At 43.5% G+C, this 105,618-nt stretch overlaps 2 protein-coding genes and 1 non-coding gene across 6 annotated transcripts; 1 reads left to right on the forward strand and 2 right to left on the reverse strand.

Annotated features, from left to right (window-relative positions):
• On the reverse strand, positions 9,255-22,933 carry COQ7 (coenzyme Q7, hydroxylase). Of its 2 annotated transcripts, none has more exons than XM_005697529.3 (6): positions 22,795-22,933; positions 15,745-15,923; positions 14,502-14,616; positions 13,526-13,665; positions 12,800-12,868; positions 9,255-9,479 (listed from the first exon to the last, which is right to left on the reverse strand). In XM_005697529.3, the coding sequence occupies exons 1-6, from the start codon at positions 22,865-22,867 to the stop codon at positions 9,402-9,404; spliced, it is 654 nt and encodes a 217-aa protein (XP_005697586.1). In that variant the 5' UTR covers positions 22,868-22,933; the 3' UTR covers positions 9,255-9,401. The 2 variants fall into 2 exon arrangements, with proteins under 2 accessions (XP_005697586.1, XP_005697587.1); XM_005697530.3 differs by having other exon boundaries at positions 9,258-9,479; positions 14,577-14,616.
• TRNAW-CCA lies at positions 28,693-28,764 on the forward strand. The gene has a single exon. It is a non-coding gene; the product is annotated as a tRNA-Trp (tRNA).
• On the reverse strand, positions 36,607-90,633 carry TMC7 (transmembrane channel like 7). 3 transcript variants are annotated; one of them, XM_018040998.1, is made up of 16 exons: positions 90,327-90,633; positions 72,548-72,791; positions 71,525-71,673; positions 68,436-68,603; positions 64,733-64,815; positions 58,675-58,820; positions 55,287-55,434; positions 53,882-54,055; positions 52,628-52,785; positions 50,368-50,485; positions 49,972-50,069; positions 48,149-48,335; positions 45,829-45,959; positions 42,397-42,552; positions 39,456-39,534; positions 36,607-38,623 (listed from the first exon to the last, which is right to left on the reverse strand). In XM_018040998.1, the coding sequence occupies exons 1-16, from the start codon at positions 90,502-90,504 to the stop codon at positions 38,549-38,551; spliced, it is 2,292 nt and encodes a 763-aa protein (XP_017896487.1). In that variant the 5' UTR covers positions 90,505-90,633; the 3' UTR covers positions 36,607-38,548. The 3 variants fall into 3 exon arrangements, with proteins under 3 accessions (XP_017896487.1, XP_017896489.1, XP_017896488.1); XM_018041000.1 differs by lacking the exon at positions 90,327-90,633 and adding an exon at positions 82,939-83,144; XM_018040999.1 differs by lacking the exon at positions 45,829-45,959.

Raw genomic sequence — 105,618 nt, forward strand, 5'->3', positions numbered from 1 at the left:
GAAAGCAAGTACTTGGTGTGAGCTCCTGGATCAAACCATACCTGAACAAAACACCCTATGGATTTTCCATTTAGCAGAACAAACAACTTCCTACTAAAGCAAATGTGAGATGTTTTCTGTGTCTCTTCTAAATAATGTAAAAAAGAAGTATGAATTTCATATCCTAAATTTAGGATATTCCACAGCACTTAGAAGAATATGCTACCTTAAAGTATCCAGATAACTGAGATAATTATTCTTTTTAATGCCCATGTTTTCTTAAACACACATACAGAGAGCGTCAGGAAGTCAGTGTAACAGGTGGCATCTCCGTGCAATTTTTTCAGACTGTTTCAATAAAGCCAGCTGGAAGTTAGGCATGGAAAATACCACACAAAAGCCACTCACCCAGAAGAACAGGGAGTCCGGCTGTTCAGCATTGTTCCCACCTGATGAAGACAACTTGGTCTGGAATATGTTTCCAACTGTCACGGCACTGAATGGGCTGGAGAATACTGCAATTATAAGTCACATCTTAGCAGAAGGAGTGCAGGAGAAGTGGGACAGAGTGGAAATCCTGAAGCAGCCCAGAAAAGTAGGATGGAAAAAGGAGGGAGAGCCCCCTTCGGAGGCAGGTTTAAAATAAAATCCTTGTGGAATCAAACCACTGATCCTTAACCATGGCTGCGTATCAGAGCCCCTGCATGAATTTTTAAATTATATTTCTCCCTTAGGCCCTTGGAGTAGAAAGTGGCAACCCACTCTGGTATTCTTGTCTAGAAAATCCCATGGACAGAGGAGCCTGGTCGGCTTTAGTCCCCAGGGTCACAGTCAGACATAACTGAGCACACACACTTAGGCCCAGCCCAGAAGTTTCTGCTTCAGCCCAGTTTTCTGCTTCTGGGCAGAGCAGGAACATCTGTAGATTTTTTTTTTTTAATCTCAAGAGTTTATTCTGATGCACATGCCCAGTTAAAAAATCCAGGATTAAGAAGAAATTCTGTACAACCTTGGAAATATTGGAGTTGAACCAAAAAAAAAAAAAAAAAGGAAAAATGTATAAATGTATCATGAAAAGGATGCCTCAAAAAAAAAAAAAAAAAAAAGACAAACAGCAGGAATGAATAAAAAGCGTTTCAAAAGAGTAGAGACATAGTCATGCATTAAATGTTTGCCAGGTTTTGGGGTGCAGATGGACACAAGCCTCCCTTTGGTCCGAAGGGCACTCCCTCACAAGGTTGGCCCTCCCTCCCTGTTTCACACTTTCATCCAGAAGTTTCTAGGTGTGTGCATATTGAGATCAGGAGGCTCATTTTTCATTACTTGTAATTACTTTTGTTCCATTCCATATGCTTTTTAAAGTTTAGATTAGCTTATCAAAAACATTGACTGAGGGCAAGCTAAACTCCAGGTGTTGGGCTAGCCCTTGACTTTGGGGAGTTTGTGCCAGCTTGGAGAGATGGTAGGGAGCATTAACGCTGGGGTGCAAGAAGCTGAGGGGCTGGGATGGGAGAGGCCCTGAGGGATGACTTCACCTATGAGATGCAGATGCGGATTTAGAAGGGCAAACAGCCTTCATCAGGGAAAGGGCTGAGCGTGTGGACCAAAGGGAGGCTTGTGTCCAGCGAGCAGCACGAACTAATGAATAAACAGTCATGAGACCCCCTCGGACACTGCTTGGCGCTTGAAGCCGGTTTCATCGTGCGTTTCCCCTAGAGAGAGGATAATCGACCACCCCTGTGTTTTCCTCTCTCTCTTTTCTGAAAAAGAAATTGTATCCTGCTGGTTAAGGACGCTCGTCAGTGGGCCCTCGCAGACTGCAGCGGCCAGGTGCGTCAGCCCACACCTCGCAGTGTGTGAAAGAGACGAGCCACTCCCGGTCCGACAGCGAGTTCACCATCCGTACCAGTGACCTGGGAAAGATTGGGGGCAGGAGGAGAAGGGGACGACAGAGGATGGGATGGCTGGATGGCATCACCGACTCGATGGATCTGGATTTGAGTAAGCTCCGGGAGTTGGTGATGGACAGGGAGGCCTGGTGTGCTGCAGTCCCTGAGGTCGCAAACGGTTGGACACGACTGAGCGACTGAACTGAACTGTAGCAATGACCTGGCCTTGCCCACCGGGCGTGTCCCCGAGACTTCAGGCAGGGCCGGGCGGGCTGGCGGCGGCTGGCCGACTCGGATCGCCGGGGCGAGAGCGCCCTCTGGCGGCTGCGGGCGGCGCGCGCCCTTGCTCGACCTTGGCGGGCCCAGCGGATCGTCCTCCGCGATCCGGATCAAAGGACCCGCGGCGCAGGAACAGCCCTGCAGGGCTGCCATTTCGGGAACTGGAGTGGGAGGGAGTAAGTCCTCGAAGGCAAAAGGAGCCTTTTAAACCTTTGGAAACATATTCAGTAGAAAAGTGCTTTGTGTTCCCGTAGAGCCGGAAAGAACGATTTTTGAGGGAAAGTTTCTTTTGTTCCTCGCGATGGGGAAAGGTCACGTTTTCTTCTCAAATCACCCGGATTGACAGACCTAAAGGAGGCCCAGGGGTGAGGGTCCAGAGGTTTTATCATATTGGCAAAGAAGTCTGGCGTCTCCAGAAGGGTTAAGGACCTCAAAGGGGTCCCTCCTCCGAAAATTCCAGAGAGACTTGTGTTCAAGGGTGGTGCCCAAAGCATAAGTCCCCCAATTCTGTTAATAACCCAGATGCCCCCCGCTGGCGGAAGAGGGGGACCTAAGAGGCCTGGGGAAAGAAGAGGACAGAAGAGAGCCAAGTGGTTAAGTTCCAGCCTCCCCTGCACTGAGCGTTTCCTCCTCTTTTGAGCCGGGATGCGGAGGGTAGTGCAGGCTGCGGGGCTCGTGGTGGCGGTGGCCCTGCTGGGAACTAGCAGCCAGCTGGAGGGATGAGGTGGACCCATTGGCTGGATCCGCAGATTGGAAAGGTGGCCGATATCCCTCACGAAGTCAAAAATGCACACAGCAGATCAGGATGCACAGTTTATTATTCCGTTTGAGGAACAAGACAAACCTCAAGCTGTACAAACATGGATAGAAAATTTTTTGAGTCTGGAAATGAAGGCAGTGAACTACTAACAGTGGTTACTTTTAGGTAATGGAGCGCTTCCCTGGTGGCTCAGACTATAAAGAACCTGCCGGCAATGCAGAGCACGTGGTTTCACTCCCTGGGTCAGGAAAATCACCTGGAGAAGAGAATAGCTACCCACTCCAGGATTCTTGCCTGGAGAACTCCATGGACAGATGAGACTGGTGGGCTATATAGTCCATGTGGTTGCAGAGATTTGGACATGGCTGAGCACGTATTATCCTTTATAGTCGCTGAGAGTCGGGAGTGACTCAGCCCAGTGGTTCTGGCTCTCAGCCTCTCATGACGTTGCAGTCAGGATGTTGGCTTGACTGAGACTGAGGATTCCCTTTACAGATGTTTCACAGCATGGCTGTTGGCAGGGGGGGCCTCAGTTCTTGGCCACGTGACCCACTCCACAGGTTAACTGTTCTCAAAGGCAGCTGGCTTCCTGGAGAGGGAGAGAGAGATCCTAGAGAGAAACGTGGAGCCTGCAAGGTCTTTTATGACTTAGCAGTCTTGCAGGTCACACTCCACCATTTCTGCCACAATATGTGTTATAAAAAGTCGCTAAGGACAGCCCATACTCAAGACAAGGAGAATTAGGCTCCACCACACAGAGAAATGGGCTTCCCTGGTGGCTCAGCTGGTAAACAATCCTCCTGCAATGCAGGAGACCCTGGTTTGATTCCTAGGTTGGGAAGATCTGCTAGTGAAGGGATATGCTACCCAGTCCAGCATTCTTGGACTTCCCTAGTGGCTCAGCTGGTAAAGAATCTGCCTGCAATGAAGGAGACCTGGGTTTGATCTCTGGGTTGGGAAGATCTCCTGGAGAAAGGAATGGCAACCCTCTCCAGTAGTCTGGCCTGGAGAAGTCCATGGACTATATACAGTCCATGGGGTCGCAAAGAGTCAGACAGAACTGAGTGACTTTCACTTTCACTTTTCAAATGAACACTTGGTCTTCCCAGGTGGCTCAGTGGTAAAGAATCCACCTGCCAATGTAGGGGCTGAGGGTTTAATCCCTGGGTCAGGAAGATCCCCTGGAGAGGGAAATGGCAACCCACTCCAGTGTTCTTGCCTGGAAAATCCCATGGACGGAGGAGCCTGATGGGCTACAGTCCAAGGGGTCGCAAAGAGTTGGACACAACTTAGCGACTAAAACAACCAACAACAAAACAGAGAAATATCAAGGAATCTGCAGACATACTTTAAAACCACCAAATCTTGTTAAAATGCAGATTCTCATTAGGTAGGTCCTGGGAGGATTCCCCAAATTCTGCATTTCTAACATGTTCCCAGGTTACCACTGCTACTGATCTGCGGACCACTTCTGAGTAGAGAAGGAATCAAAAACATGCAAATAGCTATAGCTCAGATCACATCTTTGGAACGGGGCTGCTTGCAAGGATAATATGCTTCGTCATCCTGGCATCATCTTTGGATGGTGTCCAAATCTAAAATCACATTTCCCCTGAAAGGTCAGAGCAGTAAAGTAAGAGAAAGATAAGATTACCTTGTTAATACAGAGGACAAGCTGTAATGGAATTAAAACAATCAAAGGGGGATTCAGAAAAGCCCTCTAGCCTTGTATTCAAGAAGCTCTCAGAAAGCACAAAACATCAGCCATCAATTCTGAAGGGGATGCTAAACAAACTGTAGCAAATCTGGGCTTGCAATAAGGATTGTACAAAATGCCTTCATAGGACTAAGACTACTGACCGCAATACTAATAAAATTCATTTTGATACAGGAAGGCAAGAAAGAGCATCAGCATCTCAGAAGATCAAGACTTCCACATGCTCTGCTGGCTTGAAAGCTTGTACATTAAATAAATCATTTCCCATTCAATTGCCTGGACTGAAATTTGCTTTCAAATACAGCATAAAATTGCTATGTGACTCAGATGTAAAGAATCTGTCTGCAAAACAGAAGACTTGGATTTGATCCCTGGGTCAGGAAGATCCCCTGGAGAGGGGAATGGCTACCCACTCCAGTATTTTTGCCTGGAGAATTCCATAGACAGAGGAGCCTGGTGGGCTACAGTCCATAGGGTCACAAAGAATAGGACACGACTGAGCAACTAACACACACTTAGAGCATAAATCTACAAATCCTGTATTTTTTTAATTGCTATGATTCATACCATAAAATTCATTTTTTAAAGCCTACATTTCAGTGGTTTTTAGCGTGTTCATAGCTTATGCAACCATCTCCAACATCTAATTCTAGAACATTCAGCACCCCCAAAAGAAACCCTAAATCTATCAGCAATGACTCCCCGTTCCGTCTCTTGCAGTCCTAGGCAACTAGCAGGCTATGCTTTGTCTCTGGATTTGCCTGTTCTGCACATTTCATATAAGCGGGCTCAGAAGTTATTGCTGTAAAATATAGGTAACCATTTACCATCGTAACCGTTTCCATGTGCAGAGTTCAGCGGTGTTAAGCACTCTCATATTGTGCAGCTACTGCCGCATCGCTCTCCAGATGTTTTCACATCGAGTTTGTAAGGTTCCTCAGTGCTGCAACATGCATCAGCACTCCCTTCCTTTTTACAGGTGATTAACATTCCATCAGAGAAGGCGATGGCACCCCACTCCAGTGCTCTTGCCTGGAAAATCCTATGGACGGAGGAGCCTGGTGGGCTGCAGTCCATGGGGTCGCTAGAGTCGGGCACGACTGAGCGACTTCATTTTCACTTTTCACTTTCGTGCACTGGAGAAGGAAATAGCAACCCACTCCAGTGTTCTTGTCTGGAGAATCCCAGGGACGGGGGAGCCTGCTGGTCTGCCGTCTATGGGGTCGCACAGAGTCGGACACGACTGAAGCAACTTAGCAGTAGCAGCAGCAACATTCCATTGTATAGATACACCGCATTTAGTTTATCCATTCATCAGCTGATGGACACTTGGGTTGTTTCTACTTTCTGGCTATCACAGACAATGTTATTAATACTATGAATACAATGTTATTAATACTATGAATATTCATATCCAATTACTTATTTGAATACAACTTCTTTTAAGTTTATACCTAGGAGAGGGGTTGCTGTAGCACGGTAATTCTATATATTAACTATCTGAGGAAATGTCAGACTGTTTTCCAAAGGGGCTGCACCATTTTACAGTCCCACCAGCAGTGTAAGAGGGTTACAATTTTTCCACATCCTCACCAACACTTTTTATTCTCCATGTTTTTGATTGTAGCCATCCTAGTGGGTGTGAAGGGGTATCTCGTTGTGGTTTTCTGTAGTGACGAATGATGTGGGGCATTTCTTTTTCCCAAATGCTAATTGGCCATTTGCATATCTTCTTTGGAGATATGTTTGCCTATTGTTAATTAATTTGTCTTAGAGTTGTAAGAATTCTTCATATTCTAGATACAAATCCCTTATCAGATACACAATTTGCAAATATTTTCTCTTGTTCTGTTGGTTGTCTTCTCACTTTCATGATAGTGTTCTTCCAAGAACAGAAGTTTTTATTTCGATGAAGTTCAGTTTATCTAATTTTTTCTTTCATTGCTTTTGCTTTCGGTGTCGTATCTAGACTACTGTTACCTAATCCAAAGTCACACAGATTTACTCTTATGTTTTCTTCTAAGAGCTTTAGAAATTTAGCAGTTTTAATTTTTTTATGTGCTGTTAAGTACAGATCTAAATTCATTCTTTTGCATGTGGATTCATATGCAAAACTCCAGTCTGTGTTTTTTTAAGTCATCAGCAAGAAACACAGAGAAGGGCCTTCCTTTGGTTTCCTGGTATCATCTCCCTATCCCCACCCTCTCATCTGCTGGCTAAAAGATTTTGAGTTTTACAGCAAAACAATTTGTACAGACCAGGGCCAGGGGCCCAGCACAGCTTGGTAAAATCTTTTCAATAAATCTCCACTGAATTTTGCTGGGATGCAAAGAGTAGTTCTGATTTACCAGTTATCTGAAAATGACTTCTAATAAGGGAGAAAAATTTCTTCATCCAATCCCATCAACTAGTTATGTGTTAGTGATTAAAACAAAGATTTCTACCCTATAGAGTTTATATTCTTGCAGAGAGAAAACAGACAAGAAACACAGGAAGTAAGTACCTTATATAATATGCTAGAAGGTAGTAGTGCTATGGGGGGAAAGTGCAGAACAGGGCAAGAAGCATGAGGTTATGTAGTGGGGTGGGCTCTGCAATCTTTTGGAAAGAGGTGTTCAGAGTGGGTGTCCTTTCAAAACTGACATTTGAACAGAACCTTAGGAGTCAGTGAGGGATTTGGCCATGGAGATATCCGGGAGAAAGGATTTCAGGCCGAGAGAATAGCCATTGCAAAGGCTAGAAGGCAGAAATATGCCTCAGCAATTCAAGGAATAGGAAGGGAGCCAGTGTGACTAGAAGAGTGAGGAAAGGGAAGCTGTCACAGAGGCGAGATTATGTAGGTCTCATAAGCCATCTTAGGGACCATGACCTTTAACCTGTGGTAATTGGGGAAAGCCACAGCGAGGTTGAGCTGAGCAACAGTATTGGGATCTGACTGACAGTTCAAAGTATGCTCTGGCTGCTGGGTTGAGAATGGATCATGGGAGGGCAAAGGTAAGGCAGGAAGAATAGTTAGAAGGCTTCTAAAATAGCCTAGGTGAGAGATGGGGGGAAGCGGGAGAGAGGCTTGAGTGACGGCAGTTGAGACAGTGAAGAGGATCTGGTAGAGCCCAAAGATGTCCTGGTTGATGGGAATGTAACAGAGGCAGGTGTCAAAGGGGACCGTAGAGCTTTTGGCCTGAGGACCAGAAAGGAGGTGCCATTCCCTGTGATGAGGAGGCCACTGGGGAGGCAAGACTAGGGGTGGGAGGGCAGGGAGCTCAGCTTGGGGTGTGTGGAACTTGGGACTTTCTTGACTTCCAAGTGGAGGATCTTGTAGGCAGACGGCTATTTGAAAATGAGAAATCCAGGCTGGAGATATAAATCTGACGGAGTCAGCCTCAAGGCAGGATGAGATACCAAGAAGAAAACGATGGACAGAACAGGGCCAGGGATGGCGCCCTGGGCACCTCTGGCACTGAGATCCAGAGGCGATGAAGAGCACCCACCGAGGCTGTTTTCCTAGCAGTTTGGTAGCTACTTAAGTACATTCTGTCCCTCCTTTCCTTTTCTTTTCTCCTTTCCTCCCCTCCCTTTTAATGGGCACCTACTGTGGACTAGGAACTAAAAAGATGTTTAGCCCTCAATAAACTCATTGTCTTTACAGGAAATAAAATGCATATTTATAAAATAGTGGACACAGGCAACAACTGAGTAGAAACCTGGCCTTTCAACAGACATCTGTTTGTAACCTAGTGCAAGAATTTAGAACTCAGTTGTCTTCAACCCTTCTCTCCCAGGTTTAATTTATTGCAATTAGTACCAGAAGACTGATTCACTTGCTCACATAAGATTAAATGCATGTTCGGTTTAGGAAAAAGAGAGATTATAGAAGACTAATCCAAACTATCCCAGTGTTGCTGTCCTTCAAAACGGGACGCCCTGAAGCCAGGCGGTGATGAAACACAGGGCACTAAGACCCAGGGACATGACTCTTCACCACAGAAGCTGACAATCTAGCCCAGGGGTGCCCAGCCCTGACTCAGCCTAGAATCACCTGGGAGCTTTTGAAACCACTGTGATCCTGGGCTCCCCCCTAATGAAGTCAGAATTTTTGGTTCACAATCTGAAAAATTCCAAAAGGCTCTTCAGGAACCCTAATGTGCAGCCAGAGAAGAGAACCACTGATCTAGGTTTTTTCCCACAAATTATTTTAAAATTTGTAAATCATAAAAGATTTCAACAAAGGATGAAAATTACAGTTCATTTTGGTCCATTCTTTAGGGAACAGACCTAAAGGAAATGATTATAATTCAACCTCACAAATAATCCACAATTTAGTATATTCTCTGATGGGAGTAACCTGCTCTCAACCCACATTTCACAATAAAAACAGTGTCAGTCTTCTGCTTACCTGATGGGCTAGACAGTCTTGCTCTGTCAATTTTAATCATCACTGTTTTAAATTACTTTGTGATATCGGTAAACTCATTTTTTTCTTTCTCTCGAAGATATGTTACTTTCTTAATGATTCATACTTGTTGCTTTAGGAAAAAATGTATAGACCAAATGAGAACCAGCTTCATTTCCTGTCATCTGAACACACCGGGTAAACTGTCAGCCTTATGGCCGTAAAGCAGCACAGAGAACAACCAACACTGGAGAATTTTATTAACGAAAAAAACCTCTCATAATTTATTAACAAAGTCACAGAACAATAACTGTACATTTCCTTCTCTGCCACTATCACCTGTTAAAATTACTATTATCCTTACACACAAGGAAAAGTGGGCATACTTTAAAGTCTTTCTGATAAATATATCGCCACTCTGCATCCAGCCTGGATAATGCTCTTCAGAACGGTATATGCTGGAGCCTGTTAAAAAAAAAAACAACAGTAAGCAAACCAAACAAATCCGTTCTATATTCACCTTCCATTGCAAGGCACAAGTCTAGCATGGCAGGGTTGGGACTTCTCTGATAAGTAATAAGATCTAACAAATGATTTATTTTAACAGGGGGGAAAAAATCCTTTTCAAAAGATTAGAATGCCTTTGCTACAGCCAAAACATCTGACCCAACTAGCTTCTCACCATAAAGAGCGAATGTGCTGGGGAAAAGGATAAGGAAGCAAGAAATGATTCCCAGCTGGGAGCAAGGCATTTGCTTGCTTTCTGTCAAGCAGTTCTATTAATGCCCAGTTGTGAATGCAACTGGTGATGGAACTAAAGTCGAATGCTGTAAACAACAATATTGCATAGGAACCTGGAAAGCTAGGTCCATTAATCAAGGTAAATGGGAGGCAGTCAAACAGGAGATGGCATTTAGGAATCAGTGAACTAAAATGGACTGGAATGGGCGAATTTAACTCAGATGACCATTATATCTATTACTGTGGGCAAGAATCCCTTAGAAGAAATGGAGTAGCCCTCACAGTCAACAAAAGAGTCTGAAATGTAGTACTTGGGTGCAATCTCAAAAACGACAGAATGATCTCTGTTCATTTCCAAGGCAAACCATTCAATATCACAGTAATCCAAGCCTATGCCCCAATCACTAATGCAGAAGAATCTGAAGTTGAATGGTTCTATGAAGACCTACAAAACCTTGTAGAACTAACACCAAAAAAAGATGTCCTCTTCATCACAGGGAATTGGAATGCAAAAGTAGGAAGCCAAGAGATACCTAGAGTAACAGGCAAATTTGGCCTTGGAGTACAAAATGAAGCAGGGCAAAGGCTAACAGAGTTTTGCCAAGAGAACACACTGGTCATAGCAAACACCCTCTTCCAACAACACAAGAGACAACTCTACACATGGACATCACCAGATGGTCAATACCCAAATCAGACTGATTACATTCTTTGCAGCCAAAGATGGAGAAGCTCTACGCAGTCAGCAAAAACAAGACTGGGAGCTTACTGTGGCTTGGATCATGAACTCCTTATTGCAAAATTCAGCCTTAAATTGAAGAAAGTAGGGAAAACTACTAGACCATTCAGGTATGACCTAAGTCAAATCTCTTATGATTACACAGTGGAAGTGACAAACAGATTCAAGGGATTAGATCTGATAGACAGAGTGCCTGAAGAACTATGGACGGAGGTTTGTGACATTGTACAGGAGGCAGTGATCAAGACCATCCCCAAGAAAAAGAAATGCAAAAAGGCAAAATACTTGTCTGAGGATGCCTCACAAATAGCTGAGAAAAGAAGAGAAGTGAAAGGCAAAGGAGAAAAGGAAAGATATCCCCATCTGAATGCAGAATTCCAAAGAATAGCAAGGAGAGATAAGAAAGGCATTCTCAGTGATCAATGAAAAGAAATAAAGGAAAACAAAAGAATGGGAAAGACTAGAGATCTCTTCAAGAAAATTAGAGATACCAAGGGAACATTTCATGCAAAGATGGGCACAATAAAGGACAGAAATGTTATGGATCTAACAGATGCAGAAGATATTAAGAAGAGGTGGCAAGAAGAACTATACACAGAAAACTATACAAAAAAGACTTCAATGACACAGATAACCACGATGATATGCTCACTCACCTAGAGCCAGACATCCTGGAATGTGAATCAAGTGGCCTTAGGATGCATCACTATGAACAAAGCTAGTGGAGGTGATGGAATTCCAGTTGAGCTATTTCAAATCCTAAAAGACGATGCTTTTAAAGTGCTGTACTCAACATTCCAGCAAATTTGGATAACTCAGCAGTGGCCACAGGACTGGAAAAGGTCAGTTTTCATTCCAATCCCAAAGAAACACAATGCCAAAGAATGCGCAAACTACCACACAATTGCACTCATCTCACATACTAGCAAAGTGATGCTCAAAATTCACCAAGCCAGGCTTCAACAGTACATGAACCAAGAACTTCCAGATGTTCAAGCTGGATTAAGACAAGGCAGAGGAACCAGAGATCAAACTGCCAACATCCGCTGGATCATCAAAAAAGCAAGAGAGTTCCAGAAAAACATCTACTTCTGCTTTATTGACTACGCCAAAGCCTTTGGCTGTGTGGATCACAACAAACTGGAAAATTCTGAAAGAGATGGGACTACCAGACCACCTGACCTGCCTCCTAAGAAACCTGTATGCAGGTCAGGGAGCAACAGGTAGAACCGGACATAGAACACAGACTGGTTCCAAATAGGAAAAGGAGTCGTCAAGGCTGTATATTGTCACCCTGCTTATTTAACTTCTATGCAAGAGTACATCATGAGAAACGCTGGGCTGGAGGAAGCACAAGCTGGAATCAAGATTGCCGGGAGAAATATCAATAACCTCAGATATGCAGATGACACCACCCTTATGGCAGAAAGTGAAGAGGAACTAAAAAGCCTCTTGATGAAAGTGAAAGAGGACAGTGAAAAAGCTGGCTTAAAACTCAACATCCAGAAAACTAAAATCATGGCATCCGGTCCTATCCTGTCATGGCAAATAGATGGGGAAACAATGGAAACAGTGACAGAGTTTATTTTTTGGGGCTCCAAAATTATTGCAGATGGGGAGCGCAGCTGTGAAATTAAAAGATGCTTGCTCCTTGGAAGAAAAGCTATGACCAACCTAGGTAGCATATTAAAAAGCAGAGACATTACTTTGCCAACAAAGGTCTATCTGGTCAAAGCTATGGTTTTTCCAGTAGCAATGTACGGATGTGAGAGTTGGACTATAAAGAAAGCTGAGCATTGAAGAACTGATGCCTTTGAACTGTGGTGTTGGATAAGACTCTTGAGAGTCCCTTGGACTGCAAGGAGAGCCAACCAGTGCATTCTGAAGGAGATCAGTCCTGAATATTCATTGGGAGGACTGATGCTGAAGCTGAAACTCCAATACTTTGGCCACCTGATGTGAAGAATGACTCTTTGGAAAAGACCCTGATGCTTGATGATGATTGAAGGCGAGAGGAGAAGTGGATGACAGAGGGTGAGATGATTGGATGCCATCACGGGCTGGACATCAATGGACCTGAGCTGAGCAAGTTCCGGGAGTTGGTGATGGACAGGGAGGCCTGGCGTGCTGCAGTCCATGAGGTTGCAAAGAGTGGGACACAACTGAGTGACTGAACTGAACTGACCGATATGGGTTCTTTTTCTCTGACGGTGGTTTTATAACTTTCCGGAAACAGAAATGTTCCTGTCCCTCAACCTTCCAAATAAAGTACCACTACAAGCAAACAGTAAAGATGGGTCCCCACCAGTTCTGCATCATGTTCGAGGCCTATGTCATGGTGCTCAAGCTCTTCATCCCGAAATTTCCTGATCACCTGATTAAATAAAAAGAAATTGAAACAAGTCAGCCTTCCAACTCCCCACTGTTCAAACTTACTTTGGTGGCCAAAGCCTCATATTGCTCTCTAAGACCCGGGTAGGCAGACTTTTCCTACAAAGGGCCAGAGGCAGTACTTCAGGTTTCTTGGGCTATAAGGTCCCTGTCCTGATGACTCAGCTCTGCCACCCTAGAGGGGACAATAGCCACAGACACACAGACAAGTGAGTGCAGGTGTGTTCCAAAAAACTCATTTACAGAGACAGGTGGGTGGCCACTGACTTAGACTTAAAAAAAAATTAAACAGTTCCCTTATTTTCTGTAGAAAATTTCTGAGGATATTTGTTTATTATTCTGAGGATATTTGTTTATTTAATCTGAAGGATCTGTGCTCATGGCCTTTGCTCAGGATCCAACAATGACCCAGAGGCAGACAGAATACAGGCGTGGGCTCAGGAAACGCAAGTTTCAGTCCCAGCTCCGCCTGAGCGCATGACATGGCCCATAGCTCAGCTGCAATATGTACGCCCTTCAGATGAGGTGCTGCCCTCGGTTTCTAAGGCAGTGCTACTCCTAACACTCTGCTTTGTTCCTCTTACCAAACTGTGTATCTGCCCTTTCCCCCCGCAGTCCCTTCCAGAGCGTGGTCAGATACCTGCAGAAGCTCCTCGTATTTTTCAGGCTCCTTCTCCATCAGCGTCCTGATCTGGTTGTTGTAGTGGTGTGCGATGGACTCTTCCACAGCCACCGTGCAGGCCATGGCGCCCTCCTTCCCAAGCAGGGCAGTTCCGGCGCCTGGAATGGTCAGATCCAGAAGGTAAAGGATGGGGTGGACACCACTGGGGATGGAGACCAGGTCAGAGTTTGTCACCTGGCACCCTGGGGCTGGGTAATTCCTTGTTGTGGGGAAGTGTCCTGAACGTGGTAGGATGTTTAGCTGGATCCCTGACCTTTACCTATTAGGTGCCAGTGGCATCCCCAGTTGCAACAACCAAAACTGTCTCTAGATGTTGCCAAGCGTCCTCAGGAGCAACCTGCCATCCTTGAAAACCACGGTACCAGATGACAGTGTCAAACCCTGAATCACAGTAAGAATGTTCTTCTTTCAGTGCTTTTTCTAACCTACTGATTATGGCAGGAGTGAGTCTTCACTGGGGTTCTTTGGTTCTTCTGTATCACTGACTCTCACTTTTTTTGTCATTTTCTTTTGGCTGTGCCTCAGTTGTGGGATCTTCGTTCCCCAACTAGGGCTGGAACCTGGGCCCTCAGCAATGAAAGCGCTGAGTCCTAACCACTGAACTGCCAGGGAATTCCAACTCTCTTTTTACGAGTGAGCAGATCCCAAGTTTAGAACCTTCCTCAGGGAACTTCATCTGACCAATGTCAAATTACTCTAGCCTTTTCCCTCTCTGTTGCATTTTCAATGTATCTTCTATTTATAAAACTACTGATTTTAAGGTTCTATCTTAAATAAATTTAAGCAAAAAAAAAAAACCAATTTAACTTTAGAAAAATATTAAGTAAATGAAAAGGTTGTAAGGGGACACAGCAAGAATTATAGAGGGGTTATTTAGTGATTCAATCATCCCAGATCCCTAAGCTCATGCAGGCTCTCCGAGATAGACACGTACCCAGTGCAAACCCCACCACGTTCCAAAAGGGCATCAGAATGGTCGGCCGCACCCTGAATGCAACCATCAACTCACTGAACTTTTTCAAGTGGTCCTTTTCTTGATCCCACATTTTCTGTAAGAAACATAAAAACAAAGACATTTCAGAGAGACCACCCGCTACATAATAAGGAAGCCACATGCTGTGCTCATGTGGGCAAAGGAAGCACAATGGGGAGAATGATGAGAACTGCTACTTCCCCCAGCCCCCGTGAATCATCGAAGGAAAAGCCCCAAACATCAGATTACAGGGAAGAGAGACAGCAAACCAAGAGAAGTGTCTGTTATCTCCATTCCAGACAAGCAGACTCTGAACCGCAGAGCTGGCAGAAGTTGCTCAGATCCACAGCGCACCTATTCGAGGACAACAGTCCACACCCCCAAAGACATGAGATGTGTAGCCCATTTCAAAATTAAGAAGGCAGAATATTATCCTTTATATGATTTCCTTTCGGACAGCCAGAAATGTATCATTTACATCAAAAGAAAAAGGAAGAATGATCCTAAGAGCTAACACTTGAGAGTATGTCCCATAGCCAGGTACTGTCAAATAGCTTTGTGAAGGACAAACTATTATTATCCTCACTATACAGATGAAGGAAGTGAGGCACAGAGAGGTCAGGTAATTGGCCCAAGTACTCACAGCAGGCCATTTAACTTGTGCTCAGTGTCTGCTACATGCCAGGCATGGTATTCGCTGCTCCACACCAGCTCATCTATTCTTCACCAAAACTGAATGACATTTTGTCAGCTCATTTTGCAGACACGGAACACGTCATGTGACTTCCTCAAGCTCACACAGGTAGGAGGTGGGAGAGAGCTGGAATGTGACCTTTGGTCTGTGTGACTATGAAGCCCAGGCCTGTCCAATCTGCCTTTCAGTATAAAATACAGAATATCTCCACTGGGCTCCACTAGCGGTGGGCCCACAGGGTCTTACAACTGGTGCTTTGAGTCAATGCAATGACTCTTAATCCTTTTCTATTGCTCCCCGCCATGAAATTTTAATACTACAGCTAGACTGTATATTTATGTACTATAAATCTGTTTATGTCTGTCTGCACTGTATAAAAAAGAATAATATGCTTTTTACTCCTCCACCCCCACTCCACAACCAATTTTTCCTCTCTTGGGGACAACAGTACCTCCCTTGACAATGCATGACCCAGTGTGATTCATCACTGAGAGATCAAGAGATGCCCACCTGAATCACCGGCCCGACGCTTGTCCGACCCAGGACGGCCATCTGCCCTGCGTAGATGCGGTTCGCTCCATATTCACCCGCATGATCCACCCGGATTATTCGATCCACAGCTTCCCTATTGATATTGTCTAAGGTCATTCCCGAACTGCAGAACCTGACACTGATTCTTCTTCCATAAGCTGCAATGCAAGTGTTTATTCTCCATTACTCTCAGGTAAAACTGAGATGATTCCTTTCATAGAAGAAAGAGGCATCTTACAGCAAAGGTCACAAATAAGCTCCCCATAGGTTGGGAATGCCTACAAGTGGACTCTGTTTAACCTCCAGTGATTTGTGGCTTTGTTTTTTAAACTTCCTATTTTGTATTGGGGTATAACCGATTATCAAGAAATGTGATAGTTTCAGGTGAACAGGGAAGGGACTCAGCAATACATACACATGTACCCATTCTCCCCCAAATGCCCCTCCCATCCAGGCTGCCACATAACACTGAGCAGAATTCCATGTACTATACAGTGGGTCCTTGTGAGTTATCCATTTTAAATGCAGCAGGGTGTAGTTTTTTTTTTCTAAGTAAATTAATTACCAGTATTTAAAACATAGAAGATTTAACTAAAGATCTGGAGCCTGGCTTCACTTGAAGTATATGACGATCTAGAAATACTGATGGCGTCTTCTCACCAGGCAGCTAACACGGCAGCTGTCTCTGGACGGGCATGTTTCCCCAGTTCATACACCTCCTTCTTTTCCAACTCTGGCTGCACACAACCCCTAGGGGGCTCTCAGAATCATGGATGCTCCTCCCCAGTTGATCCCTGGGAGATGATGCTTTTGAAGAGTTCTGTGCACAAATGTTCTCTGCAGCCAAGGTTAAGAACTGTAGATTTAATTTCTCTTATTAAAAGTATCTGTGCCAGTGAGCATCTGACTTTGAGAATCTAGCCTAGCGCTTACGTTTCATCTCATTCTGGTACTTAATTCAACTGAACTCCTCTTGCTTTCAAAACGTAAATTCTTCAGGATAGATTAGATTTTGTCTTTTAAAAAAATCTCCAAATAGTTAACACCTTGACTATAATCTCTGAGGCTTGTATTAGAGCATTCCCAAAGTTCTCTCCCCTAAGAGAAGAGTTTTATAACATGTTTAGATGTATACGGTGTTAACTCATTTTGCAGATATGGAAGTAAAGACTTAGACCATTGAGTTGGTAATGTGAACTCTGACTGTATTGATATCATCTTGAGATGTGTTTCAGGGCTCTTATGTATGACTACCATCTGTTTAACAGATACCTTTCATTTAGGCTAAGGAATACCCACAAAATGTGCAGAAAGTTTCATTCTGATACATCTCTAGCCTTTTTTTTTTTCCATTAAAAAAGGCTTGAGTGCTTTGGACACAAAGTGATGGGGTAGGCCTGATGAAATCTGAGATGTGCGTTTGAACTTTTCAGGCTGAGGATTTTAAATGCCTCACTCTAGACAAAGGAGCAGTGGGTACGGGGGTCGGAAGCATGGTGTCCCAGCTTTGATCCATTCTTCCAGAGAACCTGCTCCGTCTCACTGAGCATGCCTGACTTAACTGGGTGGATTCCAAGTTCTGCCAGGTGTAAGGTACCACTCAGATCTGTGTCATCGGACAGCAGGTCACTGTGGTCCATGGCCTTTTGTTTTGTTTTGGCCACACTGCATGCAGGATCTTAGCTCCCCTACTAGGCTTTGAACCTGCGCCCCCTGCAGTGGATGTGCAGAGACTTAACTGCAGGACTGCCAGGGAAGTCCCTCCATGACCATGTTTCCATGTGGAGAACAATTTGAGACACTTGACAAAGTCAAGGTAACCTGTCCAAGTTCTTCCTCCAAGTCCAAGGCCTGGCCTCCTTGTAGAAAGATGTGGTCTAAAAGTTAAAGTTAAAAATGATGAGATGGGACTTTCCCTGGCAGTCCAGTGGTTAAATGTCTGTTTGCCAATGCAGGGTACATGGGTTCAATCTCTGGCTCTGGAAAACCCCACACACCACAGGGCAACTAAGCCTGTGAGCCACAACTACTGAGCCTGTGCTTTAGAGCCTACAAGTCACAACTACTGAAGCCCACCCGCCTACGGCTTGTGTTCCACAACACAAGAAGCCACTGCAATGAGAAGCCCTCGAACTGCAAGGAAGAGCACCCCCCCTTGCTGCAGTTAGAGGAGGCCTGTGCAAAGCAACAGAGACACAGTGCAGCCATGAATAAATAATGAGATGACTCTATTTCTTAAAATAACCTTGTCTGCTTGTTCTCTCATTTTGTTACTCCCACCACAAAATGTGTTAATAAGAAAGAACTTTTAAAACAACGCAATACTCCTTTCTCTTTTTTGGCCAAGCGGAGTGGCTTGTAGGATCTTAATTCCCAGACCAGTGACTGAATCATTGAACTGGGCCCTCAGCAGTGAAAGTGCAAAGTTCTAACCATTGAACCACTGGGAAATTCCTCAATATTAATTTTTAAGAAATCATTTACTGAGAAAAAGCAAGGGGTTAAGTGCATGAGTTCAAACACACAGCTGACTTTTGATGGGTAGAGTTATAATTCTATTAAAAACATATTTGACTTTTCCCTAGCACTGCAACACTTTTCCAGATTCAGGCACCTAATAAATGTTTTTTTGAGGTATGTGTGGAGGGTGAGGTATTGTAATATTTGCCATCCCTATCTTGTCACAACCTCTGCAAGGTGGCTTTAAAAAGTATTGGATGAAAAAAAAATTAAAAAAAAAAGTATTGGATGGATGCTTTTTAGATTGCAAAGATATTGTTTAAATGGCCATACTATCCAAAGTAATCTACAGATTTAATGTGATCTCTATCAAATTACCCGTGACATTTTTCACAGAACTAGAAAAAATAATCATGAAATTTATATGGAACCATAAAGACTCAGAATTGCCAAAGCAAGCCTGAGAAAAAAAGAACAAAGCTGGAAGAATAATCCTCCCGGATTTCAGACAATACTCCAAAGCTACAGTAATCAGAAAACGTGGCACTGGCACAAAAAGAGACAAATGGATCAGTTGAACAGAATACAGCCCAGAAATAAACCCACACACCTAGCCAGTTAATCTTTGATAAAGGAGGCAAGACTATACAATGAGAAAAAGTCTCTTCAGCAAGTGGTGTTGGGAAAGCTGGATAGCCACAAGTAAATCAAGTGAGAACATGCTCTCATAGCATACACAAAAATAACTCAAAATATAAAGTTATAAATCAATAAGACATGACACCACAAAATTTCTGAAAGAGAAAATAGGCAAAACATTCTTTGCCAAAAACAGTACCAGGGTTTTCTTAGATCAGTCTCCCAAGGCAATAGAAATAAAAGCAAAAACAAATAGGACCTAATCAAACTTATAAGCTTTTGCACAGCAAAGGAAAAAGCCAAGAGAGCCTGCAGACAGAAAATATTTGCAAACAATGCAGCCAACAAGGGCTTAATTTCCAAATTATACCAACAACTCATACAACTCAAAAAACACACAAAAAACAAAAACCCAAACAACCCACTAAAAAATTTAGGCAGATCAAAATAGACATTTCTCCGAAGAAGATATACAAATAGGCAACAGACACATGAAAAGATGCTCAACACTGCTAATTAGAAAAATGCATACCAAAACTACAATGAGGTACTACCTCACACCAGTCAGTCAGAATGGCCATCATTAAAAAGTCTACAAATAACAAATGCTGGAGAGGGTGTGGAAAAAAGGGAACCCTTGTACATTGTTGGTAAGAATGCAAACTGGTGCAGCCACTATGGAGAACAGTATGCTGGTTCCTCAAAAAACTAAAAGCAGAGTTGCCATATGATCCAGTAATACCACTTCTGGGCATATATCTGGACAAAACTATAACTGGAAAAGACACACGCACCCCAATGTCCTTAGCAGACTATTCACAACAGCCAAGAGATGGAAGCAAACTAAATATCCATTGACAGATGAATGGACAATGAAGATGTGGTCTATCTACACACACACACACACACACACACACACACACACACACAATGCAACACTGCTCACTCATAAAGAGTGAAATAATGCCATTGGCAGCAACATGCATGGATCTAGAGATTACAATACTAAATGAAGGCAGAGAAGCACAAATACCAGGTGATACACTTATGTGTGGAATCTAAAATGAGATCTAAGAAGTTTACAAAAGAACTTATTTAAGAAACAGACTCACAGACATAGAAAACAAACCTTTGGTTACCAAAGGGGAAATGGAGTGGGGGAAGGATAAACTAGGAATTTGGAATTAACAGACACAAACCACTATACATAAAACAGATAAGGGACTCCCTGGTGGTCCGGTGGTTAAAACTCTGCCTTCCGGAGCAGGGCTGTGGGTTTCAACTCTGGTCAGGGATTGAAGATCTCACGTTCCGCGCGGCCAAAAACCAAAACATAAGACAGAAACAATATTGCAACAAATTCAATAAAGATGTAAAAAATGGTCCACATCAAAAATGTTTTTAAAAAGAATAGATGAACAAGGTCCTACTCTATAGCACAGGAAACCATAGCTAGTAATAAATTGTAATGGAAAAGAGAAACAAGTATGAGATGGACCATAGACAGGGCACAGAACCGGAATCAGAAAATACATATCTTGTCTCTAACACAGACTTTTGACAATTCCGAATTGCCATTTCTTACATATAAAATTGGGGACAATCTGGTTATTCCCTTTTTTGGGGAAACACAATAATAAAACCTTTCTTACTGAGTTATCACAAAGATAAAAAGATACAGGATGCAAAGTAACTACAAATGAAAAAGAATGAAGGAGCATTAAAATTCATCTTCAACGATCCTGAGTGTTGCCTGCATTGTCACACACTTTAAAACTGAGAAATCATAAAATTGAGGCCCAGTGCTAAAAGCTCTCAAGTGCATCATATTTGTGATTTCCTAAAATGTGAAACATATACCAGTGATGGCACCTATGAGATTTCAAGTTATATATGAAAAGATCTTAAGTTGCTATGATTTTCTTCCATAAACACATAAACCTGTATGCACGTCAAGAACAACAGTCAGAACTGGACATGGAATAACAGACTGGTTCCAAATTGGGAAAGGAGTACGTCAAGGCTGTATATTGTCACTCTGCTCATTTAACTTAAATGCAGAGTACATCATGTGAAATGCCAGGATGGACGAAGCACAAGCTGGAATCAAGACTGCCAGGAGAAATATCAATAAACTCAGATACACAAGATGACACCACCCTATGGCAGAAAGTGAAGAACTAAAGAGCTTCTTGATGAAAGTGAAAGAGAAGAGTGAAAAAGCTGGCTTAAAACTCAACATTCAGAAAACTAAGATCATAGTGTCTGATCCCATCACTTCATGGCAAACAGATGTGGAAACAATGGAAACACTGAGAGACTTTATTTTCTTGGGCTCCAAAATCACTGCAGATGGTGACTGCAGCCATGAAATTAAGACACCTCCTCCTTGGAAGGAAAGCTATGACCAACCTAGACAGAATATTAAAAGCAGAGAAGTTACCCTGCCAACAAAGGTCTGTCTAGTCAAAGCTATGGTTTTTCCAGTAGTCATGTATGGATGTGAGAGTTGGACCATAAAGAAAGCTGAGCGCCAAAGAATTGATGCTTGTGAACTGTGCTGTTGGAGAAGACTCTTGAGAGTCCCTTGGATTGCAAGGAGATCCAACCAGTCCATTCTAAAAGAAATCAGTCCTGTCCTTCATTGGAAGGACAGATGCTGAAGTTCAAACTCCACAATATTTTGGCCATGTGATTGGAAGTACTCACTCACTGGAAAAGACCCTGACGCTGGGAAAGATTGAAGGCAGGAGAAGGGGATGAAAGAGGATGAGATGGTTGGATGGCATCACTGACTCAATGGACATGAGTCTGAGGAAGCTCCCGGAGTTGGTGATGGACAGGGGAAGCCTGGTGTGCTGCAGGCCATGGGGTCGAAAAGAGTCGCACACACGACTGAGCAACTTAACTGACTCTCTTCCAATTCCTTTGATTTTATCAAAGAGACTGTCTCAGTTTACAGCTGACATATCTTAAAATCTTCCTAACATTTGTTAATTTTCCTTTCTTACGAGAAAAAAAGATGGTCTTGAGTTCAAACCTTGGTAGACAACAGTATCTAATACAATAACTTGTTTTCAGCGTACTTTTATGATTTTTTCCTTGGGACGAGAGATACTGGTTTTCCGTTTACCTAGCGATCTAGTTTCCAATGTTCTGATTTTAGAAAGGAATACGGTCTAGGGAAATTAAAAACAAAACAAAACAAAACTCTAGTAACATCAGTGGTAAAATATCAGTGGTATTGTTATAAAGCAAAAATCCTGAAGGTGGTATTTGAGAAAATGACCTCACAATTTTCTGAGGCAGCTCGGTAAGTGAGGAAAAGACGAGTCAGAATCCAAGCCCAAGTCTCCCTACTCCAACTCGATGCTCCTTCCAACATTCCGGTGCTTCTCTAACTTGCAAATGCACACGAGTCATTCCAAGGGCTTGTTAAGATCGGTAGGTTAAGGGAGCGATCTGAGAATCTGCGTTTCTAACCGGCTCCGGAGTGGGGCGGGCGTATGGGAGGAAACCCACGCTGCCGGTCCGTAGGGTCACCTACAAGGCCATAAGCGAAAGCTACGAGGACCCCGCCCCCCGTCCCAGGACACTAAACTTTCAAGGTTGCCAACTCTCCTCTGTCGGGAAGGCCTACTACACCTGCCGTGACGTCACAATACTGGCGCGAAATTGCGTCATCCTCCAAACGCACGGACGCCCAATGGGCTCGCCAGAACGTCACTGAGGAAAACCCACCCCCTTTCCGTCCGGCGGGCTCCGCGGCCGACTACAGGCCTAGCGCCGCTTTTTCAGCCGCGCAGTCGCCCTCCGTCGCAGCCCTGTGACGTATGAACGTCTACCCCCCGTGACCTCTCCGACCTAAGCCTAAGGAGAAAATTCCAGGGCTCAGCCCCGCGCGCAGTCGCGCTCAGTCTTCCCCTTTACCTGAGAGGGGCTGCAGGCGGCCTGTGCGCAGCCGCCACAGGCAGCAAGTCGCCGCCGCCCGGGCACAATTCATTGCCGCGGAAGCAGCACTACTACTCCTTGAACGGAGGGGGCCAACGGTGCCCTTGGCGCAGGCTGATGACGCCCGGCTGACGTAAGGCAGATGCGGTTGGCTCTCGCTCCGGTGGAAACGCCCCCAATCCCCCGCTTCCACTCGATTGGTTGGAAATGTCAAATGAAAAGACTCTAGTGGATGCGGTCGCTATCAATCACTACGTAAAGAGTTGCCATGGAGATGAGAATGCTAACCTGCTCTTTCAAAAATCCAAACAGGTAAAAGATTACTCACCTCAATTCCTGAGGAAAAGGACCATGAGGGAATTGTTTACCGGCATAGCCATTGTATTTTGTGCTTTGCCAATACAGGAAATTTCTATCTGTAGGCTCTTTAAAATAGTAGAAATTACAGTCTGAAATTCAATTCACCACGTGCAAATAGTGTTGACTCTAGGTATTGGGGTTGACAAACTAAATTTCTTCCTACTCTTTTTCTCTATTTTTAGATTTTCTACAAAGAACATTTATTATTGCTATCCTTTTTTCTCCTTTACTGTTAGGGAGAGCGTGTGTTAGTCCCTCAGTCGTGCGGGACACTTTGTGACCCCCATGGGCTGTAGTGTGCCAGGCTCCTCTGTCCATAGAATTCTCCAGGCAAGAATATTGGAGTGGGTAGCGATTCACTTCTCCAGGGGGTCTTCCCCACCCAGGGATCCAATTTGGGTCTCCTGCACTGCAAGCAGATTCTTTACCATAGGAGTCACCAGGAAATTGGTGCAAATTGGTTTCTTGAGGGGAAGGTTGGGATGAGTAGATTTAGCAACATATTTCATACTTTTGAGTCTGTATTCAGTCTGTCAGGGTAGACTCATTAATTGTAACAAATCACTGGTCGGGAGGCTGTGCATGTGTGGAGGCATGTTTAATAATGGTAACTTCAGAGTTGAAGTTGTGAGAAGGTGGCTTTCATTTTCTACTTTACATTCTTGGATTATATATCTTTTATCCATCACTATAAAATATTTAAGATAGACTGCTATTGTAAAATAATGTTGCTAATTGTTTTAAAATTTAACACACTTTTTTTTGCTGAAAATTTTACTTTCCTCTCAGGTTGGAAGGACTCATTAACACAAGAAACCACATGGTATTACATAGATAAACAGTTTCAAATTTTTATGGAAGGTTATTTGACAAATTCAACATACAGTAATTAAAAGAAGAGAAATAGAAACAATAGAGAGAATTAACAACACATACACCACCAAATTGGGCCAACCTACATCTAGACTTGAACAGGCTGGAAGTCCCTTGTTAACAGCAATCTGGAGTCTCTACTGGGAAAGGGTCCTGGGCTGTGTATCCACCCCAAGGGTGAGACTTCATATTGCAGTTTCAGGGGCTTTTGCTTATAATCCTAGACTGCAGATTGGTATCATTAACAGTTTTCATGTAGAAATGCAGCTCTGTTTTTACTTTTACCTTTTTACAATGCTGTTTGTTTCATCTTGTGAGCCATAGGATTTCATTGGCCCTGCGGGGTTGGCCAGATCTCCAGGGGCTCAAGAATTCTAAGACCCACTCCTTTTCTTATCTAAAGTGCTGCCTGACTTGCTGTGCTTGCACACACGGAGTCTGGGTAGTGTCAAGGCTGGTCCAAAGTAGATCAGAGGCCTGCTCTGCTTCTGAAGCCTGAACAAGACTTCCTTCATATTACTTTCCCTAAAAGTTGGGCTTGGGATTGTTTAGGCTGAAGTGCATAGGAATAAGGCATGATAACACAAGTAGGCTTCTTCTTTCTATAAGTCACATAACAATTCCAGATAGTCAATAGAAATAAAGTGATCAGAGAAACTAGTATTGGGTTAAGCAATGCAGGAAACACTTTTTGAGCAGTAGGGGACTTAGTATAGAAAAAGTTCCACCATGAATGAGAAGTATATTTTGGTATATCAACTTCTCCATCCATTAACTTATTGGTAGCAATAGTAATAACAACAGAATATTCTGTCAAGGTCTGATTAGCTGTATCTATGAAATTTTGTAACTCTTCCAGTTCAGTTCAGTGACTCAGTCGTGTCCAACTCTTTGTGATCCCATGAACTGCAGCATGCCAGGCCTCCCTGTCCATCGCCAGTTCCTGGAGTTTACTCAAACTTATGTCCATTGAGTTGGTGATGCCATCCAACCATCTCATCCTCTGTCATCCCCTTCTCCTCCCGCCTTCAATCTTTCCCAGCATCAGGGTCTTTTCCAATGAGTCAGCTCTTCATATCAGGTGGCCAAAGTATTGGAGTTTCAGCTTTAGCATCAGTCCTTCCAATGAATATTCAGGACTGATTTCCTTTAGGATGCACTTGTTGGATCTCCTTGCAGTCTAGGGGACTCTCAAGAGTCTTCTCCAACACCACAGTTCAAAAGTGTCAATTCTTCAGCGCTCACCTTTCTTTATGGTCCAACTCTCACATCCATACATGACGACTGGAAAAACCATAGTTTTGACTAGATGGACCTTTGTTGGCAAAGTAATGTCTCTGGTTTTTAATATGCTGTCTAGGTTGGTCATAACTTTTCTTCCAAGGAGCAAGCATCTTTTAATTTCATGGCTGAAATCTCATGGACTATATATACAGTCCATGGAATTCTCCAGGCCAGAATACTGGAGTGGGTAGATTTCCCCTTCTCCAGGAGATCTTCCCAACCCAGGGATTGAACCCATTTCTCCCGCATTGCAGGCAGATCCTTTACCAGCTGAGCCACAAGGGAAGCCCTTGTAACTCTTTGGTTCCTTGCAAAATCTTTTGTAAAGGTTCTAAGGGAAAGCTAATATTGGGAACAGAAAGAATAGGGAATAACCTTCGAGCCCACAATACCTGAGTTCTCATTGGGGAAAGTAATAGGTGGTCCCCTTCCAATATAAATGATTAACATGTGTTAGGCATCTGGAAAAATGAGTTCCTAACTGATACATGGAAATTGTTTCTACATAATTGGTTACACTACATACAAATTGAGGGGCAATCTGAAAAACATACTACAGGATTTAGGGAAGATAGTCCATTCACAGTAGTTAATAGAGTCCTCCAATAAGCAGGATTCCCAAATGCCAGATGTTGGTCCACAAAGCAGTCCTTTGATAGCCTTTCCACAGTTGTGTCAGTAAGTGGGTATGATTATTAAAGTCCAAATAATTTCTAGTAAAATGTGGTAATCAATACTCTTCCCCAAATACAATGGGTAACACACGAAGCTAGTATAATCTAGCAGACAGATAAATTTTATCCATAGAAAGTCAAAGTTAAGAAAGGCCAGAACTTGTTTGCAGGGCAGGTGAAATTATCTTGAGCTCAGATCTGGTTCACGTTTCTCTAGCTGAAGGTTCTCTGATGATTTCGTCTATGTTATCTTAGCACAATGGCCAGGGATTGAGGCATGGATGACAATCCACATTATGGTCAAACTTCCAAGAAAAATCTATGCGCAAGAATGACAGTGGGTTAATGGCACGTATTTCCATTTTTCCTGTCTGGGGATCATCGCTAATATGTATCATCCTTCCCCTGCACAGTGACATCAGCAGGTATGGGGGGACCCTTAGCCTCCTTCACCCAGACTTTAGCTCCAACTGCATGTATTTCATTTGTGGATCTAAACCCTCCATCACCTCTGTTAATTAGGTGGGAGGTTCTCCTTTTTGTACTTTGTCAGTTACACATGGATGAATCAGCAATTTGGCAATTCAATCATGTTTATTAATAAATAATTATCCTTTCCTTAGATCCCTTTTAATGCTAAACTGGAGTGTTCTTTGATTAATCCAAAGTGTCCAGAAGGCATTTTAATTCCAATACCAGTTGAAACAGTACATATCAATCTATTAGTAAGTCTGGGTTCAGATATAGAGTACAAATTCAGTCCAGCAGCCTCAGGAGGATCTCTGAAAGGAGCTCCTGGGCTAATTTCTCAATACTCAGTTGTTTGAAGATGGAAGTTGATGTTATGAATTTGTAAATCTGGTATAGTTATTCTCATCAAAGGAGTTTCTGATTCTCCTGTAGGTTTGTTATTTGAAATATTGAGGATTGTATTTAAGTTAGTTCTCCAGTTTTTAAGAGAGTCCGCTCCAAGTTGTTAATTGCTGTTTAAGCAGACCATTCATTCTTTCAATCAAACAGCCGCTTGAGATAAGGAATGTGAAAGGTCCATTGTACATTATGTTCTGGGGTAAACTCTTGTATTAACTTAGCTTTAAAATGTGACCCATTGTCACTCGGACTTTGAAGTGGAACGTCATAATATTAGTTATCTCCAATGTTTCAATAGTATTAGTCTGATTGGCTTTCCTGAAGGGAATGGCCACTAAGTATCCAGAATAGGTGTCCACAGCAGTACACACACATTGGCATCCTTTGTTTCAAATTAATGGATGAATATAATCAATCTGCCATATTTTCCTAGGCAGCTTGCCACATGCCAGTTGTCCTCTGACTAGCTGTGGCAAGCTTCTGGGCTTCCTTGATAGCTCAGTTGGTAAAGAATCCACCTGCAATGCAGGAGACCCTGGCTGACTCCTGGATCGGGAAGATCTGCTGGAGGAGGGATAGGCTACCCACTCCAATATTTTTGGGTTTCCCTTGGGGCTCAGCTGGTAAAGAATGTGCCTGCAATCCGAGAGACCTGGTTAGATCCCTGGGTTGGGAAGATCCCCTGGAGAAGGGAAAGGCTACCCACTCCAGTATTCTGGCCTGGAGAATTCCATGGACTGTATAGTCCATGGGGTCACAAAGTGTCAGACATGGCGAGCTTCTATGCTTAATATGTTGACAAGTTGGACACTAAAATAACAATTTTAATGACATCCATAGTTAAGGAAATAGCTCAATCCTGAGCCCAGTTGTACTTTGCTTTTCCTCCCAGATGGCTACATTTTTCGTGTACCCACAAAGTCAAACATTTTCTGTCACAGGAGTCTGGATCGACTTCTGCTTGGATTTGTGTTTGTTCTTTTGTAATAGGTGGCACCTTGATAAAGAACCCACCTGCCAGTGCAGGAGTCATGAGAGACATGGGTCCGATCCCTGGGTTGGGAAGATACCCTGGAGTAGAAAATGGCAAGCCACTGCATTATTCTTGCCTGGAAACTTCCATGAACGGAGGAGCCTGGTAGGCTATAGTCCATGGGGTCGCAAAGAGTTGGGCACGACTGAGTGACTCAGCGAATACATAATAGTTATACCATCATTCCATATAATTTGAAACGCTGTGACCTTCTACATGAAAGATTGAAACATTAGTAGTTTGAACAGTTTCCCAAATGTCAGAACATAATTCCTTTCCCCATAACTCTTTGGAGTGAATTTGCCAGTTATTCTTTATCCAAAGGGCACGCCAAGTGGCCAATCTATTTGTTTCCAACCAAGAATCTGTATATATATGGCATTCAGTTAAATTTTCTTGTTTTAGAGCCAATTATATTGCATATATGAAGAAGGAAATGGCAATCCACTCCAGTATTCTTGCCTGGAGAATTCTATGAGCAGAGAAGCCTGGTGGGCTACAGTCCATGGGGTTGCAAAGAGTTGGGCATGACTGAGTAACTCACACACACACACACACACACACACACACACACACACACACATACATCCTGCATATAATTCAGCAAATTGATTAGTCTAATTCTTTCCATCCTCTGGAAATGTCCTATTCCAGAAACCCAAGGTTACTGTTTTGTTGTTTTTGCCATAAACTCCAATTACCATACAGTTCATTGATAGATACATGTAATTTTATGATCCCTGGTTGTAGCTAATGGGGTATCTAATCTCTCTCCAGGGAGCTTCCCTGGTGGCTCAGAGGTTAAAGCGTCTGCCTCCAATGCAGAAGACCCGGGTTCGATCCCTGGGTCGGGAAGATCCCCTGGAGAAGGAAATGGCAATCCACTCCAGTATTCTTGCCTGGAGAATCCCATGGACGGAGAAGCCTAGTAGGTTACAGTCCACGGGGTCGCAAAGAGTCAGACACAACTGAGCGACTTCACCTCACCTCACCTCAATCTCTATCCAAACATAGATTACTGAAATAAGCTTTAGAATAATTCAGTTAACTTATAGCAATAAACATAATAGCAAGGAACTATCTGGGAAGTTCAGTTCAGTTGACTCGTGTCTGACTCTTTGTGACCCCATGGACTGCAGCATGCCAGGCCTCCCTGTCCATCACCAATTCTCAGAGTTTACTCAAACTCATGCCCATTAAGTCAGTGATGCCATCCATCATCTCATCCTCTGTCATCCCCTTCTCCTCCCACCCTCAATCTTTCCCAGCATCAGAGTCTTTTCAAAGGAGTTACCTCTTCACATCAGGTGGCCAAGTATTGGAGTTTCAGCTTCAGTATCAGTCCTTCCAATGAATATTCAGGACTGATTTCTTTAGGATGGACTGGCTGGATCTCCTTGCAGTCCAAGGGACTCTCAAGAGTCTTCTCCAACACCACAGTTCAAAAGCATCAATTCTTTGGCGCTCAGCTTTCTTTATAGTCCAACTCTCACATCCATATATAACTACTGGAAAAACCATAGCCTTGACTAGATGGACCTTTGTTGGCAAAGTAACATCTCTGCTTTTTAATATGCTGTCTAGGTTGGTCGTAACTTTTCTTCCAAGGAGTAAGCGTCTTTTAATTTCATGGCTGCAGTCACCATCTGCAGTGATTCTGGAGCCCCCAAAAATAAAGTCTGACACTGTTTCTACTGTTACCCCATCTATTTCCCATGAAGTGATGGGACCGGATGCCATGATCTTAGTTATCTGAATGTTGAGCTTTAAGCCAGCTTTTTCACTCTCCTCTTTCATCAAGAGGCTCTTTAGTTCCTCTTCACTTTCTGCCATAAGGGTGGTGTCATCTGTGTATCTAAGGTTATTGATATTTCTCCCAGCAATCTTGATTCCAGCTTGTGGTTCATCCAGCCCAGTGTTTCTCATGATGTACTCTGCATATATGTTAGTCTTGGTCAACATCTCAATTAACAAAACCAGAATTTAATATTCAGTGAAACATAAAATTTGTCTGTATGTGTTTGTGTGTGTAAGGATATTAACCCTGCAGCCAGGGAAGACTTTATCCCATCAAATAAAAAATGAGGTTTGTAAGGGGACTGGGAAAAGCCAAGTGGCCATCTTGGATTTCCCTTAGCCTAGACTGTTTGATTTATAGCTGTTTTACATTCCTTGATTGAGAAGTAGACTGTGCTTTGTCCTAAGGACATCAGGATAGCAAAAGTCTGACAATGAGGGGTTAATTTTTTGTAGAAGCAGAACGAGTTTTATTTATTTGTGCCACAGTCTTCACAGATGACTGTGAAATAATATTTATTTACTTTACCAAAGTAACAAAACCCTTTAAAAACAAATATAAATCACTTAAAGGCAAAGACATTCACATACTCTGTTATCAGAAGCCACATTCCAAGAAAACTTTGTTATCTTAACAGAGAGAGAAAGTCAACTTCTAGTCGGATAATAGCTTACTGTTAATAACAAAATTGGTTTATCTAGTTAATTATAATGTACTCTGAGGTCCTTTCTGTAAATCTTGACCAGGTGATAGTATCTTTTTTCACAAAGGCATCAGAGTGGAAGCATGAGCTATCCATATGACAAAATGGCTTAAGAAGGAAACTTTAAAATCTGATTATATTGCAATTGACAAAGTAACTTGGTCACCGCGGTGACATGCAACACTTTAATACAATAACTAGAATTATGACTGATAACATTTTACCCGGATATACAGATTTTTATGATAAGAAAGGTTTGTGGAAAGTGGACCCCGAGAAGAGAGTTTATACATGGTAGAAGTTTCCCTGGGATGCCGAAGTGCCTTTGATAATAGACTTTTAAGTCTGTTTACCCTTTAAGTGATCTGTTCTATATTTACCTTTGAATATTTTCTGTATCCATAACTTTATTTTCCCATTTAGAAACAGATACCTGTAAGTCAGACCTTTCCTTTCCCTTAACTGCAGTCCCATTCCTCATACTTTACTAAAAACACACATTCTACTTTCCTTAAGCAACCATGAACTCCCCTTTAGATTAGCATTCTGTACACTGGTGAACCTAAATACCAGTGATAATTTCTAAAAATACTTGCTTTCTTATAGAGAACATCTCAGGATGGTACCAAACATATTCACTAATAGTTCTAAACCTATTTTCTATAAATAGAAACCAGTGTTTAGTAATTATTTTAGCATCTTATTTTATTTGGAAATGGCCTAATTATTTAATAAACTTCCATCATTTAATGTGATTTAGCACAAGCCTAGAAATTCAAGTTACCAAATCTGGAGAAACTATTTTAGGTACACGTTGCCTGAGCATAATTATTCCTAATAGAGTTTATCTAAAAGCTCTTACCTCATTTACATTTTATTTACTTAAAGTTTCTTCACATCAAGTTACTCTGTAAAGTGGACTCGGTATCTGGCCCAAATGTGGAATATGCTGTCACCAGAAGCCAAATATTCTTATGCATTTTTATGCCTTCTTTTTGTCTTAGAAGTTTAAATTCTATTATCTTTTGTTTAGCCTTAGGTAAAATCTCTTTATGTCCTTCAGCCCATTGTATTTCCCAAAAGTTTAGAGTCTGGGCAGGTCCCTGAATTTTGGAGGGATTAATCTTCCATCTCAAGCATTGAGGTTCCAGGCTACTGCTGTTTTAGCTATTGCCAGATAAACTCTTTTTGTTAATCTGGCTGTACCAATTTCAATATTTAGCTTGTGCAAACTTTACAGCGACTTTTTTGGCTACTGACTTTAAAGTGGAGACTTGGTCAGCTAACATGTAATTTTGACATTGTAACATGGATAATCGTCCTTGCAAACTGCATAACTCTTTCTCCAATTTTAATTTCTCTTCACTAATTTTAATTTAGCTTCATGCACCTTATGGTAGGCAGAGAGAAGGATTCAGCTTCTCCTACCAGTGTGGTATATTCTTGTCCTTTCTCAGTTATCACAAGCCACAAATGTTCGATAAGTACTAAAGGTTCAGCTCGCTTTAATTTGAGGTCCCATTTCTCATACAATCCAGCGCAGATGCTCCACTCAGTAGCTAACGAGTAATAAGGCAAATCTTACCATCTAGAAATAAAAGCTTGGTTAGTTTTAACCTCTTTCTTCTTGAGTGGCATTTTGTTTCACGAATCCTGCTCACAGCACCAATTTATGTTTTATTGAAAGTTTTACTTTCATCTTAGTTTTGAAGGATTCATTTACACAAGAAACCACTTGTTACACACATAAACAATTTCAATTTTTAATAGATTATTTGACTTAATTTCAATATACAGTCATTAAGAGAAAAAAAAATAGAAACAATGGAGAGAAGTAACAGTGCATACATCATCAAATTGGGCCGGCCTACATCCAGACTTGAACAGTGCTGGGAAGTTTCTTGTTAACAGCAATCTGGAGTCTCGATTGGGAAATGATACTGGGCTGTGCATGCATCCCAAGGGTGAGGCTTCAGACTGCAGTTTCAGGGGCTCCTGCTTATAATCCCAGGCCACAAATATGTATCATTATCTGTTTGCATGCAAAAATGCAGCTCTGGTTTTACTTTCACCTTTTTACAATGCTGTTTGTTTCACCCTATGAGCCATAGGATTTTGTTAGACCCTGAGGGGTTGGCCAGACCTCTGGTGACTCAAGAATTCCAAGACCCACTCTTTTTTATCTAAAGTACTGCCTGACTTGCTATGCTTGCAGGCAGGCACAGAATCTGGGCAGTGTCCAGGCAGGTCAGAAGCAGGTCAGAGGCCTGGTCTCCTGCTTCTGAAGCCTGAACAAAACTTCCTCCATTTTAATTTCCCTAACAACACTGCAATGATTTAAAATTGCAATTGTTACATAACTATTTCTGACTGGACTGGTTCTTCGTTGCTGTTCATGCGCTTTCTCTAGTTGCAGCAAGAGGGGGCTATTCTCCGGCTGCAGTGGCTTCCGTTGTGGAGCACAGGCTCTAGGGCACAGGCTCAGTAACTGTGGTGCATAGGCTTAGTTGCTCTGAGCGGGGCATGTGGGATCCTTCCAGAATAGGGATTGAACCTGAATCCTCTGCACTGGCAGGCAAACTTAACCACTGGACCACCAGGATAGTCCAGCTTTTTAATTCCTAATACTTGGTGAAAGTGAAGGTGTGTAACATTCTCACATAAAGCTCCTGAATGTAAATCTTGCTCTCAAAAGCCTTGCAATATTCTAAACCTTGCCTGTAATCCCATTTCCAGGTCTCTGTCTCAAAAAAAAAAGGAAAAAATGTTGACAGAGATTTTTGTGTCTTCATTATTTGTTATCAGGGACATTTGGAAACGAATGTTGAGCTGCAAGGGAATGTTAAAAAAAAAAATTGTGATCCATCTGTATGATGTTATGTAGCCCACTGAAATGCTTATAAAGAACTTTGGATAAAGTGAAAAAACACTTATGAAAAAGAAATGAGGATTTTTATTTTTCTTCTTTTGTTCTTATCCTCCATCCCTCACTCTGTTCTTTCTACCTTACGAGGCATTTTGCCAAGATTAACAGTGGATGTCCATAAATGTTGCTTATACATAATTCACTTTTTTTCTCTATAGCTTTCAAATTTCTATAATAAACAAGTATTTTTATAATGAAAAAACAAAATTGCATAATGAAAAGGCTTCAGTTCAGTTCAGTTCAGTTGCTCAGTCGTGTCCAACTCTTTGCGACCCTGTGAACTGCAGCACGCCAGGCCTCCCTGTCCATCACCAACTCCCGGAGTTCACTCAGACTCATGTCCATTGAGTCGGCGATGCCATCCAGCCATCTCATCCTCTGTCGTCCCCTTTTCCTCCTGCCCCTAATCCCTCCCAGCATCAGAGTCTTTTCCAATGAGTCAACTCTTCGCATAAGGTGGCCGAAGTATTGGAGTTTCAGCTTCAGCATCAGTCCTTCCAAAGAACACCCAGGACTGATCTCCTTTAGAATGGACTGGTTGGATCTCCCTGCAATCCAAGGGACTCTCAAGAGTCTTCCCCAAAACCACAGTTCAAAAGCATCAATTCTTCGGCACTCAGCTTTCTTCACAGTCCAACTCTCACACCCACACATGACCACTGGAAAAATCATAGCCTTGACTACATGGACCTTTGTTGGCAAAGTAAGTGAAGTGAAGTGAAGTGAAGTCGCTCAGTTGTGTCCGACTCTTTGCGACCCCATGGACACCAGGCTTCTCACGTCCATGGAATTTTCTAGGCAAGAGTACTGGAGTGGGTTGCCATTTCCTTCTCCAGGGAACTTCCCAACCCAGGGATCGAACCCAGGTCTCCCACATTGTAGACAGACGCTTTACCATCTGAGCCACCAGGGAAGTCTGGCAAAGTAATGTCTCTGCCATTTAATACACTGTCTAGGTTGGTCATAACTTTCCTTCCAAGGAGTAAGTGTCTTTCAATTTCATGGCTTCAGTCACCACTTGCAGTGATTTTGGAGCCCCCAAAAATAAAGTCTGACACTGTTTCCACTGTTTCCCCATCTATTTCCTATGAGGTGATGGGACAAGATGCCATGATCTTCATTTTCTGAATGTTGAGCTTTAAGCCAATTTTTTCACTCTCCTCTTTCACTTTCATCAAGAGGCTTTTTAGTTCCTCCTCACTTTCTGCCATAAGGGTGGTGTCATCCGCATATCTGAGGTTATTGATATTTCTCCTGGCAATCTTGATTCCAGCTTGTGCTTCTTCCAGCCCAGCGTTTCTCATGATGTACTCTGCATAGAAGTTAAATAAGCAGGTGACAATATACAGCCTTGACGTTCTCCTTTTCCTATTTGGAACCAGTCTGTTGTTCCATGTCCAGTTCTAACTGTTGCTTCCTGACCTGTATATAGGTTTCTCAAGAGGCAGGTCAGGTGGTCTGGTATTCCCATCTCTTTCAGAATTTTCCACAGTTTATTATTATTCCCTAGTTCAATCCTCAAAAATAAAAGTGAATTCAGTTATTTTTTCATTTTAAAAATGAGGGTACTTTATCTCAGAAAGGTAAGGAAACCTGTAAAAAATTATGCAACTAAGCAAGTTACAAAGCCACTCTATGTCCCAAGCACATCCCATATATTGGAAAGAAAATAAACCAAATGAAATTTACTAATAAAGCAACACCCTATATAAAGAAGACACATTAAAAAGTTCTGTCTTCCTCGAGATCAGACCTTGCTGTGCCATCCCTTTAATTCCTTTCTTCTGCTCTGCTCTGCTTAGTCTCTCAGTCGTATCCAACTCTTTGTAGCCCCATAGACTGTAGCCCACCAGGCTCCTCTGTCTATGGGGATTCTCCAAGCAAGACTACTGGAGTGGGTTGCCATGTCCTCCTCCAGGGGATCTTCCCAACCCAGGTATTGAACCCAGGTCTCCCGCATTGTAGGCAGATTCTTTACTGACTGAGCCTCCAGGGAAGCCCTCTCCAATACTTACTCAAGTGAGTATCTGCAATCAGGCATGTACCTGCAGAAATTTACTTTGCTAATGTGAAGAGTTAATACAAATTAAAGACCTGTGTAACTGGATTCTCCTCTACTGGGATGAGAATATTTTGTGATTGCAAGGAAGTGCTGCAAGGCTGTCTTGATAAAGAACAAGAACCTGAAGCTGGGGTGGGGGGTTGAAAGGGAGGTTTTACGGTGGAGGGATATAGGTATACTTATGGTTGATTCACGTTGTTTTAATGGCAGAAACCTACACAACAGGGTAAAGCAACTATCCTCCAATTAAAATTTTTAAAAAGAAATAATATTGAACTCTTAATAAATAAATGCATTATATGTAAAAAAAAAAAAAAAGAACCTGAAGCTGAATGGGGTAGAACAGAGAAAAGAGAAATGTTTGCATGGGCTTTCAAAATTCCAACTCCCAGTGTTTATAATGAGGTGTGTGGGGTCAGGGAGTGGGTAGTGACTGAAAACTAAGTATCCAGCACTGGTAAATGATTATGAAACAATGACATGTGGAAGGATGCCATGTACTCACAAAGAATGGGTAGCTACTCTTCAAGGTCTTCAAGATATTATTAAGGAGGAAAAAAGGAGAAGCTCAGAAATAAATATCATGCATACAACTACAGATACATATCTGCTTGAATATATATTATATAATTTTCTGGGAGAATAAAATTCATCTGGGAAGTGGGATAGGGAATGCTTGAAATAACTATGTCTTTTAAGTTTAAAACACACACATACACACATCCCTCCTTGGCTTAAAAGAGAGTCTTAAAAGCACTCATTTGATGACTTTCTATAATTAAATATTTCTTTCTTCTCTCTGATTCTAGGAAAAGGCAAAGAGTAACCTTACAAATCGGAGAAGGCAATAGCAACCCACTCCAGTACTCTTGCCTGGAAAATCCCATGGATGGAGGAGCCTAGTGGGCTGCAGTCCATGGGGTCGCGAAGAGTCATACACGACTGAGCCACTTCACTTTCACTTTTCACTTTCATGCATTGGAGAAGGAAATGGCAAACCACTCCAGTGTTCTTGCCTGGAGAATCCCAGGGACAGGGGAGCCTGGTGAGCTGCCGTCTATGGGGTCGTACAGAGTCAGACACGACTGAAGCGACTTAGCAGCAGCAGCAGCAGCAGCCTTACAAACTGTTATAGCTGTCTATGGTCACTAGATTGCTGACAAGACCCCTCCAATCACATGCAATCACATTTTAAAACCTTCAAGACACAGTTTAATCAGTAGTTTTAATGCACATTTGTTAGAGAGAGCTGTACTTTAACAATTATACAGACATCTCCTGCAGTTATTAAAATTATCAAAATATATAAAAATATTCAAGAAGTATGCAAATTAGCAGCATTTACCTAAGATAAATATATTAGCATATTTCAGTATAATAACAGGGAAAGAAAACAGAGCTTCCAACACACACATGCACACACTGCACAGAATACTTGACTGTTCTCAGAAGCATGCTGAAGGCAAGAATGTGCTACATATAAATTCTTTAGGCAAAAATGCCAATAATTTAGAATTTTTAAAGTGAGGATGGAATGAACTTCCATTTGTTCAAAGTTCCATACTAGTTATTAGACTTAAATATTCATAAACCTTAAAAAGGTATGAAAAGCTTGAAAAGCTCATCAGTTTCATAGTTTTTAAAAATACCCTGTGTTAATACTAACTGTAGAAGAGCAAAAAAAAAAAAGTCTGGCAAAGGTTCAAGTAGATAGCCTTGTGTTAACTATGGTGAGCTTGCTTTGTTTCTAAGAGCAAGGAGTCCATCATTTTTGAGTAATGGGAGAGTCCTGGGGGTGGGAAATAGTCTTCATAACAGCAGCTTTCTAAAACTTGTACCCACCTTTAAATGCCAGGCTATCCCAAGGAAAAGTTTAACGAGCCAGTGAAAGGAAGGAAAACACGAGAAGGAGGGTACAGACAGCCCATTACAACACTACAGTACTTTGGAAAAGATTCTGAAGGTATTCGAATGAAAACTCATTAGTAATCAAGGCTTATGGGAAAAGGTTTAAAGCTATCAATTTCAGGTAAGCTTATGCTGAGGTATTTATTGCATAAGGTTTTTATGGTAACAGAAGTCTTAAGAGATATCTACATGTTTTGTAAAATGAAATTAAAAATTTTAAGCACAAGAAAAACAAAGGCTCTTAAAACTATGAATACCTACATTTAAAAGCTCCAGCATTCGGTCTAGTTGGGTACAGCGCCAAAGGCTGGCCTGATGCTGCAGCCCATGTGGCCCCAACACTCAAACACTTAACAGCCCCTTCTAGCCTGGCTCCGAACTGTGAAGTGCCATTCAGAGATCTCAGTGCAGGAAGGTGTGCGGCCTTTGGCAGAGTGAGACACACTCTGCCTCTTAATCTTGATGGCACAGAACCCTCTGCCAAGTCTCCAAACCCAGGACCGGAAGGGAATGGAAGGTTGTGACTATCCAGGTCCTTAAAGCAGCTTCCTCTGAGTAATGAGGCTGTAGCAACAAAATCCAGGCTGCCAAGCTGTGGCTGCTCCCCAATCAGGGGCTCAATCCAAGGCCCTCGGGGCACGGCAGGAAGGGCTTTTCTCTGTCATACAGTATATTACTCTCATATTACATATTACCACGTAGCTGAAATTACATAACCATCCTCTCCATGCTCCACCATCTGTTTCAAACATCATGATTCCAGGGTTTCTGCATTTTAAGTCTACAGAACCATTCACAAGAGTCACTGCTTCTTAAGGGAACACCTCTCAGCCTAAACTCCCAAAACCTGGTTCAAAAGAACAAACCCAGGCTCATGGACTGAAGACCTCCACAGTTAACTTTAAAAGACAATACAAGTAAGCTTGTAAAAACATGAATGGTCTCTCCACAATTTTGGTTGAAAAGCTTCCAAGTCAGTGTTTTGGTCAAGTTGCCCCTGAGCTGCTGGGTTACAGGCAAAAGATGTGGTTTTGAACCTGCTTTTCTAAGTTACCAATGCCCTAAACAGGGATCTGGTAATGTAAACACAGCCACTGGAGCTGCACGTATGGAACCACTTTCAGGAAAGGCCCAAACTCCAGAAAAATATATTTTAAAATTTCCGCTAAAATCCCCGACGGATATCGTTGGTTGGCAGGTTAACAGGCCAGCCTGTAAGCTACAGGCGGCAGCATCTCCCCGTCAGTCTAGCCGGTTCCTCAGATCCCTCTGGGCTTCTGTGAGTTTCTGGATTAGATAACGCTTGTCACGACTTTCCTAAAAACAGAGATAGGTTCAACAGCACAGTCAATATATTTGGAAACAAATATTATTTCAACCCAAGAAATTACCTATCATATTCAAGGCCAAGGATCCAAACTACTGGGCCTCCAGTGACCTCCAAACTGTCTCTTTCACTCTTGTCCTCCAGGCGGCCCCCCACCCCAGCCCCCGGTCCACAAAGCAGCCTTGTTGAAATGTTCTTTTAAAAATAAACATCAGACTTGGACAATACCCTCCAGTGGCTTATCACTCTCAGAATTAAACCCAGACTTCCCACCAGCACCCTCAGGCGGTGCTGTGACTCAAGCTCGCCTTGCCTTTCCCATCATCATGCACCCTCCGTGCAGGCTGCCCTTCCTCCTGGGCCCAGACCTCGCTGTTGTCTCTGCCTGTTACTCTCATACCCAAGACCTTCCATAACTGGCTACTTCTCATCAGTCAAGTCTCGGCTCTGTCGTCACTTCCAGCTGAGATGGCTGCTATCTCAGCAGCCGATGGTCCACCAGGCCCCTCTAACTAGCTCATCTATACCATCTTTACAGCAGTGATTGCAATCAGAATGTATCTTTTTTCCTTTAGCCACCGAGCAGTCCTGTCTCCCTTCTTCCCCTTTGCATCCCAGCACAGTATGAGGATGCATGTGTTGAAGGCACGGATGCCTCCAGGACCTGAACACAGAGCTTCAGGAGTCTGGGCCTGAAGGCAGAGTTCTGGGGAAGTGGTGATGGAAGCGTCCCTCTCTCTCCCTGGGAGAAGCTCCCCATTCCTTTCTGTGTCCTGCCATAAATGTCCCTGGCCCTGACCCCAGGGACCGGAGCTTTCTTACCAGGTTCAGCTGCTCTCGGAGCTGGATGACCACACGCTTGTGTGCTCCGGCTAGGGCGATGAAGTAAAACATAACGAGGCTGCAATATAAGGCGAGAGGTCACTAGGGAGTTTGTACCATCTGAAGGCCGCTGCAAAACGACCCGACCCACTTGGCCTGGAACAGTTTTGCTTTTGTTTGAACAGAAGACAAAAAGAAAACCCACACCTCTCCCAAGCAGAGAGCATCAGAAAGAGCCAGAGAGGTTTTATCTGGCAATGGCAGCAGAGACCGATTCCTGCCTTGCTTTCCAAGTTAATACTAAAGCTCTTGAATCTCCGCTGGCACACATGAGAGGAGAGAGGAGGAGACGGGCCAGAAGCTCAGCTCAACACAGAATAAAGTGACTGTGGATGATCACTGTGGAGCCTCTCTGGCCTCAGCCCCCTCATCTGTAAAATGGGGATAACAATAAAACCCAGTGATAACAAGCCTGCTGCTGCTGCTAAGTCACTTCAGTCGTGTCCGACTCTGTGCGACCCCACAGACAGCAGCCTACTAGGCTCCCCCGTCCCTGGGATTCTCCAGGCAAGAACACTGGAGTGGCTTGCCATCTCCTTCTCCAATGTATGAAAGTGAAAAGTGAAAGTGAAGTCACTCAATCGTGCCCGACTCTTAGCGACCCCAAGGACTGCAGCCTACCAGGCTCCTCCATCCATGGGATTTTCCAGGCGAGAGTACTGGAGTGGGGTGCCATTGCCTTCTCCAGATAACAAGCCTAACATAATACAATTCTGAATAAAAGCAACTGGAAATTGCTCCTGCTTTCTGTGCAGCCCCAGACCTCAATTGTAGGTGGTTGAAGTTATTATCTTTGAGAAGACTGACAAGTGAAGTGAAGGGCAAGTGCCCAGGTAAACAGCAGGCAACATCATCCACGAAGGGGAGGTGGCTGCCTGTTCAATCTCCCCAGAGAAGGCTGAGGAAATGAGGGCCATTGGAATCAGGGATGTCAGTCTTCTCTTCTGGAAGTCCCCATGGCCAAGGTCGAGAGTGACCCCCAAAGATGTGGAAGCCAGATCAGGCAACCACCACCAGATGGCGGCAGCCAAACCACAGCTGGAGTGAACCAACAACAATGGAGCCCCTGGATTCCAGGATCCGCGGGATTCCAGGCTAATGGGCTACAACTCCCACATCACTGTATTAATATCAAAGGTACCTTACCTTTAACAAATAATTTTTTATCCCTTTTCTTGCATCACCGTGGGATTTTACTGTAGTAATTTCTACGTCACAGGATAACTGATGACTGCAGGAGTTAGTACAGGGAAGCTACAATCAACTCAGTGATTTGGGGTAGTTCTATAGTTTCCAGGAACACTGAACCAGTGAATTCTGAAACAATGGTCCCAAAGGAAATACAGAACAGGTTCCTTTGCGCCTCTGGTCACAACATTTTTGTCAGCTGATCAATACTTTCTTTTGTTTCTTGAGAAAGAAAGTTATTAATACATAACAACTTTCTTTTTAAAGACACCTTATTTAGTATCACTGAACTCACAGCCAACGGCACCATGATGTGTGCCCGAATGAAGCTTATCTAACAAGCACAGTCTCTGCATAAAACACATCCCAGCCTTCGTGCACTTAGAAAACCCTAGACAACACTTCATGTCTGCATGAACAGCGAAATCACCCCCCACCAAAAGCATGAAATGCAAGAAACATGGCACTATAAACAGATCATAAAAATTTAGGATACTTAGTTACAGTCTGAGCTGTGGTTTGAATACTGTGTCCTGCCAAATTTCATATAAGTCCTAATCCCAAGGTGATCGTATTAGAAAGTAGGCCTGTGGAAGGTGATTAGGTCATAAGGATGAAGCCCTCACAAATGGGATTAGTGCCCCTATTAAAGAGACATCAGAGAGTTCCCTAGCCCCATCTGCCATTACAGAATACAAGAAGTCTGTAAGCTGGAAGAGGATCTTCACCTGACCATATTGGCATCTGGATCCCAGACTTCCAGGCTCCAGAACCATGAGAAATAATATTTAGCCACCCAGTCTATGATTTCCACTACAGCAGTGGAATAATAAATGCACTGAGACACTATGTATCAAAGCAACTCAGTTTTTGTTACTCAATGCATGAGTAACGCACTTCATAAATAACCACAAAAAAGCATCACTAGTATTGATTTTTTGGTTACAAAAATATTTTAGCTGGTAAGCATTTTTATAATACATAAAAAATATGGAATTTATGAATAATGAGAATGGACAGTAATTAGAACATGCCTAATACAAAGTAAGCCCTCAACACACATTTGTGATTAGAATTACTTTAACATGCAAAATGAATCACTGCACAAAAGCCCTCATTGCCTCTGCACCCAACCCTTGTCATTTACTGAGCCTTCACTAAGGGCGAGGTCCTCTGCTAAACACTTCACACATGTAACCATGTGTCCTTCTTCTCACAGCCCCACAAGGTATGTGCCATTTTTATTCCCATTTTCCAGGTGAGGAAATAAAGACTCAGAGAGGATATGTGATGACCTGAGGCCACACAGCTTGTCAATGGTACAGCCAGGATTCAACGGCATGCTGCTACACTGGTACTCTTCTCTCAGCCCAGTTATCAATTCCTTTTCTGAAGAGCAACTAATTTTGTGATACTAATAATATGCAGTAATACTAATAATATGCAGTGTTTATTGGGTTATATTTTATAAGTCAGCCATCTGGCTAAGTGCCTTATATTTGCGATCTCCCTGAACCTGTTCAATGGTATCCTAAATGAATTACTATTATTACAACATTTTAGGGATTAGGTAAAGTACAGCCCAGAGAGGTTCAGTATCACACCAGTGTCTCAGGTGAGCTCCATTTCCCAGTGGAAAGCAGCCCACCAGTCTCGATGGTGCTCTTGCAGAGCCCAGGTGGTTCTCACTTACCAGATGATCATGAAAAAAGGCACTGCAAAGGCTTCCGAAGTGATGCCATAAACCAGCGTCTGCAGCGAGTTGGGGAAGGTGCTCACTGTCTTGGGGACCACTTCCCAGGTGGTGTTGAAGTTGGTGAACGGCCCACAGGCTTTGGAGGAAGGGATGCTGCCAGGACACAAAGCATGGGGCTCAGGCCAGGCCTGCAGCACAGGCTGGGCAGCCCTCCTCTGCACGCCCACAAAGCTGCATTAACAGTGGCCCACAAGGAACTGCCTCACGTTATGGGCTTTCTGGAATATCCCAGTGAAAAATGCTTTACCCTGAAGTCTCAAGTCCCTAGACTTGATTTCCAATTTATAAGAAATCGAGGACAGAAGGTCAAGTTAAAAAAGAGTTACCATATATGATCCTGCAGTCTTACTCCTAGGCATATTTCCAGAGGAGACTCTAATTTGAATAGATACATGAACCCCAATGTTCACTGCATGGAAGCAACGTAAGTATCCACCAAGAGATGAATGAATAGGAAGATGTGGTACACACACACACACACACACACACACACACACACACACACACACAAAATGGAGTATTATTCAGCCAGAAAAAAGAATGAAATAATACGATTTGCTGCAAATAGATGGACCTAAAGATTATCATATTAAGTGGAGTAAGCCAAACAGAGAAATGGTATGTGTAATCTAAAAAAAAATTAATGAACTTTTTTACGAAACAGAAATAGACCCACAGACATAGAAAACAAACTTATGGTTACCAAAGGAGAAGGTGAAGAACGGGTAGGGATAAATTAGAAGTTTGGGATTAACATATACCCACTACATACATATAAAACATAATCAACAAGGACCTACTGTAAAGCACAGAGAACTATATTCAATATTTTATAATAACCTACAAAGGAAAAGAATCTGAAAAAGAATATTATTTATATAACTAAATCACTTTGCTGTACACCTGAAACTAACACAACATTGAAAATCAACTATACTTCAGTTAAAAAAAAAAAAAGAACCTGTTACTCGAAGATAGATACTCTGGTGATAGTCTAGAACAGCAATAAATTGAGCATCAGAAAAAAAAAAAAAAATCACGATAAATGACACTGTGAGAAAACAGACAGCTCTAGAATGAGGGGAGACCACTCTTCAGCCTGTTAATTTAGAGGTGAGGAAACGCGCCTTGACTTTTTGAAGAATTAAAGGTTAAAAAAGACTAAGGAAACACAGTAACCAAAAGTAATGAGTAAAACCCGAAAAAGAGCCTCATTTACAAAATAAAGCTCTAAAAGACTATTTGGGGACAACTGGAGAAACTTGGCAATGGCAGGAATATGGTATAGGCATTAATTTTCTTAGGTGTGATAATGTTATTGTGGATACATAGGAAGAATGTCCTTACTTTTAGGAAGTGAAGGTTTAGCTATTTAGGAATGAAATGTTATGACGTCTGCAACCATGGTGTGGTTCATCCGCACATACACAAAAGGTATGCATAGAGAGAAGAGAAGACAAATGTAGCAGGATGCAACAATTGGGACATCCAGGTAAAGGGTATATAAGCTGTCGCTGCTGCTGTTGTTTTCAGCTTTTCTACAGATTTGAAAATTGTTTAAATAAAAAGGGAAAAATAGAATTACAATGGGAAAAAAAAATTGAGGCTTGCAAGAATTGCCTATAGTCACATCACAAAGTTCTGTGTAGGAAATTTTCTACTGCAGCCCTATTTTAGGGATAAAAATAGATTCCTGGAAACAACCTAAATGTTGTTTAAGAAAATGGATGAGCAATTTGTGATCCATTCATACAATGGAATAAAGAACCACCGAGAGGGACACACACACACATATAGATATGACTGTCTTAGACAGAAACTAAGTAGCCGGAAACAGAATTGGAGGATGAATTTCCACCACATACTCGTCTATACTTTTCCAATTCTATGCCATGTGAATGCATTTCTTATTTTAAAAAGTCAAAGTTAAAAAATTAAAAGAACAAGAGTTCTGTATGTGCTGGCCTGGAAAAGGACGTAATATAAAAGTGAAACAAGTTAAGTTGCCAAACAGTATTATTCCATATGCATCAAAAAATACATTTTTCATAATAAATCTCTTTAATTTATACTCTTTTCTGTACAACTTGAATTTTTCAATGTATAACATACTACCATTACAATAAACATATATAGACTTTGGTCACCTGATGCGAAGAACTGACTCATTGGAAAAGACCCTGATGCTGGGAAAGATGGAAGGCAGGAAAAGAAGGGGACGACAGAGGATGAGATGGTTGGATGGCATCACCAGCTTGATGGACATGAGTTTGAGCAAGCTCTGGGAGTTGGTGATGGACAGGGAATCCGTGCTGCAGTCCATGGGGTCACAAGGAGTCGGACAGGACTGAGCAACTGAACTGAACTGACACAGACTCAAATTAGTTTAAAAACTAATAAAACCTGAGAGAGGAATTCAAAGCTCTAGGCTTTTCAATTAAAGATGAAGAAATATGGCGCAGTGGTAAAGACTCCACCTGCCAACGCAGGAGGTGCAAGAGACGTGGGTTTGATCCCTGGGTTGGGAAGATCCCCTGGAGTAGGAAATGGCAATCCACTCCAGTATAAGAAAGAAAAAAAATGAAGAAATGGGACAAAATAAGATAAATAAAATGAAGAAACGAAATTCCATGAGACTAAGACAAGGAGTGGCAAACTACAGCCCACAGACCAAATCTGGCCCACAGTCTATTTTTTAAAGTTTTACTGGAGCATAGTCTTGCCTGCTGGCTTATATACATAGATGCAACACAGGCTGCAGAGGTTGCAACATAGATGATATACAGTCAGTTGAGCCCAGTAAGTGCTATAGGAACCATATAGCTTGCAAAGGCTGTCGTTTACTCTCTTTCCAGCGTCTGGTATAAATGGTTATAACAGAAGAAGTGGCGTCACTGGGTCTGGAACCCTCAATTTCTCATCCTCAGGACTGAGCATTTCCCCTTTCCAAATTCCGCTCTAGATGATACACTCCGTGTGCCATGTCTGAGTTGTCTTTATACCCCCAGCACCTAGAACAGTGCCTGGTACATAGAAGACACTCCAAATCTTCTCAGTGACCATGCATTATCTTTACAATCAGAAACAAACAATCCCAAAGGCAACCAGAAGAGAGGTCCTAGGAAAAGGGATCGGGTGGAACAGACCCAAACAACACTCTCAAAACCAATGGGAAACCTCCAAGTCCAAGTTCAGAAGTGAACCAAGATATTTCATCATCCAGAGGGTGATTCCAAAACAAAGGTGGACCTGACAGCCAGGAGTGACTTACTGACCTCTGCTGGTGCCAATAAAGAATGCAAAGAAGGCTTTAACACAAAAGAGGGGCAAGTCAATAAGGGAATGTTCTAGAAAGAAAGTCATATTTACCGTGCCATGCTGATTGTCAGAGGTATAATTGCCAAGCACAGTCCAATCAGCAACACCAACAGGAAGAAGAAATTAGAATTGGATGCTCTGAACTGCCTTGGAGAGGGTCTGCAGGTATAAAGAAGACTTATCTAAGGAGAGAAAGGAAGAAAGAGGAAAAATGAAGAGCACTGCTTCTCCATAAATGAGCACAGTCATGCATTACAGGGGGAATATAAATTGGCTATAACCTTTCCAGCGGGTAGTCAGCAATATAGACCAAAATGAAAAAAATCGCCAAAACATATGTATATGGTATTTACTGCTACAGTTGTTGATAACAGGGAATAATTGAAAGCAACCAAAGCAGCTATCACTGTAGTTCCTAAAAGGTTAAAGTGACCCATACAATGGAAAGCCACCTAGCCCTTAGAAAATACAAGAGAGCTTTACCTCGTATAAGGCACTGTCAAGTGAAAAGCTGGGATGTCAAAATTTTGTACTGTATGATCTCATTTGTTTTTTTTAAAAAATGAATTTTTAAACATTTTACCCTAAATTTCTTTTCTCAGCTTTACTGAGGGATAATTGACAAAATTATAAGGTATAGTATACTACGTGATATTTACAGTATACAGCACAAAGATTTGAAAGGATTCAAAAAGTGTTCTCCTTAGGGGTTTAAATATGTATTAAATGTATACATACCAGAATAGGAGATAATTTGCTTGCATTTTTACATGCGCATGGATTTTTCCTATATATTAAGTCTTTACTGAATTTGTTCCAATAATGTTTCTGTTTTTATGTTTTTGGTTTTTTTGGCTATGATATGTGGGATTTCAGGCTCTCTGACTGGGGACTGAAACGTCACCCTCTGCCCTGGACCCCCAGTGCATAAGTTCCTTTCCTGTATATTAAAAATAGATATTTCCAATGAGGGAAAGACTTGAAGGGGAGATTAGGTGGGGCGGGGGAGAGAAAGAGGCACATCCTTCCTCCTGAGTATTGCAGAAAGCTACTGTCTCAGGAGCATCAAGCTCCTGTGACGGCGGCAGGCAGAGCATCTTGTGAGCCGAGGGACCCTGGCGTCTGGTCAGGGTGTCTGGCGGCAGCTGGCCAGTCAAGCTGGGGTGTCAGAACTCAGTCCAGCGCCTGTGACCCATTCTTTTACCCCCGCGCTGTCTTTACTGAGCTACGTGCTGGGAAGCCACTGCCTAACTGATACTTTCTGGAAGAAGATAAAGTTCCTACGAGCTTTCTGGCATCCACTTCTCCTACGGGGACTTTAGCCAACTGAGTTTTCAAATGAAAGCACTGGAACATTATTCAAAGACCACAACAGCTGGGTAGAAAGTATGACCCAATGAAAGGCCCAGCCTACTGGATTAAGAGCATAGGCTCTGAAGTGAGGTAAACTTGGGTTCACATCTCAGGAGTCACTGATAAGCTGTGTGATCTTGGATCAGTTACTTAACCTCTCTGAACTTCAGCTTCCTAATTTATAAAATATGGTTACTATAGTACCTACTTTAAAGTATTACGTGGTCATCTATATAGTGGTTCAGCAGAGTGAGAGGACACAGTATTATCATGACCTGTTAGTACTGTTGTACTTATTAATAATACTACTATTACTTCCATTTTTTAATTCCTAGGGCCTGGTATACTAGGTGCTCAATTATGCTGGGCTTATTAACAGAGGGTACCTCTGAAAGAAGGGATGGAATACATACCTGCACTGTTTAAATGTTTACCAGTGAGCATATATTACATCTATAATTTTAAAAAGTTTGATTAACAAGTCAAGATAAATTAGTCATCTGTAGGGCTACTTCACCCACTGAGCCCTTAGTTCAGGTATAACGCCTACAATGTATGAACTGTTTGAGGAGCCACATAAATAATTGAGAACTGAAAATCAATGCACCAGCTCCAAAAGCCAAGCAGAAAATTAAATAATTTTAAATAATAAACCTTTTCTTAAATATCACCAAAATGAACCACTGTAGACGCTTACTCCTTGGAAGGAAAGTTATGACCAACCTAGATAGCATATTGAAAAGCAGAGATATTACTTTGCCAACTCAACTCTTAGCTATATACAAAAACATTTAAACCATAGGAGCAAGACCATTCTTCAACTCTCAAAATGATAAAAATGTGAAAATCCATTCAAAGATTTTTTTTCCACATTAAAATATATATATATATCAAATAAGGGATGCAATTCTGATACATCTGATGGGATCTGGGTGGGCTCCAGGCATGGGTATGCTGAATGTCCTGCAAGATCAAGAACGGTCCGGGTTATCGACCCCTCAACCCCACCTCTCCTTACCTCTTTCACGTAAAAGATGATAATGAACTTTAAGGTTGCAATTGCAGGAAGAAGGGGTGAGAAAAAGGCTCCGATCCAGCAAATGGTTTGCCCGTAAACAATCCCCAGAACATTATCAGGGATGGCAAACTCCTGCTCTCCCCAGCACTGAAAAAGCTTCCAGGAGGAACAGTAGGTCACCAGGATCCTGCAAACAAACAGTACAGCTTACCACCCGGACTACCAGCGTCGGCCGAGGCACAGGACCACATCCACACAATTAGGGCTGTTTCCATGGATACTCCTCATGCAAACTGTTAGTCACGTGTGTAGAAGATGCAAAGGACAGTGAACTCTGGAGTCATTAAGACTAGGGTACAAGTCTCAGATCTATAGTTTACCAGCCAAGTGACATTAGACAAGGCTCATTTTTCTCATCTGAAATGTAGGGGGTTATAACACAGCTTACTGCACTGCACTGTCTTGACGGTAAATGACCTGGGCAGTCTCTGTGTACAGCGCTATTGTTCATCCACACAGATTATGGCTTACAAAGGACCTATCGCCCTGTATGCCACTCCTGGAATCCTAGAAGCTTCCTACGGAAACCCTAGGACCAGGGGCCTGAGGTAAATACACACAGCTATTCACTGTAGCATTATCACATATTAACAAAAGTACTGGGTAACAACCTAAGTGCCCATCAGCAGGGGCTTCAGCATCAAATTAGAAGCAATGTGTACAGCGGACTATTAGACAGTCTTTAAAACATATGAGGAAAACATGTGTCCTGACATGTAAAGTCATGGTATTTTGCTTGCGTCGGGAAAAAGCAAGCTGTGGACCCATGTAAATGTAACATGATCCCATCGGCGGGCGAGAAAAGGACACTTTCAGCAAGACTGTGTTTACTTACATGCGTATTTATGTAAATATGCTTTTGTTTTCTTTTTAAGGATGGCTGGATCTACCCGCAGGTGTTAACAACGGCCACCTCTGAGGGGTGGGGTGGGTCTGGGGAATTAGGGGTAAGGTAACAAGAGGCCTCTCACTACTCTCAGAATTTCTGTATTTATTTAAATATTAAAAAATTGTAATATAAACATTCACATCATATTTGTGTAATTTTTTTAAAAGGACAGTTTCTTTTTCAATGTTTACTTTTATGGGTTTATTGAACTTCTGGCATAGGCCAGGAGAATTTGTACATGTGAGTAAAAAAGAATTTGTACATGTGATTAAGTGAACAGTTTCACTTAGAGCTCAAGAAGATGCTGAGAAAAAAGAATTTTTTTTAAAGAAGGCATAGTAATGATAATCCTGATGGTGACAGTTAATGATTTGTTGAGTTTTGTGGCATGGAGTGGTCTTAGTACTTTTATCTGCATTTTCTCATTTAATCTTCACCAAAGGGGTATGAGATGGATACTGCCAGTATTCCCATTTCACAGGTAGGAAAACAGGCACAGAGCTTAAGTAACTTGCCCAAGATCACGTGATGAGGAAACGGGCAGTGCAGGGCTTGAACACAGATTAGGAAATGCAGTCTCCACTGCGGCCTGGAGGGCCTGCACTAACAGGGCCCGGGGCTGTGACATGGCAAGAAGTCACCCCGAGGGCGTCCCCCGGAAAGCAGCCTCATTTCTGCTCTTTGTGCTGCCTTTCAATGGGGCGCATAATGGACTCGGGGTGACGGCCTGGAGCTGTCTGAAAGGCGCCAGTGGTTGTCAAGTGGTTTCCAGGATGTGGAGTCATCCAGTACTTTGTGAAGAGCAGCTGTGACGGGAGCCTGTTGTAGGGGGTGAGGGGCAGGGGGAGATAAGAGGGGTGCCCCTCACACTTACTTTCTAGGGAAATCCACAAAAAGTGTCACAGCCAGGATGATGATGAGGTCAAAGATCATCAGCTTGTACATTTCCTGCCCAACTTGGGTCTCCCAGCACTGAAACCAAGAGAGAAACAAGCCTGACTTGGAGCAGAAAAAGCCGGGTTCTACCGAGGTCATTTGCAGCCCCCGATCCTGTGCCTCTGGAGGCCACCAGCCAACACTCCCCTGAGCTCCAGCACGACGAGGGTTTTCAAACCCTTAGCAGTTCCTGGTGTGACAGACTCAGCTACAGAGCAAGAAAGAGGATCACCTGGATTCACACCCTCAGCTCCATGGGCTGTTCTCTCGACCTTAATGCTACCGCCCCCCACAAATGACCCACCTCGTAGGACGCCCGTCCCCCCAGCCTCACCGGGTAGAGTTTCTGGTTGTAGCCACAGAGCTCACACAAGTAGTTGTCACAGGATGTAATCTTGGAGCCCAGGGTGAACACCAGCACACAGATGGTGGCCAGCCGCATGAAGACGCACCTGCAGGGAAGAGGAGAGGCGGGGAACATGGGATGAGAAGGGCTTGGGGCAAGCTGGACCCTCAGAACAGGGCTGGGTGCAGAGAAGTTGCCTTTCTTAACAGCAAACCCACAAATGGGCACCGGGCTTCAGTTTCGGATGATGAGCAAGTTCTGGAAATGACGGTAGTGATGATGGCACAACACTGAGTATGTACTTTGTGCCACTGAATTACACACTTACAAGTGGCTAAGACGGTAAATTTCATGTTATATATATTATCACATTTTTTAAAATGCAAAATAAAAAAAAATATCAGAAAGCTGGGAAGTCCTGAGTCCATGATGATATAGCCATGCTCAGAACAACTCCTGTAAAGAACTAACTGAATTTTCTAAGTATCAGTTTTGAAGATGGCTTAGGATATATTGAGAAGTGGGAAAAAAAAGTACACTGCAGAGTCTCAGGTAGAAACAATCCTATTTTTAAAAGAAAACAAAACATGTGAATGTTGGCATGAACAATAGGAACCATGTAGATAAGGGCTGCTGGGGGGAAGTGGATTCAAGACAGGAGGGCAGAGGGCTCATTTTCTTTAAAAATGGTTCACTTATTGTTTGGTTTATAATTTTTAAAAAATTAAATGAAATAGAAACATTAAAAAGCGTGTGAGTTGGGGAGCAAACCTATACCATCCATCTGGTATTCTGTCCTCCTGGGAGGTGTGAGTACCCAGCATTGCCAGGGAGGCTTCCATAACTCAAAACTCATTTGGAATCTAATTAAAAAGTCTGAATCCACAGTCATTATGACGAGTGGATATAGAAAAACAAAAGACACATACAGCAACAATGATCTAAACCCCAAATAAAGAACATTATATAAGACAAATGCCCCAGCTTCTCTCACAAACCAATGGCATAACACAAGGGGAGGGGGATTTTTGAAAGGACAAGAGAGACTTAAGAAACATTAACAACCCAACACAGCAGGGGGCCTTTCTCTGGATCTTGATTTGAATAAACCAAGACCAACCAATCACAGAAAGCTCTCTGCAGCTCCATCAGGGACCTGACAATTCTATGAGGCATGATGATGGCTCTGTTCAAAAAGAAAAGTCCTTGTCACTTTAGAGATACACTGAAGCTTTTATAGGTGAACCATGTTGCCTGAGATTTGCTTAAAATATGCCAGCAGAGTGGGGGAACCACATGAGAGAAGACTAGCAAAATGTTGGTAAACAGTTGGAACTAAGTGATGATCACACATAGGGGGTCATGATACAGCCCTATTTGAAAATTTCCAAGATAAAAAGTTTTCTTTTAAAATGCAAATACCATCTGAGGCATTTGAGAAGCAGAAAGAAAACATTCCAGTTTCACACAGTCCCCACCTGGTCCTCCTTAACTCATGTGTGTTAACTCCCTGGGTCCAGCTTTACACTTGGCATTTATTTATTTTTAACAAAACCAAATATTTTTTAGTATGAGAAGAGATATAACAACAAATTACAAAAGGGCAACAGTAGCACACACAGTCGGTGTCTGGGCCACTTTTTTCTCAGCATTCATTCCAGCAAAAGTCTCAGGTTCCTACTGCAAGTTTCGAGCGTAACTCTGTTCCCAAGGCCCACGCATTGGGGCCGTGGGATAGAACTCGTGGGGGAGTTAATGCCCTTGGGACTCAGCCACCCTTAGGCAGGGGAGGGTGAGCATTTGTTGAAGGACAAACATTCTACTCAGTAGGAAAACCCTAAAGATATTTTCCATGCAAACTCCCTGCGCTGTCCCGCAGAATCGAGCCCCAGTTATAACTTCCCAAACAGCATACCCTTTATTAACTGCCTTCCCTTCTCTCCCACTTCCTTACTCTCCTGCTGGTCATTCTAACATTTTCAGAGCAACATTCCTCCAAGGACCCACCCTATGCGCTCAGCTGTCAGTGTGCTAATACATGAACCAAAAATACACTACAGCTCAGTAGACGCTTAAGTCAAAGAGATTTCTCTGCATGTGAAAACTCTGAGTCATTTGTGGAGACTATCTGAAGGCTAAAGAGGATTTTTGACCCAGCAGGGAAAAAGGTACCACAATTGATTAGCAATGGCTGCTGTGGGCAGGGGACGTGACGAGTGGTGACCTATTTGGCATGCCTAGGCATTACCTAAGGATTGTCAGCCGGATCTCAAAGCCTGGGGAATAATCCTCATAGTGGATGATCTTGGCAAAGATTATCGGGGTGATAAAATTGGCCAGTGTGATCACAATGGAAGGCAAGTACAGAATCAACAGGTTCTCTCCAAAAACCATCTTGTCAATTTCCTATGAAGATAACAAAACTGGTCAGGAGTACAATAAATTGCATCACAAATAAACTGACCTTAAGAGAACACAACTATACATGTGTCAAGTCATTATGCTCAACACCTTAAACTTACACAGTTGTTGAATGTTAATCATATCTCATTAAACTGTAAGAGGGAAAAACACCCAAATACATTTAGCAAATGAAACAAAACATTTTTTCATTCAACACGGCACCTAAAACTAAGCAATCTTCTTCCTTGGGTGTTCAAACAGAGGAACCATGATCTAGTACCATACTGAAAGAAAAACAAGCTCTACTGGATTTATTAAGGTGAAATATTAAAAAACCCATGCATTCTGGATCAATGGGTGATTTACAGCATTTTCAAGGCTGTAATTTTATTTTTATCCCAGATAGCCATATATGTCACCAAAATTCTATTATTATGAAAGGAGCGAATGGCTACTCCAGGTCAATTAGCACTACAGCCTTGAACATGCTGTAAATTACCCACTGATACACAATCTATCTCCCTAGGTAAATGGCTACCTATCTGACTAAATTTTGGCCAAAGGGATATAAGTAGAAGTTTTCAGTGCAACCTCCATGTGCTGCCCCCCATTGCCTTCACTTCCTCCCCACTGGCTGGTGGGCCACCCTGTGCCATAAGGAAGGCCACGTCCTAACGAAGGCAGAGCTACAAGACGGAAGGAACCTGGGCCCCTTGACGGCTGATTTCATGAAGCAGAGCCACTAGACCAACTAGGAATTTTTAAACCACTGTTATTTTAGGTAAATTGAGGCCCCTTTACCTAGCTACTAAAGTAGTACAGTTGGGGCTTAAATCCAGGCAGTTCCGCCTAGACTTGAATACCGTAAATTCCAGGAGGAGTAGGTACCCCAAACAGTCTATTTTGGATGCTTTTTTCCCTACTGAAAATAAAAAATTGGTCAGTCTGATTTTAGGTTTTTTGTCATATCAGCCAAACGTATATTCCCATATGTTAAACAGAATGATGATAGTTATCTCCCTTGCAGGTTTGCAATACACTTAGCATACATAACGCCCTACTGGAGTAAAAGTTAAATTGACTTGCACGGAGCACTTACTTTTTTCATGTGTTCTTGAGAGAATATAGTCGCTTTGTAGATTGCATAAAAGCATGCTGCTAAAACGGCCAGCACAATACAGTTCAAAAATAGTCTCAAAGAGTAAATTCGTATTGTTTCTTCCGAGGTCCTTTCTGCTATTTTTTGCCGTATTCTTTCCTCCTCCAGATCTGCCTGAGAATCAAAGAAAACTCATTTGTGAGCACTGGGATGAAGGGATATTTAGGGGTGGAAAATGTGACTCATTGTCATACCCTTCCTCTCCATCTTTACAGTTTCCTTAAATACTCATCTCCCCTAGGATATCCTCTCAGACCAAGCCCAACCAGTTTCCAAGTCTACTAAAAGCTTAAGTGAAGGCAGAACCTCCTATTAAGATTGCAATTAGATTTTGCAATATATGTGAAAACTGAACTATAACCCATTTAGGACATTATCTAATGTAGTAATTATGCAGTAGGCATTGTGGGGCTTCCCTGGTAGCTCAGCTGGTAAAGAATTCAGTTGCAATGCAGGAACCCTTGGTTCAATTCTTGAGTCAGGAGGATCCCCTAGAGGAGAGCATGGCAACTCACTCCAGTATTCTTGTCTGGAATATCCCTATGGACAGAGAAGCCTGGTGGGCTTCAGGTCATGGGGTCACATGGAGTCAGACCCAATTGAGTGACTAAACAGCCCAGCAGGCATTATTTCTTTAAACAAAGAATACACCTGGTTTGTTTCCATCTCATGTTGTTAATCTTTTGATATCATCTGTCTCTCCTCCTTTAGGGGCAGGTTTGACAAAGATGGTATTTGTTACTCCTTTTATCCTGATTAATTTGGAACTTCTGTATTTTCATAGTCTCTGCATCCACCTTATCATCATAGCATTCACAGTTCTATTTGTCCTGTCTTACGCTCTGTTTCTCCTGGTTTATGACAGGTTCTCATCAGGTGGAAAAATAACAGTACAAACCAACAAGGACCTACTGTATAACACACGGAACTCTACTCAGTATTCTGTGATCATCTACATTAGAAAATAATCTAAAAGAGAATGAAGGTATGTATATGTAATAACTGAATCACGTTGCTATTCATCTGAAACTAACACAACTTTGTAAATCAACTATACTCCAACAACATTTTTTAAAAAAGAATCAGCTTTCTTCAACTAGGATTAAAATAAGTTTCCTAAATTAAAAAAAAAAAGTTCTGAGAAGGGAAGATACCATCTCTTTGCCCAGCTCCAGTTCACCAGCTTTATGCTTGGAGCTAAAGTGATCAACCTCAGGAAGTAGTTCTTCAAAAAGCTCTTGAAAACCTTACAGGGGAAGGTACCTAAGCAGGACAGCCCGGCCCCCACTAGCTCCTCTGCAGGCTGCAACCCCAGCTCCCACTGAGAGAGCTGAGCAGCACTCACCCGCAGCTCATAGCGCAGGCTGCTGTGCTTCAGGTCCGCCATGCTGCGGTTGGTGATGCAGAAGTCCCAGCCGGCAAAGATCTTGTTGCAGTAACTCTGGAAGTGCTCCTCACTCCGGATCAGGTTGATTTTGAACCCTTCCACCGACCTGACCCCAAAACATGATTATCCATTTTATTACAACAACAGAACACAGGCCTGTGGATTGGCTTTGTCTAGAATTAAAAGGATATACACGTGACTGCACCTTCCACCGATTTTGACATGCATGGCCCAGCTCTGGACCATTCTAAATACGGAGCAGACAACCAGGCATCTCAGTGTTGAAAACTGGTCCCTTTATCCATTCAATGACCTTTTTCCACAGCTGGAATATAATCCGAACTCAACACACCCTTGAGTCCTATAGGATCCTGCGTGGCACCATCTTTCCTCCCAGAGAGCCACTCTGCTGTAATGACAATAGCTTTTTTTCTTTTCCGTAAATACCCAAACCTCTCCTGCAGCCTCAGGGCCTTTGCACTTGCAGTTCTCTCTGCTCTCCCCTCTTCCTATGGCTGCCTTCTTATTCCCTGTTGTTTCACTCCAATATCCCTTCCTTCCATAGATTCCCCCACTATCTCATCTAAAGTTGTGGTTTCCGACTTCGAGTCAGTCTCTTTACTTTCCCTGACAGCAATAACCTAACCAACAATCATGTTATTTAATGTGTTCACTGTGTTTGTAAGTCCTTATCCTGACTAAATTTTAAATTCCTTGAAGACAAGTACCCTGGCTGTCTTGCTACCTTTATATCCAGAGGGCCTGGATATAAATATAGCCACTATCCGTCTGATAAATAAATTCATGAATAAATGCCTTAAACAGTAAAATAACCAAATATTTAGTGAGCACCTGCTTAAGTCAGACACAACTCTGTTGCACAACTTCATAATCAACACTCACTCAAATGCTTTTCTGGAAAACATACTCTGGCACTTGACATAGCAATAAAAACATCAAATGCCACATACTCTGTAGACAAACCAGGGTATTTTTAGGATTCGCTACTGAGTTGTGAACACAAATAGAAGTGGAAGGAATTATAGCAATCAGTCATTCTGCCAAAGGCTCATAGCAAGGCATTTATGCCGGAACCAGCTGGGCTGCTTTTCCAAAATGTAGACTCCCAGGTGATTCCATATCCTGAGATTTTTAATTCAGTATGTCTCATGTTGGGGGGTGCATCCAGAATTATGCTACTTGTAAAGCTCCATGGTGATTCTGAGGTCCCACTCCAGTTGAATGGTCTGATTTAGACCAAACCTACATTTTACAGATGAGAAAACTAAGATCTAGAGAAGGGAAAAATTATTTCCTAGGTCCAGAGGGCTAGAGACAGAACTGGGGCTAGTTGAGTGGTGACGATGATGGTGATAATGATTTTAATTTAATAAATGTCTACAAGGTGCCAAGCCCAGTGCTAAGTTCTTTACCTGCCCTGTTTCAGTTAATCCTCCCAACAACCCTTCTAGGTCTGTGCATTTCAGAGACAAAGAAAATGAGGTCCAAAGAGGTGGAGTGACATTTGAACCTTGGTCTCTGGACCCCAAGTCCACTCTCTTTGCTACCCTATAGCACTTCCTCCTCCCTGGGGAGGCCATTCACCATTACATCACAGGCATCCTCTCTGCAGGCCTTACCATGAAACAATCAAGACCATTAGGTGAAAGAGCTCAATCAAGACCCACAGGTGGATTCACTGTTCAGCTAATAAAGCTTCTTCTTCAGGGCCCCTCCAAGGCCCCAGAAGCACCTCTAGCAACACGTTCAGGAGGTCTTGTTTTTCTTTTTTATAACATGCAAAAGATATTCCCATGCTCTTTGTCTTACAGAGGTTCCCTCCATATTGTCTACACAGAAGGTCCATAAAACTTGGGTCTGCCCCTACCACAAGCACAAACAGCAAAGCCAGAGCCCCAGTCAACCAACATTTCTTACCCAAGCATCTTTCTGCCCTCAAGATGAGCAGAATGACTGCTCTTTCCTGTCAGTGCGCTGTCTGTCTGGTGGGGGATAGACACACATCAGATCATTTTCATCTCATAGATTCTGACTCAGGACACAAGTACCTAGCGGGCTCTGGGGTTTTCTCTGTGGTGGTGATCCCTGGTCTCCATGGAGGACGAACTCAGACTTTACCAGCCTGGTCTCTTCTACATCTGTAATAAGGAGCTTCACAGCCCCATGGCTTATAGCACTGCCTGGCTTTATAGGGACAATGAAGTGGGTAAGAGAGGCGTTCATCCAAGCTTCCCACTTGCACTGGAGACAGTAAGCCGCCCATCAGGAATGCGTGGCTCTCCTTCCATAGTGTAGCACAAGTGCTGGGAAGTGGCTGCCAGGCAAGGACAACATTTCTCAGCCTTCCCTGCAGTGAGCTGTGATCATGTGACTAAGCTATACTGATGGAATGTGAGTGAAGTCCATCACTCTCAGGCTGAGCCCAGAAACACCTACCGTGTGATTCTCCTCCACGGTCGTTTTCCCTTCCAGCCCTCCAGAGGAACAGGAAAGCCACACGTGCAGACGATGGCTAAGCTTCAGTCAGCCTGAGCTCTGGCAGGACTGAGAAGGAGTCTTCTACACTAACCTGCGCCCACTAAGAACTTCACGTCAAGATGTTCACGTGTAACTTTCATCGTGTTGGGCCACTGTACTTTCGGGGACAGGTGTTTGTTAAAGGAACTTAAAATAATTAATATTCCTCATTTTTCTTGGAATTGACATCTCCCACTAAAATATCTGTCCACCATGGGAAATGCCACAATCACATACGACCCTAACCCACTGGCCACAACTCAAGGGTCAGGACTGGGTGCCTGAATGAAGCAGAGCCAATGCGTTCCTTCAGAGGATTTCTGAGCTTGTGACCCTGGGAGTCCACACAAGGAAGCTGCCACCAGCAGAATCAGAGGTGCAGGAGCCCGTGCTTTGAGTTGTTTTGAATCCATCCTTGTCCTTCCTATAATCTGGAGTTTCCTCTCTTCCTTGGTTCTCTCAGCTACTCACTACCCCTTTATCCCAGTTAGTCAGAGTTGGGATTCTGCTACTTGCAACCCCATAGAGACCTGTTAGCATACACACCAGATCAAAGATAATGCTGGGGGAATGTATTCAACAGTGATTGACTGAAAACTCCAGGCTGCTACTCCAGCTCCCAAATGCTGCCTCCATTTCCTCCAGGTCTCCACAGCCTCCAGCACACTCACAAATCTTTTTTTCCATAAAGCCCACCCTTGGATTCTTCTCATCCTTTGGGCAATGGCTCCCAGAGTCCACAGATCTCCAAGAGACTCCAACCATCAAGAGTAATTCAAAAAGAACACAATGACAAGATAAACTGTACCTTTTCACTATCCAAACAAGGCTCAGAGCCAGGTAGGCAATTGTGCTTAACAAATAAGCCAGAGGCAGATCATAGGTGAAATTCTGAAATTTCACCCCATCAATGGTGTAATGTCCATAAAAGAGGTAGGTATCCTCCAGGAAACCCTGAAATAAAGCCAAGGGCATGAGGTCAGATTGGTGAACTGAATGCAGGAAGCCAGGAAACCAGTCTCCACCTCAAGGAATTCACATTCCAGTGTCATTGTTCATCCCTGAATTCCCAGAGACTGGAAAAATTCCAGATCTGTAGCAACATGGATACAACTAGAGATTATCAAACTGAGTGAAGTCAGAAAGTCAAATACCACATGATATCACTTATATGTGGGAGTCTAAAATACGACACAAATAGAAACAGAATCATGAATATAGAGAACAAACTGGTAGTCAAAGATGAGGACGTTGGGAGTGAGCATATGTAAACTTTTATATAAATAATGGATAAACAAGCTCTGTGCTGTACAGTAGGAATATATTATAAAAAAAATAATGTACTGGACTTCCCTGGTGGTCTCGTTCTTAAGACTTGCACTTTCAACACAGGAGGCATGTGTTCAATCCCTGGTCAGGGGACTAAGATCTCACATGCCACACAATGCGATAAAAAAAAAAGATATATATATACACATTTATACAAATATACATAGAACTGAATCACTTTTCTGCACAGCAGTAATTAACAACACTGTAAATCAACTAATATTTCAATTTTTTAAAATTAATTTTAAAATTTAGACCAATTAAAAAACATTCCAGAAGTATATAGCTGCTCAATTAGGGTTTGGGAAATAAAGCACAGATAAAGTCTGAGCATTGAAAATATATAGGGGTACAATCCAAAAATGAAATTAAGGAAACAATCCCATGTGCAATAACAGCAAAAAAAATAACATCCTTAGGAACAAATATAACAAATCAAGTATAAACCTTAGATTCTTAAAACCATAAAACATTGTTTTAAAAATTAAACAAGAACCAAGTAAATGGGAAAACATCCCTTGTTCATGGATCATGAGATCCATGGCGACTCTCCCCAAACTGGTCTACAGAATCAACACATCACTATCGGAATCCCAGCTGGCTTCTATGAGAAACTGCTAAGGTAATCCTAAAATTCATATAGAATTGCAGGGGTCTCAGAATAGCCAAAATAATCTTGAATGAGAAAACTAAAGTTGTAAGACTAACATACCCCAATTTCAAAACTTACAACAAAACAACGCTAACCAAAACAATGGGATACTAGGGTAAGAATAGATGTCTAGGTAAATGGAATAGAACTGATCCAAAAATGAAACCCATACATCCGTGGTCAGCTGATTTTTGATAAGGGGAAAAAGAGACACTGCTGAGACAACAGGGTGTGCACACACACTTGGTTGCTCAGTCGTGTCCAACTCTTTGCGATCTGCCAGGCTCCTCTCTGGATAGCCACATGCAAAAAATAAAATAAAGCGGAGCCCCTACCTTACCCTATCTATAAATTTTAACCTAAAATAGACCAAAGGCCTAAATGTAAAAACTAAAGCTATAAAACTCTTAGAAGAGGATAGAGCGTTAAATCCGCATGATTTTGAATCTGGCAATGGATTATTAGATATGACACCAAAAGCACAAGCAATAACAGAGAAAAGAAACTGGACTTCATGAAAAATAAAAAACTTTTGTGCTTCTAAGGACACTATCAAGAAAGTGAGAAGACAATCCAGAGAAGGGGAGAAAATATTTATAAATCATATACATGGTAAAGTATTTGGATCTATAATATTTGGAGAAGGAAAGGGCAACCCACTCCAGTATTCTTGCCTGGAAAATTCTATGGACACAGGAGCCTGGAGGGCTAACAGTCCACGGGGTGGCAAAGAGTCGGACACGACTGAGTGACTGAAAAGCAAATCTAGAATATTGAAAAAAAACTCTTATAACTCAACAATAAAAACATAGATAATCCAATTAAAACTAAAAAAAGAATCCAAACATTTATTCTAAGAAGATACACAAAAGGCCAATAAGCAAATGAAAAGATGATCAACATTATTCATTAGAGAAATGCAAATCAAACCACAAAGAAATTCTACCACACACAAATTAGGGTGACTATAATCAAAAGGCCAGGAAACAGCGAGTGCTGGCAAGGATGTAGGAGACACATCAGACTTATTCAGCGCTAGTGAGGATGGAAAGCATACAGCCACTGTGGAAAAGTTTGGCAGTCCCTCAAAAAGTTAAACATCTGACCCGGTGATTTCCACTCCTCAAAGAAGTGAAAAGATGTGTGCACACAAAATCTCGAACATGAATATTTTTAGCGTCATTATTCATAATAGACAAAAGGTGAAAACCATCCTGATGTCCATTATGACTGTATAAACAAAATGCAGTATTTCCACATGATGTACTCTTACTTGGCCACAACGAGGAATCAAAAGACTGCCAGAAGCTCCAACGTGCATGAACTTTAAAAATATGCCAAGAAGTTAGAGACAAAAGATCTTGTATTAGACGATTCCACTTACAAGAAATGTCATGGATAAGCATTTCATAGAGACAGAAGGTAGATTAATTGTTGCTTAGGATTGATTAGCGGAATTGGTAGGTGATAATGGGTACAAGTGTCTTTTTGAGGTGATAAAAATATTCTAAAATTGATTGTGGTAATGGCTGCATAACTCTATGAACATACTAAAAGCCACTGAATGGTACACTTTAAATGGGTGAATTGTACAATATGTGACTTGTACCTCACAAAAAGCTATTTAATCAGAGAAAAATAAACAAAACAACGCTCCCCCTCCAAGCCCAAAGAAACCCTATGAGAAAATACAGCAGAGAAAAGTCCACGACTCTTACGGTGGGAATAAATGAGTTCACCTCAGACTCCTCCTTGAATAGCAAGGATAGAACATTCTAGGAGAGTGAAGAAGGAAATATACGGAGAAGAGAAATAGTATACGTAGCAACTAGATGTTCACTACAGTATTGTTTAGAAAGGGGAAATGGAAACAATCTGAATGTTCATCAATCAGGGACTGGCTAGATCATGAAAAATCCATACTGTAGTATATTAAGAAGCCCATATAAGTGCATAAGAAAGGTGGAGAAAGCGATGAACCATGGTGTGAAGGGATTAGTGGTCTCTGGGAAGAAGTAATTTTATTTTTCACTCATTAAGTCTTATATTTCTTATGAAAACCATGTATTCTTATACTGAATAGTTAAGTAAATTTTTAATAGTAAAATAAAAGACGGAGAAACACAAGACTCCATATTTTTTTGTAACTGGGGCACACAGGCCATAAAACTTGCCCAGCTACACAAAGCCTGTCTTTATTGCCCTGGGTTGGTATCAGGACTGTCCTCAATCAAGTAGCATAACAGGACAAAGGTCCACTGGGCCCAGAAAACAATTTCTCTGGTGTGATCATGAGCTTGGCTCAATTGTTTTCAGCAAAGGCAAGCCACTGCTTAATCTCTGTGGCCAGCTCCCTCCTGGGCCTATTTAAATTTAAATTTACATGTGACATGATAAAGGTTATTAGCTAAAACTACTGTAGACATCATATTATAATACATGAATGTATCAAAAGGTTGTACATTCTCAAGTGTATATAACACTATATGTCAATCAGATCTCAATTTTTAAAAAACACACACAAAAGATGTTAGAATGCTACTTACTTGCTGTGTTGAAAACTGTTTTTTAGTGACTAAATGTGACAGGCATACTCTACTACATTAGTCAAGATTTTAAAACCACAGGACAAAAGATGGTTGTCAAAGTGCTACATGCTCAATATGCTCAGAATACTTTTATTTTAGTCAATGCATGGGACGTCAGTTCTGTAATGTGTGTAGAAAAGTGTTTAAAAGTCAGCGTGAGAGAAGTCTGTAAGACTGCTACAGACTTGCAGCACACATGGAGAAATGAATCCCAGTATTTCCACGAGTGGACTTGACAGTCGTTTTGTAACACATATAGAAATGTTAAAAAAACACTTGTAAGAAATACGTTCAAGTAGCATTTGCTTACTACATAGAACATCCTGTAGCGTGAGCAGGTGCTCTGCTCATTCCATAAACATGAACAGAAGTGTTTAAAAACACATGAAAACTATGTGTGAATCTGCAACTTGCTTGCATAGGTGAGAACCGTGACATCACAGGGAATGTACGTGATGGCCATTTGGTAATGTGTGTTGAATGGTTTTTAAAACACCTATTGAAAACAAATAAATTGAAATTGAAATGAACAATAAAATTAAAATTCAATTTCTTGGTCACAGTAGCCACGTAACTCAAGTACTTAAGAGTTAGTGGCTGTTGAATTTCACAACATAGATTCAGAACATTCTCATCACTATAGAAGCTTCATTCTTTGGGGCAGGGCTATTTTTCATCATGCGTAATTTACTGAATATTTATGATCAAGTGCATCTAAGTCTTCTATAAAATCTTTTCTATGATGAAGATGATCATGGTGTGCGGAGCTCCACAAGGAGAAACTTCACTTTGGGATATGACCAAACCAAATGGGGCTAACCGCAGTTCTGGGATGTGATCTCACCAGCATTTACCTCGGGTGAATCACTGACTTGCCTCTCTCCCTGTATAGTTTGCAAGTTTGAGTTTTCCAATTTGCACAGTGGACATTTTAACACCCACCTGACAATTCCTCTCAGTTGTTCTAAGGAGAACATGAAAGCAGAGATGTAAGAACCACTTTTTCAAAATTGAACACTGTGGGCAAATTCAAAGCTTTCTATTTGTTAATTTAGAAATGTTCGATGACATGGCATTTTAATACAAGTAACCTTCAGAAAGGTATTTTAATATAGCTGTGTTTTCCATGGGGTCGCAAAAGACAACGACAATTACATATTGTCCACTTAGTGACTAACAACAGTTTTAAAAAACATGTAAAGAAGTGGTTCTCAACCTGGGGCAATTCCGTGCCCCAGGAAACATCTGGGAACGTCTGGAGACATATTTGGTTGTCACAGCTGTGGGGCTGCTACTGGCACTGAGTGGAAGGAAGGCAGGATGCTGTAATGCCCCCCAGGGCACAGGACAGGCCTGTAATATAGAAGTATGAGGTCCAAGGCTGAGTAACCCTAGTCCAGAAGGCAGAGACAGCCACTTTTCATGGGCACTCTTATTTGCTGAAAAAAAAGTGGGATTAAAAAAATGAAAGCACACACAAAAAATCATTTTTTAGAGTCAAGAATAAAAAGGAAAGAAAACCTTTGGAACTATCATAGGAAGGATGACATTAATTCCATTTCAGAGCATCAGAGTTAACATGGGATTAATAGTCTTTCAGGGCTTCCCTAGTAGTTCAGATGGTAAAGAATCTGCCTGCAATGCAGGAGACCTGGGTTTGATCCCTGCGTTGGGAAGATTCCCTGGAGAAGGGCATGGCAAGCCACTCCAGTACTCTTGCCTGGAGAATCCCCATGGACAGAGAAGCCTGGCGGGCTATCGTTCATGGGTCACAGAGTCGGACACAACTGAGCGACTAAGCACACATCTCAACAGTCTTTTAAGAGATTTCATGGGACGTATCTGTGTGTGCACAGTTGTGTGTGCGTGTGCATGGATGTTGTGCACGTGTGCACCACACATGCTTGTGTGTGTAATTTCTGGGGAGAGGAGTCATAGCTTTCATCCAGGTGGTCTAGGACTACAAAATGTTAAGGTTTTTCAACGTCAGAGAAGTTAAACACATTCTATCTGGGTTTATATTCACTGAAGCTTCTGTCTATAGGGGATCTCAGATTTTGTCACAGGTCAATAAGAAGGCGGCAGGCATTAGGCAAAAGCCAAGGGTTGAAAGTGACAAAGCACTTTTCCTGTATATGCAGGGGTGGATGAACTTCATCCTTGCCGATAAGGTCACTGCAAATACTGCTTTTATAACCAATACTTGTGTCAACACTCATGTTTGACTCTCACTGCAGACATTCAGAAACCTATTTCAGTACTGAGGATCCAAATCCAGAATTATGTTAAATACTTACAGTGCCAGAAAGTAAGTCTATGATATAACTGTAAAAGTAAATGAGTCCAGAACTACTTATTGGATACACTGTGCATTGAATATCTGTAAAACACAAAAACAAGAACATCAGTGGAAATAGCCTCAGTCTTTAGAACCTTATCATAATTTGTGTATATATGCATGTATATATAGTCATATACAGTTATGTATAGCTGTGTTTATGAATCTATTTGCAACCCAAACCCCAGTGCACCAAGTACAGTACCATTCTCCCCTTTCACTATTCTAAGTATCTAGGGATATATGTTTCTCTATACATTTTGTATAAGGGTCTAATACAGTACAAGTTTTCTGACTATATTGGTATTTTATGTTTTGGAGTTCATGTTTGCACATGTTTTAGAAGATGTGGCTGATATAATTATTATTGCATTTTAAGCATATCCAATTTTAGAAGATATCTAAATTAACAAGCTGTTTCACTCTAAAAAAAACACATATTTACCTATGTAAAACTGATCAAGAAATTTTTTGAACACCAATTTTAGTGACACTACGTTGTGCTTGATCAACTAATTCACTTCCTTTGTATCAGTCAGCTATTGCTGTGTAATAAATAGCCCCAAGTCTCAATGACTTAACCTCCAAAACTTTATTTTCTCCTTCATGGTCTGCAGTTTGAGAACATGAAGCTCATTCAGGATAAGCCAGGATGGATACCAGGCTCCCAGGTACATGGAGGTCTTCTCTGTATGACTCCACTCAGGGGACAGACTCGAGATGCAATGGCTATCTGGAGGGTGCTCTCTTCATGACTCTTCTTATAAGGCAGGCCAACCACATAAAGCCATTTCAAGCTAAAATTCCACTGGACAAAACAAGTCACATAGCCACGTGCAATATCAGTGGGGTCAGAAAGTATTCTCGGCCCACAGTGGGAGGCTCTCCAAGTCACAATTACAGGAGAGTGAAAAACTGGGGAAAATAATCCAATCTACTACCCCTTCTCTGGGCCTTAGTTTCCCCTTTGTTAAAATAAGAGAGTTGAACCAGTTTCTCCAAGGCCAATCCCAGCTTTTCTATTTTATAATTCTAATGTGAGTGCTTATTTATTCATTCAACAAACACCTCTTAGTTACTATGCATCAGGTAGATGTTGGAGATAAAATGATGAGTAAGTAGAAGTTACTGCCTTTGAAAAGCTTACCATCTAGCGGGAGAAAAGGCAAGTAGGAGTCAGGTATATGTAAGGTACTCAAATGCTTTATGAACACAGTATTAGAGGTAAAGAGGAGGGAGAGAGTCACTCTGTTTGGGAGCAGAGTCAGGAAGATGGAATGAGATGGCTGCTTCTCTGCCGTCACCCTGTCCCCAAAGGCCAAATTTGGCCAGCTGCCTCTTTTGGTCAGTACTGTGTTATCAGAACACAGCCAAGCTCATTCAGGACATCTATCCATGGTCACTTTTGTGCCATCATGGCAGCACTGAGTAGTTGCAACAGAGACCGTATGGCCTACCAATCCTGAAATATTGACTATCTGGCCCTTCCCAGGAAGTGTGCGCACCAGTCACACTAGGCTTCTCATGGCTCCAATATGCTGAGTTATTCTCATCTCTGAACCATTGCAGCTGCTGTTCGTCTGCATGAAGATGCTTCCCCAAGTTCTCCAGTGGCAGCCTTCTCCTTGTCCTGCTGGGCTCACGTGTCTTCACGGAGGGCTCAGGGGACCCCTCCAGTGTCCTGGTGTCCAGCCTCTCAGTACCCTATCCTTTCCCCTCCCCACAGGCAAATTCATCCTTCATATGCCTCGTCATGCGATCCCTTCCTAACCCCCATCCTTTGCTAGAGGGCACTACATGGACTCAGGTGTGGTAGCTCCTGCCAGGACCTGAATTAGGGGCTGGCACACAGCAGGTACTCAATAAACACTAAAAGAATGAAAAAGGGAAGGAAGGTAAGAAAAGGAAGAGAGGGACTTCTGATTCTTTCCTGAAGGCACAAAGTCTAGTAGGTAAGTGAAAAAAAAAAAAAAAGCATGCATGGGAGGAGGATGTAGTCAAAGGAAATAATGAGAAAGCAGAGACTCGTGGCATCCACGCTCAGAGTTCAGCTCCATTTCCTCCAAGAGGGTGGCCTCCCTCTGCCCAAGGCCCTGCTCACAGTTGAAGGGACCACTAAACAGGCAGTGGGGCCCAGTGAGACAGAATGGTTTTCAGTTCTTCTAGAAAGAAATAATACTAAATAAATAAATAACACCTGCCATTTATTAAGCACTTTCCATGGGCAAAGCACTGTATTATCTTATTTAATACTCATTTAAAAATTATGAGTATGGATTAAATAATCATTACTTATACTTAAAATTTTTTCCATATTAAATAATATACTTTATACTGTTTTTAATTATTTATAATCTAAATAGTAAACATTTTTAATGACCCAAGTATTAAATAGTATAGTATTATCTGAATAATGAAACAACTGTCTCACTATTTATATCATCACTTTCTACAAATAAGGAAAATGAGGCTCAGACAGTCTAACCAACTAGCGGAGGTGGGCCTTGAAACTGAACCCAGGGTCTTCCCATAGCAGCAGGTGATATTTATCTGCGAAATGAGAATTCAGCATCGGGCATACAGTAGGCACTCAGAGTCAGGATCTCCACATTATTCTCATTCGATTTTTAAGTGTCATAGAATTAAAACAAAAACAAAGGTGATGAAGAGGAATGCTGAGGGCCACAGAAGTGACTTTAGAGAGAGTTCTTCTGGGGAAGGAGTCATGTGATGCAAGCAAAACATGCCGAGCATTCAGTAAGGAAACACAGCCCCATTACTGCCACAGAGTCTGGCAAATCACTAGTGTTTAATGAATGGCAGCCTGAGCATCACCATCCTGGGAGACAAAAGCCTGAAATGAAAGCCTGAAATAAAGTCCCTGGAGTAGATTGTATTATGTTTACTAAATATTCCACTTTCTACCCTTCACTGCTTCTCCCAAATGCCTTGCTGAATCCAGGAGTGGCGAGTGACTTGCCCTGGCTAATAAGATGCGGTAAAAAGGATGTGTGTCATCTCCAGGCAGAAGCATTAGGAGCCAGCACATGTTTGCCACGACTCTTTTTTCTCTGGACATCGTGACTGCCAGTGGTCCGAAGAGAGGCTGCTCCATCAGCTTGGGCTCCAGAGAGGAGACAATGTGGACCAAAGGCACCACCAAACCATGATGGACACACAGCGTGAATGAGAAAGAAACTTTGTGGTTATTAGACACTGTGCTATGGGGTCATTTGTTTCTGCAAACAGCCTAGCCTATCCTAATACAGTCACCCAAGACTTAGATTATAAAGACCGCTAGAGAAAGAAGCCGGAGAAGGCAATGGCACCCCACTCCAGTACTCTTGCCTGGAGAATCCCATGGGCGGAGGAGCCTGGTGGGCTGCAGTCCATGGGGTCGCTAAGAGTTGGGCATGACTGAGCGACTTCACTTTCACTTTTCACTTTTATGCATTGGAGAAGGAAATGGCAACCCACTCCAGTATTCTTTCCTGGAGAATCCCTGGGATGGGGGAGCCTGGTGGGCTGCCATCTATGGGGTTGCATAGAGTTGGACACGACTGAAGTGACTTAGCAGCAGCAGCAGCAGAGAAAGAAGCACTGTAACTAGGTACACAATGAAAAGAACACTCTTCATGGCAATCCAGGCCTCTTATACTCACCCACGTCTTGAGATGGAATGAGAATAAAGCTGCTGTTGGTGATCTTGTATCTGGTGAGCAAGACTGGGAGCAAAACCACCAAAAAGATGATCAGAAATATCACCAAATTCAGCAACACCAGAAATCGTAAGAAGGAGAAGTAGGACTGAATCCCAGTGCCAAATTTCCCTGGAAAAAAGAAATTCAGAAATCACTGACCAGGAGTATTGACCCAGTACCCACTGCAGGTTCAGTCAGCCACGGAGGACTGAACTGAAATTGGAGGATCTTGGTGGGGGGAGGAAGAATCATTTTATATTCTCCATTGTTGGCTTCAAGGCTCTATTTCCTAGTGATTTAAACTTTCACATGTAAATCTACAATCAATTATAAATTAATAATTTGAAATGGTGTGAGGGAGGGGTCAATATTTACATTTTCTCATAGGAATATCTAATTAATTCAGCACCATTTATTGAAAAGGTGAACTTTTCCCTAGTGAACTGCAGCAGTACTTCTGTAATTGACTATATACTTATGAAGGCTTCCCAAGTGGCTCAGTGATAAAGAATCTACCTGTCAAGCAGATGACATGGGTTCGATCCCTGGTTTGGGAAGATCCCCTGGAGAAGGAAATAGTAACCCACTCCAGTATTCTTGCCTGGGAAATATATGGACAGAGGAGCCTGGTGGGCTACAGTAATGGGGTCACAAAAGAGTCAGACATGAATTAGTGACTAAACAACAAAAAATATATTCATGGACCTGTTTCTAAATTCTCTCTTCTGTTCAGTTGGTCTGTTTGTCTATCCTAGGACCAACACCAGACTGTCTAGTCACTGCAGACTTAAAATCATATTTGATATATGGTGCTCTAAGTCTTAAAGCTCTCTTCTTCCTTAGGCATCCTTGGTTATCTGCATTTCTATATAAATATTAAAAATCAGCATATTTGTTTTGCACACATACATATGTGTGCAAAATGTGCTGAGATTATGACTGAGATTACATGGAATATATAGGTCGGTTTGAGAACAAGTGACATCTTTATAATATTGAGCCTTTGAGCCATGAACATGGTATATATATAGGTTAATTTCTCTCAACAACATTTTATAGTTTTCTGTGCACAATTATTTCACAGAGTTCTTTAGATGTATTCCTAGGTATAATACTATTGTGTAACTTATTTTTTAAATGTTTATAAGGAAGCCCCAGTGGCTCAGTGGTAAAGAATCCACCTGCCAATCCAGGAGATGCAGGTTCTGTCCCTGGGTTGGGAAGATCCTCTGGAGGAGGAAATGGCAACCCACTCCAGTACTCTTGCCTGGAGAATCCCACGGACAGAAGAGCCTGATGGACCACAATCCGTGGGGTCACGAAGAGTCACAGATAACTTAGTGACCAAGCACACACGCTGGTATATAGAAATACAATTAGTTTTATATACAGCTGTTACAACTAGCAACGTTGCTAAATTCACATCAGCGCTAATAGTTTGTCTTTTTTGTTTTCTACAAATAAATTATGTCATCTGGGAAAAAAAAGACAACTTATTTCCTCCTTTCTGGTCATTATGTCTTTTTAATTTTTCCCCCAATCATTGTATATTGGCTAGGACTTCTGAGATGATGATGAATATAATCTGTGATAATTATCAACCTGTTCCTCATTCTCAGTCTTAAGAGAAAAGCTTTCAATATTTCACCATTCATAGCTCAGCTGGTAAAGAATCTGCCCACAATGCAGGAGACCCTGGTTCAATTCCTGGGTAGGGAAGATCCCCTGGAGAAGGGATAGGCTACCCATTCCAGTATTCTTGGGCTTTCCTTGTGGTTCAGCTAGTAAAGAATCTGCCTGCAACGCGGGAGACCTGGGTTCGATCCCTGGGTTGGGAAGATCCCCTGGAGAAGGGAAAGGCTACCCACTCCAGTATTCTGGCCTGGAGAATTCCATGGACTGTATAGTCCATGGGGTTGCAAAGAGTCGGACACGACTGAGCGACTTTCATGTTCACTTCATTTCACCATTATATATGATGAAAATCTCCAGAAAGGTGGCCTCTTAACAGGAGAGGAAGCTGGGCATGGTGGCTAAAACCGTGGGCTCTGAAGCTTCATTGCCTGGGCTCAAATTCTGGATTTGCCTTAACCTAGAGAATGAACCGGGGCAAGTATTTTAACCTGAAACACACAGATGATAAATGCCGACAGTACTTTTTAATTAAGGTATATAGATTATTTTTTAGATACAGTGCTATTGTTCCATAACAGACTACAGTATAGTGTAATCACGACCTTTATATGCACTGGGAAGCCGACAAATTGTGTGACTCGCTTTATTATCACATCCACTTGATTGAGGTAGTCTGGAACCAAACCTGCAATGACTCCTAGGCTTGCCTGTGCTGTGCTGTGCTTAGTCGCTCAGTCGTGTCCGACTCTTTGTGACCCCATGGACTGTAGCCTGCCAGGCTCCTCCGTCCATGGGATTCTCCAGGCAAGAATACTGCAGTGTGTTGCCATTTCCTTCTCCAGGGATCTTCTTGACCCAGGGATCAAACCTGGGTCTCCTGCACTGCAGGCAGATTCTTCACCAAAGCCTGGTCTGTCTGTACTTCATCCCAATTCTCACCATTATGGGGAAGTAAGTGTGTTCAGGGCCATGGCTGCCTCTGCAATCTGATAAGTCCTATTGAACCCCATCTTGCAATAATACTCTTAAATGAACAAAATACAAATGGTTATTTGTGCATATGATATCACAATATTACAAACTAAATTGGCGATAGATTAATACATGAACATCTTCATTAGTATGCAAAAACAAGACCTAGTGGGAGATCTAATCACTGCTGTAATTTCAAAGTCAAGATGAGCACACGTGCTATTCCCGGACAACCGCAGCACGTAGAAGGGATGGGAAGACCCCTTGTGACTTTCCCGGTGATGAAGACACAGGCCCTATTAACCCTAACTGTGGTGTACTGCTCGCAGTCCCCATGGAAGGAGAGATGACATTTCAGCTGGAGGTGGGTGAGAACAAAGCCGTACTTTCTCTAAGGGCAGGCTACTTCTGCAGAGGAGCACGGGCAGCGTGGGCTGCGGTACCTTCTATGCTGCGAATGTCCTCCCGCCACAGCTCCAGGTGGGTCGTCATCTCGCGAGCCTTCTCTATGAACCTCTTCCAAGACTTGCTGCTATACCGTTTCCACTGGTCCCACTCAGACAGGTACTTCATTTGGGTCTCTTGAATGTCCCTGCATTCATAAACAAGCATGACAATGGCAGGGTCCCCAACTTCATCATCAGATAAAGCCCCAAGCGAGAGGATGTGGAAAACCTGGAGCCCTTATACACTGCTGGTGGGAATGCAAAAGAGTGCGCCCACAGGGCAAAAGTTTGGCAGCTCCTCAAAGAGTTAAACCAAGGACTGCCATATGACCCAGCAATTCCACTCCTAGGTAGATACTCCAGAAGAATTGAAAACAAGGTCTTAAACAAAAACTTGTACAGAAATATTCAGTGCAGCACTAATCACAGTAGCCAAAAGATGCTAACAACCCAAATCTCTATCAAAGGATAAATGAATAAGCAAACTGATATAGCCACACAATAGAATATTATTCAGTCATAAAAAGGAAGTACCGATACATGCTACAACTTCGATGAACCTTAAAAACACGCAGGTAAGTGAAAGAAGTCAGACACAAAAGGTCCTGTGTTATATGATTCCACCTACATGAAATATCCAGAACAGCAAATCTACAGAGATAGAGAGTAGAATAATGGTTGGCAGAGGCTGGGGTTTAGGGGGAACAGAGGGACTGTAGAAAGCAATGTGGCTTTGGAGGTTGCAGAGCCGTAAGACGGAAAGAGCCTGGGTCCCGTCTGGGTCCCTGAGTGACTGCAAAGTCTCCCCTTGACCTCAGCCCAGGACTTTTATGTGAGCAAGAAATAAATTTCTAGTACACTGAGATTTTATGAGTGTGGGTATCTTTGTCATAGCAGCTTAGCTTATCCCAAGTAATAAACTTAATTATGTGAACTTGTCAGGAAATGCATTCTATGCCTAAAAAGCCCCCTTTTCCAAAACATACATCATATGCCCTCCAGATTGGCGACTGGACAAACCTTAGTCTCCGCTTCTCAGAAATGTTCAGTGCATATTTTCGGATAGATTGGTTATCAAGGTCTTCTGTGATTTCTCCCTCCAGCTGGAAATTGTAAGAGTCTGTTGGCTTCAGCAAAGTGCCACTTTGCTTGTCCCGGGAAAGGATGGTGGTCCTCTTACGAGCAATGGAGCGGTAACTTGGCAATTCTTGAAGGAAATTCACAGGTGGAGAAGAAAAGCAACTGGAGTCCAAAGAGAGGCTCTCTGGGTAAGAAAGAAGAAAACCATCATTCTCCCCAGCGAACCTGGGAGCCGAAAACCAAAACTTACGTAGGACACTCGGATCTCAGAGACCCTAACTAAACCTCACAGACAGTCAGGAGCCTAGGTAGCTGACCAAAGGACTTCTTAATTATTTTATTTATCAGGATGGTACTCAGGCTCAGGACAATAAAATCATCTGCAAAAGGGTTCACTTTAAGCAGACGTGTTTGCAAACATGCTTTACGTTACATGATACTTGCATTCTAGTGTTTGGCTGCAGCCACTTGCTAAGTGTGAGGTTTGGAGTAACCTAACCTGCTTTTCATTTGTCAAATGGGTTGCATAGTGATAAGAACATCATCGTCAACAACAACAACAATAATAATAGGGTTTATGGAGCATTTCCTATGCACCAGGCACTGTGTTAAGAGATTCACACACACTCATGCGATGTGGACTGGGCTTATGATCTGCCTGGACCAACAGACTGCAACAAAAGTGATGCTGCGTCAGTTGTAAGTCCAGCCTCAGGAGACCTTGCCGGCTTCAGCTGCTCTCTGGACCAGCTGCTGCTTTGTGAACAAGCTGGAGCTAACCTGCTGGAGGTGGAGACCAGGCAGAGAGGGGATGACTGCTCTAGGCCAGCCTACAGCCTGCTGCTGCTGCTGCTAAGTCGCTTCAGTCGTGTCCACCTCTGTGCAACCCCAGAGACAGCAGCCCACCAGGCTCCCCTTTCCCTGGGATTCTCCAGGCAAGAACTGGAGTGGGTTGTCATTTCCTTCTCCAATGCACGAAAGGGAAAAGTGAAAGTGAAGTCGTTCAGTTGTGTCCGACTCCTAGCGACCCCATGGACTGCAGCCTACCAGACTCCTCCGTCCATGGGATTCATCAGGCAAGAGTACTGGAGTGGGTTGCCATTGCCTTCTCTACAGTTGCTTAACTGACCACCGATCCCTCACACATAGGGAGGCAGGTACTATTATCATCCCCATTTTACAGATGAGAAAACAAAGTCACTCATGGTTCCCCAACCCCTTGCCCAAGCCCTCAAAGCCCTGCACGATCTGACTCTTGCCTGCATGTTCAGCTCCTCAGGCCCCTCTGCCTTCCAAACTATATTTCTTAGGATCCTTCATACACTAAAATGGGCATGATCCCTCCTCCTCAGGGCCTTTGCACATGCTGTTCCCTCTGCCTGGACGGAATCTGCTCCACCTCTTAGCTCCTACTTCAAAGTCTCTTCCTCGAGGAAACCATTCCTGCCTCACTGTACTTCTACTGTTACATATTTTCCCATACACAGTAAGCCCTTGACAGCACTTACCACAAGCTATAATCTGGTATTTATTTGTATGGCTATGTGAGCACGTCTGTCTTGCCCCTTGGACTCTAAGTTCTTGGAGGGCAGGGACCGTGATGATTTCCTCACCATTGCGACCCAGGACCCAGAGTAGCAGTTCAATAAAATACTTGGCTCAGAGCAGTTCAACAAACACTCACTGATGGATGGATGAGAGGATGACATCTGTACTTGGCCTTAGAAAGCGTGTTGGTGGGGAGTGGGGCTGCAAACAGAGCCAGGTCTGCCTACTCAAGACTCTCTATTCATGCTGCTCCATCAGGTCATGGCTGGAGGCCAAGTTTCACTGCGCCCTGTACAGCAGTCCACAGAGGGAGAGCTTTCCTTTTGGAGGTGAGGAATGAACACCACCATCAGGGTGGATTTTATGCCTGATCTGATCCTAACTGGGGAAGACCATCCTGAATGGAGACAGGACATGGAAGGAGGAGGTAGGAGGCAGCTGTAATAATAAGCAATTCCCCCGACAGAAAGCAAAACTTCCTTGGATTTGAATCCAGGCTCTGTCAATTACCAGCTGAGTCTCTGGGAAAGTTACTTAAAACTCTCTGAGCTTCAGTTCAGTTCAGTTCAGTTCAGTTCAGTTCAGTCGCTCAGTCATGTCCGACTCCTTGCGACCCCATGAATCGCAGCACACCAGGCCTCTCTGTCTATTACCAACTCCCAGAGTTCACTCAGACTCATGTCCATCGAGTCAGTGATGCCATCCAGCCATCTCATCCTCTGTCGTCCCCTTCTCCTCCTGCCCCCAATCTCCCCCAGCATCAGAGTCTTCTCCAATGAGTCAACTCTGCTTCAGTTACCTCACCTCAAAAATGAATTCATTCACCAAGTATACCTATCGTGTGTCAGATGTGGAGCAAGGGATACTGAAGCAAACAAAGGAAACATCTGACGCACACGGCACTTACTTTCTAAGGAGGGGCAGAGCAAGATCAGACAAGACACAGGCAGTAAATATGCTAGGGCATGTGTGCGTGCTCAGTCACTCAGCTGTGTCTGACTCTGCGACTCCACGGACTGTAGCCCACTAGGCCCCTCTGTCCATGGGATTTACCAGGCAAGAATATTGGAGTGGGTAGTCATTTCCTCCTTCAGGGGATCTTCCTGACTCAAGGATAGAACCTGCGTCTCTTGTGCTTCCTACATTGGCAGGCGCATTCTTTACCACTAGTGCCAGCTGGAAAGCCCATGCCAGGATGTCATGAGTGAAAAAAAAAAAGAGTCGGGTAAGGGCACAGAGGTAACAGGCAGGGTACATTGTTTTTTATAAGATCAAGTCAGCTATGGCTTCTCTACTAAGGTAGCATTTAAGCTGAGGCTAAATGGAGGGGTGGTATGTATACCCTGTGGATACCGGGTGAAGGGAATTCTGGGAGAGGGAAACAAGGGCAAACGCCCTGAGGCAGGGGTGTGCGTGACGTATTTGAAGAAGAGGACAGAGGCTTAGGTGGCTGGGGAAGAGTGAATGAATGGGAGCCTCATAACTTCTCCAGGGTCTTTTGTTGATGGCCCCCAAAGAGCCACACCAGCCCTCTGGGGTCCCCTCCCCTTGAATCTGGGCTGGATCTGTGACTTGCTTTCACCAAAAGTTGCAACAGAGGTGACACTGCCAGTTCCAGACTCAAGCCTTAAAAGGCCTGGAGGCTTCTTTCTACCTTTCTCTGCTGGCTCAGATGGTAAAGAATCTGCCTGCAACGCAGGAGACTCTGTTCGATCCTTGGATCAGGAAGATCCCCTGGAGAAGGGAATGGCTACCCACTCCAGTATTCTTGCCTGGAGAATCCCAAGGACAGAGAAGCCTGGTGAGCTATAGACCATGGGGTCACAAAGAATTGGACATGACTGAGCAGCTAACATTTTCACTTGTGCTGTTGGCAGCCTGGGGCTGCTGTGTAAGAATTTCGCCTGGGCTGCGGGCACAACCACGTGGAGAGAAAGAAATCGCAAGCCTCCAAGGAAGACAGCCAAGGAACTGGCCAACAGTGAGAACCAAGGTCCTGGCTTATGAACCCAGTGAGCCGGGGTCCCCAGCCCTCCGGGTCATCCCCGCCACAGGCATGAAAAGGCCACTGGATGCTCAGACCCAGCAGACATGACACACAGCTGAGCAAACGGTCTCCTCTGTAGCCTGTTCAGTTCCGGATGCACAGGATCAGCAGAAAGATTACAATGGCTTAAGCTATCACGTGTGGCGCAATCTATTAAGCAACAATAGGGAGCTGGGACAGAAAGAGTAGAAAGCAGGGGTCAGAGGTGGCCGGGCCAGACCAGGTCAGACTCTGTGGGCTGGGATATGACCTTTCGATGTGGCAGATGGGCAGTCACCCAGGGTTCTGGGCCAAAGCATGTTGTGATCTGACCGCATGTCAAAGGGTCACTCTGTAGGCTTTGAGGCTAAGGACGAGACCCATCACAGGAGCGCCAGCTTAGGAGAATCAAAGGCAATCATGCAGATAGCCCGGCACACAGCAGGCTCCGTAAATGTATTTATAGATAACAGGGCACTGGTGGTGGTGGGGGGTGGTGGGGGGTGGGGGGGACCGGCCAAGGCCTTGATCCAAGCTGGAGTCTGACGGTGCAGAGCCGTAATCGTCACCTCTCTGATGGGCATGTTCACAGAGTAGAGCAGCTGACCCACTGATGATGACACAGACACGCGTCTGGAGCCCTGCCAGTCGCCAAGTATAAGCCTGCGAATCCCACTCAACCTTTCACTCCCAGGCCCCCACGCTCCCTGAGGGTATGACAGACTTCCATAAACTTCCATGGGTAATGTGGTCCCTAAGCAAACATGAGGGGCGGGGTGGGAGTGGGCTGACGGCTATGGAGTCCAAGCCCAGCTGGAGGCTGCTTCTCCCTCTGGCCAGCAACAAAGGGCTGTTATTAACCAGAACAAAGGTCTTTGCATCTGGAGGGGCATATTCACTGAATATTCAGTGACCACGAGGTCAGGGACCCAGGGCTGGAGCTGGAAGCTGGCACCCCAGTGGAGACAAAGACCATCTCTGAGTCACTTGTTTCTCATCTCAGGAACAGGGGATATAATACCATGATCTCATCAACGTGATCATGAGGACACATTTACCAACAGCATAAATAATACTGGCTCAGAATATCTGAACTATTTGAAAAATACAATATGCATCACCACACTCAATTCTCTGAGCTATTCTTTGAACAGAATTGTCCTATTTTACAGATGAAGAAACTGAGGCTCAGAAGGCTAGGTGTTTTGCCACTCACACAGCTGGAAGTGCTGAAACTAGGAACCTATCACGTGGCAAAGCTATAGGCTTCACTATAATTTGAAAATACTTCATAGACACTACAATGCCATACAAATTAACTATTGGATTATTCTTGCATCCACACTGCAGGAAGGATACATCCTGTCCACATTTCCCAACAACAGTCTCTTGTGAAAAATTCTATTTTCAAAATGGCCACTGGTTCCCTGGTGGTCCCTGGAGTAGGACTCCAAGCTTCTACTGCAGGGGACACAGGTTTGATCCCTGGATAGGGAACTAAGACCCCACATGCCACAATGTGACCCTCCCCCATCAAAAAAATCCAAAACGCCCATCATTGAAGAGGAATGCTTTTTTCTTTTCAGACATCCCCCATCCCTGGAAGTTCTCTATCTTCAAGTAAAAACAAAAAGTTTCACAACCTTTGGACACAGGCATCATTTTTATAGCTGATCGACCTCCAATCCTATGCAGCTAGGACCACACACTTTGTACAGCATGATGTCACGGAATTTCTTATGCCAGCCTGGGGGAGGTGCCCTGGCTTTCTTCAGGGACCTGAGGCCCAGAGAGATGGCAGCTTGCCCAAGGCTTTGCTGCCAAGACAGACTCCTGGTTCTACCGCTTCTTAGAAATGCAGGTAGCATCACCTCTCCTAGCCTTGGATTTCTCGTTTGAGACGACAAGAATGTCTCATTCATGTCAGATATTCTCTTGAGTTGATTGTTTAAGCCTGCATTGTGTGGGCTCCTTGATGACCATTTGCCTGGGAGGCGGGGGCATGTCTCAGATACTGGGGTGCCCCCATCTAGGAAGGTCTAGAATCTGTTGGCTGCTGGAGCCAGATTTCAGCAAGTAGGTGGTTCCTTAGGTGGGAGGACGGTCAGATAACTACAGGAGATATGGAGGCAGGGGCAGGCATAACAACGCTGTCCTTAAGAACAAGTTAGTCTCTTTGAAGCTTAGAGCAGTGTCGTGCTCACAGAAAGCCCTCCATCTGAAGAATGAATGAATGAATGGGCCGAGGCAGGTACATCTAGAGAGCATCTTCAGGTCCCAACTTCCCTGGCAGCTCTTTCCATAGGACACCAACTGCTACCAAAGGGCACAAACATGCCCAGAATGTGGGCACAGGCCAAATGGCACTAAAACCACCACCACCTCCCTCACGAGCTTGCCAAAAACCTAGCCCGACCAGATGGGTGCTGGCTTCCCTGCAGGATTTTTCTTCCTTCAAAGAATCATGGGAACTCTGGGGAAGAAGGGACCTTCTGGGTCATCTGGTCCAGACAACTTGCCAGTTGCTGTGGGAATCAGTTCTGTTTGATACCTTGTATGGGGTCCCTCTCTGGGTGGGACCCTGCGCTGGGGCCTGGGGCTCTGGAGACGATGAAGGTTTGCAGACTTGCTTCCTGCCTGGAAGAGCTTTCCCTCCCTCCTCCAACTGGCACGTGTCTCCTAAGTGTCCAGCCTACTACATCCATCCTCCTCCCTAACGGTTGACCTGCATCGTCTCTGACCCTTTCCCTCCACCATTAGACTGTGACCTCCATGAGCAAAGGGACCTCATTTCTCTCCTTCACCACTGAGTCCCCAGGTTCTAGCACAGAGCCTGACTCACAGTGGATGCTTAACAAAAATTTGTTAAATTAATGAACACAAGCATCAGTTGTGAATAAATGAATTTGGTGCTGAGGATACAGACAACACTGGCTCACCCACCAGCAGATCAAAGTAAATATTTAGCACACCACCAACACAAGGGCACCAAAATTGAGAAAAAGATCTAAGGAATTTAAGGATTTAATATTATTTTCTTTAGAGATGATTTTTTTCACAACTGAAAAAGCAAGCAAAAAGTATTGAGATGTTGACCACACACTGCTGGCTGCTGCTGTTTAGTCACTAAACACCGCTGGCTGCTGCTGTTTAGTCACTAAGTCATGTCTGACTCTTTGCAACCCTGTGGACCGTAACCCGCCTGGCTTCTCTGTCCATGAGCTTTCCAGGCAAGAATACTGGAGTGGGTTAGCCAGTGATCAAACCTGCGTCTCCTGCACTGGAGGCAGATTCTTCACCACTGAGCCACCTGGGGAGCCCCTGACCATATATTACTTCCTTTTCTATTTCAGGTACTTTACATAAGCCAGCCTTATTAGACACGTGCATATACGCTCGGTTTGATGTTACCAACAAGACAATGCAGACAACAATTTCAGGGTTTCTTAGACTTATTTCCACTCATGTCTATGTGTGTGACATTGTTTTTATTTTGGATGCTAACTGGAGCTAGGCATCTGGATACTCTGCCCAATAACTGGCCAGCTGCCAAAGGTTCTTAATGCAGGGGCTCACGGTCCAGGGGGTCTGGTCAAAGCTGCTATGACATCTCCACCAAGCTCAAAAACCTCCGAGGGCAGGGACTCATTATGGCCCTACTTCTGGCAAGGCCACCCACCCACCCACCCATCCATCCATTCACTCACTCACTCAGAAAGATTTACTGAGCAATTGCTATGTGCCATGCACTGCTTGAGGACTAGGAAGCAGCCTTGAAGATGACTTTAAAAACTCTCCCTGCCCCTGGAGGAAACAGACAATAACGTTTATTAAGTGCATTTCAAATGGTGATAGATGCATGGAGAAAAATAAAGATGGGCAAGGTATAGACAGACAGAGAAGAGCAAGTACAAGGGCCCTGGAACTCCCCTGGTGGCCCAGTGGTTAGGAATCCGCCTTTCAATGCAAGTGGACACGGGTTCGATCCTGGTCGGGGAACTAAGATCTCACATGCCATTGGGCAACCAAGTCTGTGTGCTGCAATGAAGATCCTCCATGCTGCAACTAAGACCCAGCACAGCCAAATAAATACATAAACATTAAAAAAAAAAAAGTTTACAAAGGCTCTGGGGCAGGACTGTGGCTAGTAACTTCAAGGAACAAGAAAGGAAGCCAGCCAAGGTAGCTGAAGGAGAGTCAGCAAAAACAGAGGAATGGGGTAGGAGGCTAGGAAAAAAACAAGCTTGGCCACATAGGGCCTATGGGGAATGGTGTTACCATACTTGAGTTAAGGTGGGAACTGAGGGGTATTCTGAGCAGAAGAATGACATCATCTGCCTCAGATTTAACAGGATCTCTCTGGGCAGCCCTATGGCTATTTTTGTCCTTGAGCTACACAAGTCAGTCTGGCTGTATCCCACGGCAGAACATCACGTATCAGGTCACATCGTCCTGCAGTGATGGAAATATTCTATAATTGTACCGTTTGATATGGTAAACATGAGTGGCCACTGCATAACTGAAATATGGCTGGTGAGACTAAGAAAACGGATTTTTAATTTTATCAGACTTTATTTGATTTACGCTTTACAGCTACATATAGCTAGTATCTGGGCTTCCCTTGTGGCTCAGCTGGTAAAGAATCCACCCTCAATGCGGAAGACCTGGGTTCAATCCCTGGGCTGGGAAGATCCCCTGGAGAAGGGAAACGCCAACCCACTCCAGTATTCTGGCCTGGAGAATTTCATGAACTGTATAGTCCATGGGGTTGCAAAGAGTCGGACTCAACAGAGTGACTTTCACTTCACTTCACTTCATAGCTAATAGCTGGACAACACAGAGGGGCCTCATTCATAGGAGCCCAGTGTCTAGTCTGAGAGAGGAGGAGCCAGGGCCTTGAGAGCTTCCTCCATCTGCCAGACGTGAGAACTGCAGGGCAGGGAGGACCTGCATGAGTCACACCACTGGGCACCTGGGTGGGGCACCTGGGGAATGACTGGGTCCAAGGCTTTATGACCAGACAAGCAAACAGCCTTCAGGAGCAGTGACTAACTGCTTAGGGCAATTGGAGTCATGCAGGCCCCAGAACCCAGGTCTCCTGGTCTCCAAGCTGGTAGGGCACACAGTGGGCTGTCCACAGAGCAGTTACTGTGATCCTGTCTGTCTAAGGAGGTGACAAGACTACCCGGTGGTTAAGTGCACTGGCTCCACAGCCTGCTGCCTGGATTCTAACCCCAGCTCCACTTGCTATCTGTGTGACCTGGCAAGTTTCTTGACCATGCTATGCCTCAGTTTTCCCACCTGTAAAATAGGGGCAGCAGTTCCCATCTCACATAGCCATCTTAAGGATTAAATGGCTATTGTATGTCAAGTGCTTAGAAAAGAGGACAGCAAACCTTTTCTGTAAAGAACCAGATAATAAATACTATTTACCATGCAGTCTCTGTCACAACTATTCAACCTGCCACTGCAGCAGCCATAATCCATAAATGAATGTGTATGACTGTTTTCTAATGAAACTTCATAAAAACAGGTGGTGGTTCAGACTAGGCCCATGGGTTGTAGGAGACTCAGGTTCAATTCCTGGGTCAGAAAGACCCTCTAGAGATGGAAATGGCAACCTACTCCAGTATTCTTGCCTGGGAAATCCCATGGACAGAGGACGTCGAGTGCTCTTGCCTAGGAAATCCCATGGACAAAGGACGTCGACAGGCTACAGTTCATGGGGTCGCAAAGAGTCAGAAACGACTTAGCAACTAAACAACACAACAGTAGTTTGCAGACCCCGAGCTGAAAGCAGTGCCCAGCATACTGTGCTATGTACTTGAAGCCAGGACTCTGGTTATTTACTGATGAATTTAATGTAGTCTGCAGTGGGAGGAGGAGGTCTTGCTAAGGATTCCCTAGATGGAATTTATCTTCCTTGACTAGGACCTCTCCAAAAATGATTTCCAACATTCCTGGAAGTGATAATAACCATATTCGCCTTTACTGAGCATTTACTATGTGCCATGATTATGTCAAACCCTTTACATAGTTATCTCCTGTGACCCTCAGGACGGGTTTTTCTTACATTTTGCTCTCATTTTGCATACAGAAAGTTCAGAGAAGACAAGAGCTTTGTCCAAGGCTGACTTAAGGTCCAAATCATGAGGGCAAAGACCTCAGCATGTCTTACTCACCCTTATACCCCTGGTGATTAGCGTGGGGTTGGCACATAACAGTTGCTAAAAAAACATGTCACAGATACACAGATACAGTTGCTCTAGATTTGCAACATTAACTTCCTTCTGCTTCAGTAGCTTGCCAAGTAACTTCTCAGGGCCTCAGTTTCCAGGGAAGTAAAATGGGCAAGTAATACCACCTACTTGATGGCATCACTGACTCAATGGCATGACCAGCTCGATGGACATGAGTTTGAGCAAGCTCCGGGAGTTGGTGATGGACAGAGAGGCCTGGCGTGCTGAAGTCCATGAGGTTGCAAAGAGTCGGACACAACTGAGCGACTCAACTGAAACTGAATACCACCTATACTGAGTGGAATTCCAGAAAGTTACACATGCGAGTCCCAAATTCACCTGCTAAGGGAGTCTGCCAGACCTTCAGGAACCAGCTCCAGCTTGCTGCGCTCATCCCGTCTCCTCTCCAAGCTCCAGCCCGAGGCCTCTTCAGATGCACACAGGTCCTCCCCACCTCTGCCCTCTGCTCCCCTCACCGCCCCTCTTGAATGCTCTTCCCACCTGATCTTCCCACTCACCTGCACTGGCTCCTCTGCATCCCTGGACCTCAGCTCAGTGGTCCCTCCTGGAGAGCCAGCAGGCAGCTGCTCTCCTCTCTATACCATCACCTGTTTATCTCCTTCTCAGCAGCTATGCTTAGCTGTCTCTGACCCTATTTCCCTCTGTCTCCCCTGTTAGATTAGAAGCTTCATGAAAGCACGTCCCTCGCCCGCTTCTTTCATCACTGGGCTCACACCTGGTACATGCGTTTGGCTCAGAGTCAATTTCTGGCCTCCTCCTAGGAGGAGGGTGGGGGCAGGCCCACAGAAGGACTGGGTGGTCCTACAGCCAAACAATGCTTCTTTTAAAAGCAGTCAGACTGCAACAAAGTTTACAGCACTGAAAAGTCATTTCCCCCTTTTATATCTTAAATTCTTTACTTCCTGAAAAAAACAAACCAAAAAAAGCCACTGAGGGCCTTTGGGCCTAATCTGGGCCTGAGCTGCTGGGCAGACGGAGCTCTCGGCCTCTTTTAGACAGAGAGGGAAAAAAATCACTCAGGTCAGATGGCTGGCTCACCGGAGAAACACTTCAGTCTGTGTCCGGACCTGAACAAGAGTCCTCCCACCCAGGACACCTTTGAGGAGTGACCTGGATGAATGGACCCAGCAGATAAAGTAAAAACATAAAACCAGAAAAACCACTACAGGTCAAATGGTTACTTGTCTTCAAATTTCATACAATCCGTCAGACTAAATTAGCCCACAAAATAGCTGTTAAACTACATAAGTGTCTATCAGGTAATGGTAGAACACCTGCAGTCATCAAACCTTATAATACTGGGCTAGAAAAGGCCCTAATAAGCATAATGATAACGTGTAATAATCAAACCAAGAGCTACCATTCAACCCCATTTGACAAGCTTATCGCATTAAATCCTTTCAGTGACACTAGCAGACCAGGCTATGAAGATATTTTGTTTCATACTTTGAATGCACTACAAGGTGCTGAATCGCACACTTCAAAACGGGTGATTTTGTTACGTGAATTATACCTCGATCCTCCCCTAAGAAAGGCACTGCGTGCATGCTAGCTGAAGGACTCCTGACTGGAACAGCATGTAGTTACCTTAGACATACTGCACACCTCCTTTACGGGCTGGTATTAAGTCCTGAAGGGCTGGAACAGTGTTTCTGGGCACAAGTAGTCAGAGTAATTCTGAGTCATGAGAGAGGAAGGGGGAAGGAGCCTCTATGGGTTATTGTAATTTTAGAGGGTCTAAAATATTTGGGAAAAGCTTTTGAGATAGACTTTATGGGACACTGTCTAAACTTCATGGAACAGAGGGAATTTCATAACATTGCCTAAGACTCTCCAGGCCAACCATCCTTTTTCATTTCGATTATTCCAGAATCATGGTGTCCTCTAAAATAAGGGATGCCCAAACAAACCACTATACATACAACTGACTACCAGCAAGGATGCGAAATGTGAAGACTCTGCGGATGTTTGTCATCTTGTAGGAACACAAAGGGACTTTCCAGGTGGCCCTAGTGGTAAAGAATCTACCTGCCCAGGGTAGATTCTACCTACCCAGGGATGTGGGTTTGATCCCTGAGCCGGGAAGATCCTCTGGAGGAGGAAATGGCAACCCAGACCAGTATTCTTGCCTGGGAAATGCCATGGACAGAGGAGCCTGGCAGGTTACAGTCCATGGGGCTGCAAAGAGTCAGACACAACTGAGCGACTGAACACAGGGGAACAGAGACATCATAGCAACAGTTAATGCTGACATGATCCATGGCAGTAGTCCCCAGGATGCACTCCCTCCCCCCAGGAGGAGTACAATATTCTCCTCCCAATATTCATGCCTTTAAACGGGCCCCACTCACACTGAACAGGGCTGACCCATGGGAACAAAACAAGTAACAGAGTGATTTCTAAGACCAGCTCATATAAGACACTGCAGCTTCGGCCTTGCTCTCTCTTGTATCATCTGCTCTGGAAGAAGCCGGCCACTGTGTCTTGAGGACACTTAGACAGCCCTCTGTGAGGTCCACACGGAGAGGAACTGAGGCCTCCTCTCAACAGCCAGGGTCTGCCCATCCATGTGAGCAAGTCACCTTGGAAGGGATCCGCCAGCCCCAGGCAAGCGTTCGGATGACTGCATGGCTACGCTGGCCGACCCCACGAATGCAACTTCATAAGAGACTCTGGGCCAGGAAAGCTGAGACAGGTCATTTCCCAATTCCTGACCCACAGAAACTGGGAGATAGGTGATTACTATTGTTCTAAGCTTCTAAACGTGGGGATAATTTGTTACACAGTGTAGATAACTGATATAAGCACTTATTTATGTACATTATCTGAATCCTTGAAATGACCCCTGAAGTAGGTTTTATCATTATTTAATCCATAAGGAAACTGAGGCACCAAGCACTTATGTGCCTTTCTCAAGGACAAAACCAGGAAATGGGAAAAAGAGGATGGGCATCTGGGAGTCCAGAGTCTAGACTCGAAACCAACTACACTACAGCTGCCACTGTGGCTGCAGGTATGAGGCAGGAGATGACCCCTAGGCTAGGCATTTACAACTGGCCTCCTGTTCGGCCTCCTGTTCAGCCTCCTGGCATGAGAAGACGGGCTCCAGCCCCCTGTTTATATCTCCCGAAGCAAGAGACATCAGGCTCCAGGACTACCTATTTATGACCGGACTCCTGTCTATATTTCGAGATCTACACCTTGATATGGAAAGCAGCAACTGGAATAGGGTTAATAACCAGACATTAGTCATTTTTATGGCAGGGACAGAGTGAGATTAAACCCTTTAAAGGGTCGTATATTTCCCATCCCTGGGGCAAGGAAGACATTGGGAGTCAAAAAGGAGGAGACATCACCCCATAATATGTGATGCTAGGGGTGTCCTTAGGCCTCTGGGCTGAAATCCATGTTGGAAAAAAGTTGGACACCTACGTAGGAGAGGTCTACATAAGTGACTTAACCACCTCTTTTCTGCATTCCTCCTCACTAGGGGGAATGTCCAAACCCTTTCTCTATGGGTGTGCATCTCTGCTTTTCTTCCATCTTAACTGAACCACTTCTCTCCATTTTCTCCCTCTTGTAGTTGTGCTGTATCTCTAATATTAAACACTGTACCTGCACTTACAGTTTTTGCCTCTGTGAGAAAAGAATTTCCCTTGAGGGCAAAGATCCAGGGAACAATAGCTTTTAGCCTCCAGCCCTTGCAGGTCTGGTGGTGGCTAGGATTCCTGGTGTTCATCCAGGCTGCTACTGCTACTGCTGCTAAGTCACTTCAGTCGTGTCTGACTCTGTGTGACCCCATAGATGGCAGCCCACCAGGCTCCCCCATCCCTGGGATTCTCCAGGCAAGAACACTGGGGTGGGCTGCCATTTCCTTCTCCAATGCATGAAAGTGAAAAGTGAAGGTGAAGTCGCTCAGTCGTGTCCGACCGTCAGCGATCCCATGGACTACAGCCTTCCAGGCTCCTCCGTCCGCTACCCAGGTTCAATTCCTGGGCAGAGAATTAAGATCTTGCTTCATGCTACCACTCACTGCTGCCTCAGAGAAATCAGGTACAGTCAAATCATTCATTTATTCAATGAATGTTTAGCAGGTACCATGTGCCGGACGCTGTTCTACATCCCAGAGGAACAAGAAAAAGCCTCTGCTTTTCGTGTCACCCACAGTCTAGAAGGGAAAAGAGCTAAATAAATGAGGAAATGTTCAAACCAGATGACTTCAGATGGTACTAAGTGCTTTTGAAGGTATAAGCAAGGTAACTGGTCAGGGTAAGAAAGATGGGGCCACTTCTGCAGACAAGACTCCAGAGGTCTGTCTCTCTGATGTTACAAGTGAGCAGAGACCTAACAGGAAGCAAAATGAGGCACCATATGAAAATCAAAGAGAAATGTACTCCAGGCAAAGAGCAGCAGAAGTAAAGGTCCTGAGGCAGAAATGACATTGATATGCTGGAGGAATGACAAGGCAATCAGTGTAACTGGAGCAAGATGGGCTAAGGGTAAGGCTGGAGGTGAGGAGAACCTGCAGAGGTGGGCTGGGGTCCTTGTTGGAGGCCGTAAGTTGATTCTCAGAGCAGTGCGAAGCCACTGTTAAGTTTCAATTAAGAAAGGAAGTATTTTTGTTTAGTGAAACAACACTTAGTTTTACTAAGTGAAAGTGTTGGTTGCTCAGTCATGTCTGATTCTGCAGCCCCATGGACAGTAGCCCATCAAGCTCCTCTGCCCATGGAATTTTCCAGACAAGAATACTGGAATGGGTAGCCATTCCCTTCTCCAGGGGATCTTCCAGACCCAGGGATCAAAAGTGGGTCTCCTGCATTGCAGGCAGATTCTTTACTGTCCGAGTCACTAGGGAAGCCCTGTTTAGCCACCAAGTCGCATCCAACTCTTTTGCGACCCCATGGACTGTAGCCCAACAGGCTCCTCTGTCCATGGGATTTCCCGGGCAGGAATACTGGAGTGAGTTGCCATTCCCTTCTCCAGCGGATCTTCGAGACCCAGGGATCAAACCCTGGTCTTGTGCACTGGCAGGAGAATTCTTTACCACTGAGCCAAGCAAGTATATTGTTTATTCAACTATAAGAAAGAAAGAATGCCATTTGTGCAACACATATGGACCTAGAGATTATCATACTAAGTGAGGTAAGTCAGAAAAAGAAAGACAAATACCATACGGTATAACTTATATGTAGAATCTAAAATACAACACAAATGAACTTACCTATGGAACAGAAACAGATTCACAGACACAGAACAGGCTTGGGGCTGCCAAAGGGAAAGAGGTTGGGGGAAGGATGGATTGGGAGTTTGGGATTAGCAGATGCAAACTATTACATACAGAATGGATAAAACAATAGGATCCTATAGTGCAGGAAACTATATTCAATGTAATAAACCATGAGAAAAAAATAAGGCAAGCATTGTGATCTGTTTTATCGTTAAGAAGGATACACATTTCCCATTTCTATAAACCAGATGCCCCTTTGTCTCCTGCCTCCCTCCAGCTGTCCTCTCATGATGCTCATACAGTGCGTCATGGTTTACAAAGTGCAACAAAGTTATAAACACAGTCCTTTCTGAGTTCCCCACTCATGCTTGAGCGTACAAGGTCATAAAATATCATCTCTCCAAGGGAAGCGAAAGTGAAAGTTACTCAGTCTTGTTTGACTCTTTGCGACCCCTTGGACTATACAGTCCATGGAATTCTCTAGGCCAGAATACTGGAGTGGGTAGCCTTTCCCTTCTCCAGGGGAATCTTGACTACACAGTCCATGGGATTCTCCAGGCCAGAACACTGGAGTGCGTAGCTGTTCCCTTCTCCAAGGGATCTTCCCAACCCAGGAATCGAACCACAGTCTCCTGCACTGCAGGCAGAGAGAGGAACCTTTTAATTAGAGGTGCTAGTTATAATACTTATGAAAAGATGCTTAAAGATCCCTGTGAACACCCAGCAAAGATCTAAAAAAGATGAATCTCACGCCTTCTGTACGGGAAACCAGTGTTGGCATCTTAAATGTGATGAATTGTGACAAAATAAGAGCAATAAAAAATCAAGTGGAAAGTACTTAAACAGCTGTTACTGAAAGGCTGAAATTGAGCTGATCAGTTCAATTCAGTTCAGTCGCTCAGTCGTGTCCGACTCCTTGCGAATCCATGAATTGCAACACGCCAGGCCTCCCAGTCCATCACCATCTCCCAGAGTTCACTCAGATTCATGTCCATCGAGTCAGTGATGCCATCCAGCAATCTCATCCTCTGTCGTCCCCTTCTCCTCCTGCCCCCAATCCCTCCCAGCATCAGAGTCTTTTCCAATGAGTCAACTCTTCGCATAAGGTGGCCAAAGTACTGGAGTTTCAGCTTTAGCATCATTCCTTCCAAAGAAATCCCAGGACTGATCTCCTTCAGAATGGACTGGTTGGATCTCCTTGCAGTCCAAGAGACTCTCAAGAGTCTTCTCCAACACCACAGTTCAAAAGCATCAATTCTTTGGCGCTCAGCTTTCTTCACAGTCCAACTCTCACATCCATACATGACCACTGGAAAAACCATAGCCTTGACTAGATGGACCTTTGCTGGCAAAGTAATGTCTCTGCTTTTCAATATGCTATCTAGGTTGGTCGTAATTTTTCTTCCAAGGAGTAAGCGTCTTTTAATTTCATGGCTGCTAACAACACTATTAACAATGCATTATGTTATATATATATGCCTCAGTCGTGTCCGACTCTTTGCGACCCCATGGACTGTAGCCCGCCAGGCTTCTCTGTCCAGGGATTCTCCAGGCAAGAATACTGGAGTGGATTGCTGTTTCCTTCTCCAAAGGATCTTCCCAACCCAGGGATCGAACATTGATCTCCATTTCAGGCAGATTTTTAACCATCTGAGCTACAGGGAAGTTGTTATAATGCATTAGAAAATTATTAACATCAATCCCAGGCTGACTTCTTTATTCTGATCCCTGTGTAAGTTCCCAGAGTTTGGGTCTCTCGAGGTGTTTCTCTCTTTTTTATCTTCTAAATGTTGAGATCAATCCAATTAGAAAGGTCCAAAGCCCAAATCTACACATATATTTTACTGTAAATCCTTGTAACAAAATCTCTGTTCTCAAACTAAAAGAGAAAAAAACGCTCTGGATAAAACTTCACAGAGGGGTCTTGCATTTTGTTAAGGGCAAATATAAAATACAAATGCTAGAAGGAAGCCTGCTGGGTGCTGAAAACGTCACTGTCTTGACTGAGTAGCAGTTCTGCACATTTATGTAAAAATTCACAGAGCTATACACTTTCTTAACTTTTACCCAAGGGAAAAGGGAAAAGCATATAATACTTGCCTGGCTACCACTGATAGTGTCTTTCTTGTATCAGGCACTGCGCTAGGCACTTCACACATTTTTCTCTCAACTAATCCTACCAACAGTTTATTCCCATTTTACTGAAGAAGCTTAGGTTCAGAGAGGTAAGTCACTTACCAAAGATCACACAGAGATCAACAGCCCAGGCAGAATTCAGTTCTAAGCCCATCTAATGGTAAAGCCTCATGTGTTTGGGAGGCAGTCACCTCGAATTACAATGTGAGGACTAGCTGGGCTCTCAGAATCTTTTCATTTAACTTATAGGATGATTTTGAGGCTAGCCGGGGACTCCTCGACCAGCTCTGGGAAGACAAACTCACAGCGATCGGGACTCCCACTCCAGCGCTTCTTTTGGTAGAGAGGTCTCTAAATGGAGTGAGGATGGGCTGGAGGAGCGAGAGCAGGAATAAGAAAGATCCGCTTTCCCCCAAGCCGGGAGGTGGGAAGGGGGCTCGGCCCGCGCGGAGCTCCCAGCACCGCGCGTCCGGGTGCCCGCGTGCCCGCCCGCCGCCTGGAGCCCAGTCCCCGCCGCCCTACCTTGGTGGAGGAAGGGCTGCCTGCTGGGCCTGCCGGGCGGGAGCGCACTGATGCTGGACTCGCTCATGACTGCGCCCCGCGCCCCCGAGAGACCGCCAGAGACCTGCTCCGGCAGGCGCCGCCGCCTCCCGCCCTTCCCTGCCGCAGCCGGGATTCCAGGTTCCGGCGCCGACGTCATAGAGGCGGGGGCGGGGCGCCGGCGCCCTTCCCACGCCCGCCGCGCGGGACCCCCGGAGCCGCGCCGAGCCCGGACGCGAGGTACCGGCCAGGATCGGACGGAGGGTGCAGCCCCACGGCGTCCGGGACCTGGAACGGGAGACGCGGGTGGAGAGCCAGAGGGACCGGGAACGGGCTCCATCCAGCGGCCGCGATAAAGGGCTAACTCCCGGATTTTTAAAAGTGTAATAAACATAACCAGGACTCAGAACAAGTGTATCCAGTAAGTAACTGTTTGGGTACCAAAAAAATAAACCAAGAAGGAATATCTTTGTACGTATTTATAAACACATGACTCGAGTGGGGAGCTGGAAGGCTGGGTGAGAAAGGTTCAAGGAAGGATTTTTCAGTTTATCTCGTTTATCTTTGAACCTTATCCACGTTTCCTCTCTGCCTCTCTCCGTGTACAGTTTAAAAGATAAAATGAAAACGAATTACCGAATATAAAGGCCAAATAAAGAAATGAAATCGTATATGCAGAGTTCCAAAGAATAGCAAGGAGAGATTTAAAAAGCCTTCCTCAGCGATCAATGTAAAGAAATAGAGGAAAACAATAGAATGGGAAAGACTGAAGATCACTTCAAGAAAATTAGAGATACCAAGGGAACATTTCATGCAAAGATGGGCTCAATAAAGGACAGAAGTGGTATGGACCTAACAGAAGCGGAAGATATTAAGAAGAGGTGGCAAGAATACACAGAAGAACTGTACAAAAGAGATCTTCATGATCCAGATAATCACGATGGTGTGATCACTCACCTAGAGCCAGACATCCTGGAAAGTGAAGTCAAGTGGGCCTTAGGCAGCATCATTTCCAACAAAGCTAGTGGAGGTGGTGGAATTCCAGTTGAGCTATTTCAAATCCTGAAAGATGATGCTGTGAAAGTGCTGCACTCAATATGCCAGCAAATTTGGAACACTCAGCAGTTGGCCACAGGACTGGAAAAAGTCCGTTTTCATTCCAATTCCAGAGAAAGGCAATGCCGAAGATTGTTCAGACTACTGCGCAATTGCACTCATCTCACATGCTAGCAAAGTAATGCTCAAAATTCTCCAAGCCAGGCTTCAACAGCATGCGAACTGAGAACTTCCAGATGTTCAAGCCGGTTTTAGAAAAGGCAGAGGAACCAGAGATCAAATTGCAAACATCTGTTGAATCGTAGATGAAGAGAGTTACAGAGAACATCTACTGCTTTATTGACTACGCCAAAGCCTTTGACTGTGGATCACAACAAACTGTGGAAAATTCTGAAAGAGATGGGAATACCAGACCACCTGACCTGTCTCCTGAGAAATCTGTATGCAGGTCAAGTAGCAACAACTAGAACTGGACATGAAACAACAGACTGGCTCCATATCGGGAAAGGAGTACATCAAGGCTGTATATTGTCCCCCTGCTTCTTTAACTTATATGCAGAGTATATCATGCAAAATGCCAGGATGGATGAAGCACAAGCTGGGATCAAGACTGTTGGGAGAAATATCAATAAGCTCAGATATGCAGATGACACTACCCTTATGGTAGAAAGTGAAGAAGAACTAAAGAGCCTCTTGATGAAAGTGAAAGAGGAGAGTGAAAAAATTGGCTTAAAACTCAACATTCAGAAAACTAAGATCATAGCATCTAGTCCCATCACTTCATGGCAAATAGATGGGGAAACAATGGAAACAGTGACAGAGTTTATTTCCTTGGGCTCCAAAATCACTGCAAGTGGTGACTGCAACCATGAAATTAAAAGACACTTGCTCCTTGAAAGAAAAGCTATGACCAACCTAGACAGCATATTAAAAAGCAGAGACATTACCTTGCCAACAAAGGTCCGTCTAGTCAAAGCTGTGGTTTTTCCAGTAGTCATGTATGGATGTGAGAGTTGGACCATAAAGAAAGCTGAGCACCAAAGAATTGATGCTTTTGAACTGTGGTGTTGGAGAAGACTCTTGAGAGTCTCTTGGACTGCAAGGAGATCCAACCAGTCCATCCCAAAGGAAATCAGTCGTGAATATTCTTTGGAAAGACTGATGCTGAAGCTGAAACTCCAATACTTTGGCCACCTGATGTGAAGAACTGACTCCTTGGAAAAGACCCTGTTGCTGGGAAAGAGGAGAAGGGGATGACAGAGGATGAGATGGTTGTATAGCATCACCAACTTGAAGGACGCGAGTTTGAACAAGCTCTGGGAGTTGGTGATGAACAGGGAAGCCTGGTGTGCAGCAGTCCATGGGGTAGCAGAGTGGGACATGACTGAGTGACTGAACTGAATTGAATCATATGTACGTTTGTATGGGGCTTCCCAGGTGGCACTAGTGGTAGATAACCTACCTGCCAATGCAGGAGACATAAGAGACCCGAGTTCGAGCCACTCAGCACATAGCACACATACGTTTGTGTATAATACAGGTAACTGCCAAATTAAATAAATGGGAAAGTGAAAGTGGAGGTCTCTCAGTCGTGTCCGACTGTTTGTGACCACTTGGACTATACAGTCCATGAAATTCTCTAGGCCAGAATACTGGAATGGGTAACCTTTCCCTTCTCCAGGGGAATCTTCCCGACCAAGGGATTGAACCAGGTCTTCTGCATTGTGGGAGGATTCTTTACCAGCTGAGCCACAAGGGAAGCCCCAGAATACTGGAGTGGGTAGCCTATCCATTCTCCAGCGGATCTTCCCAACCCCCGAATCAAACCAGGGTCTCCTGCATTGCAGGCGGATTCTTTATCAACTGAGCTATGAGGGAAGCCTAAATGGAAAGTGTAGGTAAACTGCCTATGCAGAAGAATTTTAATAAGTTATGCAGATAGGTCAAGGAGGTGGAGTGTGACTACCCAATCTTTAAGTGTGGGCTACACACCGGGGCTCCCTTCCAAAGAGGATTATGGAAAGGGAGGGCGGGTTACGGCAGGTAACTACCTGCATAATACCTGATAAACACTTCCTCAGAGAGATGATCAAGGTCAACATCAACAGTTGACATCTTCCCTTCCTCCCAAGAGTCCACTTCTCAGCCCCGATCCCAGCCACAGATTTAGAAGTAGACGGATGGAGGCTCCCAACTCCAGGCACTATCTTCCTCCTATGTCTCACCTGGCACATGGCCCTGCCTTGGTCTGCATCCTAAGCCAGGAGAGGTCCTGGGTTCTCTCTGGCGCAGGGCAGTGAGCCCCATATCCTGAAGGAGTGTGCAACTCATTAGTGTCTGACTCATTAGGAAAGACCCTGATGCTGGGAAAGATTGAGGGCAGGAGGAGAAGGGGACCACAGAGGATGAGATGGTTGGATGACATCACCAACTCAATGGACATGAGTTTGAGCAAGCTCGAGGAGATGGTGAAGGACGGAGAAGCCTGGTGTGCTGCAGTCCATGGGGTTGAAAAGAGTCGGACACGACAGCAACTGAACAACAACAACAATCCTGAAGGAGTCTCATTCCTTTCAGGTGATCACTGATTTTACAGGAACAGAAATAGGGTAGTTCATTGGGAAAAGGTCACAGAACTCTCCTGTTGGAAGGAAGTAAAAGGGGGAGAAAGGTTGGTAGCCGGAAAAATAGAAATTCAGACGGAAGGATGGCAAGTAGCACAGAAAGGAGAATCCAATATGGAATTCTTGATTCCCTTTCCGTTCAGAGCAGTCACTCAGTTGTGTCCAACTCTTTGTGACCCCAGGGACTGCACTGCAGCACACCAGGCCTCCCTGTCCATCACCAACTCCTGGAGGTTGCTCAAACTCATGTTCATCAAGTCCAAATCTCACATCCATACATGACTACTGGAAAAACCATAGCTTTGGACAGACCTTTGTTAGCAAAGTAATGTCTCTGCTTTTTAATATGCTGTCTAGGTTGGCCATACATGTTCTTCCAAGGAACAAGCATCTTTTAATTCCCCTTTCAGTTCAGTTCAGTCACTCAGTTGTGTCCGCCTCTTTGCGACTCCATGAATCGCAGCACACTAGGCCTCCCTGTCCATCACCAATTCCCGGAGTTTACTCAAACTCGTGTGCATCGAGTCAGTGATGCCATCCAGCCATCTCATCCTCTGTCGTCCCCTTCTCCTCCTGCCCCCAATCCCTCCCAGCATCAGAGTCTTTTCCAATGAGTCAACTCTTCGCATAAGGTGGCCAAAGTATTGGAGTTTCAGCTTCAGCATCAGTCCTTCCAATGAACACCCAAGACTGATTTCCTTTAGGATGGACTGGTTGGATCTCCTTGCAGTCCAAGGGACTCTCAAGAGTCTTCTCCAACACCACAGTTCAAAAGCTTCAATTCTTTGGCACTCAGCTTTCTTCACAGTCCAACTCTCACATCCATATGTGACCACTGGAAAAACCATAGCCTTGACTAGACAGACCTTAGTCGGCAAAGTAATATCTCTGCTTTTGAATATGTTATCTAGGTTGGTTATAACTTTCCTTCCAAGGAGTAGGCGTCTTTTAATTTCATGGCTGCAATCACCATCTGCAATGATTTTGGAGACCAAGAAAATAAAGTCTGACACTGTTTCCCCATCTATTTCCCATGAAGTGATGGGACAAGATGCCATGATCTTCGTTTTCTGAATGTTGAGCTTGAAGCCAGCTTTTTCACTCTCCTCTTGCACTTTCAAGAGGCTTTTTAGTTCCTCTTCACTTTCTGCCATAAGGGTGGTGTCATCTGCATATCTGAGGTTATTGATATTTCTCCCAGCAATCTTGATTCCAGCTTGTGCTTCTTCCAGCCCAGCATTTCTCATGATGTTTTCTGCATAGAAGTTAAATAAGCAGGGTGACAATATACAGCCTTGATGTACTCCTTTTCCTATTTGGAACCAGTCTGTTGTTCCATGTCCAGTTCTAATTGTTGCTTCCTGGCCTGCATACAGACTTCTCAAGAGCCAGGTCAGGTGGTCTGGTATTCCCATTTCTTTCAGAATTTTCCACAGTTGATTGTGATCTACACAGTCAAAGGCTTTGGCATAGTCAATAAAGCAGAAATAGATGTTTTTCTGGAACTCTCTTGCTTTTTCCATGATCCAGCAGATGTTGGCAATTTGATCTCTGGTTCCTCTGCCTTTTCTAAAACCAGCTTGAACATCTGGAAGTTCACGGTTCACATATTGCTGAAGCCTGGCTTGGCGAATTTTGAGCATTACTTTACTAGCGTGTGAGATGAGTACAATTGTGCAGTAGTTTGAGCATTCTTTGACATTGCCTTTCTCTGGAATTGCAATGAAAACGGACCTTTTCCAGTCCTGTGGCCAACTGCTGAGTGTTCCAAATATGCTGGCATATTGAGTGCAACACTTTCACAGCATCATCTTTCAGGATTTGAAATAGCTCAACTGGAATTCTATCACCTCCACTAGCTTTGTTCATAGTGATGCTTTCTAAGGCCCACTTGACTTCACATTCCAGGATGTCTGGCTCTATGTGAGTGATCACACCATCGTGATTATCTGGGTCATGAAGATCTTTTTTGTACAGTTCTTCTGTGTATTCTTGCCACCTCTTCTTAATATCTTCTGCTTCTGTTAGGTCCATACCATTTCTGTCCTTTACTGAGCCCATCTTTGCATGAAATGTTCCCTTGGTATCTCTAATTTTCTTGAAGAGATCTCTAGTCTTTCCCATTCTATTGTTTTCCTCTATTTCTTTGCATTGATTACTGAGGAAAACTTTCTTATCTCCCTTTGCTATTCTTTGGAACTCTGCATTCAGATGCTTATATTTTTCCTTTTCTCCTTTGCTTTTCGCTTTGCTTCTTTTCACAGCTATTTGTAAGACCTCCCCAGACAGCCATTTTGCTTTTTTGCATTTCTTTTCCATGGGGATGGTCTTGATCCCTGTCTCCTGTGCAGTGTCACAAACCTCCGTCCATAGTTCATCAGGCACTCTATCTATCAGATCTAGTCCCTTAAATCTATTTCTCACTTCCACTGTATAATTGTAAGGGATTTGATTTAGGTCATACCTGAATGGTCTAGTGGTTTTCCCTACTTTCTTCACTTTAAGTCTGAATTTGGCAATAAGGAGTTCATGATCTGAGCCACAGTCAGCTTACCTATTGCTTTATTTCGAGGGGAGGCACACATCTTTCCACAGCACTCCCTATGGGCTTTATCAGTCCTAGCACTTTATTTTTACTACTTGTTTTGTTTCTCATGCTAGAATATAATGAAAGGAAAACTATGGTGAGGTCTCTCTCTTATTATTAGAATAATAGTAATAAGTGCTGCTTATCGGGGACTAACTCTGTATCAAACTGTTATCATGCATTACCTCATATAACTTTCATCTTCCCTAAGAAGAGAGGAGGAACCTTCTGTCTCCCTTTTTAGAAAAAAGAAGCGTGGTGTAGAGAGGCAGAGTGGAATCGGCCCCCTGCCCTCCTTCCCCACCAGTGATCACCTAACCCAAAGCACCACCACCCCTACCAAGTCAAGGACTGCCTTCTGACTGTCTCCCTGTCTTGTCCGAGCCTTGGCCACCCAGCAGCCAGAGCCAACTTCTCAGAAAGGAACTTGAGCTTGTGATTTTCCTACTTTTACATACCCCTCTTCTCTGGTTTCCTCTTGCCTGTTAGAACCTGCACTCTCCTTACCATGTGCGGAGCAGGCTTTGCAGGACCTGTCCAGCCCCACCTCCTACCATCGCTACTGTGGCTGATTTCTGCTCTACTCCTGTCTGTTCCTGCCTACAAGTTTATTTGCCGTTTCCCTCTTCCAGGAGCCTGCACCTTACATGTGCCCCTGATTTTGTCTGCTTCTGCCTTCACATGGCAAAGGATGGCCACACGGCAGCCCCAGGTCAATATAAAGGCTGAAAAGATTGGTTAGAAATCTCTGAGTCCCCAAATTCTAGCAAGGACAGCCTGATGTATTTGACTTGAATAAAGAGTAAATTCCTGGCCTCGTTGACCATGTTCTTATTCTAGGTTGTCTTGGTGCATCCTATTGCCTTTCCCTTCTTTCCATCCCCAATGACTGTCATTCCACAAATGATCTATTAATACAACAGAAATGCTTTGTAAACTGCAAATCTTGATCTATTAATACAACAGAAATGCTTTGTAAACTGCAAATCTCTAAATAAATGTTAATATGGTAACTGTGGCTGTATAAGACCTAACTGTGGCGTTGCAAAATGGGACCAAAAGAAGGGCATTTTGTATATCATAGATGCATGCAAATAAAGCTTTTTAGTTCATTTATAGCAAAAGAATCAGCCAATACCTTTGCTACTCTGAATTTTCGTGGAGAATTTGAGTTTGCTGTTGGTTTGTTTGCTTTTTTTTTTTTTTTAAACTCATTTGGATGATTTGTCTAAACAAAGCCTTTAACAAAACATTTTCCTAATCTTCTAATGTATTCTCTGTCTTGCACCAAAGTTCTGGCACCTGCTAATGCAAGGTTATTGTAAGGATCACAGCTCCTGTATTTGCCAGTGATAATAACCCAGTCTGTTCTGTCAAGGGATAATAAGAATTTATTAGAAGAATACTGGGAAGGATGTGATTGACCCTCAGAAGAGGATAGGAACCAAGGGCTGGAGGGAACACAGAAAGACCATTCTCTCTCCTCTTTTCTCATTTCAGCTCCTCTCCGAGGCTGCTTGTTCCTTCTCACACTATGTCCCAGCTTTCCACCAGCAGAGGTGGCAGAAGATGACTAGCAGTAGCTGTTGGAGCCAACAGATCTTCGCTGTTGCTCTGTCTCTGTACTTTTCTGATTAATTTCCAAATCAGGAATTAAATGTGACACCAGCCTCATTTTCAATCAAGCTTGGGAGATGTTTTCATGGAGGACTGTAGAATTTTCCCATGTGTATCACCTCATGAGGAGAAGACAGCTTGGGTGCAGGTGTCCATTAGCATGGCCAGAAGAGAGAAGCGTTTGTTGTAAGCTTGTAGAGCTTGCTAAGCCTACAAGCTTGTTGTTGTCACTAAGCCTTGGTCCTGCCAGGGATCTTCCTCTGAGAGAGGCTGGAACAGAGGAGTAAGTGTTGAAGTGTTGTGGCATAGATTTGTGTCCAGGATTTGTTTTTTCTTCTTTGTAAGAAGAGTGTTCAGTAATTGGAAAACATGTAAAAATAAAAATAACAAAAGTAGGTATAAATTATTCTAAGGAAACTGTATTAAGAATGCGTTCATTTGCAAGTAACAGAATGCCCATCTTAACCTTTAAGGGCATTTTTACTTATTTAATAAGATATCTCAAGAACTTAGATTCTATTTTTCTGCTTTGCCATCCATAGCATTTTTGCTTTTTGTCTTCATGGTTGCAAGATGGCTGCCACAACTCCAAACATCACGTCAATGTTGAAGGTGGTAAAGAGGGATAAAAGATAAAGCCAGCATAGTTTGGCGTTATGACCACCCTTAGTTGCTAGGAGGGTTGGGGAAGTGAGGCTCTGGTTTCTTAGCTTCTAGAATGGGGTTAGGAATGACTATTGGGTGGTCCAGCCCACATTGTCTTCTCTAGCTCTTCTTCAATAAAAAGTATTACAAATGTTCGTAAGAGGGGCTGATTGCATTAAACCAGCTCTGCCCTGACTCCTCTTTTCAATCCCTCTAGGAGATGGGAAATCTTGGCATGAAGCAGTTTAAAAGGTTTCCTGGGTGGCAGGCCCTCTCACACTGACTGTGTTTTCTCTGAGGTCACTCTTTCTGGGACGTGCTAGGAACAGCACTTCCACAAGCCCACTGCCCCTTGTATTGCTCCTTCTTTTCCTTCCTGCGGGATCTTGAAGACGTTCTAGGGTGGTGAATGTTGGTTCTAGGGTGGTGAATGTTGTTTCCAGGGTGAAACCACCTTGGTACCATTCATGAACATCCATGTCTAGTAGAACAGAAGCCAGGCTAATGTGGAAGAACATGAGCTCAAAAATACATCTCCAGAACACACAGATCATTCACAGGGGGTCCTGGCAGGAAAAATCAGCTCTCCAGCTTGTAATAAGTACAATAAATCTCAATTGCTGATCATATTACCAGAGAATATAAAAAGTCCTGTTAGCCTGTTCACTTTATTTTTAGAAATTTGCCTTAGGAAAACATAATGCATGATCACAAAGAGTTAGGAGGAGGAGGAGGATGGTGGCAATGATGGCAATGAAGCCACATTGAGTGACTCCGTTCTGAAGGCTAGACATCATTGTATGTACTTTGTGTGACTACTCCATTTAATCCTTATAATAGTCCAGTGAGGTAGGGACTTCCACAATCCTATTTACAGATGAGAAAAAGGAGCTCCCCGAAGTTAAGTATCCTTTCCAAATTTCTGCAAGGAAGTGATAAAATTGAGCTTGGATCCCAGGAAGTCCGAACCCGGAGTTCACTTAGTCAACCACTGTGTTTTTATGATGATCCCATTTAAAAGAGAGAACTCTCTGGAAGTCCAGTGGTTAGGACTCTGCTTTCACCGCTGAAGGTCCAGGTTCAATCCTTTGTTGCAGAACTAAGATCCCAAAGCCACAAGACTCAGCTGATATCAGTTCAGTTCAGTTACTCAGCCGTACCCAACTCTTTGCAACCCCACAGACTGCAGCACACCCGGCTTCTCTGTCCATCACCAACTCCCAGAGCTTGTTCAAACTCATGTCCATTGAGTGATGCCATCCAACCATCTCATCCTCTGTTGTCCCCTTCTCCTCTTGCCTTCAGTCTTTCCCAGCATCAGGATCTTTTCCAATGAGTCAGTTCTTTGCATCAGGTGGCCAAAGTACTGGAGCTTCAGCGTCAGTCCTTCCAATGAGTATTCAGGACTGATTTCCTTTAGAATTGACTGGTTGGATCTCCCTGTAGTCCAAGAGACTCTCAAGAGTCTTCTCCAACACCACAATTCAAAAACATCAACTCTTCAGCACTCAGCTTTCTTTATGGTCCAACTCTCACATCCATACATGACTACTGGAAAAACCATAGCTTTGACTAGACAGACCTTTGTCAGCAAAGTAACATCTCTGCTTTTTAATATGCAAGCGTCTTTTGATTTCATGGCTGCAGTCACCATCTGCAGTGATTTTGGAGCCCAAGAAAATAAAGTCTGTCACAGTTTCCAGTGTTTCTCCATCTAAGTCTTCCCAAGTGGCATTAGTGTCTGCCAATGCAAGAGACGTAAGAGACATGGGTTCAATCCCTGGGTCAGGAAGATCCCCTGGAGGAGGGCATGGCAACCCACTCCAGTATGCATGCCTGGAGAATCCCGTGGACAAAGAAGCATGGCAGGTTACTGTACCTAGGGTCACAAAGAGTCAGACAGGACTGAAGCAACTTAGTACACACACACACACACATACATACATATATAACAAAAAAGAATGTCCAACAGATCAGTTGGAGCAATTATCCTGTGAAAGGGATACTAACGAATCCTTAACAATGATATTTTAAAAGAATTCACATAATGAGGTGACAAAATTTTCACAATATTTAAGTGAAAAAAAGGAAACCAAATATAAAAAGAAATAAAGACTATAAAAGGTATAATCCTATTTTAGTAAAAATGTGTGTGTGTTCATGTTTGTATATAAATTAGAACAACCACACCAATACATTAGCAGTTATTTTTAGTAGAAGTCATCTTTTTTTAATTGCGTTTCTGTATTTTCTAACTTTCCTACAAAATTGCCTTCATAGTCAAGAAATGAAAGTTATTTTGAAACATATTATTGGACACCTGTGCTTTAGCCCTATGTTTCATCTTGCGTCAAACTCATAATAGAAAAACATGAAAATACTGCACATATCATTTTTTCTCCCAGTTTTATTGAAATAAATTGACATACAGCACAGTATAAGTTCGAAGTGTACAACATAAGGGTTTGACTTATACACATCATAAAATGATTATAATAGGTTTAGGGTACATCTATCATCTCATACAGATACAAAATTTTAAGAATAGGACAAAAAATTTTCCTTTTGATGAGAACACTTAGAACTTACTCTCTTAAAAAAAAAAAAAAGAACTTACTCTCTTAACAACTTGCATTTATGGTATCTACTTGTGCGCTTGCTAAGTCGCTTCAGTTGTGTCAGACTCTGCGACCCTATGGACTTTAGCCAGCCAGGTTCCTCTGTCCATGGGATTCTCCAGGCAAGAATCCTGGAATGGGTAGCCTTTCCCTTCTCCAGGGGATCTTCCCAACCCAGGGATTGAACCAGGGTCTCCTGCATTGCAGACAGATTCTTTGCCAGCTGAGCTACCAGGGAAGCCCCATACTGGCTAAATTATTATTATTTTGTCCTGTTTGACTGCTTTTTTTTGTCTCTGCATTTCTTACTTCTCTGATTAAAGTTTTTTTCACAGACAAAATGTGGGCTGAGAACATAGGGGCAAGAACCATAAGGTCCTGTTCCTTTTCATTGCCATTTGTAAGATAATAATCTTTCAATCTTTAACCTAGGATGCCCCTCAGAATCATCTGGATTTTCAGCTTAATATTGCCTTTTAAAATAAAACTGTCTTTTGAATTTATAAAAATAATAATGCTTGTTCATGGACTTCCCTGCTGGTCCAGTGGTTAAGGCTCTGTACTTTCAACGCAGAGGACATGGGTTCAAACTCCGGTCAGGGAACTAAGATCCCACATGCAGTGTGGAGCAGCCAAAAAATAAGAAAATAATGCTTGTTCAACTTTTCAGAAATATGTATAAACATACTTGTTTCCAATGACACAGAAACAAGAATAAAAACTAACATCCCTCTTCATACTCTATCCAGTTTCCCTCTCTAGAAGTAACCACTTTTAAACTTATGTTCTGACCGCTTTATCTTAACTTACACACGTTATTGTTGTTGTTGTTTAGTTGATAAGTCCTGTCCAGCTCTTTTGCAACCCCATGGATTGTAGCCCGCCGGGCTCCTCTGTCCATGAGATTTCCCAGGCAAGAATACTGGAGTGGGTTGCCATTTCCTTCTCCAGGGGATCTTCCAGACCCAGGAACTGAACTCGTGTCTCTTGATTGGCAGGCAGATTTTTTACCACTGAGCCACCATGCTGGTTTTGAAAAGATGGGATTCTAGTGTATATAAGTCAGTGGTTTAGAAATTGGTGGAACAATTTATCTTGGAAATCATGAGTGTTATGTCAGTGCATTGAGATACCCGTCAGCCTTGTCTCATTCTATTCCCCAGTGTCTGACCACGAAGGCATTTTTTTTTTCCTAGGGATTGGGGGGATGTTTTCACAATTTGTGATTCTGTGTGGGATGGAATTGGAGAAGGCAATGGCACCCCACTCCAGTACTCTTGCCCGGAAAAAGCCCATGGACGGAGGAGCCTGGTAGGCTGCAAACCATGGGGTCGCTGAGGGTCAGACATGACTGAGCGACTTCACTTTCACTTTTCACCTTCATTCATTGGAGAGGGAAATGGCAACCCAGTCCAGTGTTTTGCATGGAGAATCCCAGGGACGAGGGAGCCTGGTGGGCTGCCGTCTCTGGGGTTGCACAGAGTCAGACATGACTGAAGTAACTTAGCAGCAGTGGGATGGAAAAATTGAATTGTGACAGTCTGATACCCAAAGATCATTTGGCTTGACTCCATTTCAAGGCGTTGATGTGATATTGGGGAAAATCTGCAAGTTCCGAGGTCAAGACAAGCCTGGATTTGAACGCTGGCTCTGCTGTTTACTAGTGATGTGTCTTTGGGCAAGTTTCATTTTTCTTTGTTTGTATTCCTTTTCTATCCTTCAATCTCCATCTATTTAAAGCTACTTGGAGATGTTAAATGAGGTCATGAGTGCTAAGTCACTTCAGTCATATCCGACTCTTTGTAACCCTATGGGGTGTAGCTTGCCAGGCTTTTCTGTCCATGGGATTCTCCAAGCAAGAATGCTGGAGTGGGTTTTCAGCTCCTCCTCCAGGGAATCTTCCCTACCCAGGGATCGAACCCAGGTCTCCTGCATTGGCAGACAAACGCTTTACCACTAGCGCCACCTGGGAAGCCCAAATGAAGTCACACGTGACCTCAAGTGCCTGGTGGGCTCTCAGCCTGAGAAAAGCAGTCTAGGTTGGTTCCCTTTCCCCCGCAGCACCTTCTGGACACACTGCTGGGACTGCCCACAAGGGGGCACAGGTGACCGAGAGGAAGCAGATAGCAGCCTTTGGGCTGAGCACAGACCTGCTTCTGGAGACTCCCTGCTACCTCTGTATTCACTGCAAACATCCCTGCAGTGTGTAAACATCTTCCTCTCTGGAGACGGCAGAATAAAGTCATGTCTTGGACATAATGAGTGCTCTGCAGGTGGTGGGTAGAGTTGGCAGGCAACAGCTCTGCTCTGACCCTGGGGAGCCTGCCTTCTGGTTCCTATGGAAGTTTCACAGCCACTCTTCTCAAAGCACTGAATCAAATCCCTTTTGTGACCAGGTGGCTTAGTTTCACCGCTTTTAAAATAGATGGTGTCATACATTCCAGTCCCTCCCTATCAGATTAGCTGAAGAAATCTGGGCACAACTGGGGGAAACTCAAAAAAGTACTCGAAGGGACACAAAGTAACACATTAAAAACAAACAAACAAACACTAGCTAATCATAACATTCCAGATCTCAGCCTACTCAACCCACAGAACAACCTTATGAGACAGGTACTCTTATTAGCCCATTTGATGATTGAGAAAATGCAGACACAGAGAGGGTTAGCAACTTTCCCAATGTCATACAGCTAGACAATGTTGGAGGCAAGTTTCAAAGTCTTTTCTGTCCAAACTCCACAGCTTGCAGGTCGAACTCTTGTGTACATAGGCTTTCTACTTGAGATGAAGATGCCTTTATCAGAGTTAGAGACATAGCTGAATCACAGTTCTTTTCTACTGAGTAAATTGGTCCTGAGCAAATCCCCTGGTTTTATCTATTTCTCCATCAGAAATTGGAATGGGGACAATTTCCACTCCTGGATATATACCTAAAAAACAAAAACACTAATTTGAAAAGATTCATATGCTCCAGTGCTGTAGCAGCATTATTTATAATTGCCAAGATACCGAAGAAAACTAACTGTCCATCAATAGATGAATGGATAAAGAAGATGGAATATTACCTAGCCATAAAAAAGATTGAAATTTTGCCATTTGTAGCAACATGGATGGACCTGGAGGGCATTGTGCTAAAGTGAAATAACTCAGACAGAGATAGACAAATGCTGTATGATATCACTTATATGTGGAGAAGGAAATGGCAACCAACTTCAGTGTTCTTGCCTGGAGAATCCCAGAGACGGGGGCGTCTGGTGGGCTGCTCTCTATGGGGTCGCACAGAGTTGGCCATGACTGAAGCAACTTAGCAGCAGCAGCAGCATCACTTATATGCAGAACCTAAAAAACACAACAAACCAATGACTATAAAATGAGGGAAACAGACTCACAGGCTTAGAGAACAAACTAGTGGTTACCAGTGGGGAACAGGAAAGGGGAGGAGCAAGACGCGGCAAAGGAAGAAGAGGTACCAACTATTAGGTATAAGCTAAGCTACAAGGATCTGCTGCATAGCATGGGGAATATAGCCGAAATTTTATAACACAAATGAAGTATAGCCTTTAAAAACTGTGAATCACTGTATTGTACAGCAACTACACTTCAATTAAAAATATAAAGAAAAACAAAAGGAAATTGGGGCCTCGGGATAGTGTGACTCTCCAGGCCACTAATATCCCTCTCATTGGGATTGTGTAGGTATCACATGTGATAAAGGGTGTGAAAGTGCTTTGCAGACTGTAAAGCGATGTACACATATGTAAGGGGCATGCTGACAAAGTTAAAGATGATGGTGGTGAGGAAACAATTAGTCATGGGCTGCAGGGTCCTTACTTCATCTGGGGGCTGGTTTATTTCCATCTGCGAGATGCAGACGTAACTAGAGGGACAAGGAAGATGGATTTTTGAGTGTGCTGTGAGAGTTGAGGGTGTTGGTGATGTAGATCTCTCTGGAAATGTTGCTCTAGGCAAGGAAAGAATGGGTGCAACAGCCCTGTGGCAGTCTGGTGCTGGAATGATCGAGAGCAAGGAGGTTTCTGGACAGCGCTCTCCAACAGGAAAGGCCACGGTGATGGAGTTGATGAGCCAAGTGGGGAACAGTGGGGGATGAGGTGAGAGGGGTGATGGGT

Source organism: Capra hircus, chromosome 25 (genome assembly GCF_001704415.2).
Source record: "Capra hircus breed San Clemente chromosome 25, ASM170441v1, whole genome shotgun sequence".
Lineage (NCBI taxonomy): Eukaryota > Metazoa > Chordata > Mammalia > Artiodactyla > Bovidae > Capra > Capra hircus.

Excerpts from the sequence above, each read along its gene's own strand:
- COQ7 (XM_005697529.3), bottom strand. The coding sequence starts at position 22,867 with ATGAATTGTGCCCGGGCGGCGGCGACTTGCTGCCTGTGGCGGCTGCGC. Across the intron at positions 13,666-14,501 it reads CGTGGTGGGGTTTGCACTGG|GCGCCGGAACTGCCCTGCTT; the intron begins GTACGTGTCTAT and ends TGACCATTCCAG. Across the intron at positions 9,480-12,799 it reads TCGAACATGATGCAGAACTG|GCTCCAGCATATACCGTTCT; the intron begins GTGGGGACCCAT and ends TTTTTTTAACAG.
- TMC7 (XM_018040998.1), bottom strand. The coding sequence starts at position 90,504 with ATGACGTCGGCGCCGGAACCTGGAATCCCGGCTGCGGCAGGGAAGGGC. Across the intron at positions 58,821-64,732 it reads TAGACTTACTTTCTGGCACT|GGTTTCCTGGAGGATACCTA; the intron begins GTAAGTATTTAA and ends GCTTTATTTCAG. Across the intron at positions 50,486-52,627 it reads ATCCGGCTGACAATCCTTAG|GTGCGTCTTCATGCGGCTGG; the intron begins GTAATGCCTAGG and ends TCTTCCCTGCAG.